General features: G+C 47.2%; 7 protein-coding genes and 1 non-coding gene across 14 annotated transcripts; 4 read left to right on the forward strand and 4 right to left on the reverse strand.

The window, feature by feature from the left end:
- Positions 1–1,761: 1,761 nt before the first annotated feature.
- On the forward strand, positions 1,762–3,524 carry Gsc2 (goosecoid homeobox 2). Its single transcript, XM_020160637.2, has 3 exons — positions 1,762–2,017; positions 2,164–2,417; positions 3,019–3,524. The coding sequence occupies exons 1-3, from the start codon at positions 1,762–1,764 to the stop codon at positions 3,121–3,123; spliced, it is 615 nt and encodes a 204-aa protein (XP_020016226.1). The 3' UTR covers positions 3,124–3,524.
- A 2,883-nt stretch (positions 3,525–6,407) lies between these two features.
- On the forward strand, positions 6,408–16,852 carry Ess2 (ess-2 splicing factor homolog). 2 transcript variants are annotated; one of them, XM_020160710.2, is made up of 10 exons: positions 6,408–6,563; positions 7,544–7,712; positions 7,797–7,892; positions 10,530–10,699; positions 10,814–10,931; positions 11,270–11,403; positions 12,185–12,287; positions 12,942–13,051; positions 15,639–15,754; positions 16,292–16,852. In XM_020160710.2, exons 1-10 carry the CDS (start codon positions 6,432–6,434, stop codon positions 16,569–16,571), a joined length of 1,428 nt encoding a protein of 475 aa, XP_020016299.1. In that variant the 5' UTR covers positions 6,408–6,431; the 3' UTR covers positions 16,572–16,852. The 2 variants fall into 2 exon arrangements, with proteins under 2 accessions (XP_020016299.1, XP_073916767.1); XM_074060666.1 differs by having other exon boundaries at positions 6,563–6,699.
- A 1,795-nt stretch (positions 16,853–18,647) lies between these two features.
- On the reverse strand, positions 18,648–19,748 carry Tssk2 (testis specific serine kinase 2). The gene has a single exon (XM_020160713.2). It carries the CDS (start codon positions 19,746–19,748, stop codon positions 18,648–18,650), a length of 1,101 nt encoding a protein of 366 aa, XP_020016302.1.
- A 3,388-nt stretch (positions 19,749–23,136) lies between these two features.
- Tssk1b (testis specific serine kinase 1B) lies at positions 23,137–26,933 on the reverse strand. Its single transcript, XM_020160639.2, has one exon. It carries the CDS (start codon positions 25,413–25,415, stop codon positions 24,327–24,329), a length of 1,089 nt encoding a protein of 362 aa, XP_020016228.2. The 5' UTR covers positions 25,416–26,933; the 3' UTR covers positions 23,137–24,326.
- Positions 26,934–28,001: 1,068 nt separating this feature from the next.
- On the forward strand, positions 28,002–102,519 carry Dgcr2 (DiGeorge syndrome critical region gene 2). 4 transcript variants are annotated; one of them, XM_020160714.2, is made up of 10 exons: positions 28,002–28,144; positions 48,902–49,024; positions 69,080–69,202; positions 71,342–71,561; positions 73,355–73,431; positions 81,950–82,126; positions 89,339–89,542; positions 96,653–96,805; positions 97,772–98,008; positions 99,826–102,519. In XM_020160714.2, exons 1-10 carry the CDS (start codon positions 28,066–28,068, stop codon positions 100,080–100,082), a joined length of 1,650 nt encoding a protein of 549 aa, XP_020016303.2. In that variant the 5' UTR covers positions 28,002–28,065; the 3' UTR covers positions 100,083–102,519. The 4 variants fall into 4 exon arrangements, with proteins under 4 accessions (XP_020016303.2, XP_020016304.2, XP_073916765.1 ...); XM_020160715.2 differs by having other exon boundaries at positions 71,351–71,561; XM_074060664.1 differs by lacking the exon at positions 48,902–49,024 and having other exon boundaries at positions 28,003–28,144.
- A 150-nt stretch (positions 102,520–102,669) lies between these two features.
- LOC109684311 (carbonic anhydrase 15-like) lies at positions 102,670–106,323 on the forward strand. Of its 3 annotated transcripts, none has more exons than XM_074060668.1 (8): positions 102,670–103,311; positions 103,594–103,629; positions 104,109–104,279; positions 104,763–104,977; positions 105,085–105,177; positions 105,368–105,434; positions 105,539–105,705; positions 105,813–106,323. In XM_074060668.1, the coding sequence occupies exons 1-8, from the start codon at positions 103,245–103,247 to the stop codon at positions 106,035–106,037; spliced, it is 1,041 nt and encodes a 346-aa protein (XP_073916769.1). In that variant the 5' UTR covers positions 102,670–103,244; the 3' UTR covers positions 106,038–106,323. The 3 variants fall into 3 exon arrangements, with proteins under 3 accessions (XP_073916769.1, XP_073916771.1, XP_073916770.1); XM_074060670.1 differs by having other exon boundaries at positions 105,894–106,323; XM_074060669.1 differs by having other exon boundaries at positions 104,817–104,977.
- Positions 106,324–106,744: 421 nt separating this feature from the next.
- On the reverse strand, positions 106,745–108,488 carry LOC141418786 (protein FAM246B-like). Its single transcript, XM_074060671.1, has 2 exons — positions 107,226–108,488; positions 106,745–106,883 (listed from the first exon to the last, which is right to left on the reverse strand). Exon 1 carries the CDS (start codon positions 107,993–107,995, stop codon positions 107,258–107,260), a length of 738 nt encoding a protein of 245 aa, XP_073916772.1. The 5' UTR covers positions 107,996–108,488; the 3' UTR covers positions 106,745–106,883; positions 107,226–107,257.
- A 4,024-nt stretch (positions 108,489–112,512) lies between these two features.
- LOC141419109 (small nucleolar RNA SNORA51) lies at positions 112,513–112,645 on the reverse strand. Its single transcript, XR_012443773.1, has one exon. It is a non-coding gene; the product is annotated as a small nucleolar RNA SNORA51 (small nucleolar RNA).
- Positions 112,646–140,113: the final 27,468 nt, after the last annotated feature.

Here is a 140,113-nt window from a genome sequence, read left to right on the forward strand (position 1 = left end):
CTAGGCCAGAAAAATACCAGAATATTCCAGTACAGGGTTTGAGAACTTGAGCTTGTTTCTGGTGTGGTGGCCAGGAGATTTCCATGGTGGTTGAAATGGACACAGAAGAAGACTTTGGGAGGCACCATCTGGAGGCCAGGGTGGAGGTCCACTCACAAGTTGTTGTCATTGTCACAGAGATGGTGCCTGCACCACCAGAAGGAGGTGAGAGTGGCCAGATTCAGGAGGATGAGGGCATAGCAGAAGTTTCTGCTGTCCCCATCTTGGGTCGGTAGCTGACTTCCTTGCAGCCCCTTCATCTAATGGAGAGCTATTTGTGGGTATTGCAGTTGATTTAGGCACAGGTTTGCAATGTGGTCTGTGAGGGAGGTCTGTTGGAAGAGGTTTCCATGGTCAATAAAAGGGACACATGAGAAAAGATGGGAAGTCTGGGGCTGTAGCAGCCATTCTGTGACAACAAGGCAGGCTGGGAAGGGCAAGACCAGTCACAGAGGTGGTAGTTCCATCACTGAGCCTCCCAAAATAACAAACTCTGGGCACTGTATACTGGGACTCTTGTGACAGGGATGAGCCTGCTAATTCCATCACATGAAGTCTAAAACATCCTCATTGGTACCAGAGTGCAGTGAGCAAAGGAGCCTGAAGGAGAGGGAAGTCTGATGTGAAAGGGGAAGGATGGAAAATTGTGCTACCCTTCTGTGGCAGCTAACTTTCCTGGGGACCCCACCCCCGAATACCCAAAGGACTGCTAGACATCTCACAACTAGTCATAAGAATAACTCTTAACAGTTGGTCACTATTATGCCAGTTTATAGATTGGGAAACTCAAGCACAGAGAGGTAAAGGAACCTACAGAAGGTCACACAGTCAGGAAGTGAAACCGAAAACAAGTTAGGCAGTCTGTTGCTCTGTCCTGTGTGCTATACTTTATTTTTTCAGGGGTCAAGAGGAGAGGATCTTAAGCTAAAGTGCCAGCTGTCTAATACTGCTTAGTTGAGGGTCCCAAGGCAGGTCACCAAGGGCAGAATGAACAGGGACTGAGGCAGCTCTTGTAGTTTGTGACTGTGAGGAGGCCTTTGACGTGCTGGGGAGTGAGGGGCAGGGGTTTTGGGCAGGTGAACTTGCTGGAACAGAGGGGAAAAGAGGAGAGTCCTTGGAAAACCTTCCTGATCCAAGAGAGAAGGCAGAGAATTGGGGGCACAGGACAGGTGCAACTTCCCACCGGGAAATGGGAATTTCCTCCATGACTGAGACCCAAGATCAAAGTGGCTGAGAAGTTTGAGTTCAACTGTGTGATGTGAACACAGGGCTGTCCAGGGTTTGGGGCTGCATTTGAGGTTGGGGACCAGGAACTTGGAGGCCAAGAGCCTGGATGAGGAGCCCTAAAGTGGAAGAGGGAAGCCAGAGGCAGGGTGTTGGGGGAGCCGCCCGACCAAGGAGTTGCCAGGATAGGGCGACTGTCTCACGGGAAAAGGAGATCGCCAGGCCCCGTGGATGACCGGGAGGCGGCCATCCGCCCCTTTCTCGTGGGGTCGCCCTGGACGCCGGGGGGTGGTGGTGGGGGGCGCAGGGCTCCCTCCCCGCAGCCAGCCCCCGCGCGCCCAGGCGGAGCCGGCTCTCCCGCCGCCGCAGTCGGGGATTAGCAGCTCGGGGCCGGGCGGCGGGATTAGCCCGCGTGGACTCAGCGCCCGGCCCGGGGATTACCGCGCGCTCCCCCCGACGTATATATTCCCGCGGTGGCCGCCGCCGCGTCGGGCGGGCATGGCGGCTGCGGGGGGCGCGGCGAGCCGCAGGGGTCCCGGGCGGCCCTGTCCGTTCTCCATCGAGCACATCCTCTCCAGCCTGCCCGATCGGAGCCCCCCAGCTCGGGTCACCCGGCCACCGCAGCCCGCCAGCCGCCAGAGCCCCGCCGAGCCCGGGGAGCCCGGGACGCCCGAGGCTGTGCCGTGCGCCTGCTGTTGCTGCTGCAGCCCCCGCGCAGCGCCGCGCAGGTCCCCGGAGGCGGCCGCCGGGCTGGGTAAGTGAGCGGGCACGGGGTGTGGGGCGGGCGCGGGGCCGATCGGGAGACCCCCACCCCCCAACCCCGTACCCCGGACGCGGCGCAGTGGGTGGAGTGGCTCAGCTCCTGCGCTGCACTTTACCGCGCGCGCCCTCGCCCCGCAGGCGCGCGTTTGCCGTGGCCGCTGAGGCTGGGGCCCGCGGCGCCCTTGCCCTTGGCGGCGCCGTCCGGAGGTTCCGTGGCGCTGCCCGGCGCAAGCGGTCCCGGCCCGCAGCGGCGCACGCGGCGTCACCGCACCATCTTCAGCGAAGAGCAGCTGCAGGCGCTCGAGGCGCTCTTCGTGCAGAACCAGTACCCCGACGTGGGCACGCGGGAGCGCCTGGCCGGCCGCATCCGCCTGCGCGAGGAACGCGTGGAGGTGGGTGGCCGCGCGGCGACAGAGGCCTCGCCTTGGGGGCTGGCGTCCTTCTTTTTCCAAGACCGTCTGGCCCTAGGACTTCCCTGGTGCGGTGGGACCCAGCACCGTGGAGGGAGAAGACTCCGCGGGGATGGCGCGATGGGGCGCAGGGCCAAGTCCCTGGGCGGAGAGCGGGCGGTTCCCGGCGCGTGCGGAAAGGCATCGCTGAAACTGCGGGGGAGGAAAGGCTACTTTTCTTTGCTTTTATTTAAAATCTCCCTCTCTCCTTTCCCCCACCCCGATGATAAAAGAGATATTTGTTCATGTTCCGCGTTTTGGGACGTTAAGAAATGTCCCAAACTGCAGAAAACTGCAGAGGGGGCGCCCTGGTTTGCCGGTGGGTGAAGGCTGGGGAGGGTGGGAAACGGATTCCTATCCCGCATCGGGAACCATCGTCCCTATTTGCAGCGGATAAGGGAAGGAGGTGCTCCATCCCTTGTCCTCCCTCCCCCCGCCCCAGCACCTATCAATCCCTCGGGAATTGGGGGGGGGGGCTAGTCTGAGCAATCCTCCCTCTCCTTCTTCTCCACCTCCTCTCCCTCCTCCTCCCCATCCCCCTCAGGTCTGGTTTAAGAACCGCCGGGCCAAGTGGCGACACCAGAAGCGCGCGTCAATGTCTTCAAGGCTACTGCCCAGCGCCAAGAAACCTCCCAAAGAGAGCTACTGATAATGCTGAGAGCCACTGGTGGCCTTGGCTGTGATCTTTGGGTCCCACACAGAACGAGGGCACACCTACTTGAACAGGAGCTAACAGAGGACAGCAACCTCCTCCAGCAGACTCCACAACTGCCTGCTGCAGGAGCTAGTGCTGGGGGGATGGGTATGCGAGTGCGGCAGTGACAACTGCACCCTGAAGGGAGGGCACATCAAGCACCTGGGGGCCCTGTCCTCTCAGATGACAGGAAGCAGGGAAATTCCCTTTCAGGTGGAGTGGGCCATAGAGCAGGTCAACTTCTTCAACCCCCACCCCTTGCCCAGGGAGGTACTAACTCCACCCAAGGGCAGGTGCCACCAATTGTCAACATGGGGGTCCAGGACCTTTCCCAGTGGCCTCTACCTCAGAGCATGCTGGCCTCCTCCTTCTCATATGTACATGCGCCCTTCCCCTCCAACCCTCCTGGTGGCAGTGTCCCCACCGTTCTGGGCTTGCTGTCTCCTTATAGTCCTGTGCTGGGCAGAGTGTCTAGATCTGCAGAATAAAAAAGTTGAAGAAGCTCCTCACCTGCTCCTTAATCTTTGAGCCTTGTACTGATAACCAAGAAATACACAAGAACCGCAAATGGCACAAAAGCAGTTCACAGCACCATATCCATTTCCACACTCAGCTGCCCCTCCTTCCTGGGGAGTGTGGGGGTGGGGCTGGGGGCATCCTTGGGAGCACAGACCAGTGAGTCCTCAATCCCAGTGCCAGGTGCCTCCCCTCACCCGTCCCCCCGACCCAGCATAGTAGAATCCTATGGAAGGTGGTAAGTTCATCCCTCATGGATACGGGTTTCTTGCTTCCTCCCTTTGGGGATTTCCATTCAGTGGGGTTTGTCTGTCTCTCTTATAGCAGTCAACCTCTGCCATCTTAGGATGGTACAAGACCAGGTTGTATTGAGCGGTCCCACACCCACTGCCTCGGAAAATGTTTGCCCTTCCCTCTATCATCCTAGCCTCCCCTGCCCCTGCCCACTGCCTACTACCCCTAACAACCCCTCATCTGGCTTGAACACCCTGTTCTATCTCTTCTCAGGTCCTAGACAGCATGGGATGGTATCTGCAGGAGACACAGTCCATCCAAAAAGCCAGACTACAGGACTCAGCGGGCGATGTAGCACTGGCGTTAAGGCTGGCTGCTTCAGATAAAACCAAGCGGGCCTGTATCCCCAGCCAGATCTGCCTCAACACTGTGGGTGCCTCAAGGACAGGTGCTCTCACCGCCACTGCCTGGGACTCACACTTCCTGCTCTTCTTCCTGAATTCTGGCCTTGCCTTTGAAGACTGAGCTGTCTAGCTGTGAACATTAACTATGTCCTGGTCAGATTCCTGCAGGCTGGGACAGTCCCATCTTGCTGACTTCCAGGCCCCTTTGTCCTCGTTGACTGAATGGCCATTTGTCCTCCTGTAGGGCAACCACGGTCAGAGTTTGTCTGAGCTCCACCTTCCAGGCTGGGCTGCTGTCCTGAGTTGTCCCCCTCGCTAGCTGCTCCTTGGCAGGCTGAACCATTCTCCATTAACATAGGCATCGGCTCACCTGAAGGCTTCATTCTCTCTGGAGTTTAATTTTTCCATCCTCAGTTCTAATTCTCATCGCTCTGCCACATTTACATCTCCATCTTCAGCCCAGACTCCTCTTCTGAGCTAGATATTTATGTCAGACTGTCTCCTAACGACCTATAAACTCCTCAAGGTCACCTTGTCCACAATGAGCTCTTCCTCTGTACAAGCCAAGTGCATGAACCAAAGAGCTAGAGATCACCCAACCATTCCCTGTCTCCACCCATCATAACCAGTCCATCAGCAAGTCAACTTTATCTCTAAACAAACACATGATAAATTCCAGAATCTACCTTCTCTCCAGCTCCAACTGCACCAGCCTGATGTAAACTGCCATCACCTTTCACCTGACCATTGCAGCTGTCTCCAACTCCGCCCACCTGTACCCACTCTGGTTCCCTTTTAATTCAGAATAAAAATAAAATTCACAGGCACTCATGAGACCCTGTACAGCCTGGCTTTGCCTTTCTGACGTCATCTCATACATTCATCTCGTGACCTCTGTGTCTATCCAAAGGTCAGCTTTGGAACTTGCCTTGCTCCCTCCCGCCACTGGGCCTTTGTACAATATGCTCTTTCTTTTCCATCCAACCAATAACATTCATCTTTTAGATCTGTAATCGCTTTCTGCCTGGGGAAATGTCTTCCCCACTAGGTCAAGAGTCTTCAAGTGCAAACTCCTGTTGCAAGTCACAGCTGCAATTTTACACTTGTCTGTGGGATGATCTAACTGTTGTCTGTCTTCCCCAGTGGACTGTCAGCTTATTGTCCTAACTGTAGAGTTCCCAATGAATGCCAATAAATGAAGGGATGACTGCATATCTGAAAGTAAAATTTTATCATCATTATGAGGGCAGAGATGGTTTATTTGACATAATTCATAATCTCCCTTTGGGAAGAAATTCCTGAAAAATACTTAGTTTTCTGTACCATTTGAGTGAGAATTTTCCTCTTCTGGGAAGCCCACTCTGGATTTAGGGATTAATCTTTCTTTCTTTCTTTCCTTTTTTTTTTTTTTTTTTTTTATAGTGAGGTTTGAACTCTGAGTAACTCCTCCGGCCCTACTTTTTTCTGTAAAGGGTTTTTGAAGACAGGGTCTTGCGGAACTATTTGCCTGGGCTGGCTTGGAGCCGCAAACCTCTTGATCGCTGCCTCCTGAGTAGCTAGGATTACAGGCGTGAGCCACCAGCGCCAGCTAGAAATTTCCTTATTGAACTATTGTTTTGTTCGTTTCATTGATGTTTTGCTAGGTAACTCTAGAAAAAATTGTCAGAGTGTTCTTGCATAAAGTTTGGAACTCGTATATAACTAAGTTTTCTGAATAGTGTTTTCGTTAGTAATATTGAAGCATATGCAGTGATTATTTGCGAGAAATTGGAATCCCAACATCTTTTGGTTTTCCCTAGTGCTGAAAATTCTAACTGTAGCGTGAACGACACGTCGAATAGCCCCTCACAACAGCGCCCCATAGAGTCTACAGCCCAAACATGAATACCGCTGGATTGGGGTGGTGGGTGGGGGAAGAATACAACTCCCATAAGACCCAGCGCTCATAGTGACGTTATACTGTGCGCCGGCTGGCGTTAGAAAAGTGCTGCTTCCCCATTGGTTAGTTGTTGGAGGCGCCTGCGCAAATGGTGAAGTTCCCACCCTCCCCTCCCCGCCCCTCCCAACTCTGTGTCGCGCCTGCGCCGCCCTAGCGGTTCTGGGATAGCGATGGAGACGCCCGGCTCATCCGCCCGGTCCTTGTTGCCGGCTGCGTCCGGGCCCCCGAGGAAGCGCGCGGCTGGGGAGGCTGGGACTGCGACGAGAAAGCAGCGGGTCCTGGATGAGGAAGAGTATATCGAGGTACGACCTCAGTGCGAATGCCAACGACTTCCGGGTCCCTCGGTCTTTTCGTACTCCTCTCCGGTCCCGGCGCTTTCGGACGGCAGTGTAACAACGGATTCCCTGCACTTGGGATGTGGAAAGTCCTGAGAGCCAAGTAAACATTGCAGAGGGAGGTGTCCTTAATTGGGGAAGCATAGTAGTGTTTTCAGGGGGAAGGGGGGAGGCTCTGTTGAATAAGGTGAGGGTCAGGAAAAAAAGTTTTCTATTAAATTACGAGTAGAAATTTGACATGCTTGAAGGATGCTGGCAAAGATGACTTTCAGGAAGGCGGTGACAGCAAGTATGAAGGCTGGGGGGGGGTCCTGGAAATATGCTGTGGTGGCAGCATCACTGAGAGAGTGCTTTGGATGCCCCTCGACGTAGGATTTGGTCCTACCGCAAACACGCGGGAGAAGCAGCTCACGCACGGCTTGGAGGAAGCCGGCCTGGTTTTAGACTGGATAAATTTGGGTCGTTTCTGGAATAAACCGAGGATGGCATTAGTAGACAGCTGGTGTACGGTTTTGCAGCTCCAAAGCAAGGTCTGGCTGGAGGTGCAGACTTGGGAATTTCATCAGGTGGTGGTGGCAGTGGTGACTGGCTGAAGTCACTCAAGAGAAAGATTTAGATTGGAAATAAAAGCTCAGGAGTGGAATGAGGTGGCAACAACTGCATTGGTCTGGCTGGTGTGGTGGGTGGAGCCAGCAGAGAACGAGCCAGTTAGTAAGGGGGAGAGAGAAGGGATTCCTGGGCATCAGGAAAGTATTTAGCAGTTAGATGTAGCAGCAAGGCCACGTGGGATGTTCAGCCTCACTAGAAAGTGCCCCTCAACTTCCTCACATGAGCCCCAATAAGGAGAAGCTGAAGAAGGTGCAGTAAGGGCTTTAGCTTGCACAGTGGACTGTGAGGCGGGCCACCCAGATGGCAGCTCTGACATTTGCTTTGATTTCTCCTGATAGGGCCTCCAGATGGTCATACAGAGGGACTTCTTCCCTGATGTGGAAAAGCTACAAGCACAGAAGGAGTACCTGGAAGCTGAGGAGAATGGCGACTTGGAACGGATGCGCCAGATCGCCATCAAGTTTGGCTCTGCCCTGGGCAAGATGTCCCGAGAGCCCCCACCACCCTGTAAGAGGATCTTGGTAGCAGAGAGGGGAACATCCACTGAGTGTCACCATAGGTTCACTCTAATTTTCAACCTTCTTCCGCCAGATGTAACCCCAGCCACATTTGAAACTCCTGAGGTGCACACAGGCTCTGGAGTGGTGGGCAACAAACCTAGACCCCAGGGCCGAGGCATGGAGGATGGTGAGTCACAGCTCAATCTTCTGGTCACATGGTCAAGATTGTATTCTGAAAGTGGTGAAGGAGTGGCCCAGAGGCTGCAGGTCACATCTTCTCCCTGAGCAGTCTCCTTGCCTAAATAGTAACCCATGGGATCAAAGAGCACTGGTCTAGGAAGCAGAAGATCTGGATTTAGCTCTCAACTGTGGAGCAGTCCTCTGGGCCTTTGGCCCATCTCTGTGGAATAAGAGTGTTTTCATCTGTCTGACCAGCCTGCTCACTATGTCAGCCCTTGCCCTGTGGGCTTTATGGGTTCCTTTTATTGCTGTCTGCTGAAGATGCCTCAGGGCCTTTGTGTTTTGTGCTTGTTTCTTTCCATATTGGTCACATCCCCCAGACAGCTGTGTAGCTCGCTCCTCTCTTCCTTTAGGTCTCTGCCCTGATGTTCCTGACCTTCCATTTAAAGTCACAATGCGTATGGTGCTCTGTGTTTTCTAGCCTGGTTTTGTTGGTTGTTGTTGTTGTTTGTTTTTTTTTTTTTTGGTTTTTTTTTTTTGGCCGTACTGGGATTTGAACTCAGTGCCTCACATTTGCTAGACAGTCTGCCAGACCTGGCTTCTTTTTTTTTTTCAGTTGGGGTCTTACTATATAGCCCAGACTGCTGGCTTGTTTTTTCATTGTAGGACATAACATTTAAAAAAAAATTCTGTTTATTGCCTCTCATCCTAATTAGCATCCTCTCCAGAAGAGCAAGGACTTTGTCTTGCTTTCACCTGTATGTCTATATCCAGAACAGCATGTAGTATGTTGTAGACCTTCAATAGCTGTATGTAGAACAGATGCATGAGTTGTCTTCACACACTTACTGTGGGTTGAGACGTGCGTGTATAAGATACATCCCATCTTTAGAGATTCTCTTTAGAGAATCTCTTTAGGAAAGGACATCTTGTGTCCTCTTGACTATAAGTGTGCCATGTGCTATGGGACATCATTAGGATCAGTTGATCTTTGGTCAGTAGGAAAGTATTGGTGCACCTACAGGTGAACAAGATGTGTATACTATATAGAAGGTATATATGTATTATGTATATATAGAGATATAGAGATGTATATAATCTGATACTGGGGTTTGAACTTGGGGCCTTACACTTGCTAAGTAGTGTTCTACCACTTCAGCCATGCCACCAATCCATTTTTTTTTTTTTGGTGGGAGTGGAGTTTGAACTCTGGGCTTCGAGCTTGCAGAGCAGGCACTGTACTCCTTGAGCCACACTTCCAGTTTATTTTATTCTGGCTATTTTGAAGATGGGGTCTAATGAAGTATTTGCTTGGGCTGGCCTTGAACTACAGTCCTCCTGATTTCAGTCTCCCAAATAGCTAGAACAGCAGGCCCAAGATTATTTATTGATTTATTTTTGTGGTTCAAAACTGGGGCTTGAACTCGGCCTTCACCTTGAGCCACTCCACTTCTCTTTTGAGAAGGGTTTTTTTGAGATAGGGTCTCATGAACTATTTGCCTGGGCTGGCTTTGAATCTCAGTCTTCCTGATCTCTGCCTCCTGAGTAGCTGGGATTACAGGTGTGAGCCACCGGCACCCGGCTTTTTTAAAACCAGATTCTAGTTTACAGTACACTATGCTAGCACAAAAGTGCAGTGTGCTCACACAAACATGTTTCTGCATCACAACCCAGATTTTTCTGCTATTAACACAGTTCTTGTTGTTATTAGAGCTTGGTTCTCAGTTGAAATGCAGCATGCAAGCGATAGGGCTGTTTGAAGATTCTTTTCTTTCTATACATATATACCTTTTATGTCAGTAAATCTGCAAATCCTTTCGGTAATCTAAGTGGCAGATACCATGATTTCATGTTTACAGCTGAGGAAACAGGCTCCTAAAGGGAATGATTGCTGTAGGTCTCAGAAATGGTCAGTAGTGGAACGGGGCTTGAGTTCTCCCCTTTCCAACCTCAAGTCTCAAACTTGCCGCCACTGTACTTTGCACAGTCTAGCATGTAGTTGATGGTCAAGAATATCGGTAGAATGAAAGAGAAAGCTCTTCTGAAATGTATAGCGCATCTCTATAGGAATGCCACTTTCCATCGTGGCTGAGGTGGTGACTGGGGTTGTGACCCAGAACCTGTGAGACCCTACCTGGAACACTGAGCTATATGGGTCCTGCCTTAGGGGCTAGTTGGCAAGTCTGGATGCTTAGGTGACCACTATACACCTGTAGTACAAGTACCAGGAAGGGAAGAGCAATAAGGGTAAGGAAATCCCAGGGAGGGAGGGAGAGTTCTCAGGGTTTTTAGGTGGATCCTATAGGATTAGCTCAATTTGGCAGAGGAAGAGCTTGTCAAACTTTTGTCATCACAAACACTTTAATGCTTCTCCCAATCCTAATTAATCAGATTGAATGCTTGTCTTGGCATCCAGCAGATGAGCAGAACTGCCCAGGCAGGTGCAGGATGCTACCTGAGACCGACCTGGGCAGCTGGGGTGGGTCAGTTTCACCCCATGGGATGTCATCTAGCAAGGGTGAGGATTCTAACCCTGCTTATAGGGTGGTGTGAGTCTCAGGGCTGGATGCACTGGTCTCCCCTGACTGCAAAGTGTTTATGTTGTATGTGGTACTGCGTTCCCCCATCTACAACCCCTGAGCAGGAGAGGTTGGAGAGGAGGAGGAGAAGGAGCCGCTTCCTAGCCTGGATGTCTTCCTCAGCCGTTACACAAGTGAGGACAACGCCTCTTTCCAAGAGATCATGGAAGTAGCCAAAGAGAAGAGCCGGGCCCGCCATGCCTGGCTTTATCAGGCTGAGGAGGAGTTTGAGAAGGTAGCCCTAGATTTTTGGGACATAGGCATCCTCCGTTTGGGTGGGGGAGTCCCATGGTCCCCAATACAATGCCTGGGGGCCCCCAGACCTTCATGTTTCCCCATGTGATTATAGAGGCAGAAAGATAATCTTGAACTACCATCAGCAGAGCGCCAAGCTATTGAGAGCAGCCAGGCTGGCGTGGAGGCCTGGAAGTACAAGGCCAAGAATTCCCTCATGTACTACCCAGATGGTGAGTGGGTGGGGCTGGATGGCAGGTCAGGGAGGTGAGGGTTACAGCTTTGTGTGCCAGGCTCTGTGTTTGGGTCGCCTTCAGGTTGCTTCCTTACAGTATAGTCCTCAGAGGAGTTCTGGTCTCTCTCAGATGGGTGAGACTGTGATATCTATCAGTGGCACAGTGAGGCCTTCTCCAGCTTTATTCAGGCTGTGGAATGTGAGTTAGGCTAGGTAATGATGCTTCTGTTCATTTGGGCGTGACTTGCTGAGTGAAGCTCTTGCCCCACACAGACTGCTGAGGCTGAGCCAGGCCCTGCCCACCCCTCTGACACTTGCTGCTTCTGTCTCTGCCAGGTGTCCCTGATGAAGAGCAGCTGTTCAAGAAGCCCCGGCAGGTGGTACATAAGAACACCCGATTCCTCCGGGACCCCTTCAGCCAGGCCCTGAGCAGGTCCCAGCTCCAACAAGCAGCTGCCCTCAATGCCCAGGTGAGCTATCAGGGCCAGTGAGTGCACAAGGTCAGATGTGGCTGGGCTGATTGTGGGCAGGCATGGTAGACATCTTGGCTCTCCTCATTAAGTTAGGACTTCTTGGGCTTGGTGGAGCTCAACAGGCAGAGAAATACTGGGGCCCCTGTGTGGCAGGGCCCAGTGTCTCTTCTCAGCCTGTACAGACTTCCACTGGCACACTGTCTTGGTCAGACACATTCTATGAGCCTAGATCCATGCTAGCTTCCTTGATGGCTTCTGGAAGCCAGCCCGGTCTGCCACGCCCACACCCCAACACCAGGCAGAACTGTGGGTAGACATGGGCTGGGCAGGCAGGGGAGAGCAAGTGCTAGAAGGGAGCCCGGCCCTAGAGGAGGATAAGTCGTGGTGGGACATTTTGCAGTGGCAGAGGAAGTCCCAGTCAGGAACAAAGATGAGTGAGTGCTCTCTGATGGTGACTGGTTGGTGGTCATGGTTTCAGGGTGGGGAGCAAGTGATGGGGAGACTTAAGGTGCTTGGGGGGAAGAGGCAGCACAGCCCCATCCATTGTCAGTATTGTACTCTGAGAGACTGAGGATGTCAGAGCTGCTGTGGATGGGGAGGGGCTTGCTTGGATCTTGGATGCCCACTCTGACAGGCCTTCAAGGACAGTGGTCCTCTCTCTCTTCCTCACCGGGCTGCCCATATCAGAACCCCAGCTTTGCTCTGAGGAGGAGAGGTGTTTCCAGCCCCAACCAGCTGAGGAGAGCCCCCCTGATGATAGCTTTTCTGCTTGTTCCAGCACAAACAGGGCAAGGTGGGCCCTGACGGCAAGGAGCTCATCCCTCAGGAGTCCCCTCGAGTGGGCGGATTTGGATTTGTTGCCACCCCTTCTCCTGCCCCTGGTGAGAAATGGGCCAGATACACAGACTGGTTAGGGCTGTGGGTGGGCTCAGCAGACCTGACCTGAGATGTCCCATGGTGCCATTTCCTGTTCTGGTCCTGCCTGTGATGTCAGCAGGCAGGGTGCTGTGTGTGCAGTGTCTACATATCAAAATGCAGAGAGGACTGCAGGGAGGGAGGGCTCTGGACACCAAGCCTGCAACTTCCTCACTAGGGAGGCGGGGGAGACTGTGGGGATCCCTTGTTGTACTAGGGTGTCCTTTGCCATCCCACATGCTGGCCTCTGTGTATTCAGTGCTGGTTGCTGTGATGTGGGCTGTGACTTGTGCAGGCAACTCAGGTTTGCCCTGAGTTCTAGAAGGTTTGGGGGCCCTGGAAGTCCAGAGCATCTCCTCCCTTGATAGTAGGGGAGGAAGTTTCTGAGGGCTTCCCTGGCCCTGTGTTAGGATGGGGCCCATCTGACCCAGCTTCCTCAGGTTCAGCACCTCTGTCCTGTTATGGGGCCATAGTGACCTTGGCATTTCCCTCTCAGAAGATGGGAGTCCCAGGGTTCTAGAGTCCTGGGGAAGGAGAGAGGCTAGCTGTTGGCTTTGATGTTATCTGGGGCAGCACTGGGATTCACTGGCCTGAGATGACTGTGGACTCTCCATCTGTAGGTGTGAATGAGTCTCCGCTGATGACCTGGGGGGAGGTTGAGAACACACCACTGAGAATTGAAGGGTCAGAGACGCCTTATGTGGACAGGACACCAGGACCATCTTTCAAGGTGGGTTATGGTGAGAGGGAGGCCGGGTTGGGACTCAGTGTGAATGCCTAGGAGTCCTGAGTCTCTGCTGCCCAAAATTGAGCACAGGCAACTGAACTCTGATCTGTCAGTGGTCAAAGTAGGACCGCCTGATGGGGCTGAACACTGGCGCTTCTGAATTCCAGGGCACTGAAGATAGAGATGGGTGGGACTTTCAAGGAGGGATTTGGGAGAGTGGAGGCCAAGGCACCAAGGCAGGGAGTGACCTGGAGGCCCAGGGGCTGTTCACAGAGGAGGCAAATTGATCAGAGAGCAGGAACTCCAACTGCAGTGTAAGTCTGAGAGCTATGGATATGGTTTGCATTCTCAGAAGGGTTGTATGCTGGCACAGCAAGACCTTTGGTTACAGAACACAATTAGAGACACCCTTGATTGTACTGCTGGATCCTGGCTTTGTAGGAGTGGGTGGAGTGGAGTACGCGAGAACTGCGGCAGGTCAGGAGGGCTCATCGTGGGCTGGGTCACATGCAGCTAGCAGAGGTGCATTGTGTGACCCCTGAGTGCCAGGTGGGGTAGAAAACTGAGGCTCAGGTGGCCCTGGATGGCACAGATGAGTGAGCAGGTGTGACCCTGGGAGTCATGGAGATGAGACACACTGGGCTACAGGGAGTTTGTTGGTGAGGCTGACTGACTTGATAAGAGTTTAGAGAGGGAAGGAGAGGTTGCTGAAACTTGGGGCATGTACATCCTGCTGTTGGGTTACTGGGTCCCACCTGTGCTGAATTGGTGTCAGGAGGTCACAGGAGGCAGAAGTTGGTATTATTACAGAGGTCAAGGGTGTAGATTACACCATCTTCTAAGCACGTGTTCTACCCCTGAACTATATACCCCCAGCTGCTAATTTATAAACTAAACTCTATTGTAGCTATATATAAGGAAAAACATAATGTACGTAGGGTTCGTTTGATGCCATCTGAGCTTTTGCGTATCCGGTGGGGGTCTTAGACCATATCCCCTGAAGGTAGGGTAGGAGCTAATGTATGTGAAAATGACAAACTTTAGTACATCAAAAAAGTCACAAAAGCTAGTTCCAGCCACTTGGGAGGCTGAGGCAGAAGGATCACTTGAACCCAGGAGTTGGAGACGAGCCTGGGCAACATAGTGAGACCACCTCATCTTAAAAAAAAAATGGCAGGGGGCTGGCACAGTGGCTTGTGCCTGTAATCCTAGTTACTTGGGAGGCAGAGATTGGGAGGATCAGGGTTTGATGCCAGTCTGGGAAAAACAGATGTGCTCCTGTCATCTCAGCCGTAAAGGAGGTGTAATGTAAGAGAATCGTCTAGGCCAGCCTGGGCAAGAAAACCTAGTCCCTGTCTGAAAAATAACAAGCAAAAAGAGCTAGGGGTGTGGCTCAAGTGGTAGAGGGCTTGCCTAGCAAGTTGAGATCCTGAGTTCAAACCTCAGTACTGCCAAAAAAAGAAACAAAAGCAAATAACTGGAAAAAAAAATTGTATAGCAAAACAAATTCTTTAGTTCTTTAGTACAGAAGAAAATGTCATAAAGCTTAATTGATAGGTAAAAGATCTTATAGGTAGCAAAACAAAGACCAAGGTAAGCACATTGATGGAAAAAGAGGCCTCATTCACATGGGGAGTTCTTAAAAGAAATACAGAAGGTTAATAAAGATGGTCATTTTAGTAACCAGAGGGAAACAAATGAAAACAAGGCTCACTTTTTCCCACCCTAAAACCTTGTAAGAGCATGCCTTGGCAGTCTTTGCCTTGAGAGCCTACTGGGGATAGGTGAAGAGGTCCAGGCCCTAGGTAGCTGTGCAGTTCTGGCACAGTGGGGGCTTTTGTTTTTGACCTAGGGTTTCTCTGTATAGCCCAGGCTGGCCTCCAGTTCATAGTCCTATGGTGTGCTATCGTGCCCTACCTTTCACTCTTTTTACTTTATACCCAAGGTCTACTGCTTACTAAGTAAGTACTCTACCATGTGAGCCATGTCCTAGTCCTTTTTGCTTTTAGTGTATTCAGATAAGGTCTTGTGCTTTTGCCCAGGGCGAGCCTCCTACCTCCACCTCTCAAGTATATGGGATTGCAAACATAGTGCCTAGTCCCTTTCACTTATTTTTTGAACCATAGGTTACTTTCAGTATTTTCCAGTTACAAATAAGGCTACAATGAACAACTTTGTGCTCACAGTGAGTTTTGTCTCTTATTCCTTTGAATTGTTTTGAGACAATTTCTCAGAAGTGAGATTCTGAGATATGAGCATTTATTTCATACATTGCCACAAGCAATTTGCTAAAGAATCAGTAAGTGAGGACCAATGGTACTGTGGATTAATTTTTGTTTTCTTGAAGACAGTGAAGTTTTAGCATTTTTCCAAATGCTTCTTGTCATGCTGCTTCTAGTTGAAGACCTACATTTTATGTCACTACAGAAGTGACATTGGTGGGAACACTGGGGAGGTGGCAGTGGGTTGCAGGAACATGGCAGCTAGAGGGAAGATACTGGGACCCACATCAGTTGCTCTTCCAAGTAAGGGACTGCCTGGCTTGGTAGTAGGTCCAGCACAGACCACCCAAATGCCTGCTGCTTTGCAGATCTTGGAACCAGGCCGCAGGGAGCGGCTAGGCCTGAAGATGGCCAATGAGGCTGCTGCCAAGAACCGGGCCAAGAAGCAAGAAGCCTTGCGGAGAGTGACGGAGAACCTGGCCAGGTGAGGGGGCCAAGGGCTCAGGCCCTTGGGCCAGGGTAGGGATAGGCTGGTGTCTCTGCCCTGCCCCTGCTCTGCCCACCTGCAATACCCAGGAAGGATCCACAGGGTTCTGCAGTGGGTTCTATAGCTGCTCCTCGCCTCCAGAGTCTGTGGCCGCATATGGACCAGACTGTGGGCCCCTCTCCATCTTCTTTGCTCCATATCTTCCTTGGCCCAACTTTAAGAAGCACCTTTAGGCCCTTTGTCCCACTCTGAGCTCCTGTCAGCCCTGTGAAGACAGTGTTATCATTCACTTTGGAGAGGGGTAGGAACTCCAACTCTCAGAGGTCTGGGATCCACCCAGCCCCACAACCAAAGGCAGCACTGCCACTAACCTCAGGTTTGGCCTGACTGTTGTGTGCCAGATTTCCTGTGTGTTCCTCTTCAGCTCAGAAAGACTGTGCCTCTTACGGGCTCTTCCTGAGGGGTTGAGGGAAGCCCTGTGTCAGGCAGCACTCCGTCCACCTAACCTCTCTCTTGCCCATCCTTCCACCCCAGCCTCACCCCCAAAGGCCTGAGCCCAGCTATGTCTCCAGCCCTACAGCGCCTCGTGAGCAGGACAACCAGCAAGTACACGGATCGTGCCCTGCGCGCCAGCTACACACCATCTCCAGCACGCTCCACCCACCTCAAGACCCCAGCCAGTGGGCCACAGACCCCCACGAGTACACCAGCCCCTGGCTCTGCCACACGCACACCCCTCACACAGGACCCAGCTTCCATCACGGACAACCTGCTGCAGCTGCCTGCCCGGCGCAAAGCCTCAGACTTCTTTTAGAGCCAAGCCCGGGCTGGGCCTGTGGACACTTGTGGAGACTGCTGGGCAGTTTTCTGGACACCCAGCAGAGGACTCAGCCCTGGGGACCCAGGCCCGGGCCAGAGGCGATTGCTCATCCCAGGAACCACAGATGAAAAGTGCCGTGCCATGCCATGCTGGCTCAGGACACACATCTCCTCCCCTTGGAGTGCAGCACCATGCTGTCCCCAGGGCCTTGCTGAAACTGTTTTCTATTTAATCCCCCAATCTAAACCATTATTAAAGAATAGGTGGCACAGTCAGGCCAGGCTGCCTGTCCATCCTTATCCCTGAACTGGCTCTGGTGCACCTGGGGGCCTACGTCAGTCCTAGGACTTCAAGGTTGGAGGCTGGCATTCTGTGGGGAAGCTCAGTGGCTCCCAGAACTGCCTTCTGAGCTCACACATGCCCTTTACCCTCCGCCCCCCAGGTCTTTCTGCTCCTCTGAGAAATCATGCTCAGGGTACCTGGGGCTCTGTGCCAGCCAGGCCTGGCCGGCTTGCTTTACTAGGCCCATGCATATTGTGCGTCTCAGGCCCCGTCATGAGTCACTTTCTTGGTGGCCTCAGCTGTAACCTCGCAGAGCAGCTTCCAGCTCTGGTGGGACTAAGCCGTCTACTCTGTCCTGCTTTTTGCTCTCCCCCTGCTCTTGACACTGCCCACTGGGCTCTGCTGAGACACCAGCCTCACCCCAGCCTGGGCCACAGTGTTAAAAAAGAGGCCAGGTTCTATGCAGACCACAAGTATCATGCATTGTGGTTCAGCATGTGCCTGTTGGCTGAGGGGGTACAGAGGATGTAGGTGCCTGGCCCTTAGGTGGCTGGCAGCCAGCTGAGCCCATGAGCCTGCTGCCTACAGAGTTGAAAGGCCTCTCTAGGCCCAGGTGGGTCCAAGACCATGGTGTAGCTCCCAAGTCAATGTCTTCAGGCATCACCAGGGGTCATAGGTGGTACCCTCTGGGGGCCTGGGAGCTTTTGATACTCAGAGACTCAGGGCACACTTGACTGCTCAGACCCAGGTACTGCTTTGAGCCCTGTGTGTGCTGTCTTCATTCAGTCTTCCTGCATTGGTTCTCTCCTTCTCTGAGCACTGATGTTCTCTGGAGGCTAGTCTGGGGCCAAACACCTGGCACCAGCCTAGGACCTCTGTTGATCTCTACAGTGAGTTCTGTGAACTCCTGGGGTGGCTGCCCTGGGACCTGCTGGGGCTGGAGCTTTGGATCCTTTTGCTTCACAGGGAAGGTTGAGTTTTAACCCAAGAGAGCCCCCACCACCACCAGGAAATGGGGTAGGGAGAGTAGGGGCACTTTTTGGTGCTGTCCACTTTAAGCATTTGGTCAGCAGGGGAGCATGCTTTGGGGAGGTATGGTAACAAGCAGGAAACATGAGAGATGGGACAGCATCATCACCAGGCTGCTGCCTGGGGCTTGCAGGTCTGCAGAGTGGGGAGGGTGCCAGCAATGGTCTCCGTGATGCTGCCTCTAGGGGATGATGTGGGGGGGGGGCGGTGAGCAGCTGAGGTCACCAATCTCAAATTACCCCTGGGGTTAGAGGAGGACATTGAGTAAGGAGCCATGTGAGGGAGCGAGACAGGGTCAGTGTGAGCTGCACTGCATATGGCGAGGGAGGAGTATGGAGCTGTTCAGCCCTGCAGGCCTTAGGGATGGGGGCAGGCCAGAGGCAGACAATGTGGTCTTGGCAGGTGGACTGCAGCAGAGGTCCTCTCCTTGCCACAGGGCTCACTCTTGAGTCTGTCTATGTCTGAGCACCTGTCCCTGGACCCCTAACACTGGAGACCCCTGCGCCGGTTGAGTCCTAGAGAAAAAGATTCCTCACTGGGCACTCGGGATGCTTGTATACACTTTGTGGTTTATTTGGTGGTCAGTAATTAACGTCTTTGCTACTAAGTGGAAGAAAGCTAATAGAACGTAATCAAAATAGTGGTTTAATTGACGAATTTTACTTGTTCCTTGCACCTGTGCCTTCTTCAGCTCCTACCTGCCTACTTCATGTCAGTGCAAACCGTATCACGTCCCCCCACCCAGGGCCCTCTCCACCACTAGGTGCTTGCTTTCCCCACCTCTGCTCCTGAGATGTGATGGTCTTTAGCTCTGGAGGTCTCGGCCAGCCTATCCTCCATTCTGTCCTCATTCTCAGGCACAACCAGCAGCCGGTGCTGGGTTTTGGCCCCCAGTTTGTGGTCAGGTCGGTGTTCAGGTCGGTGTTCAGGCCGGTGTTCAGGTCTTGAGCCTGACCGGGCATCTAGTTTGCACTCGGTCCGGTATTTGCCCTCCCCCTCCCTTTTGAAGGAACCAGAAGACATGACTTTGGGCTTGGGGGGCTGCAGCCACGAGTGGCTGAGGATCTCGTCAATGTGCAGCCGCCGGTTGACGTCCGGCTGCAGGATGCGGTAGATGAGGTCTTTGCACTCACCCGTCAGGTTCTTGGAGCGCGGAAAGTCCACACGGTGCTCCTTCTGGATGCGCAGCATCTTTTTGATGTCGGAATCATCATAGGGCATGGAGCCACAGACCATGATGTACAGGATCACGCCCAGGCTCCAGATGTCGTACACCTTGGGCTGGTAGGGGATGCCCTGCAGCACCTCGGGGGCTGCATAAGCCGCTGACCCACAGAAGGTCTTGCTGAGGACAATACGACCACTGCCATCCCTCAGGCAGTGCTTGGAGAAGCCGAAGTCGGACAGCTTGATGTTGAAGTCCTTGTCGAGGAGAAGGTTCTCGCATTTCAGGTCTCGGTGGACGACGTCCAGGTCATGGCAGTACTTGACAGCTGAGGAGAGCTGGCGGAACATCTTGCGTGCCACATCTTCGTGCAGGGCTCCCTGGCACTTGATGAATTCAAGGAGGTCACCCTGGACGCCCAGCTCCATGATGATGTAGATGCGCCCATCAGAAGTCTCAAAGATCTCATAGGTCTTGATGATGGAGCGGTGGTTGACAGTTGCCAAGATGTCCATCTCCCGAGGAAGGAATCTCTCCACAAAGTCAGTGGGTGTTTTCTTGCGGTCGATGATCTTGACTGCTACATTGAACTTTAGGCGCTCAGAGTAGGCAGATTTCACTTTTGCGTAGGAGCCCTTGCCTAGATTGATTCCCACGATGTAACCCTTCTTCCTTAGGACTGCAGCATCGTCCATGGTGCCTGGAGCGGCTGGTGCCGCTGCCGTCTACATCCCCTCCCCACAGGGGCCAGCAGGCATTGTCTTCATTTCCACTGTGGGGAGGCGTCTGGCTAAGCTGGGCCTGGACTTGGAGGGGTGGAATGCTCAGCATTGTCGCCAGGTGACTTCAGCGAATGAAGTCATAAAGCCAGGCTGCCAGGAGTGAGGACTGGGCTGGAGGGAATGAGGCCTCTGGAACCCTGGAAGCCAGGCTGGCCTGGAAGGAGTGCTCCCCTCCCTGCCCACTGGAATGAAGCTGGCACCCAGGCCTGGGATAGCCCACCTCTGCTCCTCTTTATTGTTGTGGCTTCCCCCTCACAAGTCAGGCCCAAGGGGAAGTGGCCCCATGCCTTTTCCCCCTCCCCTGGCATGGGAACTTACTTCACCAGGACCAATTTTTTATAGCTTCTTTGGGGTGTAGTGAGAACACCCTGTAGAGTGTATCCTTGGAACCAGTGGTGTCTGCCCCAGTCTAGCCAGGCCAGTGGTGGCTCCAAGCCCGGTGGAGTAAAGCAATTCTGCTTGGGATGATGCTAGCTCCTTGGGCTATTGAGCTGGACGGATGAGCTGCTGCTGCTGCTTCTGCTTCTGCTGTGGTGAGTGAAGGCGTGTGTGGGCGCGGGAGGGCAGGCAGTGCTCTGGGATGTGCTTGAGTGTCTAGCTAGATGACTGGCTAGATGGCTAGATGGCCAGAGCTACAGGCAGATGCATATTCTGAGAACCAGAACAGGCTTAGAGGATGGGTTGGGCTTCACCCATGTAGAAGAGGTGATAAGGTACCCAGACAGGAGAGGGCTTCTGAGTATGGCTGAGTGACACAAGTCAGGAAGAGGGAAGAGGAGAAAAAATTTGGGCTTATTTAAGTGATGGGCAATCACTGCACAGTCCAACTCCTGTTTTAAGGTGGTCACTGGCAGAAAAAAGATAATCGGCTCTGGGGTGAGTATTTAGGCCAGTGCCTTGGGCCAGGTCTGAGGAGGCTAGGGGGCAGGACTTTGTGGGTCAGAGAGAGCTGAAGAAAAGCCAGCCTAGATCTGTTCAGTGGGGGTGCAGGCAGTGGCAGGGGGATCTGGAGGTTGGCTGGTGGGGGCGGGGCGCTGGGAATTGGCAGCCCTCAGAGCATTGCCCATGAAGAGCAAGCTTTGAGTGTATGCGTGGGTCCACAATTCCATCATTTTGGATGTTTGTGAGCAGAGGGCAAGGGTTGCCTGGTGGAATCCTGGCATTGCTCATTATTTGCATCTCAGACTGTCTTTTGTACCCGGTGCATGACTATTTGCTTTGGAAACTGGCATCCCGTATGCATCTCCTTGGCCACTTCAGAAGCACTGACATCCAATCGTCATCCATCACAGGACCCTGTGCCCACAGGGAGCTGCCAGGACAGGTGAGCCAGGGCTGCTGTGTTCAGGAGAGCAAGGAAGACTGGTTTCTATAGGGTGTGTGCAGTGGCGGGGGTGGGGGGCGGTTAGGGAGTGACAGAAGGTTTCAAAGAGGAAGTGATGTAGGAGCTTAGGTACGGAAGATCAGCAGGGCTCCACCAGGTGGACAAGAAGGACAGGATGTGCCAGGATGTGACCTCTTGGCTAAAAGTACAACTGTGTGGACACATCTGTAGGGAACACCTTGTGTGATGCCAGGCTGAGAGGATGGGAAGGGTGGGTTGATGCTTCCAAGATGACACCCTGCCAGCAGTGCTGAGTTCCACTGGCTCTGTAGCACAGTGGCTAGTAGCTCTAGCTTGATGCATTCCTTTTTCCTGGGTGTAGTTTTTGGCTGAAGAGACCATAACTTCACTCCTTTGTGTCCTAGAAGGGGTTGGCTGTAAAATTTACAGGTCAAGAGCCAGATCATGACACTTCTCTCTTACCCCACATCCCTTGTACCCCCAAGTTCTCTGTTTGTGGGGCAGCTCTCTGAATATGTGCCTTGTTGGCCAACTCCATCACCTCATTCTCTCTTTTTTTGTGGAATCTGTTCCCTCACTTCCTACTGTTGCCCAGGATCATGTGGTCTCTCTGGTTACTAGAAGACATGTCAGAGGAGGCAGCAGTTGGCTTGGCACAAGCAGAGCTGCTGGAACATGCAGCAGGCAGCTTCATCCAGGATGTGTATGAGGTGCTGGGGTACCTGGTGTATTCCAGGAAGAGGTCAGATCAGACTGGGGACCTCCAGGGTTACTGCAGTGTTGCAGTCCTATGGGTCAGGGATCTGCACACTGGGAAAGACTCCCCCACCCTGGGCTTCACTAGTGCACTGACCTATTTATCCTGCAGGTATTGAGGATCTGCTTTAGGTGTGGAGGAACACTGATGAACTAGAGACAGCCATACCTTCCTGGAGCCCAGAGGCCAGGGAACCTCAATGTCATACCAGCCTGTGTGAGTGCACCGTGGTGACTCTGCCATGACACAAGGTCAAGGAGCTATGAGGACAGAGAACTGGGAACTGTGCTTAGGGAGGCTGAGGATGGCTGAAGTCTGAGGAGTCAGGGAGGTGGGAGAAGGATGAGTATGGGTAATGCCCGCGATGGCCTAAGGGTCACTGTGTGGAGGGAACATGAACAGATGATGGGGGTCACCTTTAAGTCCTAGAGTCTCTGAGGGTCACTGAAGGTGATGGAGCCAGGGTTGAGCAACCCACAGTAGTAGTCCAACAGGGTGAGGCCATCTGTGGAGGAACCACAGATGGACCTGCTGCACCAGTGCTGTCCTTTCGCACGGTCACCAACCCTTTCTGAGTTGTTTCTCCATCTATAAAACACAGAGCAAGTATTCCTCCCGCAGCCCCTCCCACCCAGGCTACCTCCCTGGATGGGTTGCAAGTTGCCCCCAGGTCTTCTTGGTGTCTTCTATCCAGAGGACCACAGTAGGCCTACAGGGATGGAGGAGGGGGCACTCATGAGCTTCTCAACACCTCTGCACCCATGTGCCCCATGTACCCAGCGGTCCTGCTCCACTACTAGTTTCTTCAGGGGAAGAAACGGTGCCTCCAGTGTTCCTCGGGACCTCTTCTGTTCCTAGACCCTGGGTACTCAGGTCTCCTCAGCAGAATTCACAGGAACAGACTACAGAACACTGGCAGGGATCCCCAGAAGGCTTTGTGGAGGCCAAGGCCCCTTGGCTGAGCCTGGGGAGGTGGGGAATCTTTGGGGATGAGTCTACAAGTATGACTGTGGTATGTATGTGTGATGAGGGCATGGGGATGAGGAAGGACAATATGAAAAGGCCAGGTCTGGGAAGACCTCAGTGGCCAGGTCCTGGAATCCTTCCTGCAGACAGTGGGAGCCTATACTGGGTGTAGGAGGGGGGCTGTGGCCATTGTGGGAGGTGACAAGAGTAGGGGCCCTGGGTGGAGATAGACTGGATGTGGGGAAAGGTACAGGAAGGGCAGGTTCAGGATCTCATCATACTTCTTTTCTCAGGGGAATGGAGTTGGGATCTTCCCAAGGTGGAGATGCAGGAGGCAAGGTGAGTCTGAATACCCTTGTTTTTGTATGTTTTAAACCCTCAGGCCCCCATAAGGTGAAGAATGAGGTGAAGAGAAAGAGGCCAGCACAGCCAGGTGAGGACTGCTTGGGATGTGGTGCAGGCAGGGTATGCAGCCCTACATGGTAGCCAGTAGTGCCAAATGTAGGCCATGGATACTGGTGGCTGCCTTCCCTGTGCACAGGGTCCGGGCATGCTTTGTGAGGATGCCTATCCTAATTGCTGGTGTTAGCTTCCAAGCTTTGGTGGGATATCACCCCGGGGGATAGGCTGGGATTGGAAGTGAAAGGAGTGTGGTCACGGTCACAGAGGATTGGGGGACACGTTGGGCCATCCAGTGGAGTCCCTGGGCTGGTGAATGACCACAGGGTAGGGTAACTCAGGGCACTGTTGAGAACTGGGTGCTGGCTGGACATAGGGGAACATGACCCATGGTAGACAGTAGAAACATCAGTTGCCCAAAGGTTAAAGAGCGCAAGAGGACCTGCAAGGCTGGTCCACCTGCCTTCTGTAGTTTCCCCAACCCCTGCTGGCAGGCTTGTGCATCTGGGTGCCCTAAATGCAGACAGGGCCAGTTCTCCCAGAGTGATGTTGCCCTAAGTTTGTCCTCTCCTTCCATCTCCCCACCCCCACTCTGCACTCGTGCACTTTCTTCTGGATGCAACATCTTCCTTACTCAGCTCTTTGCCCTGGCCTCTGCCCTTCCAGGGTTTTCACCCTTATCCCAGCCTTTGGCTAGTGCAGCTGCCTCAGCCTGAGGTCACAGTATAGATTGGACACTCTGGGATGTGTTTTCCCATGAGTGATGATTCGCAATCCAAGTAGGAAACCAGGGGGAGTCCAGGACTACAGTCAATTGGGCAAAGACATTCACCTTGGGGTCTGCACTAATGTAGTGATTTATTGCTTCTTTAGCCATATGAGCTATCAAGTTCAAAGGGAGGGAGAAGAGACATGAAAATAGTAGCTCATCCAGTACTGGCTCGTCTCTTGACTTCTAAGCTCAGGCTTCAAGCCATGAGCTCTGTCTCATTCCTTACCGGCCCCATGGGCCGCAAGAGGCTCATTAGGTGTGTGTCTCTGGAGGCTGTTGGGGGGTCCCTGCCTCTGTCTCTTTGGTCAGCTGCTCGTTGCTGATGCTCACCGTCTCTGACTGCCTAGCCACTTGCACTGTGTCCTCCTTGGGTTTGGTCTTGGGCTGGGCCTCTTCCTGAGGCTCTACCTTGGTGGCAGATTTTTTTTCAGAGCCAGGTTCAAGGGTCCATGAGGGCTCAGTGGCCCGGGAGCTCTCCCCTTCCTTGTTGACGGCTGCAGAGGACAGACCCCATGCCTTGGGCTGCACCCAGCAATGACTGAGGATCTCGTCAATGTGCAACCGCCGGTTGACGTCCGGCTGTAGCATGCGGGAGATGAGGTCTTTGCACTCTCCCGTCAGGTGCTTGGAGCGTGGGAAGTTGAGGCGGTGCTCCTTCTGGATGCACAGCATCTTTTTGATGTTGGAGTCATCAAAGGGCATGGAGCCACAGACCATGATGTACAGGATCACGCCCAGGCTCCAGATGTCGTACACCTTGGGCTGGTAGGGGATGCCCTGCAGCACCTCGGGGGCTGCATAAGCCGCTGACCCACAGAAGGTCTTGCTTAATGTCAGGCGGCCGCTGTCATCTCTCAGGCAGCGCTTGGAGAAGCCGAAGTCAGTCAGCTTGATGTTGAAATCTTTGTCGAGCAGAAGGTTCTCACACTTGAGGTCTCGGTGGACGACGTCCAGGTCATGGCAATACTTGATGGCTGAGGAGAGCTGGTGGAACTTCTTGCGAGCATCATCCTCTTTCAAGGCTCCTCGGGTTTTGATGAATTCTAGGAGGTCGCCCTGGACCCCAAGCTCCATGACGATGTAGACCTTGCCATCAGATGTCTCAAAGATCTCGTAGGTCTTGATGATGGAGCGGTGGTTTAGCATGGCCAGAATCTCAATTTCCCGGGGAAGGAATTTCTCCACAAAGTCCGTGGGGGCTTTCTTGCGGTCGATGATCTTGACTGCCACATTGAATTTTAGGCGCTCAGAGTAGGCAGATTTGACTTTTGCATATGAGCCCTCTCCTAAATTTATCCCCATGATGTAGCCTCGTCGTTTAAGGATGGCAGTGTCATCCATAGTGCAGGGAGCAACCAGTGCCTCTGAGGCTGCCTTCTACATCCCTGCAGGCCAGCAGCGTCCTCATTTACACTGTGGACAGAGTCCTCTGGGCTGGCTGGGCCTGCTGTCCCTGCCTCCTAAGAGGCCAAGACTCTAGGATGGAACATTCAGCACTGTCTCCCAGGTGACTTCAGTGGGTGAAGTCACAAAGGAGCGCCCTGGGGAAATGAGGCTCTGCCTTGAGCCACTTGGACTTAGAACCTTGGAAGGTCTGCCATTGGGCTGGAGCAGACTGAAGGCCTGCAGAGTGGCCTTGTGGCTGGGACCTGAGGTAGGAAGGGGTTATGGAGGACATGGAGTCTAACTATGTTCCTAAACCCATAGTCAGGGCTGCTTGTGGAGTGGTGAGGCTGATTGTTATAATCCAGGGGAACGTAGAGTGGGTGGTCCTATCAGTCAGGGCCCCAGCAGGAAACAAGACACATTGAATTTAGGATAATCTGAGGAATGATTTACAAAGGTGGGAGCAGAATGGAGAGAATCCCAAATGCAATGTCCTAAGGTTGACATAGACCCCTGGCCTGCATAAAAGAGGGAAAGAATGGAGAGAGAAGTATAGAGAGGGCAGTGACCCTGAGAGAGGCAGTGACCTTTGGTTGAGGTAAAGAGCCAGGCTTCCATGACTACATGAGCTATTATCAGAGGACATCCCTGACCTCTTTTCCTTCCTTTCAGCTCTTGATGCTGTCCACACAGGCAGCATGCAGACACAGAGCAAGGCCAAAAAGGGTAGAGGTGAATCAGGAAGGGCAAAGAGCCTTGATGTAGCAGGTGCTATAATTTGGGAAACCAGGACTGTGCCCCTTTGCTGCATGGCTTGGCTAGCCTTTTCACCTCCCTGCACTTCTATTTCCTCATCTGAACCTTTGTTGGCATGCTGCTCTTACAGTGGCTCTGCAGGAGGGACAACTGGCAGGAATTGTGCTCTTGGCTGTGAGTTCCCTCCTAGGGACCTGCCCAGCCCATGAACCTGGCTAGGCTCCCATGGCAGATCTAGGGCTGGAGGTGAGGGCTGGAAGACTGTATGCTGGGCCTGGATCCTGAGCTAAGCACTAGCAGCTGCTCCTGGCAGACTGCACAAATGCCAAAGGAAGCATGGACAGACAGCTTTGTTTCTGCTGGCAGGGCCCCCCCCCCACACCCTGTTGTGACAGGACCCTTTGTCCAGCTCCTCTCTGGTCCAAGTCTTGGGAGAGTAGGAGGCCTTGAATGTCTGGCCTAACCTTGGGTTTGACCTTAGCCTTATCCACTTACAGGAAATAAGTGCCCCTCTCTCATATGACCCCGTGCATTACAAGGATGGAATCCTGAAGACACTCAGGAGTGAGTCAGGAGAGATGGACGTGAGTGAGGTTGGGGTGGGTTCCCACTAGCTTTGGCCCTTTCCACCTTTTCTCTGTTTCTCATCTTCACCTTCTTCCCCAGCCCTGACCAGCCACTACCAGTCCTGTAAGCCACAGCTTGTGGTCCTTCCCCTGGACAGCTTGTTTTTCCTCTTTAGAGGACACTTCATCTGCTGTCTCTCCCACGTTCATGATGACAGGTTCAAGGTCAGCACTTGCAACTTCATGATGACAGGTTTGAGATCAGTACTTGTAACTTTTTCTCAGAGAGCTTAGCTCCATCTTTGCCCAGGCTGACCTCCATGCAGATGTGGCCTTTCCTTCCTTCTCCAGCATGTAGACAAGTCCTTCCTCCACGGAAGGCCAGCTGTGCTCCAGTCTCTAGGATCTGGGCTTCCTTGTTATCTCTCCTCTCTCTTAGGTCATTTCCTCAGCTGTTGACACATTTTCAATTTTGTGTGCCGGTAAATCCACACTTGTCTGTTCCTTACCAGGTTGTACATTCCTTCCCCATTCTCAGAGCCTCCCAGCCCTCCAGTTTTCTTCCTCTTCTACAGCAGTTCAGCCTTTTAAAAGATCACTTTAGGATGCATCGTTGAACACTGGACCAGACAGGTGTAAAGACCCTCCGAGTCCTAGGGTTCTACTTTGCCCTGTGAGTTCCCGACGACCGCGGCCCCACCCTGCCCCCAGGCTGCACCTCGTACAGTGTCCGTCCTTGTGGTCCTGTGCCCTTTGCCCCTCCCCCACTGCTCTTGCCCCGCCCTGAGACCCTACCTTGCCCCTAGGCTCCGCCCCTGAGCCCCACCCCTCTGCTTAGCCAATGGCACGCTTCACTCCTTATAGTCCCGCCCTCCTCTCAGGTCCACCCCTCAGTCGCCGCCCTCTGCCATCCCGCCCTTAGGCCTCGCCCCACGCTTAGCCGATGAGCCGCAAGCAGCTGGGTGCTCGCGGCTCCGCCCACCGCCTCCACGCTCATTGGCCGGCGCTGGAGTCGCGGGCGGGAGGCGGGGCGGTGCGGGCCCAGGCAGGACGGCAGCCATCTTGCGCGGAGCCGGAATCGGAGCCCCGAGTCTGTGGCCTAGAGCGCGCGCGAGCTCGCGACCTTGTCCTGCCGCGGGCGCGCCTCACGGCAGCCCCGCCGGACTCCTCGTTCTTCGCCTCTCCGTGCCTGGCCCCGGCTTGGCCCTCAGACCTCAGCCCGGCCCGGTCCGGCCTCTCCGCGGGGTCACGCGGCCGCCCCGGAGACGATGAACGGAGGATAAATGGTGCCCAAGGCAGACAGCGGTGCTTTCCTGCTGCTTTTCCTGCTCGTGCTCACCGTCACCGAGCCGCTGCGGCCAGGTGCGCGCCGCGGTGGGGAGGATGGGGGCGCGGTCGGGGGCGGGGCGGGTGGCCGGGGGTGGGGCTCGGGCTGCGAATCTGGCCGGGGTCCTGCCGGGACCTCCTTCCGCCCCCCACCCCATCCCCACCCCCTGACCTCCAGCGGGCGCTGCGGTGCCCCGGGGAAGGGGCAGGCGACGTCGGACGCGCGGACCGCCGGGCGCCCTGCACCTGGGTTCGTAGTGCTTCGCACCCTGCGCCGCTCCGTCCTCGAGGAAGTCGCTTCTGGGCCCAAGTCCACGAAGCACTGCGTGCTCTGAGAGCCACTGGCCAGGAGCTTTGCCGCGTCCTCCTGCTGGCCCGGCGTCGGGATCGAGTGGAGGGCTGGACGGGGGGGGAGGCGGGGGCGGCTCGCGGAGGCACCTGGCTTCCCAGGCGTCCGCCCAGCTGTGGCCTCATGCCAACCTTTCAGCCTTGGACAGCGGTGACTGGGTGGTTTATTGTCACTAGATGAGGCGCTGCTCCAGAGACGCCCTCAGCCCAGAGCCCGGCCCAGAGGAGGTACTAGGAGTTCGTCAAGTACTGTGTGCAGAGGCAGAGACCACGCGGAGGTGCCAAACACTTAGTAGTGCTCCATTTACGTGACGTAATTAAATGCTTTTGGAACTCCCCTTGAAAGTTTTTGTGTCTGTGTCTCTGGTGGGGAACCAGAGGGCCGGTTTCTACCTAGTTTAGATAGCACTGAACTGCGCCAAGAAAACATAACAATCGGGCTGGAGGAGTGGCTCAAGTGGTAAAGCACCTGCTTTGCAAGCATGTAAGCCCTGAGTTCAAACCCCAGTCCCACAAAAAAAAGAAAACATTACAGTCCCCAAAAGCCAGCTTGGTTTTTCTGTTAGGCACGGGAGAACCAGTGCCACATGCACTGTACTTTCAGGGGCAGGCAGAACACTTTACAATAAGAAAAAAATGAAATTTAATATATTTACGTCAAACACAGCCATCTTTATGCCAGTATAGTGGAAAGTACAGTTCTTAATATTTTTTAACGAAGGAAGGTTCCCTTGAAGGCTGAAGTGCCCAAGGCCATCTTTTATGAGTGACAACAAGAGTGGGTGTGGGAGAACAAGAGGTGTGCACCCCTCTGTAGTGCGTAGCCAGGCTGTCACTCTAGACCCTCTGTCCCTTTTGGCTCTGTGCCTTTGTCATCTTTGTAGAATGTCTGCACTCCCCTCATGTCTACTTGATCGCCAAGGCCATGGGCCCACGCTCAACCTGAATAGACTCAGCTGGGCTCCCGGTGTGTAGCTAGTTACTACACCTGATTGCTTTCTGTCTAGTGGAGTGACTGGTGGTGAAGTGGCTTTGGTAGGAACATAAGCCAAGAAAAAGAGTCATCTGTGGATGTTTTGCATGGGGATTCTTGAGGATCACAGTCAAAGGGTTTGTGAGTTCTTGTGATTAAATTCTTTGTAAACATGTGTATACCTGTAGAGAGGTGAAATGTCATCCTGTTCTGATTCCTGGGTCCCAGTTTTGCAGATGAAGTCACTGAGCACATGTAGAGAGATGAAGTCACACATGCCTGTCTTCCTTGTGCTTCTGGTTCCAGGTCTGGGCTCTTCTTCCTGGATCACAGAGGTGGCCTAATTTCTTTTCTCTTGCCAGTCTGTTCACATATGCTGTCAGCTAGCCAGGAGTAGTTTAGAAAGTATATGTGAGCTCCTGCCTGCTCATCACCAAGAATGTACAAATGCAGAGAACACACCTCTCTAGGAGTGCCCAATGTGGAAGAAGAGTCTGAGTGTAAATCAGTCAGTATACTCCTGTGTGTTAAGTACCCTTGAATGTGAGAGGCCAGAGGCAAGTGACAGATGGCCATCCATTTGAACCTTTGTAATAGGGGAAATCTTCATGGGAGACCTTATGCTGAGATCTGAGTGGGACATCGTGTGAGGGTGGCTCTGTAGAGGGAGCAAAGTTACCCTTTAATTCCATGGCTCTCCAGACCAGAACTTTGCAGCAGCCCCTGATGTTGTCTTAAGTTGCCCTCCAAAACGTGGGGCACTCCAACTGGCTCCCTGACTTTCTTGGGCAGCAAGGGCAGGTCTTGCTCTGGGTCAGATGTTTTCCCTGTGTGCTGGTTGGGGTGCCTTTTTACATATTCACTCTGTCCTTCCCGAGCATGCCAGATGGGTCTTGTTGGCTGATGCTTTTAAGAAGAAGGTGTTTCTTTGGTCTTGGTCTGCATGCTTTCTGTCAAGTCTTGGCTTTGAACCATACTTGGGTCTGAGGAGGGAGAAAACCCGCCTTTTGGGATGGAGGCAGGTAAAGAGGGTGTCTTCTAACTCCTGCATCAAGTACAAGTCAAGCCACTTGGGGCTCCTCTTTAGTACAGGGCAGGGCCTTTCAGAGTTGGGGGTATGGCAGCATGTGCATGCAGAACTTGACTTTGTTGAAGTTTCTTTTTAAGTGCACATTTGATCTTTGTTGATTAAGGATGTGTTGTTACATGTCAGGTACTGTTGTAAGAACTAACTTATGTATTGACTTAACTTTCAGATGGTCCCTGGTGGACCATTATTAGCCGCATTTTACAGATGGAGAAGCTGAGATACAGAGCATTCATACAGCTGAATGGCTCAAGATTAGATTTTAGTCCTATGAGTCTGGCTGGTTCTGTCATTATGCACCCTTGACTGAGTCCCTCTAGCTGTGTCTTTCTAGTCCTGGCCTCATGAGAATCTCAGGTTATGCTTTGAACTGTTTTCTTAACCCTAGCTGTGGAGCTGGACAGTTGAGGAGCCTGCACTGCTCTTCCTGAATGCCTCCTGAGTTTCGAGTGCTTTCTTCTACAACCCACTGTTGTTTTGCACTTTGTAGAATTTGTCATGATGGCACATTTGACTTTTGGGTTAGCAATTTCATTCTTTTTGGTTGGAGTGTGATGTAACATGCTTTCTAAGTTCATTAGCTAATGAATTTTTTTTTAACTTTTAGTCGAAAAACTAAAAGTTAAACTCATAGAAAAGTTGCAAGAAAAAATTAATGCAAAAACATTATTTTTTTTGTACTCAGATTTATCTGTTAGTAGCATTATACATTATTTGCCTTATCCCCCACCACCACATCTGCACATAGGTATGTACCAAAACACAGTGTTTTTTTTCTGAACTCTTTGAGAGTAAGTTGCATGGATACATGATCACATGGGCTGCAGGAAGCAGGAGGTGGCTCCTACTTAGCCTAACCCCAGTGCCCTAACACCTGCTTTGTGCCAAGCACTGCATCATGTCAAATACAAAGATCTCCAGGGCACAGGAAGACTTGTGGTTAAAGCTTAAGTTGGTCCAGGTGAAGGCAAATAGGCATCAGTGCACTTTAGAGTTATTGTTTGAATTGATGGTTCTGATCTTAGGAATGATGGCTGCTGCTTTTGAACATATGTGCTTTTGTTAGGCTGTGCTTTCCTATCCTTTCCTGGTCTGCTTCCCAGGCATATGTCGTGGGTATTTTCCTCACCTGGCATTTCCTGAGGTACTGGATAATTATGTCCTCTTAGCACTGGTGGAAGTCAATCTGGATGTATGTATGTCCTCCTAGCAGTGAATGAGGTAATCTAGTGGGGCTCGTGTCCTTTTTTTGGTGGGAGGTAATCTCGCTGTGTATGTCCTCCTAGCAGTGATGGCAGATGTTCTAGCTGTGTGCGTCCTCTTAGTGCTGGTGGTGGTCTAGTAATTGATCTGCTATACCTGAGCCTTTAACTACTGGAGAGTTCCTTTGCCCCTCTCTTTTTTTTTTTGTGGTACTGGGTCTTAAACTCAGGGCCTTCACCTTGAGCCACTTTACCAGCCCTTTTTGTGATGGGTATTTTCGAGATAAGGTCTCTCAAACTATTTGCCCAGGTTGGCTTCACACTGCAATCCTCCTGATCTTTGCCTCCTGAGTAGCTAGGATTACGGGTATGAGCCACTGGCTCCCGGCCCTTTGCCTCTCTTGATCTTTGGCTTCAGGAGACTTTTCCTAGTTTTTTAATTCTCAGTGTAACGTGTCAGTATAACACTTAGAGCTCAGTAGAGAGCCTGTGACTGATTAAAAGTCTTCTTGGTGTGCTGCTGGGTCTTTTGCTCATCACATGCTTTTTAGTCTGGGTGCTAAGCAGGTCAGTAATCCCAAAAGCCCAGTTTTGGGACAACAGTTGGCTGAGCAGAGGGATGTGTAGGCTTCTGTTGTGTTTATTACATGACAGCTGGGTTTTTGTTTCCAGCTTGATTTACCAATTGTCTGGGGGGGTTTAGTAGAAGCTAGTCGCATCTCATTCTGCCTTTCTTTGTTGGGCTGTGTGTCCTGTCAGTATGAACGTAATAGGCCTTGGCGGGGCAGGTCTAGGCTAGAGGTGAATGGCTTGGGGGGCCTGTAGTTACAGTGCAGTGGGATGTGGGTCCAGATGTCCTAGGACTTAAGTCTGTCCCACAGCTCGCTCCATGACTTTCCTGACCTGGAACATGGACATCATCATAGGGCTTTGTGGAGATGTGGGATTAAAATGGGTAAGTGTAAAGTTCCAAAGAATATCTGATACAAAGCAAATGCTTCATATAGGCCAGCTGTTGGTTTTATCCACAGATGGACTTCAAGGAACCCCCGAATCTGTGCCAGATGGTGTGTGCATGTGGGCAGTATCTCTAGAACAGGGCTCCCTCTGGGAGGCAGCAGAGCACAGTGCAGTGGTTTTGAGTTCTGTCTGCTACACAGCCAGTGTTGTAGGAGTCTTAGCTGTTCCAGTGATATTAGAGGAGCATGTGTGACTTGATGAGAGGCCCCAAAACAGCCACCATGCTCTTTGCACAGTGCTAGGATTGTTTACACTAACAGATTTTGCTTGTTGTCACATTCCCAGTGTGTCCCCTGGGTCTGGTCAGGCACAGAGTGGGCACTCAGAAATCAGTTACTGAGCAAATGCACGAAAGAGCCACAGCTCCTTTGGCGAGCCAGCCTTGCAGCTGCCCTGGTTGGGGGTGGCAAGGAAGATGAAGGCTTTGTGGCCATCCTGCAGGAATGCAGTGCGATGGGGCGGGGGTAGGGGGGTGGGGGGGGAAGGACATAGAGCCAGCTGGCTGGGCCTCACACTGGGTGGAGCTTTCTCCTCAGCTGTCAGTGGGGCCAAGAGGTGAAAGAGGTAGGGCTTCTTGCCAACATGGATCCTCCCTGAAGTTCAGTCACTCAGGCTGGGGTGGGTGGGTCTCCCAGAGAGGGGAGCCCTGAGAAGCTAGTAGGAGGATGGAGCTGCCACTCTGAACTTGTCTAGCACCTGGGCTTCGGAACAGGACTGCCCCTGTGTGAGGCCTTGGCTGGCTTTTCCTGGGCAGCTCATGTTGCAGGCCATGGTTGAGAGATGGCTGGGTGTGAGGGCTGCACATATATACTCTTGGCCTTCTCTTCCTCTTTAGTTTGCCAGAGTTGCTGCCTCAGTTAATCTGGGCTGGTTATTGACCTTCATCAATGCCCCTGTCTGTGCTCCCCTTCTGGCCCCTCAGCATAGACTGACTTCTGCTGATCTCTTGACAGCCAGCCATCAGTTTGTTCAGCTTGTTACCTGTCTCTCTCAGCTGTGGGCTTCCTATGGGACAGGACAGTGCTAGAGTCTCCCCTTCCCCTTCCAGGTAGATTTCTTGCTTACCCCATGCCTGGGAAGTCTTGTTCCCCTCAGGAGCCTGCCTTAGAAGTTTATAGCTATTAGCTTTTTTTTTTCACCATTTTTAAAATTTTATTATTCATATGTGCATACAAGGCTTGCTATTAGCCTTTTAGTCACCACACATTTGCATGTGTGTTGTCTCTATATATGTATGCACACTATATATATTTTGCAGAATTCTTTGAAACTATGTTGCAGACATGCTGACCTTTCATTTTAAATCCCCCAACCTACATTTCCTAAGAATAAGTTCATTTTCCTATACCCATAGCACAGTTATCAAATCTAGGATGTTTAATAGCTATATTATGATTTTTATTGTTGTTTGAAACAGGCTCTCACTTTGTAGACCACATTGGCCTCACACTTGGTGTGTGACTGGCAGAGTGGCTCAAGTGGTAAAGAGTGCCTGCTTATCAAGTGTGAGGCCCTGAGTTCAAACCCAGTGCCACTAAAAACCAACAGACAAATAAACTAACAAAAAACTTGCTCTGTAGCCCAGGCTGGCCTCGAAATCTTGATCCTTCTGCCTCAGCTTTCCAAGTGCTGGAATTATAGATGTGTGTCACCTACTCTTATAAAATTCTTATTACTTATCTTGGTATTCTACCAAATAGAGCTTCCCTTCCTTCCCTTTTTATCTTTTAGTATCTGTATGGATTCATGCATTCTTTTTATTCAGTATGTAATAACTGGTTGCTGTCATTCCTTTTTTTTGTTCTTAAGCGTTTTTTTTTTTTTTTTTGTGATACTGGGGTTTAAACTCAAGGCTTCTTGCTTGCTATGATGGCACCCTTACCGTGTGAGCCACTCCCCAGCCTGACATCATTCCTTTTGATGCTTATAATTGGTTTGGCAAGTACAACCCCTTCAGGGTGACTTCTGTGTCCTTCTGACATGTTCCCATCCATTTAAACAGCCCTTGTTATTGTACTTATTTTGTACCTTTCTTGCCCTTAGCCTGGAGTGTGGGGCAGTTTTTAATGAGGCACTGATTCCTTTTAGTGGAAAATGGCTTTGGCCATGTTCGTTGCTCTTAGGATGTTGCTGCTGATAGATCTAGAAGTATGTGCGTGTACACCCCTTGTGTGCATGTACACATGCATTTGTGAGTTCATACTGTTAAATCTTTGAGTTCTAATGCAGCATCACTGGTCTCTTGCTTTCCCTGGTTCATATTTGTATCTCCTTTTTCTCAACAATGAAAAAAAGCTCTCAATGCATTGATAGTTACTCATTTGCTTAAACCTATATATAGTGCACATAGAGTAGCTTCTTAAGTGCTACACCCATGCCAGTACCAACAACAGACTTGCTAAATGGTGTTTAAGGTTTTTATTGCTGTTTTTGTCTTTAGAATGATGGTATGTATGCATAGTATTAGGTTCCAAAGCTACATGAGTCAGGAAGGTGGCACCTGTCTGTAATCCCAGAGAACTACAGACTCAGGAGGCTGAGGTAGGAGGATAGTGAGTTTGAGGTCAGCCTGGGCTATATAATGAGATCATGTCTCCAAAAAAAAAACCAAAACCCCAAACTACTTGGGTTCTCTCCTATATTTCTTATCCAATTAGGTTCAAAACTAGGTTGATTTGAAACTCCTTTTATCACATTGAATTTTTGAATAGGTTATATTATTTTCCTGGTGAGTTTTTTGAAAGTCACTTTTAGGAGTAGCTATTAATAGGGCTTTTTGTTTGTTTTTGGCAATACTGGGATTTTGAACTCAGGGCCTTGCACTTGCTAGCAAGAGCTCTACCATTTGAGTCACACCTCCAGCCTTTGGTTGTTGCTTTTAAGAGATGGAGTCTTTTGGGCTTGGGGTATGGCTTAAATGGTAGAGTACCTGCCTAACAAGCTCAAGATCCAGATCCAGAGTTCAAACCTCAGTATCACCCACACAAAAAAAGAGTGAGCAAGAGAGATGGAGTCTTTCTGTATTCCTGTGTTGCCCAGGTAGGCCCTGAATTCCTAGGCTCAAGTGATCCTTTTGCCTTGGCCTTCTTAATAGCTGGGATTATAGGCATGTGATAAGCCTGGCTTTCAATATTTATAGTTTTTGTTCCTCCAGTGCTAGAGTTTGAACTCAGGGCCTTGCTCTGGCTAGGCAAGTGCTCTACCACTTGAACCACATTCCAGACCTTTTTACTTTAGTTATTTTTTAGGTAAAGTCTCGAGTTTTTGCCTGGGGCTGGCCTCACCCTGCAGTCCTTCTACCTACAACCAGGGGAGTAGCTGGGATCATCGATGTGTACCACGAAGCCCAGTTTATAGATTGAGAAGGGGGGGAGGATCTTGCTTTTTGCCTAGTCTGATCTTGAAACTTTATCCTCCCCATCTCTGCCTCCTGAGTAGTTGGCATTACAGGGATGAGCCATCACGCCCAGGTCCATATTTATAGTTTTAACATGTCAACTCTTAATAATATACATTGCTATTTGCTTAAAATATTTTTTTCTGTTATTTCTATTCTGTAATGTGAAGAGAATTATGGATGTTGAGTAAATGATAACTCAGCATTAATAAAAAGGAAGGACAAATAAAATTTATGTCATTAAATTTTAGCATCAATAAGTGCTATTTTTTTATTTTGTTAACTTTAAAATATTTTGATGGGATTTTATTAGAAACTTCTTTGTAATACTAATTGCAGTGGGGAATCCCAAATGGATCCTGGAAGAACAAGAGTATTAGCTAGCAGAATTCAGGTGATAGAAATGTGCTAGCATTGTGGTATAAAGTGCCAATAGAGAATACCAGATAAAGTAGGGACTTTGCTATAAATCTGATATTATTTAAGCATTAAAAAATTTGAGCCTGGCATGATGGCACAAATCTGTGATCCCAGCATTTGGGAGAGAGATGCAGGAGGATGGCAAATTGAAGGCCAGCCTGGGCTACACAGCAAGACTCTTATCTAAAAAAACAAAAATAAATGAAAGTTTTGTTTTAACACATTTGTGGTAATAATTGAATATTTTAAAAAAGAAAGTAGTATTTGGATTTCTAAGAGCCCTGAGACCTTGTTGACCTAGTTTTGTCATTGATTTGCCAAACTCTTGGCAAATGACTGGTTTTTTTGGGTTTCACTTTCTTCTTGTAGATAAAAAATAAAAACAAACAAAAAACAAAGGGCTTAGATGTGTCAGGGTCATTTGGACTCAAGTTCTGATATTCTCTCTAGACTTGTTGGTTTAGTAAGCTGTGGACTCCATCATGTATAGCCATTTGTATTTCCTGTCTGTCCAGTGGTGGTAGACAGGGCTCTGAGAGTATGGAGCCCAAACTCTATTGTGGTGTGGGAGAGCTGGCTGAAACAGGGAGTCATGTGTGGCTCAGGAATTTGGGTGTAATTGTGCCAGTTGTTGCTCAGTGAGGCAGATGGTAGGTGGCCCATTTTTAGATTCAGGTGTTGAGGCCCAGATGGTAATGAACTTGCCTGGTGACATCACTTAGCTTTTAAGCAGAAATAGAAACAGAATATTCAGGACCATTATGGTGAATACATGCTTCACCTGCACCACACTGTGGCTGGGGAGCTAAGTGGAGAGTCCTCCTATTGGAGGAGGGGCACCTTTTCATTGAGTCAGGGCCCTTAGTGGTCACAGTGTCCAGCTCTACCAGCATCTTTGTGGACATTGATGCTTTTACAACTCTTTGGATCTGGTTGACCAGTTCAGGCCTCTCCTGTGATCAAAGGGAAAAATGTGTGTTTCCAGAAGCTTGGGAGGCTTATTAACGATCTTAACTTTGCTGCCACCTCCTTTCATGTGGACTTTATAGATTTTAGAAGCACGTGTTTCTGTTGCCTCTTAAGAAATGTCCACGAAGACTGAGGGTGGTGGCATATACTTGTGTTCCCATTTACACATGTAATTGTGTTCCCAGTGGAGGTCCAAGGCCAGCCTGAGCAAAGTTAGCATGGAACACTAACAGAGGGGAGTAGTCATGAAGGTAAAAGAGCAGAGCGTGGTCTTCTATCCAGTACTACTGCATAGATTGGCGCTCGCATCTGGTACTGTGCAGCTACAGTAGTACTTCACTATCCTTAGCTCTTTTTTCCCTCTGCCTGTTTCTTTCTCCTCCTGCCTCCTCACCTGGAACCTCAGCCCTCTCTTCCCCTGTATATACTGCTCTTCTTCCTCCAGCCATGGCTACCAGGACCACAGTACTAGCTTCCTAGTCTCACCTGCCCCTTCCCACTGTTCTATTGATGCCGCCCTTCAGGAAGCCTCATACTCAACCTTCCAGGAGCTGCCTGAAGCTCCCCTCCCTGCCTGTTCGTACAGTCCTAGCCTTGGTGCTTTGCTGTTGCTGCCCTTGTCATCTTGACCCCAGCGTCATGCGCTCTGCTAAGTATTTGGTGTGCAATAGCTTAGGTAACATTAAATTATAATCTTCCTTCTCAGGTAGACTTTTTGATATGGTGGATGCTACACACTGTAAGGTTTCCAGTAAGTGTAATGAAGTAAAGCTTTTAGGCTGTGTTATCCTTGAACAACTATGGAGAGCCCAGAGTGATAAAGATGTGTGTTTTTGTGAGTGTAACTCTGTGGTGATTCCAGTGCACACTAGTGTTTTAGCTCTAGCCCAAGGGAGGAGTTGAGGCAAAGCTTCCAGCCATGGCTTGACCTTAGGGTCATCTCCTTTTAGGAAGTCTCAGAATTCCAGTCCAGCTTTCCTGCAGGAGTTGCGTTGTTCAGTCAATTTCGTTTTTACCCTTGGGTGGGGCTCATTGTGCAGCTCAGTGACAGAGCACTTGCCTAGCATAGTCAGAAAGAGAGAGAGAGAGAGAGAGAGAAAGGAAAGAAGGTGAATTTTGTAAGGTCAGCCTGGACTGGAACATAGCAAGACTTCAATCTCAAAAAAAAAAAAAAAAAGTTAGCCTTAGGATTTATTTTATATGTGCTTTTGAATCCTTCAGTCCATTTAGAAACTAAGCCCTGAGAGGTACACGAACAAATTTCATTTCTTTTTCTCTAAATAGGGATAATACTAGAATTGACTTGAAATGATTATTGACTAGATCCAGAGAAATAAGGTTTAGGGTTTTGTTTTTTGTTTGTGTTTTAATTGTGGTAAAAAAATTTTTTTAATTAAACAATAACATAAGCCATCATAACCATTTTGAAGTGTACAGTTTCGTCATGTCATCTGTATGCCCCTTGTGTGCAACAGATCTCTAGAATGTTTTCATCTTACAAAACCAAAACTCTCTGCCTATTGAACAACTGGCCCCCATTCCCATCCCTCCAACTCCTGGCAACCACCATTCTACCTCCTGTTTCTGAGCACCTACTTTAGCTGCTTCACAAAGTGGAATTACGTAGTATTTATCTTTTTGTCTCTAGCTTATTTCACTGAGCATAATGTCCTCAAGTTTCAACCACATTGCAGCAGAATCAGAAATTATTTTTTAAAGGTTAGTAATATTTCATTGTGTGTATATATCACATTTTGTTTATCCAGTTCACTTATTGGTGAACACTTGGGTTGCTTCCATCTATTAGCCACTGTCAACAGGAGTATGCACATTTGAAGGAGTTCCACGCTATTTTTTCATAGCGGCAGCACCATTTCACACCCGTACCAGCAGTGCACAAAGGTTTCAGTTTATCCATATCTACACTTGTTTCTGCTCTTTATTTATCTATTTTTTAGCAGTGGTCACCTTAGTGGATGTGAGGTAATATCTTGTGGTTTTTACTTGAATTTCCCTGATGATTGAGGTTCCATTTTTGATATAGAAAGTCCAGTTGTCTTAGCACTGTTTGCTGGAATGTTATCCTTTCTCCATTGAATTATCTTTGTACCTTTGTCAAAAATTCATTGACTGTATTTATGTAGGTCTATTCCTGGGACCTGTATTCTGTTCTGTCGATCTGTGTGTCTGTACTGAGGTTTTGGTCAAAGAGGTTAATGGTTGTCCCCCTGGCCAAGAGGCAGAACAGAGAAAGGAAGGAGTAGTACAGTCCCCTTGACGGGCACACCCCCCAGTGACCTCCCACTAGGTCCCACCTTTTATTTTTTAAAATAATTTTTATTATTATCGATGTGCTGGAGGAACATTGTGACATTTACAAAAGTTTTTACAATAGATCAGTTGAATTCACACCTTCCATCATTCTCCTTTATCCCCTTTCCCCCCAAGGCCCCACTTTTCAAGGTTCCACTGCCTCCCAGTAGTGCCACCCTGGGTACCAAGCCGTAGCACATTTAAAATCCAAATTATATTAGTTATGTTTCTTATCTTTCTCCTAGAAATCTGTACTTTTAGTTCTTTTCACTTGTTATCATAGAGGCATAGTGCCTGATCCCTATGAGGTGTAGGGTGGCGTACATTGAATGAGTGAGTGGGTTTAGCTTAAGGATTTAGAATAATGTTTTCCAAGTACTCAGTACACTGCTGGAGCACAAAATGAACATTCAAGAATCTGGTTTTGCTGCAACTGTCATTCTTCTTGAGATGAGTGGGTCATGTACTAATGGCTGTTATCAAGCTGTGCTGTGAGTGTTGGATCAAACTGCTAGTAGATGTTACATCAGAGGCAAGTTATCTCTTCCATTTCTACCTCATCCTCTTGCCCTAGCTTTTTCCTGAGTTTTCAAACTCAGGAAAATAAACTCCCTTTCCTCCCTAGCCTGCCCCCACAAAATAATAGACTGTTTGCAGGTTGATTTTTTTTTTTTTTCTTGAAAGTGTCATTCAGTTAATGGATGTGACTAGAGTACTTGCCTCTCTCCTCTTTCACCTTCTAAGGTCACATCCTTCTTTTTAGGGAAAGTTCAGGAAAAAGTAGAACTTTTTTTTTTTTTTTTTAGGTGGGACTGCAGTTTGAACTAAGGGCTCTTTGCTTGCAAACCAGGTGCTCTTCCACTTGAGCCAAACGTCCAGTACATTTTACTCTGGTTATTTTGGAGATCGAGTCTCATGAGCTACTTGCCTGGGCTGACCTCGAACCTCGCTCCTCCCATTCTCAGCCTCCCAAGTGGCGAGGATTACAGGCGTGAGGCACCTGTGCTAGGCAAAAGGGGAACTTATTTTAAGCAGGGTCTTCTTCCCCAAACATCTGCCTAAGGAGAAGCCACAGAGCAATGTAGGGCAAATGAATAAATATCCTGGTTGAACAATATCTATGAATAGATGGTAACAAGTGATGGTTGCTTCATCCTTCAGATGTAGAAGATGCTTGTTATTTATGAGAAAATTGCTGTTTGGCCTTGTCACGTTGTTCTGGTGCAGCATTCTCCAATGTCAGCCTTATGACTCCTTGGCCTGCTAGGAAAAGTGACTGACACTTCCCTGTGCTCCACTGTCATAGCAGAGCTGCTGGGTCTCCAGTGACAAGAGAATGGAGAACACTGTGGTCCCTCTGGAGTAGTGACAGGGTAGAGCCATTAGTCAGGATTCCACTTGCCCCCAGGATATCTGAAAATGGGTTTGGATCAGAATGGAGTGATTGGAGGCTACTGCAGTTTAGGGAGTCATGTTAAGGGTGCTGTAGACATTTCAAAATTGTAGACAATTCATGAGAGAATGAATTCATGAGAGAATGTTTACAATATTTTGGTACATCCCTGGCTCTGTTGTCCCAAACTGGTGATCAGGCACCTGCACTTCCTGGTTCCCCTGAGCTTTGTCCAGCCATACTCCATGGAGGGCATAGTCTCTCTTCTTTATCAATAAAGAAAATACGTCAACTGGAAAATTTGAACATGGCCTTCTGTGAAAGAGTCAGAACATGGAACATCCTAGCTGGAGAGTTCTGCTAGCTTTGAGAATAGGGATTTGGGTGAGAGAGTCTGGTTTCTAGTGCCCATTCTGCTGTCAACTCCTTGTGGGACATTGAGCCAGGCAGGCAGCTCTTCTGTGAGGTAAGCTGGCTAGACCAAATGGTCATTTTTGATAAGTAAAAGAGCTTCAGGCCCTCTTCAGTTCTGCTAATGAAACTTCCAGTACTTTCATTTTCATAAGTCATGTATATCTCTTTCTCTTTTTTTTTTTTTTTTTCCCCAAACTCTGGGCCCTTCTGGGTGACAGTCATCTGGCCATTTGGTCTCTGAGCTCCTTTAGGTTGAGGTTCAGGTGCTGGCATCCTTGGGGCTGCAACTTGGCAAGAATGCCAAGGCCTCCAGGTAGAAGCAGCCTTAACTGTGGAGACTAGGCAGTAGATCAACCTGTGCAAAGCCCCTGGCCTCAACTTCCTGCCTCCAATCTATCCTTTGCCTGTGTGGGACCTTCTTAGAGCATATTCTCTTCAGGGACCTCCAGGGATCATTCCTAAGGATGATCAGTTACTTCAGTAACTGAGCACTGTCTGAATAATTTTTCTCCTTTGGGCTGCAAGACTGGTAGGGAAGTCAGGAAGGCGAGCAGGGATGGATCCATGTTTTCCAAATGAAGGAATGGACTCCTACAAAGCCAAATAGTCATGCGCTTCAGGCACTAAGGCCTGTCATTTGTCTTATCATGGGTCTCTGTGGCCTTTTCCAAGCTGATCTCCCTATACATCATTCCAGGAAGATGCAGGGGCTAGGTGGTTACCTATAGGCCTACCGGTACAGAGAAATGGCAGTGTGGCAATGACTAGGAAGAAATTAGAGGTATTGCAGGGGAAGAGTTGCAGAGACTGCCAAACCAGGACAGAAAAAGATGGGGACCTCGAGGAAAGGCTGGAGATGGAAGCACAAATCCAGCCCTCATGAAAAGCACAAATAGTATAGCACTGTTGAGATGGTGGGGAGTTAGTAATATGATTGCATTTGATTCTAGAATGGTTTCCTGTGCACTGTTTCTAATGCCTGGTTATGTGTTGGCCCCACTATCTAGTTCTGCTCTCCTCATCTGCATATGGTAGGCAAGCTCTCTAATGCCTCTCCTATTGGCTGCAGGGTGCACTCTATTTTGTGTTTTAGGTCACTGTCTTTTTGCAGTGCTGGGAATTAAACTTGGGGTCTTGTGTATGCTAGGAAAGTGCTCTACACAGAGCCATAACTCTAGTCCTGTGTTTCATGTTTTAGTTGTCTGTGTTGTTGACATTAGTCTTTGTCCCCTCTTGAAGGTGTCTGGAGGAGAGACTGCTGGCCCAGGTTTCCACAATGTTGGGTGCAATTCTGTGTCCATAGGAGCCAGTCTCCTGGAGCTGTGTGGCCACTTGAATGGGAGGCTCAGCCAGCCCTGTTTTCAGATCCTTTCCATTCTGCCACTGGTTTGGGCAGTGGTGCTGGATATGTATCGCTTTCCTAGAAGTACCTTGGGTAGAGAGGGCAGATTGAAAAGCAGCTGCTAGCTCTGTCCAAGGCAGAATGTCTGAGTGATAGAAGCTACACTGCTCAGCTGTGAACGGGCCTGCCAAGGTCCTGGGGCATTCCTGCAGAGTGTGGAAGCCACTGCTCCAAGTGTGGAGGGCTGCAGCCAAAGAAGGTCATTCCATGCTGGCGAAGCCCGAGCTGAGCTAAAATTTTCCCCTGGATTTCCTTGCTAGAAATCTTTTTTCTCTGTGCTAGGAATGTGGACATGTGTACTTCTGTTAAAACTCTGTCTTCCCCTTGAGCTTTGTGGGCAAATGTTGAAGAGAAATCAATTCCAGACAATTCAGGTAGCACACTAAATTTCACACAGTAATTTGAGACAGCTTAGTTTACATATTTAAAATGAGGCCAAGGCTTGCTGGCCAAGAAGAAAGGAATCTAGAGGAAGAATCTGTATTGCAGAAACGCCTGAATTTCTACAGGGTATGAATCCTCCAGTTCCCACACATTCATCATGTAAAGCAGTAGCTCTTCTTGTGTCCAGAGCCTCCTGGGCATCCCTGGCCTTTTCAGGGGATCCTTGAGGAAAATTACTGTCTTCATAATAACATAAAAGTGTCCTTTAACACTCTTCCATTCTCTCATAAGTGTAGGTTGCATTTCCAGAGATGACATGTGATGACATCCTTGCTCTCACAGCTGCTGATGTATGCTTAAGAGTCTCTCTTTTTAAGGATTAAAAAAACTGGTAAAATACATATAACATACACTTTATCATTTTAACCTTTGTGTGTGTGTGTGGGACTTGAGTTGAACTTGGATTGGTATTTGGGAAGCAGACGCTTTACCTCTGCAGTCCATCTTGCTCTGGGTATTTTGGAGATGGGAGTCTCTAGAACTATTTGCGACCCTCCCGATCTTAGCCTCCGAATTATCTAGGATTACAGGCGTGAGCCATCAGAGCCTGGTCCATTTTAACCATTTTTATTTTCAGTTTTTATTTTGCAGTCGAACCTGAGGTTTACACATGTTGAGTAAGCACTCTGCCACTGAACTTCCTTCCCAGCCCTTAACCATTTTTAAGCATGCAGTTCAGTGGTGTTAAGTCAGAATGTTGTGCAACCGTCAGCACTGCCCATTTCCAGAACTTTTTCATCATCCCAAACAAACTGTATACCCATTAGACAAAACAACTTCTCTTCTTCCTCCAGCCCCTAGCAAGGCCTAATCTACTTCCGTTTATATAGATTTACCTATTGTGTACATTTTGTGTAAATGTAATCAACAGTGGTCTCTCATAAGTGGCTTCTTTCACTTAACATAATGTTTTCCAGTTCATCCATGTTGTATGCATAAGTACACCATTCCTTTTTATATCCAAGGAATATTCTGTTTTGTGGTTATACCACATTTTGTTTACTCTTCAATGATGGACACACGTTGTTTTCCATCTTTGGCTATCATAAATAGTGTTGCTGTGAACATTAGTGTACAATTATCTGTTTGAGTCTCTGCTTTCAGTTCTCTTGAGTGAAATTGCTACTTTGTGTGGTAATTCTATGTTTAACTTTTTGAAGAAGTGCCAAACTGTTTTCCACAATAACTGAACCATTTTACATTCCCACCAGCAGTGCCCTAAGGTTCCAGTTTCTCTACATCCTTGCCATCCTTGCCAGTACTTATTTTCAGTTTAAAATAGTCATTCTGATGGATCTGAGGTGGTTAGTATTTCATTGTAGTTTTGATTTGCATTTTTCTAATCACTCTATTGTTGAGCATCTTTATGTTTATTTAGTCTTTTGCCCATTTTTGTTTAGGGTAGTTTTGGGTTTTTTATTGTTAAGTTGTAGGTATTTTTCAATACATTCTGAATATTAACATCTTATTTCTTATTGCATATATGATTTGCAGATATTTTCTCCCACTCTGGGTTGTTTTTTTTTTTCACTCTGTGATAGTGTCCTGAGAGGCCCAAAGTGTTTATTTTTCATGAAGTCTACATTGTCTTCTTCTTTTTTTTTTTTTTTTGCTGCTATACTTTTGATATCATATCCAAAAAACTCATCAGGTCCATTGTCAGAAAGTTTTTTCCTTATGTTTGTCTAAGAGTTTTATAGTTTTAGCTCTTACATTAGGTCTTTGATCCATTTAGAGTTAATTTTTATGTATGGTGTTAGGTGAGGGGCATTTTCCTTCATTTGCAGGTGAATATCCAGTTGTCTCAGCATCATTTGTTAGAAAGACTCTTTTCCCTTTGAGGGAATCAACTGTAGGAGGGAAGATTTATTTTGGCTTACAGTTTCAGAGGTTCCAGTCTAAGGTGGGCAAGCTCCATTGCTTTGGGCCTGAGACAAGGCAGAGTGTCATGGCGGTGAGAGTGTGTGGCAGAGGAGACTGCTCACCTCATGGCAGTGGGGAAATGAATCAATCACACCCTCAAGATCTAGTCACCTCTCAATAGTGCCATTATCTGAGGACTAAGCCTTCAATACATGAGCCCTTGGGGGCCAAGGAGGAAGGTGGGACACACTGCATATCCAAACCAGGTATACATCTATAAGTGAAATTGCTAGGTCATATAATAATTCTGTGTTTAATCTTTTGAGCATATGCTTGAGATTCTTGCGTTTATATTATTTTTGCTTTAATTTCTGATACTGTAAATATTGATAGACATAACTCACTTAACAAAAGCTCTTTGGAATCCTCAGTAATTTTAGCATATAAAGAAGCCTTAGATTAAAGTATGCAAAGGAATTGTGGCATGAAGAACTTCGAGAACTGCCATTGTGGTAGAATTTCTTATTTTGGTAGAATTTCTTATTTTGGTACTTGGATGAAGAGGGCATGGATTATTTCCTAAAGTATTAAGGATCCATTGGCTGGGAAGAGCTGGCCTGCCTCTTCTATGTATAGCAAGGAGACAGTCCTCAGAAGAAAGCCTGGGACAGATAGGGCATTGGTAAAGCCAAGAGAGAAGGGTGCCTTTTTTTGGATAGCTGCTTGGAGTGGCTGTTCAGCCTGGCTCCCTGCATCCTCCTCTTCGTGCATCAGCCTACAGAATCTCTGATTTGCCCAGCCTAGAGCAGGTTGGCTGTCCTTGGTCCAGTCAATTGTATTGTCCTCTATGGACTTCTAAAATGCAGTTCTCAAAGGAGCATGGGATGGGGAGGTTGGCTGGGTCTCGGGAGCCTTACCTGATATGCATGGATTGGATTTAGACACAACCTGAGCTCTCGGGTGAAAACACACACACACACACACACACGATAAACACTAAGAAGCAAACAAGGCAGGGTGAATGCGGGTATGAGGGAAGGAGCTGTTTTCCAGAGCAAGCCTGCTGATCCCAGAACATTTGCTTTTGGAGGAGATAGGGGTATGGAGAAAGAAAATGCCTGTGTTGTTATAACAAGTGTTTAGGGCATGCAGACCCTTAATCTTGGACTTCCCAGCCTCTAAAATTGTGAGCCAAATGAACTATTATTTGCAATTTACCTGGCCTGTGGTATTCTGTTACAGTAGCAGAAAATGAACTAAGACAACATGGTATATCTTTATCCATTCTTTCATTTTCAGCTATTTGTATCCTTACATGAAACGAGTTCCTTTTAGACAACATAGACACTCCTTAATTCATTAACCTGCCAGACATTCTAGCTTAGCAGTATAGTATACTGTAGTGTATCAGTTGTGACTATGTGACTGAGTAGGAGCTGTGGCATGCTGCCACTACCCAGCATCATGATATACCACCTTTGGCTAACCCTGGAAAAGATCAAAATCCGAAATTCAACTTATAATGAATATGAATTTCCCCCTTTTTTGGGGGGCGACATTGGAATTTGAACTCATGTCCTCATTCTTGCTAGGCATGTGCTCTTACACTTGAGCCACTCCACCAACCCTTATTTTGTTACGAACTTTTTTGAGGTAGGGTCTTGTGAACTATTTGCCTGGGACTTGCTTCATCTGTGATCTTTCTGATTTCTGCCTCCTGAGTAGCTAGGATTATAGGTGTGAGCCACTGGTGCCTGGTATGAATCACTTTTTCACCTTTGTAAAGTTGAAAAGTCCTAAGTTACAAATTGCAAATTTGGGATCATATATAGTATATATGTATATAGTGAAGCTTTGTTGCTTTTTTAACCTACACAAAAATTCTGCCTTTCATTTAGGGTGTTTAGATCACGCCATGTTTATCGATGGGGCAGGTTTAATTAAAATCTATCATGTTGTCATTTGTTTTGTTTGTACCATCTGTTGTTTGTTTCATTTTTCCAATTTTTCTGTCCTTTTTTTGGATCTTTTAGTTCCATTTTGTCTTTGTTGGCTTATTTGCTATAAGTCCTGTTGTGTTACCTTAGTACTATTCATCTTTAACTTGATATAATCTGCCATTAAGTGATAGACCCCTATACCAATAGTTTGAGCCTTCAAACAGTATGCTTGTGTTTATCTTCATAGCTTTTATGGTGATGTCAAAATTTGACTTATACATATGTTGTAGCTCCGACAATACATTGCACACATTTTTGCTTTAAATAATTCTAGGTTGGCTACTTTTTTTTCTTCTTCCTTTCTGGAGTTAAAACTATTACTGTACTGCTTCTAGCTCCCTAATGTTTTGTTAAGCCTTACCTTTTCTGGAGCACTGTTCCTACTACATCATATGTGACTTCTGATACCATCGTCTTTCTTGGAAAATCTACAAATCTCACCAGGTGTTTTGTTTGTTTGTGGGTTTTTGTTTTTGGTGGTACTGTGGCACTCTACCACTTGAGCCACCCCCCAGCTCTTTTTGCTTTAAACATTTTTGAATAGGGTCTCACATTGTTGCCTAGGCCAGCCTCAAACTGCAATCCTCTTGATCTGTGCCACCTGAGTAACTGGGGTTGTAGGCATAAGCCTCTGCACTAAGCAGATCACACCTTTTTAAAGAAGTATTCCAGAGCCCCTGGGTTGGAGATCGTTCTCTCCTTCACACTTCACATTATTTTGGCATGCTGTGTGAGTGTTCCTATTGGCCATTTGCTCTTTGTGAGAAACATAGTGAGTCAGTGTGTGTGTGTGTGTGTGTGTGTGTGTGTGTACACCCCTCCTGTTGCCCTAGACTCCCTTAGGAGGTGAGCAGTGTATCCTCTCATCTCGTCTCCTTTGCAGTCAGTACAGAGCTTTCTCTTTCTATACATGCTAAGCAAACTCTTAACCACTGAGCTACATCACCACCCCAGTACAAAGCTTTACTAGTCAGCTTCTCCTCACCATTTCACAATGAAATGCTTCACCCAGGCTACTTATGAAGTAACAGAGGTTTGTCTTGATTCATGATTTGGGAGGTTCAGGTCACTGGTTTGGGCCTCTGATGAGGACAGCACGTCATGACAAGAGCATGTGTCAGAGTGAGTGCTCACAGCTCAAGCCAGGAAGGGGAGCAAGCAAGTGAGGGTGCACAGTCTCTTGAGGTCATGCTCCTAGTGACCTGAGGACCTTCTGCCACCTCTTAAAGGTCCACAGTACCTCCCACACTGAACATCTAGATGATGTTTGATGACAACTCAGGGTCTGTTTGAAGTGACACACAACATTGATTGTCTTGGGAGGAGTATTGCTCTCTGCCCTGCCGCAGTTGAGCTTGCAGTATTATAACCATTCTTGACCCTTCCTTTGGGAATGAGTGTCTGTGCCCTCCCAAGGAAGTGGGTTATGGGCAGCTGTCTGGTCTCTGGCTCATCCTTCCAGGGCTTATTGGTGGCAGGGACTTGCTGCTCCAGGTCTCTGCTCCTACTGCTACTTCCTCAATAGTCTCTTGCCCTTTGGTTCTATAGAACTCCGGTGCAACCCTGGACAGTTTGCCTGTCGCAGTGGCGCCATCCATTGCATACCCCTCCCCTGGCAGTGTGACGGCTGGGCAACCTGTGAAGATGAGAGTGATGAAGCCGACTGTCCAGGTGAGTGTGTGGAGCATGTGTAATGCACATGGACCACTTCTTCGTCATAGCTGGGTGATTGTGCCTCCCATGAGTGGTGGAAAAGTGTGATCTAATAATCTGTTCTGTCTCCACACATTGCAAAGATAGAGTGAGCCAATTCCTACCCCTCTATTTCTCTTTTAAATAAAATAGTTTCCTGGTATGGACAGACCCAGAACTAGCAAGCTGACAAGGCCAGAGAGGGGAGGCAGTGAGGTACTACCAGTCCTGGGCTTGCATGACGCCTCCTTGGAGGGGTGTGCTCTCAGTGCTTCTCTGGCCTCACCCTTGCCCTGGCTCTGGATGTATGTGCCTCTTGATTTGTTCTTTTTGTTTGTTTATTTTGGTGGTACTGAGGTTTGAACATAGGGCTTCACACTTGCTAGGCATGCACTCTACCACTGAGCCACTCCCATCAGCCCTGTAGGTGCCTTTTGAGACCTGGCCAGAATCCTGACGAATGTGTTTTTGGAGACTGACCTTGGCATTACCTATTCCTCTTGCCCACTCATTTTCTAGCAACTGGGTGCTCATGGGTTTTCTCATCCTAAAGAGGCCACAAAAATTCTAAATTGCTGGCTTTCCACCTGGTTTCTATTGCAGCATCTTCAAGGAATAGAAAGCAACCCCATGAACCACAGTTCACTGCATCTGCCATTCTCAACTTAGGATAGGTAGGAGGTGTAGCATCTCATGCATGCCTCCATATAAGCGGGTGTATGTGAGACACACACATACATGCACACGCTGACCTAAGACCCTTCGTGGTTCTTAGATCATAGGACAAGCTGGGTACAATGGCTTATGCCTATAACTCCAGCTACTTGAGAGACAGAGATCAGGAGGACTGCAGTTTGAGGCCAGCCCTGGCAAAAAGTTAGCAAGATTCCCATCTCAATAAACAAGCAGGATGTGGTGATGTGCACCTTGACTCCAGCTATTCAGGAAGCTAAAGATAAGAGGATCACAGTCTGAAGCCAGTCCTGGGCAAAAATGCTAGACCCTGTCCAAAAAATAGCTAAAGGAAAGGGGTTGGGGGGCGTGGCTTCAGTAGTAGAGTGTCTACCTAGCAAGCACAAAGCCCTGAGTTCACATCCTGGTACCACCCCTCCCAACCCCCCCCCCCGCCCCCAACAAAGAATCCCAGGGTTGAACTCAGGTCTGACATTTTAGATTCCTTATGAGCTGGCATAATTCTTCTTTGCCAACCTGATATATCACTATTTTCCCTTCAGTAGTTCAGCTGAACTGTTTCCTATACCTAGTCCATTAACAATTTTGTAGTTGCATGCTTCCTTTATTTCTTTTTGTTTTCCTGGAATTCCCTTGTTCTGTTTCTACTTAAATAAACTCTGCCATGCTTCAAGACTTGGCTCACATGCTGCTGCTACAGTGCAAGGGTGTCTGTCTTACTCTGGCTGAGTCACCTGCCAACACCCGATAGGTCCTCCTACATGACTTCTAGAGCCGCTGGTTAATTCTCACCATTTCTCTCCTTCCAGTCCATGAACTTCCAAGTGCAAGAGACTTTCTCCTTCCTTGGTGGGACCTGGCCTAGGATGTAGAAGGTGTGCTGTAATTCCTAGAGGCCAGGTGCTAAAGGAGAACAGATTCATTCCACCGGGGCATCAGGGAGTATGTCCAATAGAAGGTAACAGTTGAGCTTGGCCCAGTTCCTTGAGGGGGTTCCAAAATAAGATCCAGAGCTTGTTGTGGTGTGGTGGGATGCACCTGTAGTCCCAGCTACTCAGAAGGCTAAGGCAAGAGGATCACTTGGGCCCAAGAGTTTGAGGCGTCTTTTTCTTTTTCCCTCTCTAATCCCCTCCTCCTGCCCCTCTCCCTCTCCTCCTTTTCTTCTTTTTTTTTTTCCTTTTTCCTTTTCCTTTCCCCTTTCTCCTTTTCCTCTGCCTGCCTGCCTTCCCCTCTCCCCCCAACCACCTCTTTCTTTGTCGTTTTTTGTTTTGGTGGGACTGGAATTTGAACTCAGGGCTTTGTATTTGCAAAGCAGGCACTCTACCACTTGAACCACATCTCCATTCTATTTTGCTGTGATTATTTTGGAGATGGGGTCTCATGAACTATTTGCTGGCCTCAAACTGCCATCCTCCCCATCTTAGCCTCCCAAGTTTCTAGGATTACAGGTGTGAGCCACTGACACCCAGCAAGACCCCATCTCTTAAAAAACAGGAGAGATGGCCTGGTCCATGTAGTTAAGAGGGGGACCTCCTGATCATCTCCTGAGCTTTTTTTCCATCATCAGGTCATTGTCTCTGGTGGAATTGTCTGCCTTTTCAAAGGAAGCATTTGAATGATGGCCTGGTCAGGACCCTCTGGGACCAGCCTATGTCTATGACTGGTTCCTTGAGTCAAAGCCCACAGACAGTAGACTTCCCAGCAGATGGGATGCAAAGGCTTTATGACTGGTCATCCCAGGGAGGACCAAAGACCCTGAGTGAAGCTTCCCCAGGGCTGCTCTTAGGGTGAGACCTTATATCCAACTTTTTGGAAAATTTTCTGAACAAAGAACCAAAGACCTAGTTCTTGACTTCCTTTTAGATGGAAACACTGCTTATTTGTTGTTCTCAAAGTGCCATTTGGCTTCACTTTAACTTTACAGATACTGTTGTAGATGCTGCAAAAAATAGTAGCCACACTTTTGCTTGTCATCTTGTTCTGTGCACTGTGGTCTTGTTGAAGGGAAGGGCTAGCTAGGTCTGATTTCTCTTCCATACCACATGGCCTGGCACAGAGGTGGCATCAGCTCTTCACTTGTGTGGAGGTTGCTATATATTTTCCCCAGACAGAAAAATAAAATGCATCTCATAGAAGCCCAATGTTGTGAATGGGTGGCCTGCTCCAGGATCTAAGCAATGGGTACACAGCAACCAGGAATGGTGTGTACAGAGGCACTGAGAATGCCAGGGCCTGGGTGTGGTTGAGGAGGGCCAAGACTCTGGCCAGCGTGTTGGGTTTCACCTGGCTTCCCCTTTATTCCTGTGTCTGTGCTTGTGTTGTGGTGCCAGCTCACAATCTGTGAGGGAGCTGATTGATTTCTCATAGTTCTTTTCAAACCCCAGTACTGCCCCACCCCCAACACATACACGTACACACAAAGAATACACGGTACTTATTTTCTCACTTCCTTGAAGTAATAACTGTTAGAAATTTCATCATTTTTTTCTAATTTATTTTAAAATAAATTTAAAAGAAAAAACACATTATGGAGTCAAGGCCTCATTAATATTCCCTCCACACGCACCTCCAAGAAAAAAAAAAAAAAAAGAAGAAAGTCCTTTTATGGGAGGGAGTAGGAGTTAGTGGATAACTGCTTGTGTTCTAAAAGGTGTGGCCTTCTATGTGTAGGGAGAGTTTAAACAGCCCAGTGGAAAGCCCTAGCCATGCTCAGTCTTTGAATGTAGACTTCAAGGCTTCTGGAACAAACATACGAGCTTACTTCATTGCTCTTCTCAAAACATGCTAAAAAAAAAAGTTTTATAAATATATAAAACCTCAGAAACAAAGAAAATGAGAGAACATCAGTAATTTCAGTAAGAGACCAGTAATTTCAGCATGTTTTCTTTTGTGCTCTACCACTTGAGTCATGCCCCCAGCCCTTTTTCCTTTAGTTATTTTTTGAATAGGGTCTTGAGTTTTTGCCCGGGGCCAGCCTTGGGCTGCAGTCCTCCTATCTATGCCTTTCACCTAGCTGGGATCACAGGTATGAACCCCATTACACCCAGTTAGTTTGTTGAGATTGGGGCGGGGCGGGGGGTCTTCCCAACTTTTTTCCCATACTGGCCTTAAACAGTGATCTTTCCACACTCTGCCTCCCAAGTAGCTGGCATTATGGGCACCACTGCACCCTGCTCAACATGTTTTTAAAGATGAGAAATGAGTGGTAGGAGTCACACCTCACAGCACACACCTGTAATCCCAGCATTCAGGAGGCTAAAACAGGAGGATGGCTTCAAGGTCAGCTACTTAAGAAAATTGTCTTTAAAACAAACAAACAAAAAACCATGGTGGGTGGTGGAGAAAATGCATTGTGTGTCTTCCCACTCCCTTCTGGGCTCTTTCTATATTTCAGAGGCTAATAAGCTAGAGCCATAGCACTCAGAATTCCCTGCCATCAAAGTTTTGGCCAAGGAGATGCATCTCAGGAAAGGTAGAAAGCTTTCTTCCTCTGGCAGTGCTGTGGGGCATGGGTTAGATGAGTTTTTGCAGGGGCTTCCATATTCCCCCACTGATGAGCTGTCTCAGTGCTGTAGAGCACCTGTGTTGTTGCCAGCAATTTCATGCATCCCAGAAGCAATAGTGGCTTCAGAGGTGCAGAAGGTTAGTGGTAGCCTACTTTATTTTTATTCTCACAGTAGCCTTTCCTTCTGTTTTAAAAGCATCTAATTTCCTGTAGTAAACCACTTTGTGTTTGAAATGCCTAGCATGGGACTGGTGGGGTGGCTCAAGTGGTAAGAACACCTGCTTAGCAAGCGTGAGGCCCTGAGTTCAAACCCCAGTGCTGCCAGAAAATAAATAAATAAAGTGAAATGCCTGGCATGGTTTCTGTTTTCCTAATGGAACCATCTTTGATATAAATAGGAATTAAAAATGTGTAAATTTGTTGTTCTTCATTAGTGCTAGGGTTAGAACCCAGGGCCTCACACATGCTAATTACATCTTCTATCACCATACTATATCCCAACCTAAAATTTTTGATGGAGAAAAATTTACAGTTTTATTAAGAAGTATTAAAGAAGTCTCAAATAAGTAGTGTTTTTGGCTAGGAAGACTCTATAAGGTTTTTATGGGGAATGTGACAAGTCAGTTCTAAACTGTTGGGAAGAATAAAGGCCTGATGAGTGGAGAACATTTACCCTATCAGTGTTAAGGCTTACTTTAAAGTTGTCTTAGGAAGACACTGACTGTGAGATACATGATACATGTCACTGGGCACAGTGCAGACTCCTCATACACAGTGCTGTGACAGCTGGAAAAGAATGAAATTGGATCCCTAACTCACAACATACAGAAAAATCAGTTTTGGGATAAATTAAAGAAAAAAAATTAATGATTGGGGGGGTGGATAAAGGAGAATGATAGAGGGGGTGAATTCAAATATGATACATTTGATATGTTGTAAGAACTTTTGTAAATGCCACAATGTATTCCCAGCACAACAATAAAAAAAATTTAGAAGACAATCTTCAGAAAATATTTTTTATGACTTTGGTAAGGAAAGTGCTTGTTTTTTAATCTCCCAAAAATGTTAATTGTAAAATAAAAGCAACCAATTTTACTAGATTAAAATTAAGATCTTCCCTTCATCAAAAGATACCAGCAAAAAATGAAAAGACCAGCTACAGGATGAAGAGATGATGTTTATGATATTTATAGCATTATTATAACCCAGCATATATAATAAACTCTTATAGGTAGACAAAAAAAAAAAACAACAAAATTTTTCTAAGAATGGTGATACTCAGCCCCATTAATGTTCTAAACTATAGTAAGATGCCATTTTACAGGGCAAAACTTAAGGTATCTGCCAAAACGAAGTGTTAAAGAGGATATAGATGGCTTGGAAATCTTATGTGGTGCTGGACGAATTGATCGGCTTACTTTAGAAAACAGGTACTATCTTTCAAAACTGAACATTCTTATATTCTATGATTCAGGGTTCTTACTTAGAAAACCTTTGGAGAAATTGTTGCAACATTGTTTGTACTAACATACATCTTGGAGCAACCCACATGATAAATGTGTGCCCCAGTGACAGTGAGTGACTGTCATGCTTACACAGCAGCATGGATGAATCTTAAAAACAGAATGTCAACTGACAAAAGCAGAATGTATCATTCTGTTATTTAACATATGAGGTAAAGTAAAAAATAAAGCACAATGAAAAATTCTGGCTCCTACTTCCTCCCTGGTGGTGAAACAGAGTATGGAGAATGGGAGAAGTAAACATGCAAGTTCAACCCTACAGGTGTTTTCTGAGTAGATGAATAGAATTATTATAAGGCTTGCATTTTACATATTATGTCATTAGGTCATTCTTTGGGATGTTGCAGATACTATGTAGCTCTTTTTTTTTTTTTTTTTTTTTTTTTAGACAAAGCCTCTCAATGCTTCCCAGGCTTGTCTGAACTCTTGAGCCCATGTTGATCCTTTTGCCTCAGCCTCCCAAGTGTTGTGCATAGCTTTTGAAAAGAAAAGCCAATATGAAAAGAGTGATAACTGATTTAGTATAGCAGAGCAGCTGTAACATGGGCCTAATCCTAACCATGACTCTGCTTAAGCGAGGGAACAGGAGGGAAATAAGCCAGGTTGCCCAGCATGACCCTGAAAGTTTCAGTGTGTGATGGCTCTGAATATGGAGGAGGTGGACATCTGGGAGGAGAATGGGATGGGGTTGGTGAAATTCTCTCTTCACTGTGCATAGCTCAGTGACTCTTCTCCCAAGAAGATACAAATCTTACTTTCTAGACCTGTGCAATCCAGTGGTAGTGATGAGTCCCATGTAGCTGTCACGGATCTGAAATATGAGTGTTTTGAGTGAAAATGTCCTGCAAGTACAAAGTACACACCAAGTAGCAAAAACTTACTACAGCAGCTCAGCAGCACAGCTCCAGGAAAACTCTCACATGCTTCAGATCAAAGCAGTGTTTCTCCACCCCCACCTCCCACCCCTACAGCACCACAGTGTCCAAGAGGAAGGTCAGCCCCACAAAAGGGGTGGCAAAGGAGGAACCCTAAGAGGAGATCTGCGAGGTTGTCAGTTAAGCCTGTGCCTGCAAATGTCGAAACGAAGCCCAAAAAGGCAGAGGGGAAAGATAAGTCTTCAGACAAGAAAATCTGAACAAAAGGAAACAAAGGGAACAAAGGGAAAACAAGCTGAGTGGCCAACCAAGAAACTAAAGGAGATTTACCTGCAGAAAACAGAAACTAAAAACCAGGAGAGAGCGGCCTCTGATGAAGCAGAAGAGAAAGAAGCCACGTCTGACTAATCATGCACCACCTCTCACCAGTGCTCCCTGTCTTTCTCGTGCAATCCAGAGGAATATTTCATCAACTATTTTGTAAATACAAGTTTTTTGGTAGCTGTAGCAACATTTTTAAAAAGGAAAGAATCCCACCTCATCCCATTTTTCTAAACTGTGATTTTTTTTAAAGAAGTGAAATCATTTCACTGGTTGTTTATTTTTTGGTGCAATCAGTAATAGTGGGATAGGAATTGTGGAGGCTTTGGCTGTCCAGGGTGTTGGTTAATATTCCATAGGTGGGGGTTAGTTTTATATCCTATAATACAAAGCATACTACCTGGCAGTTTGGGTCACAGTTGTTCATTTAATGTCTTGAATATTTTAAACTCTAGCCTGTGTTGTTTTCTAATAGAACTATTCCCTAAGGGAAACCACTCCTTTATCTTTGTGTGTGCTCTGTATCATTTAGTTGTGGTAGCCCAGTTTTCTTAATTTGTTCATATGTGGTGAAAGATGGAAAACTTGAGCCTGTGGTATACATGATATAAAATTGTGAATCAGTGGAAGTTAAGTACCAGATGATCAGCATTTGAAGATATGGTAGGTGATGTCCTCAAGGAAAATTTGCCTCCAGGTTTGGAGCTGGAATGTCAATGGAATAACTGTTTAAAAAAGAAACACAATACATGGCTTTAGATTTTTGGTATGTGCATGGAAAGTTGTATACAAATCAAAATGTCTGTGTGCTGATCCTCAACATAATAAAACCTCAATTGTGAAAAAAAAAATCTTGTGAATGTTCCTTTATAGCAATTGTGTGTCAGAATGATAGTATTTTTTTTTAATATATTGGATTAAGGTACTAAAATTTAATGTTTCTTTTTACTCATTGAAAGTGGTTTGCATTATATTTCTGTTAGGCAGCACCTGGACTTAAAGTCTACAGAATAGGAGCCATCAACCCCACAAAGGGGAATTATGGAGGTTGAAATAGAGCAATTAGGAAAAGTTGTCTGTGGTAACAGGTGGAACCCTCAGCCCTGTTTTCTGCCATGCACTCTGAATGCCAACAGCCACATCTGCATCCCAGGCAGGAGATCAGGGGGTCTTTCCTGTAGATACTGTGTTCATAGGAGAAACAGGAGGGAAGTTACAGCTGGGAGAACGTTCCTCAGCTAAAAAGCTAAGTCTCCATTATGGCCTCCACTTCAAGGCTCACCTGATCCATGACCAGGACCTGAACCACCTATGCTCACTGAGCCTGTGGCTATCCAGACCACTCTTCCCCTAAACACAAAAGAGTCTGTGCTTTCCAGGCTCTGGAAGAAAATTCCACTGTGAATGTTCAATAGACTTTTTTTTTTTTTTTTTTTTTTTGCTTTCTTTCTTTTGGCAGCACTGGGGTTTGAACTCAGGGCCTCGTGCTTGCTAAGCAAGCATTCTGTCACTTGAACCACACTGCCAGCCCTCAACAAATTCTTGACATAGCATCCTTCATTAGAAGGGTCAGAACAGAGTGGCTAGAGGTAGGTGACTGTAGCATGTAAAACAGAGGTTACATGTGGGGGCTTGGAAGCAGGCTGCTATGACTAGCTGGCTGGCCTGTACCACTTAGTGGCTGTGGTCCTTCGGGCAAGTAAAGCAGGGACAAGAATAGTGCCTGCCTTTCAAAAGGAGGGGAGGGGATTTAAGAGAAATAGAGGGGGTGAATATGCATGTATGGAAATATCAATGAAACCCTTTGTACAATTAATATATGCTAATAAAGTTATTCTTAGTTTAGCAGAGAAAAAAAAAAGAATAGTGCCTGCCTCTTTGACTGTTGTGAGGATTAAGTGACAAGATACATGGTGCATAGCAAGTGCTTCGAAAAAATGGTACACAGTAATTAATTCCTCGATGTATATTAGCAGTTACTGTTACCTTATTAATTCAGGGAGCAAAAGAAAAGTTTAAAGATATATTCTGACAGCAAATGGCAGTCTAGGAAGTTCCAAGTTGTTATTCTACCTTAGAAACATTAAAAAACAACAAGAGCCTGGGTAAAATAACTGTACAGAAGCTCTGGAAAACAGAGGTCTTTGAGCCAAGCAAACACCTAATCAGGAAAAACGCATCCAGCCAGGTATGGTGACATACATGGGAGCACTTGGGAGTTTATGTGTGAGGATCAAGAATTTGAGGCCAGCCTGGGCTATGTAGCAAGAGCCTTTTTTTTTTTTTCTTTAAGCCATATTCACAACAGTAGGAAGTTCTGTAGCATTTTTATTTCCTCCCCAGTGACACAGCTTGGTCTCAGGGAAGTAACGTACTAATTCCCTCCTCCAATCTTCTGTGCAGCATTCTAGTCCTGTCTGGGGCTGCCTCACGGTCTGCTATCTGTTTCTCCTGACTTGGAGCTGAGATGAAGAAAAGTAGCAGAGCTTGATTGCATCTGGGAGAAGCTGTGGAAAGTGGCATGCAGTCTTTGTGAAAACTGCAGGGGGAGTACACATTTGGAGATGGCTGGGGCAAGGGACTATGGGTGAGGAATCCAGTCGAGCATTTGGAGGCTGCAGGTAGAACTCTGGGAAATTAAGACATTAAAAGGCAGCCCTGTTGATGTGGGAGTGAAGAAAAGCTCCCACACAGACTCAGACAAGATGCATGCACAGAAAAGACCTGAGACAACCTACAAAATCTTCACTTTGGGCTGGTCCCTTGGCTCAGACCAGCCTTACTAATTAGTGATGATCCAGTCTTCCAAGACTGGGAAAGGTGACTGATTTTGTACAAAGAAAGAAGAAAATATGGCCCATCTAGGGAAAGAAAAGAGCTGGGATATAGCCAGTGGTAGAGTGCTTGCCTGGCATTAAACAGTATCTTAAGTGTACTCAGGGAACTAGAGGAAAACATGGACAAGGAAATCAGAAAGTGACATATGAACAAAATGAGAATGTCAACAGAGAAATGATAAAAAGGAACAAAACAAAAACTCTTGGCCTGAAAAATACAATAACTGAATTAAAAAGTCACTAGATGGGTTTGAACAAGCAGGAGGAGGACCAGGCAAACTTCAAAATAGGACATTTGAAATCACTGACTCTCTGGGAACAAAAAGGAGAAAGATAAACAGAGCTTCCTCAAGCGCATATGGAATACCTTCCAGGATAGATCATGTGTTAGCCCCCAAAACAAGTGTTAACAAGCTGGGCGCCAGTGGCTCACGCCTATAATCCTAACTACTTGGGAGGCTGACATTGGAAGGATCACAGTTTGAGGCAAATAGTTTGAGAGACACCATCTCCAAAATAACCAGAGCAAGACAAATTGGAGGTGTGGCTCAAGTGGTAGAACACCTGCTTTGCTAGTACCTGCTTTGGAAGTTCAAAGCCACAAAAAAGTGTTAAATTTAAAAGATTAAGATCATACAAAGAATCCTTTTCTTTCAGTACTGGGGTTTGAACTCGGGGTCTTTTGCTTACTAGGCAAGTACTCTACCCCTTGAAGCATGCCCCCAGCCCTTTTTGCTTTAGTTATATTTTACATAAGAGTGTCATTTTTTTCCTGGGCCCACCTGGACTGCAACCTAATCCTGTCTTGCTGGGATTACAGGTCTGTGACCAGCTCTTTTTTTTTTTTGTGCCTACTGCAATCCTCCTGATCTGTGCTGGATGTCAGGCATGCACCACAGTACTCAGCCACAAAGCATCCTTTCTGATTACTATGGAATGAAACTAGAAATCTGTAATAGAAGGGAAACTGGAAAATTCATAAATAGTACAGTTAAGCAATACTCTTAAATAATGATGGGTCAAAGAAAATCAGAAGGGAGCCGGCTGCTGGTGGCTCTCTCCTGTAAAGCTACTTGGGAGGCTGAGATCAGGAGGATCGCAGTTCAAGACCAGCCCAGGCAAATAGTTCTCGAGACCCCCCACATCTCCAAAATAGCCAGAGCATAGTGAAGAGGTCTGGTGGAGATGAACTAGTGTGGGTTGTAATACACATGTGCATGGAAGCAACCCTAGGAATCTCTGTACAGCTACCTTTATCTCAAACTAGCAAAAATGCTGTCTTATTATCTCATGTTTTCTTTTCAACAAAATTGGAGAAGAGGGCAGAACAGGTTCTGTCTGGAAGGAAGGGGTGTGTGGGGATGAGGATGAGGGGAATGGGGGGGGGGCAGTGGGGAAGAGATGGCCCAGACAATGTATACACATATGAATAAATGTAAAAACAATAAAAAAAACAGTAGAATGGATTGGTTGCAATGAGCAAATTAAGGATTTATGGCTATATATTCTTCTCTTACAGTTGTCTCTCCTTATCTGCTGGGTCCACATCTGGATCAAAAATATTACACCTGTGCTGAAATGAAAAGACTTTTTACTTATTCCTTAAACAATACACTGTAACAACTATTTACGTAGCATTTACATTGTACTAGGTGTGTGAGTCATCTAGAGGTGATTTCTAAGTGCACAGAAGGATGTGTGTAGGTCATATGCAAATTCTATGTCATTTTATAGAAGGGACTTGAGGGCTCTTGCACTTGGGTATACTGGACTTGGGTGGGGGTACTGGAACACTCCCCCGTAGACATGGGGGAGTGTCTTACAACTCCTATACCAGTACCCATACATAACAAACCTGCTAAGTTAGTTCGGAGGGATTCTTTGTAGTTCTTTATGCTGTTAGCCTGTTTTCCACCGGAAGTGTACAGTTAAGATGTTCTTTAGTCAGAAGTCACTGGGACTTAACTTTTTCCTCTATGTGGTTATGTTCACATTTAAGTCTCATTTGTATTTGGTCTTAGGGCTTTGCCTCCTATCTTATTGATTTAATTTTAATTTTTAATTGAGATATAATTCACTTACCATGAATTTCACCACTTTAAAGTACACGGTTACATGGTTTTTAGTATATTCACAAGGTTGTGTAGTAATTTAATTTTATTTCTAGAATATGTAAAATATAAGGGTGGGCAGCTGCTTTGGCAGTGGAGATCAGGAGAGTCACAGCTTATTTCTATCCTTGGCAAAATGTCACTGAGACCTCCATCTCAACAAACAGGCTGGGCATGATGGTGCATATCTGTAATCCCAACTGTGTGGGAAGTATAAGTAGGAAGATCATGGCCTGACACCAGCCCTGGAAAAACTGGAGACCTTATCCGAAAAATAATTAAAAGTAAAAAGGGTTAGGAGCATGGCTCAAGTGGTAGAGCACCTGCCTAGCAAGCATGAGGCCCTGAGTTCAAACCTCATTACCACAAAAAAGAAGAATATGTAAAATATAAACAAGATTGAAAAGTCTTAACTACCAGCCTCCCTTTCATTTTTTATTTATTTAAACTTCTCTGAACTAATCTTTTTTTCCAAATATTGTCAATTGCACAATAGCTTCTTTTCTACAAAAAACATATTAAAATGTATTCTGCAAAAAAGTCATAACTATATGACTTTCTTAGAATTTCTGTTGCCTATATAGAAATACCACAATGCAACCCTTTGTATAATTAATGTATTCTAATAAAAATATGAAATAAAGGAGCAAGTCATGAGAAAAAGAATTTGTTTCCTTTCTTGCCCCTTTACCACGCGCCTGCTCACGGCATAAGGTAACTAATTCTATTAGTTTCTAAGCTTATCTTTCCGGTTTTCTGTCCAAGGAAGCATGTGCTCACACACATAAACACACAAATTTTTTCTTTCATAAGAAAATCTTACAGGCTAAGAGTGTAGTTTAGCGATGCAACAGTTATTCGGATGGGCAAGTCCCCAGCACATAAACAGAAAAATTCGTACAGTGCATATACTTTTTGTCCTGTGATTTTCTTCTTTTCTAATTAGCAAAACATCTGTAAGATCTGTGTTAATTCATAGAGCTCCTTCTCCTTTTCCATAGCTGTCTTGAACTCTCCCTGAAGGACCTGTCATACTTTAGTGAGTCTCCTGTATGTTGGCCTTTCAGTTGTTGCCGTTATTTTGCTGTTAAAAATGATGCCACAATAATAACCTGTGCATATGATCATCACCCTCCACACTGAATTTGGGAAATAATTTTTCCTATAAATTCTGAAATGTGTGGATTGCTGGGTCAAAAGGTAAATGTTATATAATTTTGCTCAATATTGCCAAATTCCTTATTTTTCTACTTTCCCAGCTGTTGGCCCAAGATTTAGTTTCCTGGACTCAAATAAGTGTAGAATAATTTACAATTCAAAGGCTGACAAATGCTAAAACTGGATGGGGTACTGAGACAGCAGGCATAAACTAGGATTATCCTTATTCAGGATCCTGGGCATGACTGCCCTCTCCAGTCAATTATTGTCTGTTCCACTGGCCAGTTTGTAGAACTTTGTCATCCTCTTTGATGTTCTGTTTGTCCTTGTGATCATGTGCCTTTTAAAAAAAATAATCTCAATGTCTTTTTACTAGGTGTCACAGGCGAGATACATGAATGTTTTTTGATCTGATATCTTTAACCAGAAGCTTCAAAAATGTTACTGATCTGGGACTTTAACATGGGTGAGATAGGATAGAATAAAGACTCAGAACAGTCTGAGCCAGACGAGAAGGTAAGATCTTGTAAAAGGAGCGAACAAAGCAAGAGAGATGATGGGCCCAGAGAGCCACAAGGGCAGCCTGGAACAAGATGGAGGGCTGTGGGAAGGGGGCTTCCAGGCAGCAGCATGAAGTGTGAGATGCAGAGTTTAAGTGTTTCCCAGTCTTAGTACTTGCCTTTATCTACTGTAGGATCTGTAAGAGTTAGTGGTAGAAATGCAGAAAGCAATTACTATTTTGACCCTGTTTTTGTTGTTGCTAGTGGTGTTTTTGGTTCTGAGGATCATGCCCAGCATACTAGGCGAGCACTCCACAACTGAGCTACCTCCCCAGTCCTATTATACTCACTTTCAATTATGAAATAAACTCTGCTTTATTGAGAGGTATGGTAAAAGTTTAAGTGAGCTGCACCTTATTCTGTCCCAACAGTAAATCAGTAGGTAACATTTAAAATGAATGCAACTAGCAATAGCAGTGTGAACCTATTGTATGGAAGTATTAATATAAATACCAGAAGAAATGAGTGCAAAGGGTGTCCCTGGGGAGTGGGATTGGGCACAGGAGACTGGGGACAGGGGAGGCAGGGTTTTCTGTTTCATCTTTTGATGTTGCATATATATATATCATGATGGAGTTTTTGAGATAGGGTCTCGAGAACGATTTGCCCAAGGCTAGCTTTGAGCAGAGATCCTTCTTATCTCTGCCTCCAGAGTAGCTAGTATTGCAGGCATGCACCACTAGTGCCTGGCTGATGTACCATATTTAAGAATTGAAAAGACCTTGGATAAGGATTTCTCCTCAAGCCATGTCATGTTTCTGCTGACAAGTCCCTAGGTCACAGCTTGCATGTGTCATAGGCCTGTGGTGACTTCAACCTCTGCTATTGGTGATAGCAGAAAATAAGACCTTCCCTCTCTCTTTCTCCTTTGTGCCGGAAATGTTCATGAACCCTCTAGCAGTTGTAGGGAGACAGATTTTGAAGTTGGAAATCACAGGCTGAATGGAGTTGTTTTGTGGTGTGGGAGTTTGAACTAGAGCCTTGCACTTGCTAGGCAGGCACTCCTATCACTTGAGCCGAGCCCCCAGCCTGTTTTTTGCTTTATTTTTGCCTGGGGCCAGTCTCAGACCATGATCCTCCTTGACCTCTTTCCTCTGCTTCCCAAGTCACTGGGATCACAGGCTTGGGCAACCATGCCAACTTGTCACTTGAGATGGGTCTCACTAGTTTTCTGCCTGGGGTTGTGATCCTCCTAATGTCTACCTCTTGAGTAGCTGGGATCACAGGTATAAGCCACTCCACTTGGCTCTGGCATGTTTTTTTTTCTTGGCTTGTTTTTTGAGATAGGGTTTCACTAACTTTTCTTTGCCTGAACTGGCTTCTAACTGCAATCCTCCCATCTCTTCAATCCCCCAAGTACCTGGGATTACAGGTGTGCAACACCATACCCACGCTGATTGGGTTGTACATTATCTACATGGGTATAAAGTGGAAAAACAAAAAAGTGCTCATACTGATTTTTTTGGGTTTTTTTTTTTCAGTCCTAGAGTTTGAACTCAGGGCCTCCCACTGGCTAGGCAGGTGCTGCACCATTTGAGCCACTCCACCAGCCTTTGGGATTTTGAAGGCCTGAAAATCCTGGTAGAACAGAGACAGATGGCAAGTCTCAGTAATAAGCAAGGCAGCCCCTGGGCCTGGCTGAGTGAGAGAGTAATCAGTTTAAAGAACTTGCGCTGCATAATGGTAATGCTATTATCAGCCTTACATTTTCTGGTTTTAGAAATTGTGTTTTGGTAAGCAAGAGTTATTTGACTCACTGACATTAGACTTTTGCCTATGATTCTAGACTTGCCTTGGTATAAGCAGGAAAAGGACGTCTTCTTGACGACTGGCCCAAGCTCTTTTACTAGCTCCTTTATCTGGGGAGAGGGCGCTTGCGTATATGCTAATGCTCTGCGTGAGCAGCCTTTAAGCTTTCTGAATCACAAGTTACAATCACACTTGTTCTTAATTTGAAAATACTTCTCCTGGGTTGTTTTCTGAATTTAATAAAGAATAGTTTAGGTATAACAGGGTCATTGTTAGGGGCAGTATTGGAGCTGGGCTTAATGCTACATACCTATAATCTCAGCTGCTTGGAAGGTGGAGTCAGGAGGATCTGGGCAAAGTTAGAGAGCCTTTGTCTCAAACAAAATACAAATAAAAGGGCTGGAGGGGGGGCATAGATTTCAAGGCCCTGGGGTCAGTCCCAAGTATTGCCAAACATGGGGAGTGTCTGGCAGAATTGGTATTAAAAGACAGAAAAGTAAAATGGAAAGTCCTTTTATGGTGAACCTCTCTCTACCCCACTCAGCAAACTTCAGCAGTGCCTTCTGTTTTTCAAATCATTAGTCTTGGCTCCTATTTCTCTCTGCCTCCATGGCGAGCCCATCTGCCTTCAAGGCCTCAGCCAGTCTCCTGCTGATTTTCTTCTCCTTCCACATCTGTCTTCTGATGTCCACAGAAGTTATCCGTTGGCTGTAGAAAGACAGTAAAAGATAAAGACCTCCTGGGATCATCTCTCTCCAATATGGAGACTGGCCAGAAGAAGCGCTTGGCAAGTGTGCAGATCCTCAGCACCAACTTGACCCAGGGATTCACCCTGCATTCCCATTGCAGTTATTTTTGAGACATTTGCAAAATTCAGCAGACTTAAAAGTTCTGCTTCACTGCCTGTGGATCTGGAGTCCCTGCAGTTTCCCAAGTGCACAGAGCTGCTGGGGTTTCTTCAGTTTCTCCCTCTGTTGTCTGTGCCTGGTCTCATTGCCAGGGTGGGAAGGTACTCTGGTCACTGCCCTCTTGAAGGTGCAGCAGGTTATTCTTACAGGGAGTGCAGAACCTACATCAGCTCTCTACTTGGCCTTAGTGACATAAACTCTTTTCTTCCTCTATAAAGTCTGAGATATCATATTTCTTTCGAGCTTCCCAAGGAAAAGTTGGCTTAGTTAAGAGGTTTTTTGCGGGTTCCCCCATGATCATATGGATTGTCCTGCTGGCTCTACTCCTAAGGTGTAGATAGGTGAAGCTTTCTCTAAAATGCTTTTGTTTGTTTGTGTGTTTGTTTGTTTTTTGAGACAAGTTCTCACTGTGTGGCCCAGGCTGGCCTCAAATTCATAATCCTCCTGCCTCAGTCTCCCAAGTGCTGGGATTACAGCTTTGTACTGCAGTGTCTGGTTTAATAATTCTTACTGGCCGAATGCTGTTCCAAAGCAAGTGTGCCATGGACTGTCCTCTTTACTTGTTGGCTTAAGGTATCCCAGGACCTGCCCCAGCTCTCACTGTGACGGTCTCTGCTGGGGAAGAGGAAGCTCTGCATACCAGGTGCTGCCAGTGATGCTGCAGGCTGGAGGAGAGGCCGCAGGGCTTCGGGTGGGGGACACAGGTGACTAGTAGCTGTGCAGCCAGGCTGTGCAAGGCAGAGAGGTGTAGGACCCATGGCCCTGGAGGAGGAAGAGGGCTTGACCTTACTAACCCTGCTGAGCCTGGCTGTTTGTGGAACATTTTTCTTTCCCTTGTATTTCCAGTTTCAAGGCAGCCACACCTTGCTTCTGGGCTTCCTTTCACCCTTTGGCACCCAGTACTACTGTGTAGTCTTGGCAAGGATGTCTGAACAGGGAAGAGCTGTTCTTGAAAGCACCAAAAGCAGCCTGCCATGTGTCCCCAAGTCAGGGGTAGCCTTAGTGTTGAGTTATACACTTGGACTGGACCACGTCCCAATTATAGGGCTCCTGTTCAGTTGCTGTATGGAAGAGTAGGACTGGGAAGTGTGTGGCCTCTTACTGAGGGGAACAGGATTGTCAGCTGTTTGTTCACCAGAACATTTCCTATGCCAAGGACAGTGAAGAAAGAAAGAGCAGGGCGGGGGTGTGGGCAGAACTTTGGGGTATCTGTCCTGAAGCTTTTGCTCTGGGGTGAGAGCCAGGCGTGGTGTCTAGCTACGCACACACAAGCTGGCCCTCGGGGAAGATGTACACTTGTTTTTGTCAGAGGTAGTCCTAAGAGGTCTGTAAGGATGTTAATCCCATATGCTCTGCCCATCCCCAGCTCTCCCTGGACACTTGTGAGTCCCCATCTGGCAGTCACCAACATCATCACTTTCCCCTTCTTGCTGGTAAAGGCATGTATCAGTGCTCTGGCGCATGTGATGGGTATTTAATAAATGAGTAAGGGACAAATGTGTTTGAATATGAAGAGAACCAGTAGGAAAGAAAGGGTTCATATTGCCCCTGAGCCCCAGACAAGCCTGCTCAGCACAGAGAAGCATCCTTTATCATCATTTGGCTTTCTGGTTACTTACCTTCAATATTCCACCTGGTCCCCACTCCAGGCTACAGATGGCTTTACCCTGACAGTCAGCATCCACATACCGGGTCTTCAGTTCCCATGTGGCCAAGCAGCACTCTCGCTGAGTAACCTTTTCCTTTTCTTCTCCTCCCTCTGTCCTAGATTCATCATGTCTTTTCTGTGAGCAGTTTACCAAGTACTTGGCTTGGTTTGGGGAAGAGGCTAAAACGCAGAGTGGAATCACAGGTCTTGCTTGTTCGAACAGATGGAAGGGAGATGTGAAATTTAGGTACAGTGAAATACGCTTTAGCTACACCCAGGCTCGTCCCCAAACTTGTCCCACATGTGCTCACTTTTGCCCAAATTCTTTTCTGTGTTGCAGAGCCCTCTATTCCCTCCTTCCTCAGCTTCCTGTCTCAAGTCCAGCCATGGCTCAGAAGGGGGGCTCTTCCTTTCTCCAGCCAGTGCTTACATGCCCTATGCCAGTGGCCCCCCTTTGTACTGGGCATTGCCCCTCTGTCAGGACTGGGTGCTGCATTACAAGGGATAGGGCACTCAGTTACAGAGAACTGATGTGCTAGGCATTTGTAGAGAGCAGTGACGGCTGCAAAGCCTTAAAGATTCTTATCCTTTTAGGTCTTTGCTTTGGGCTGAATTTAGCACAGTGATTTCCAATCTAATAGCAAGTGATCCCCAGCCATCACATGGCTAAGAGAAGCATGAAAACACTCTTGTTGATTAATATTTAGTGAGTGAGGGAAGCAAAGGTATATATTTTGCCCAGAATCTATAAAGAAAGCAATGGGAGAAAGGCCAGGCAAAGTTTTACATGCCTGTCATCCCAGCTCCTTGGGAGGCAGAGTTGTGAGGAGGATTGCAGCTCAAGGCCAGCTGTGTTAAAAAGTGAGGACCCCCCCCCATCTCAACCTGTAATTTGGGTGTGTTAGCACACCTGTGATGCCAGGCGTGCAAGGAGGCCAAAGATAGGTCGAAGGATCATGGTCCAAGGCCAGCCCTGGGCAAAAACCCAAGACCCTATCCAAAAAATAACCATAAAGACAAAAAGGACTGGGTTGGGGGGTGTGACTCAAGTGATATAGTACCTGCTTAGCAAGTGTTGAGACCCTGAATTCAAACTCCAGTCCCACCAAAAGAGTGCAGCCAAGCAGACCAAGTTTGTTGATTATCTGACTTTACCTTGCCCCAGGTGCAAGGTACACTGTGCATCAAGGTACATCTGTGTGGTTGGTGCATCACCTCTGACTTTCCTGTTCTGGGGTCTTGGGTAAATCATGTCGCTTCTTTGAGTCTGTTCCTTGCCTTTGAGATGGGAGGAGAATGGTTCTCACAAGGGGTTGGAGGACCCCAAAAGAGACTGTGTGGAAGGATCTACCTACAAATTATTATTAGATCATACTACATAAAACTAGAATGCTTCTCCATTCCTCAGCTTCCTGTCCACACCTTTCCACCATACATTGAAGCCTGGTGTATAACAGAGCTTAAGCCAGGTGCCAGGTACATCCCGAGGCTCTGGACTGTAGGCTCCCACAGCCTCAAGGGACCTGTAGGCAGGTAGACAGACAAGTGACTCAGACCCAGTAATGGTCAATGAGGAGGGGCACACATGGTGGGTCCCCGAGCTCACTATAAGAGAGGCTCCCAGCCTGGTGAGAGTGGGGAGAAGGCAGCATGTGCTGTGGAAGGGGCTCCTCAAAAAGCATTCCTTTGCAACTGGTACTGCTGAGGAGTGTTAAGCAGGAATGGGGACTGGTGTGTGGCTCGAGAGGTACAGTGCCTGCCTGACAAGCACAGGGCCCTGTGCTGTTCAAACTCCAGTACCGACAAAAAAAAAAAAAAAAAAAAAAAGAATGACAGACCATTTTGATAGCAGTACTGTTAGAAATTGCAATGAGAACCCCATTTCGTAAGAGCAATTAAAAAAAGAAAAAGGAATTCTGCCAAGGTGTAATTCTCAAGAAGCACATGTGACCCATTTGATGAAGAAAACCAGAATAAATGAACTCTGCTGCCATAACTCCCCCTACCCTGCGCCATGCAAAAAAAAAAAAAAAAAATCTGGCCTTTCCAGCCCTGAGTAGTTCAACTTGGCACTGGCCAGAGACCTCCAGGTTGTGCCCTGGCTACCATGCAAGGGGGACTTACAGCACACTTCTTTTGCTTTCAGAAGTAACCGGGGAGGCACGTCCTTACCATGGAAAGGAGGCTGTGGATCCGCGGCAGGGGCGGGCCAGAAGTGACCCCACACACTTCCATGCAGTGAATGTGGCACAGCCTGTCCGCTTCAGCAGTAAGTTGCAGACCTGCCCTAACCATGCTGCCCACTAATATGTAGGCCTAAGACTCAGCCCCTGGCTCTGTGTGCAACTGCTGGGGAGGTGAGATTGTTTCCTAAACTCCAGCCCTTGGAGATTTTGGAGAGGCAGGGGGAGAGCACGAATCAGGCTGTATGGTGACCTGTGCAAGGTCATCCAGATCCCAAGTGGTAAAGCAAGACTTGTACCTAGACTCCCTAGCCAGGTTACATGTTTTCACAATGCAGCCACCTTCAGAGCAGGACAGCACTGGCCCTAAGAAATCTTATAGTTGCATTGTTCCCTTTTATACAGGGAGAAATAGGCACTAGATTAGGTACAGCTGATAGCATGGGCAGACTCCTTCAATTAAAAAAAAATTAAGTGATTGGTTAATAAGTAACTTATGACATTAATTTTTAAAAGCAGCATAACGAGGTTAAGAAAGGTTGAAAGGAGGGCTGGTGGAGTGGCTCAAGTGACACAATGCCTACCTAGAAAGCATGAGGCCTTGAGTTCAAACCTCAGTACTGAAAAAAAAAAAAAAAAAAAGCAAACACGTGTACTGTGGCACTGTAGATGAACTGGGGATAGTGAAGTGGCTCAAGAGGTAGAGCACCTGCCTAGAAAGGGTGAAAGGAGGAAAAGCCACAGCTAAAATGCCCACGCTGAGCAGACATGCATACAACTTAGATACAAAGAGCAACCAGAGTCAAGGAAGGAAGAATTGACAGTTGATGTGCCTGCTACGGAGCACTGGGGTCCCTCTGCTTGTACTAACACTCAGCTCACAGACTCAGTGTTGGGGAGCATCTTGGAGACTCCTTGAAGCCCTGGGCTGGGCCACTGAACCACAGTGGCTCTACCGGAGACCAATACTGTCAGTGCTGAGGAGGCCCTGGAAAATCACCCATCTGCCGGTCCCCAGTGATGACCCTGCATGGATCTGCACTTCTTTGATACTGAGGGAAAGTGTGTGGTCAGACAGAATGCATCTTTGCGGGCACATAGGAAACTTGAAGTAAATGCCACCCTATTTTCCCCCTCAGTGGCGTGTGCTATACACTCTGCATCACACTGTCTCTTCCAGGGTTGGCTCCATGTCCCTGCACACTCAGCTGTTCTTAGCCAGGCCTAAGCAGTTGTGCTGTTTAGTTTGCTGTCCTTACAAACAGTGCTGTGGACATTCCTCAGCCACTCAGAAGCCCAATTTGCCATTTCTTTCCTGTGATCTCTGTGCCTTTGTTAAGTAACACACATGTGCTTTAAATATTAAAACAGCATAAATTCCTAAGAAATTTTACAAGTTCCACAGCACATAGATGCATTTAAAAATAGCGTTTTTTTTTTTTTTACAACTGGCTTTGCTAAAAGTTGTTACTTTTCAGTGTACTAATAGGAGGTACTCCAGAAGTTGAAGGTTATACGTTCTATAAAGCATGCCAATGATAGTACCTCTATAAATTGTAAAGTCCCAGCACTTCCTGTCCTGAGGGACAAGTGGACAGGCTGACAAAGTGAGAAGATACCAGCTGCTTTCAGGGAGACAGAGCTCCAGCTGGTTCCTTGGCTTCCTGAGATGTGGATGTACCCAGTCTCTTTTTCTCATTTGTAGGAGGCAGGAATTGGTCCCATAATCTCATGGTTATCAGATTTTTCTACAGAAGGCCACCATCCTCCTGAAAGTGCCCATGTGAACAGAGAAGAGGGGCAGGGACTCATCTCAGAAAGCAGTGGGCTTGGTGGCAGCAGAGGCTAGGATGCTAGACATCAAGAATATTCCCTGCTCACACCCAGCTGGGCCTCACAGTGTGACTATGTAGGAAATTATGCTGTCTTATAAATCAGAGATTGAAATTCAGCAGCAGTTGGTGAGTACTAGATAGATTTAAAAACCTTATAGACATGGGAGGAATCACTGAATATACCTGCCTCATAGGTTAAATTTGTAATTGAGAGAAACGCAAGCATTTCTACATCGTGTGATCTTAGGAGGCACTTGTCTCCTTGAGCCTCAGTTTCCCTGTTTCTCTAGCATGGTTTCTGAGGGTTGTTTGTCCCTGATGCAACACATATAATTTCATTTTTGAAGTTAGGATCCTAATTTGGGGGACAACTCCCCTTCTGTCCTTCATGTTTCCTAGGAAAGTGCCCGACAGGGTGGCACCACTATGAAGGCACAGCCAGCTGCTACAGGGTCTACCTGAGTGGGGAGAACTACTGGGATGCCGCACAGACCTGCCAGCGTGTGAATGGTTCCCTTGCTACCTTCTCCACTGACCAGGAGCTACGTTTTGTCCTGGCCCAGGAATGGGACCAGCCCGAGCGGAGCTTTGGTTGGAAGGATCAGCGCAAGTGAGTCCTGGGGGTTGGAGTCTGGTCACCTGTGAACCTGAGCAAATACCTGGCAGCTAGCATTTGGAGAGGGCAGATCCCCACTCTCTGGAAGCAAATAGCGATTCAGGGGCTTCTTGTGGACATCAGGGTGGAGTTGGGGGCTTGTGAAGGGGGAGGGATTCCTAGGCCCTGTTGCTGCCTTGTGGGGACTCTGACTAGCTCCTTTCATTATTCCACCTCTGTGGGTACAACTGCAGTTGATAAGCATGGCCCAGGTGTGCCGGCCTGTATCTCAAGAGGCTGGTCCTGATGTGAGGGGTGTACCGTGGGTGGGGATTCCTTTTGAGAAGTAAGTCCTGCTGGCTCTGTGCTCAGTACTTTCGTTTATTCCTCCCAGAAACCTCAGGGGCTCATGGTGGGCACACATGTGACTGTGGACATAGGCTCAGTGGGCACATGCCAGGAATCAAGCCCAGGCAGTCTTCCAGAGCCTGACTCCCAAACCCCAGGCTGTGTGCATTAAGGGGAAGTTTGAGGATGTTAGTGACCACACATCCTCCGCTAGGCCCAGCATTTGGGAGATGTGGGGGTTTGTTCGGGAGATAGGATGTACTGAGGCCTGCAGTGTGCCACCTTTGAAAATTGTATCATGCTGTCCCATCCATGCTGTTGGGGTTGAGGGTTGGCTAATGGCAGCCAGTTACTGTCCTTTTTCCAGAGTGCAGCATAGCTCTGTGGGGTCGAAAAGATAGCCATTGCTCCCTGTCAGTTGTCTGCTGCCTCCCCACGATAGCATAACTGCCACACTGCTTGGCTAGGTGGAAAAGGGCTATTTCAAGACAATCTTGGTTTCAGCTCCACAGTTACATCCTGTGTGTTGTTGGCAAATCAGAAGACTAAGCTATTGATCTTAATGCAGCAGCAATGTGAGAAAAAGAACTCTTCACTCAGGTTGTTTTACCAAACCCATGAGGAAATGCCTGGGAGTCCAGTGAAGAGGCAGGAGAGCATCAGCCAGTGAATGAAAAGCCCCATCTCCTTGCCAGCCACATGTGTGCACAGTGCAGGCTGAGGGCATAGCAGCACCATGCCCGGGCTCAAAACATGGCAAGCAGGCAGGCCTGCTGATGAGTATCTCCAGAGCTGAGGCTGGAACGCTGGAGCAGGGGACTCAAACTTGGAAGATGCTTATAGCAGTCAGCCTGGTCCCTGTACAGGATCCCTCAGTGTTGAGCAGTATGCACTTGCAAACACACTGCACAGGAGGCTGGCTGTGAACAGAAAGCTGTGCACGTCTTTACCCTGCTTGGTACTGTGTATTCATAGGTCCTTGTTTTGTCATTGAGGTATAATTCACACACAACAAAATTCATCCCTTTAGGGTGTACTGTTCAGTGGTTTTAACACATTTAGAGTTGTGCTCCTGGGACTTTTGACTACCAAGAATAAGGTTGTCCTGGCTTAAAATGTGACGGCTTCATGGGATTAGCTAATAAGAACAGACTTGGCAGGATTTACCAGAAGTAGACCTTTTTCTCACCTGTGAATTTATTGCTTAGAATTTTAGCTAAAACTTAAGTCATTCATGTTTTAGAAGTTCAGTTTTCTAGAGGTCGATAGAACTGTTAAAGCAGATACACAGCAGATCTACAACGTTACTCAGCGTTGGTCAGTGGTACAGCACTCACCTAATGTCCCAGGATTTGTCCTCAGGATCAAAAAGCATACACACAAACAGATAAATATCCTCAGCACCACTAAATAAATAAATAAAGCACATGTGCTGAGGTCTCTCTTTCTGTCACCTGCAGGCTGTGGGTTGGCTATCAGTATGTCATTACTGGCCGGAACCGCTCCTTAGAAGGCCGTTGGGAGGTAGCATTCAAAGGTAAGTCTTTGTGGCTATTTGAGCGTAATGGTATCATTCCTGTGTATATACCCAAACAAATCAAGGTTAGCTTACTAGAGAGATTCCTGATTAACTATATTTATCACAGCACTGTTTCACAATAGCCAAATTATGGAATCAGTCTAGGTGCCCATCAGCAGAGTACTGGATAAAGAAATTGTGGCTTAGGGCAGATGGAGTGGCTCAAGTGATAAGAGCTCCTGTCTAGCAAGCATAAGACCCTGAATTCAAACCCCAGTGCTGCAAAAGAAAGAAATAAATTGTGATTACACATCATGGAGTTTTACTCAGCCATTAAGAATGAAATTATTTCATTTATTGGAAAATGGATGGAGCTATAGATCATCATGTTAAGTGAAATAAGCCATTCCCACAAAGGCAAGTATCACATGTTTACTCTCATTTGTACAAGTTAGGGGAAACAACAGAACAAAAACAAGGTCATAAAAGTTAAAGAGGGACTAGTAGAAAAATGGGAAGGGAAAAGGGGAATGGAGAAGGGGATAAGGCCTGGTAATAGAAGCCAGGCATGTTGTTTCCCGCCTGTAATCCCAACTACTCAGGAGACAGAGGCAGGAGAATCTCAGATTCAAGGCCAGCCCTGAACTCGCAAAAACAAAATACAAACAAAGGGCTGAGGTGTGGCTCAAGTGGTGGAACACTCGCCTAGCATGCATAAGATGTCCTGGGTTCGATCTCCAGTACCAGGAAAAAAAAAAAAGAAGAATGTGATCAAAGTACATCATATAAATATATGGAATGCCATGATGAAACCCCTTACTATATGCTATTTAATATACTCCAAATAAAAAAGGAAATTATTCTAAGTCAGAGTGTCACTAGGTTGTCCCCTCCTCCCTCCCACTCTTCCTTCTGCACCCCAATCCCATCCCCCAGCCTGCAGGGGACATGGAGAGGAGGGTGCCCAAGATTTCAGGATGATACTCTGGGGCTACTGCACAGCCCACTGTTCAGGCTCCATGTGGGACTGAGGCCTTCTCTGTAATCTGTTGTTATTTCTCACTGGCTACACTGTCAGTCCTCCCTTTGGCCAAAGAGGGTAGCGGGGAGAGGGATGGAGAGAAGTTAACCCACTGGGAATTAAGTTACAGTTACATAAGAGAAAGACGTTGTGGTGCGCTGTTGCACAGCAAGATGACCATAGATAACACTAATGTATCATGCTAGAAGAAAGGATATAGGATGTTTTCATCACAAAGAAATGATAAATGTTTGAAGAGTTGGATATGTTTAACCTGATTTAAACATTAGACAGTGTATCGTACCCCATTAGTATGTATAGTCTTTATGTTTTTTATGTATTAGCTAAGTAAATTTATTTAATTTTGTATTAAATTTAATAATAAATTAAGCAATAGGTATAACTCAGTGATAGAGCTGTTGCTTGGCATTCACAAGGCACCCTGGGTTCAATTCCCAGGCCCCCCCCTTTAAAAAAAAAAAGAATAAAAAGTTGAATTAATAGTTAAGGACTTTGGGGCATATAAATGAGCATAGAAAGTGGGCCACTGATAATGAACCAAAGAGGAAAGGACAAACTTTCTTAGTCAGAGAGGTTGAGAATTAGATTCCAAAACCTGAAGGAAACTATCAGGTAGATAGAGTTGTTTCAAAGATTTTATGTCAAGTTGCTTGGAAATACCAAGGAACAGAAAGAAAACATAGGTACTATAGGCAGTGGAGTCCCCCTGGCCTTTCCCTCTCCTATTGCCCTATTGCCCTGGATCTTTGGAGTTCTGCCTGGGAGCCATCATTGTACCTGCTGTACTTGCCACCCAAGCCATATTCCTCTAGACTGCCCTTTGTTAGTTCTTGCCTATTGGGTTTGTCTTTAGGCCTCTGGCTTGAGCTCAGGTCCCTGAGACACATCTCAGTCCTGCTGCTTATGGCTTCAGTGTCTCTGAGAAACACAGTAAAGAGTGGTGGGCTCTAAAACAAGGTTGCAAATAGTCAGGACCTCAGGCAGCCAGCTTCCTAGAGAGAGGCAGGGCTCCAGAGAGGCTGTCACTATGCCTGGCAGCTGGGCCAGGACAGGGAAGAGAACTAGAGGCTGAGGGCCACACCCACTGATCTCTGTTCCTACTAAGAACATCCTCCCATTCTTGTGTCTTCTGATTCCTTACTGAAAACACCACCCACATTTGCATTTCCATACTTTGTGTATGTGTGTGAATTAGATGGCTTTTGACCTTCTAGGCCCCAAAGTCATGATGTGCCTTGTAGAGGACCATTCTACTAACTTTTCACCTGCTCTCATCTCAGCTGTTGGAGGTGAATCTTTTAAATGCTGTAGTTCAGGCCAGCCTTCAGGACAGTATTGACACTAGTGAGTATGGCTGTCTTCTGGATACTGACAGGTAAAGAGGGAAGGCATCTGTGTGCATGGCATGACAGCATGCCTGACTCGGTGGATTCGGACCCTTGTCCCTGGCCTGAGAATGGCAGAGGCCCCAGATGGGCTGTAATGACCATGTTTGTCTCAGTGGCTTTGTTGGGATATAAGGAGAACAAACCTAAAATTTAGAAAAAGATAGTGTATGTGTCAGTACTGGTAGCTATGGCTGCCATAGGATCCCATTTGTGTAGCTCAGTGGACAAGTGGTCCCAGTGCAGGAGGGGGTACTTGTGAACGGCATCCAATAGCACTGTACAGAGACAGCCTGCTATTGGCTGCAAATTTGGGGGTTCTGTTAGTAGATTTAAGTAATAGTCACAAAATGAATATGTGGTTAAAAGAGATTCTTTGGCATATAAAAGCAATATGTGACTCTTGATAGCATCTTGGGTTTGGGAGTTTTTGGTTTTTTTCTTTAATTTACATGTGACAATTAGGGATTTGAATATGGGCACACAGATGATGCTGGTTTTCTCTTTCTTTAACTCCACCTCCAGAACAACTCATAATGTGTCAAGCTGTGTGTAGGTTCTGGACCAGCTGAAGAATCTCTTTTAATCTCATATTTGTTTTGTGACCACTAGCAGAATCCCCCTCCATGGCCATCTGCAGGGGAAGGCATCCACAGTGGCCAGGGAAGGAGAGGAAGCAAACAGTAGGCTGAAGCTGCATGTGGGTGCATCACACTCTTCTCTCTGTTTTTGTGCATTTAAAATTTTTCATACCAGAACTATTTAAGGAGCGTTCTACCAAGAGAATGTGGAGTGAACTGGGCATGGTGGCTCAACGTCTGTAATCTCAGCTACGTGGAAGGCAGAGATAGAAGGATTATAGTTCAAGGTCAGCCTGGGCAAAAAAAAAGCAAGACCCCCGTCCCAACAAATAAGGCAGGTGTGGCAGGTCATGTCTGTGGTGCATGTCGGTGATCCCAGCGACACTAGAGGCGTAGGCAGGAGGATTTCCATCTGAGGCCAGACTTAGGCAAAAACACAAGACACTCTGAAAAACAGCTAAACCAAAAAGGGCTGGAGGCATGGCTCAAGTGGTAGAGTGTTTAAGGCTCTGAGTTCAAACCTCAGTACCACCAAAGAGGGACAGATTTAGAAAGAGAGAGAGAGAGACTGAGACTGTAGAGTGAGAAGAAGACTGAAAACACAAAGGCGCGTGGCTGAACCTGTCTCCTGCCTCCTGCCCCCAGAAGGAGCTCTCACCAGTTACTCTTTGCTGTTCATGTCATGGTGCAAAACCAGAATGGAATTGACTGCATCCAAGAGAGTAGCCCGTAGCTCAAGGAAAAAGTACCCTGGAAACAGTATGAAGTACTTTTAAATCTTTTGTCATTAATGATGAAACTAAGAATGTGGTGTGCCTAAAAATATTAGCTTAAAAAAATTAGCCTCACAGTAAGATGTTTTAGATAGTCTGTTTCAACTACATCTTGTGCTGCTTTCTTCTTCTTTTAAAAGGTTCTGAGTTGGCACAGTGCTGCATGCACGTTACATGTATTTATCTATGCCCCTATACAGCTCCCGTCAGCTCCTGGGCCACTCCCCAGGAGGTGCCTCTGCTGCTCACAGCTCAAATGTGCACATGAGCCCTGCCCAGCGATGCTGAGGCTCTGCAGATTTGGCAGCACTGGGTCCTAATGTATGCTGAACTCGGAGCTGCCACTGCCAGCAGACACAGGCCCGTCATTTTTATAACATGCAAAAAGTGTGAAAAAATGCAAGTCTTTGTTGACTAGAGAGAATCAGTCATATTTTCCCATGTGCCACCCACAGGGCCTCCCATCGTCATGGCTAACACCGTTGCTTCAGTTTCTAGCTATTCATGTCTGTTATTTATTTTAAAGCACAAACGTGAAACATACTGTGTAATGTGCACATGCATTGTGTAAATTCCTCTTTTAAGATTCACTCAGAGCTGGGCATGGTGGCACACATCTATAACCCCAGCAACTGGGAGACTGTTCAGGGGAACCAAGAGCATTCCCGGTCTCACATAGTGAGACCCTATCTTTTTTTTTTAAAAGGTTTTGTGGGGTTTTTTTTGTTTTTGTTTTTGTTTTGTTTTGTTTTGTTGATGGTACTGGGATTTGAACTTTGGGCCTCATGCTTGCTAGGCAGGCACTCTACCACTTAAACCACTCCACCAGTCCTGTTTTTGTGCTAGGTATTTTTGAGATAGGGACTTGCTTTCATTTTGCCTGGGCTGGCCTTGAACCACAATCCTCCTGATTTCTGCTTCCTAAGTAGCTAGGATTATAGGAGTAAGTCACTGGTACCTGGTGAGACCCTGTCCTTTAAGCTGGGTACTGAGAAGGTAACACCCACGCACAGGAAATCAATGTGAGTCAATGCCCTGTATAGCTATCCTTATCTCAACCAGCAAAAACCCTTGTTCCTTCCTATTATTGCTTATACTCTCTCTACAACAAAATTAGAAATAAGGGCAAAATAGTTTCTGCTGGGTATTGAGGGGGGGGTAGAAGGAGGAGGCGGAGTGGGTGGTAAAGGAGGGGGTGGGGGCAGGGGGGAGAAATGAACCAAGCCTTGTATGCACATATGAATAATAAAAGAAAAATGAAAAAAAAAAAGCTGGGTACTGGCTGCTCACACCTGCAATCCTAGTTTCTAGGAGGCAGAGATGAGGAGGATTGAGGTTTGAAGGCAGTTCCAGGCAAATAGTTTGCAAGACCCCATCACAGAAAAGGGCTGATGGAGTGGCTCAAATGGTAAGAGTGCCTGCCAAACAAGCATGAGGCCCCAAGTTCAAACCCCAGTGCCACAAAATAAAGGAAGGAAAGGGAGGGAGGGAGGAAGAGACTTACTTAGAGCTTACTTACTTAGACTTACTTACTTACTTAGACTTACTTACTTACTTACTTACTTACTTACTTAGGTAACAGTTCCCATCTGTTACCTCCTCCCATACTTCAGCAAACACGCCCACTGGTGGGACTCATGTGCATCCCAGGTTAACAGAGATCATCCTCTCTGTCCCGGTGTTGTATCCAGCAGAAGACAAGGCTATGTTGTAAGATCCTGATGGTAAGATCAGTAAACAGAGCTTCAATCCTGAACCCAGCCATGGGACCTAGCATCTAGAAGCCTCAGTAAGCAGTGAGGGAGAGGCCAAGCTGGAGTGGGGTCAACCAGGGAGAGGCTGCAGTGTGCACAGGGAAGAGAACCCCAGTGGAGCAGCTGCCTCCATCCTGGGAGTTCTGGGGGAATTCAGACAGCCCCGTGGGCCCTATGCAGGGTTGTTCTGTGGGTGCTGAGGTAGCAGGTTGGAAAGAGGAGGTACTTCTTGGGGAAGCAGATGGCATGCTGGCTTGAAAAGTAAGTGAGGGTTCTCCTAAGCTGAGGAAGTAAGGGATAGACACAGGTGGGGGTGGCTGTCTTTGCAGACTGCAGATGTGGCAGCAGAGGCACATTTAGATGCCTTGCATGGTAGGCTAAGAAGTGACACCCGAGCAGCTCATATATTGACAGTGGGGGGACTAGAAGCTTGCCACCACCCTGTTGCTCCAAGGACTGGATCCTCTGTGGTGGAGGTGGGTGAGAGGAGGGGTGTCCTAAGGGAGATTTAGGAAGATGGATTTCTCTAGCGTTAGCCAGGGTGACTGTATTTGTGATGCCTTTCTCCAGGACCTTTCAGGAAGAGTAGGATGGCTGAACATGTACAGGAAAAAAACCTGTGGAAGGGTTACTGCCAGTTAAGTACGGGGAGTCCTTGGCTCCCTCTCAGACCTCATGCCCTTTCGAATACACCCAGGATCTCTACACTGGTCATCAGCCCTGAAGCCCCACTCAGACCTGACACCCTGATCATCAGTCACCTAATCATCACAGTAGCCTCCAGGCAGTGCCCTTACTCCCAGTGTTTCCTCACACACCTTCTAGAAGGTCCTTTTTTCCTTGGCTTCAGTCCTTCATGGCTCTCATTTCTTGCAGTTACAGTCTTCAACTGAGGCCAGCAGCCCCCTTCCCTCTCTGCCCACACCTGCCATCCCACCCTTCTGTCCAGCCCCACTTCTGCTTTGCTCTTGGCTCCCACTGTGATCCCTTCCTGGGATGTTCCTGTCCAGTCTCCCGGGTTTAGGCCTTGGTTGATGTCTAGAAACTTTGTAGCAACTAGGACACTTGCCTAGGAAGCTCAATACCCTGAGTTCAATCCCTAGCACCTCCCTGAAGAAAGGGACACACCACATTGCCATCTTAGTGAATGATAGCTTGAGGTGTATTCTGTCATTCTACCTTGTAGGAAATGTTACTTTTCTACTTGTAGTGATTCTTGTTGGATTAGGCAAAAGGAATCTTGATGGCCCAGCTTGGAGGGCTCCTGGGACATTGCTGAAAATATGTTGGAGGTTAACATCCCCCTCCCCAAGCACACCCCGTATCCTCATGCTGTCAGGGTTTCTGTTCACCTTATCCCCAGCCGGGAGGGCAGGAGCAGAGTGGGTGGCAGTTTTCCCTGAGCTGTGAGAGGGTCCTAGGGAACCAGTGCCTGCCAGGACTCACTGTGACCAGCTGGTGGGGATGCTGATGCCCTAGGTGGGTGTTAAAGTTGATGATTCTGCCCTAATAGTCCATGACTCACAGATGCTATACAGAGGCATTCTGGGTGCTCCATTTTTTACTAGATATGTTAGACAGTTTTTTATCACGGTGACAAATGCATGAAAGAAACAACTTAAAAGAAGGAAAGAAGCAGGGCATGGTGGCACACAACTGTAATCCACACACTCAGGAGGCTGAGGCAGGAGGATCACGAGTTTGAGGCCAGCCTGGGCTACCTACTGAGACCCTTTCTCAGAAAACCAAAAGAAAAAAGAAAAGGAAAGATTTATTTTGGTTTAGTTTTAGTGATTTCAGTTCAAGACTAGCTGGATCTATTGTTTGGGGCCTAAGGCAAGACAGAATAATATGACAGCAAGAGCATGTTACAGAGGGTGCTTGCCTCATGATGGCCAAGAAGCAGAGACAGGAACACACCCCTATAACCTCCTACCACCAACTAGGTCCCATCTCCAAAAATTTCTCCCACCTCCCAATGATGTCATCAAATTATAAATTCATCAATGAATCTATCATAATCCACTGATAAAAGGCATGATAGCTTATTCCTGTAATTGAGGTGGAGATCAGGAAGATTGCAGTGTGAGGCCAGCCCAGGCAAAAGGTTCACAAGACCCCATCTCAATCAATAAAAGCTGGGGGCAGTGGTACATGTCTGTCATCTTAGCTGTATAGGAAGTGTAAACAGGAGGATTGTGGTCCAGGCCAGCCCTGTGGGAGAGCCTGTCTCAAAAATAACTGACCCAAAAGGGGCTGGGGTGTGGTTCAAGTGGTAGAGCACCTGCCTAGCAAGCACAAAGCCCTGAGTTCAAATCCCAGTACCACCAAAAAAAAAAAAAAGCCTTCATGATCCCATCACTTCTCAGTGATTAGATATAGTCACTGGGGATCAAGCCGTCATCATGTGAGCCTCTGGTGAGCACTTTATATTCAAACCATGACACTGGGCATTCTGTCTTAGGAAAGAACTTTCTCTTACCCATTTGTTCTCGATCCATTTCCCCACTTATTTATTCCTTTTTTTCTTTTTTGGTCTTTATGAACTACACTCCCCCCCCCCTTTTTTTTTCTTGGCAGAACTGGGGTTTGAACTCAGGGCATTGTGCTTGCTAGGCAGGTGCTCTACCACTTGAGCCACTCCGTCAGCCCAAACTACATTTTTGTTGGTATGAACTCCTGTGTTGTAATTCTGTACTTCATTACTCAAGCTGTTTGTCTAACTTTAAACACTCCTAGCAAATCACCATCCAGCATACTCTTCTTTCCTAGGTAGCACTTGTCACTACTGGGGTTTTCTCGTTTCTTGTCTGTTGAGGCCCTGCCAGGCCTGGTGTCTGGAACTGACTTCTAAGAGGTCTCAGGAGTCACGCATGTGACTGGGACCACAAGGAACCACTAGCACTTGGTGGTCTACAAGCTATAGTCCCTTTGAGGACTTTGCATGACTCTCTGCTTACATTCTGTTGTGTGCAGGCTTACCTTTTGTCTGTTGCCACAGGCTCGTCAGAGGTGTTCCTGCCCCCAGACCCCATCTTCGCTTCTGCCATGTCTGAGAATGACAATGTGTTCTGCGCCCAGCTCCAGTGCTTCCACTTCCCCACCCTGCGGCACCACGACCTTCACAGCTGGCATGCTGAGAGCTGCTATGAGAAGTCTTCATTTCTGTGTAAAAGAAGTAAGTTCCTGGAGTCTGTCTTCTCAGGAAGCTGTCAGAGCCCTGAGGTCAGCCTCCAGTAGGCTCTGACCTCAGATGCTCTGAGGCAGATCCATCCACTTGGCCTCTGTAGCTCTGTGGCCTGAGCAGCTGTGGGCATCTCTAACTCTGCTTCTCTTTCTTAGGGTAGAGACCATAATTGTACCTTTCCCACTTCAGTGTTGTTAGGAGATTAAAAGGCACCTCTGGAGCATCTGAGTCCCTCAGTCACCTCTCCTGGCTCCATAGGTCCTTCCTGCTCTTTACTCTTTGCCTTATCTGGACTGCTCCTTCCCCCATGGCTGGCATGAGTCTTTCCCTGTCCCTCTGCCAGTGCATTCACCCAAATTCCACATCAAGGCCCTTTTCAGCTTTGGGGGCTCACAGTATTGTCGTGCCAACCAAGGACGGGATTATGTGATGGAGGTGAGAGGGTTGTAGCAGCCTTGGCAGCTGCTGACAGTTGCTAATGTAGGAGTCCAGTTCAGCTAATGACCTCAGCTGTGTTGTTGTGGACCATCCCTCTCTCCTCTGCTGGTGTGTCACAGACCAAGACTTCATGTGCATCTCGGCCTATTTCTGGACTCCATTCAGACTCTTGGCTCTCTCAATCCTGTATTAGTGCCACACTGCTATCCTTAGCTTCGCTGGCATTGGGACTCCTCTTGACAATTATGTCAACTTTTCTTGGCCTTTTTCTCTTTTACATGGACTTGAGGATTTATTTGAACATTCTTATTCTTTTAGTGTGAGAATTCTCCTAGATTATCTATGTAGACAGTTTTGTTTCTTTCAAATCTTGGACTTCTGTTTCTTTACCTTTTTTTTCCTTATTAACTTTTCTCACATTGACTAGAAGTAGTTTGAACAGTTTTTCCTTCTCAGCCTAAAACAGAACACTTTTAGTGTGTGAGCATTAAATATACACTTTTTTTTTTTTTTTTTTTTTTTTTTGGTAGTACTAGGGGTTGAATTCAGGGCCTAGAGCTTGTTAGGCAAGTGCTCTACCACTTGAGCTATGCCTCCAGCCCAAGCATACTTCCTGTAGGATTTTGGAACATATCTTTTTGAGGTTAAGAAATTACCCTTCTATTTCTACCTTTCCAGGAACAAAACTATTAAAATATTAAAGAATGTTTGGTATTTATTGGGGTTATGTGATTCTTCTTTAATCTCTTCAGTTTGTTCATTTTTTTATTTCACATTAGGAGATTTTTTTCCCCCTTTTTTGGTGGTACTCAGGTTTGAACTTGCTAGGCAGTTTTGAACTTGCTAAGCAGGCACTCTGTGCTTGAGCCATGCCCTAACCCTTTTTACTTATTTTACTTTCAAGTAGGGTTTCACACTGCTGCCTGGGGTCAGTCTCAGACTATAATCCCCCTACCAGTACCTCCCAGGTAGCTGTTGTTAGAGGTATACACCACCACACTTGGCTTATTTGTTGAGATAAGGTCTCTAACTTTTTACCGGTCTGGCTTCAAACCTCCGTCTTCCTGATCAGTGCCTCCCATGTTCCTCACATTAAAGGTGTGAGCCTCCATGCCTTTGTTTTTGTTTTGTTTTGTTTGAGACAGGATCTCACTCTGTTGCCCAGACTGATCTGTAATTCCTGGGCTCAAGTGATCCTCTTGCCTTAGCCTCTCAAGTACCTGAGACTGCAGGTGTGTACCACCACACTAGTCCTGGCGTTTTGTTTTTTTTAATACATATATTAGATTGCTGGATTTGGTTTACTAATACATCATTCAGAATTTTTAAGCTTAAGAAGTAAGCTTGGCCTAGTTCATTCCTTTTCTGTAGTCTCCTTAAGTAATTTTTGTCTCGTGAATATTTGTTTGTATAAGGTAAGGTAGGGAGCAGTCTCTTTTACCATTCTCTAAATCTGTTTATGGAAGTTGGGGATAACTTGTTCTTGAGTATTTGGTAGACCGTGCCTTACAGGACCATCTGCATGGGGGAGGGGGCATAGATGTAATTTCAAACTTAGGGAAAAGTTGCTGGAATAGCATAATGAACTTACTCTTGTATACTCTTCACCAGGTATTTGTATTTTGCTACATTTGCTTTATTATTCATTCTCTGTGCATATTTTTTTCTGAATCACTTGTGGGTAAATTGGAGATACTGTGGACCCTTGCTCCAGTGTATGTTTCCTAAGAACAAAGAAGGACTTAAGTGGTCAAGTGTCTGTCTAGCAAGCCTGAGGCCCTGAACTCAAACCCTAGTATCACCAAGAAAAAAAAACATTGTCTAAGAACAATGAATATCCTCCTATATAACCATAATACATTGTTCAAAATCAGGAAACTCAGCCTGAATATAATACCATCCAGTAGTTCACAATCCATTACACCAGTTTTGTCAGTGGTTCCATATCCTTTGTAGCTACTTTTTTGCAGTGGAGCCAGAATCATGTATGGCACCTAGTTCTGATTTTTTTTTTTTCTTTTGTGGTACTGGGGCTTGAACTCAGGGCCTTCACCTTGAGCCACTTCACCAGCCCTATTTTTTTTTGTTTTTTTGTGAAGGGTTTTTTCAAGATAGAGTCTCGCCAACTGTTTGCCCAGGCTGACTTCAAATCACAATCCTCCTGATCTCTGCCTCCTGAGTAGTTGGGATTATAGGTGTGAGCCACCGGCACCTGGCTTTAGTTGTGATTTCTAGTTCCCTGTCTCTGAAGTTTACTAATTCTTTCCATGGCTGTCTCAAGTATGAGCCTGTTGAGGGCACTCTTCTTCTGTTTTGTTCATTTTTTCTGTGTCTTTCAATAGCTAGTATTTTTGTTTGATTCTTTCTTACAGTTTTCATCTGATTGGGTTTTTTTTTTTAATTAAATAATTGTGTGTGTGTGTGTGTGTGTGTGTGTGTGTGTGTGTGTGTGTGTTAGTGTTAGTTACTGAGGACTGAACCCAGGGCCTTGAGCTTGCTAGGCAGACACTAAAACACTGAGCTACATCCCTAGATTTTTTTGTTGTTTGTTTTAAATTTATACTAGGAATTAAACCCAGGTCGTCAGGCTTGCTAGGCAAGTGCTCTACCACTTGAACTACACCCCTAACCCTTTTGCTTTTATTTTGTTTTTGAGATAATGTCTTGCTAACTTTGCCCAACCTGGCTTTGAACTGGAGATCCTCCTGCCTCAGCCTCCTGAGTAGCTGGGATTTCAAGTCTGTTCCATCATGCTCAGCTCGCTACTAAATTTCCCATCTGATTTTGTATGTGTCTGCCTTTTCCACTAGCGACTTTAACATATTAGTCACAGTTATCTTAAATTCCCCGTGGGATGGTTCCTTTGTGTCATCTGGGTCTGGTTTTGTTGACCATTTTGTTTGAAGTGTGACTTTTTTCTGGGCATTTCATTGAAAACCAGACATTTTGTGTAGGAAATAGACATTTGGTGCTGGCAAGTAGCTACACCCTTCCTTCCATTAGGCTCTTAGTGCAAGGAGATATTTAATACTGTGAGAAGGTATCTTCGGGGAGAGTTGGGCTGGGCTTGGGGTTTGTTAGCATAATGTTTACCATTGCTACTCCCCAGCTTTCACTATGCCCCCAGTTCATATTCGGTAGCAATGTCTTGAATAGCTGTTCCATCCTCCATGTTAGGCCTTCTCTTTGGGCTGCCTCTCATAGTCTGCCTCTTGGAGATACACCATTGTGAGTGAGTCAAAGCTTTAGCCTGGTGGTGTTAGGGGCTGATGTTCTCATTAAACCTCAGACTTCCCTGAGGCCAGTGCCCTGGGTTTCCAGGGTATGGCTTTCATACATGCTTAATCTACTCCTCTAGCTGGAGTTGGATCTAGCACTGAGGCTTTCACCAGTATTCCAAAGACTCCAAGTGCACCCTGATTTATAGAGGTGAGCTGATCAGAGAGGGTAGGTAGCAGGTTTGGGGGTTCATATTTGACTTTTTCTGATGGTTCCTAAGTTAGAAGTACAGGTACAGAATAAGGAAGCTGGCAGTCACTGACCAGATCTTGAATGCCCTGGTTGGTCACTGAATAGGTGATGGGTTCTTTGGTCACATATGGCCTGACCATTGTCAGATACATCATGAGGCAGAATTGTTAAATAAATGGTACATATAGTCTGTAACCTTTGGTGTTAGCTTTTTGCTACTCATAATTCCGTGGAGAGTCATTCACATTGTTACTTAGATCAAGTTCGTTCCTTTTTATTGGTGAATAGCAGTTCATGGTTTTGTTCCGGTAACCATTTGCCTGTTGAAGGACATCTGGACTGATTCGTTTTTGACTATTGCAATGAAAGCTGCTGTGAACATTTGTGTGCGTATTTTTATGTAAACATTAGTTTTCATTTCTTTGGGATGTTTACCCAGAATTGCAGTTGCTGAGTCGTTAGGATAGTTGCATGTTTAGTTTTTTTAAGAAACAAGCAAACTCTTTTTCGGAGTGGCTATACATTTACATTTCCACCAGCAATATCTGAGTGACCCAGTTTTCCCTACTTTTTTTTTTTTTTTGAGATACTGGGGTTTGAGCTCAGGGCCTACACCTTGAGCCATCCCACCAGCCTTTTTTGGAAGGGCTTTTTTGAGATAGGGGCTCGTGAATCTCCATCCTCCTGATCACTGCCTCCTGAGTAACTCTCTACTTTCACCAACAGTTGTTTTCACTGTTTTTCCTTTTGGCCATCCTAAGGGATGTGGTACCATCTCTTCCTGATTTTTTTTTTTTTTTTTTGGTGGAATTGGGGTTTAAATCAAGGCTTCTTACTTGTAAAGCAGGCAGTCTACTGCTTGAGCCACACCTCCAGTCCCATGTCCTTGTGATTCTAATTTGCAGCTCTGAGCCACATCTTTTCATGTGCATAATTGTCATCTACATATTTTCTTTGCTGAAATATCTGTTGATGTTATTTGTCCATTTTTTATTTGGATTGTTTGGGTTTTTTTAACTGTTGAATTTTGATAGTTTTTTATGTATTCTAGATACCAGACCTTTGTCAGATATACGGTTTACAAACATTTTCTGCTGTGTAGTTTGTCTTCATTTTCTTCACAAAGATTTCAATAAAACAAAAGTTTTTAAGCTTGATGAAATCCACTTTATCAACTTTTCCATTTTATGGATTGTTTTTTGAATGTCAAATCTTTTAACTGCTTTTTGCCTAGCTTTATAGTCTGAAGAATTTCTCCTGTTTTTTTCTAAAAGTTTTATAGTTTTATGTTTGACACTTAGGTGTATGATCCATTTTGAATTAATATTTTTTATTAGGTCAAGCTCCCTTAATCTAGTATAACTTTGCTCCCACATGCCTCCTATGTACTATATTGGTAAGTGTGTGTAAGTGTGTGTGTGTGTGTGTTGGGGATTAAACCCAGACCTTTGTATGTGCTAGCTAGGCAAGCACCAGTGAGCTGCATTCTCACACATCCTCAGCCCCACCTTCATTTTTTGAAAGATAGCTTTGCTGGACCTGAATTTTTGATTGACAGGCTTGCCTTTGAGCTTTGACTACAATATCCTACTACCTGTGCCCTCAGTTGTTTCTGCTGAGAAGTCAACTATTAAGCTTTTTTACTTTTAAGTCAGAAAGTTTTTATTTAAGGAATTTCACATGTTGTGATTCTTCACTATACATCATAGTTCCTCTGAAGATGAAGTTCAAGATTTCTCCTCGAGGTAGCTCTTTTTAAAATAACTGATACTTAATCCACTTATCCTGTCAGCCCATAATTCTTTTGATTTGTTTTGTGGTACTGGGGTCTGAACTCAGAATATCTTCCTTGGTAGGCAGGTGCTTTATACTTGAGCCACGCCTCTAGCCCAGCCCACAATTCCTTATTAGGCTTCCTTTATCTCCACTTGAGATATAGCCATACTGATGACAACTTTGAAATTCCCCAGCTGAGATCTTTGGGATCTGATTTCTTCAAGCAGTTTATTTTTGGATTACTTTTAGGGGAGATGAATCTCTGGTTCTTAACTGATGACATCCCACTTCTCTAAACATCAGTGAGTTCAGATCATCTTAGTACAGATCTGTGGGATCTGCCAATACTGCATTTAAAAAAACACGAGCCACTCATAGTATTCAGGTTCCCTTATAAGTAACAAGTCATTTTCTGTTTGCTGCTTTTAAGATTTTCACTGTCTTAGATTTTCAGCGTTTTTACTATGCTGTGTCAGTTTGTGGGTCATTTACATTTGTCCTATTTGGATCCTGTTTGTTGCATTTCCTGGATGTGTAGGCTTTGTTTTTTATGGGATTGAGGTAGTTTTCAGCCATTATTTCTCTTGACTTACTTCTTCTCCTTTTGGAAGTTTCAGTTCCCTATGCTGATGTGCTTGACCATGCAGCATACTTCTCCAAAAGCTCTGCTCACTTCTCTTCATCCTTTTCTCTCTTTTGTGGCAGGGAATACTTTTGTGTGACTTGTTCCCCTGGGACACCTGGCCACACGGATGGCAAAGATTTGGCCCCAGTCTTGATTGAGGCACTGAAGTTTCTGAGGTCTTTTTCTAGACATCCCCACCTCATTTGGAGAATGGAACAAGCTTCCTTCTTGTGGTCCTTTGCCTGTTGCTGAACGTGTATCTCTCTGAGGACCCCTCAACCCTTGTAGCCTCCCTAGGAATTTGTCACATCTGCCTGTCAGCTTAAAGGTCTGGTTGTAGCTGTTTCCTTTGTGCAGTTCACTACAAGCATCTTAACTCCAGGAGCTACTCTTCCCAAGCAGAACCTGCAGCTTCTTTGAGACATTGAAAACATATTCTGATTTAAAATGGTTAAGTTCCATAACAGCTGCAGCTAGAACTGGGAAAGTCTCATAAATATACTACCTAATCAACTTAAAAGCAAATGCTTCAGACTGGAGGTGTGGCTCAAGTGTTAAAAGTGCCTGCTTTGGAAGCACAAAACACTGAGTTCAAACCCCAGTTCCACCAAAAAAAAAAAAGCAAATGCTTCTACAGGGACCTTCACCCTGAAGGTTGCATTCTTCTCTGTTCTGGCCGCCTGGGCTCTGTGGGCTGCATTTGCCCTAGCCAGGTGCTCTTTGTTGTAATAGTGTGCTGTAGTGACTGCTGTCTGACAGTTTTTCCCAGCCCAGGGAGGACTCTGGACAACTCCTTAGTTGCCACGTCCCCTCCAAAGGCCTAGGTCTGAGTGGGAATCTGGGCTCATTTTGTTGGCAGTGCATACATCTGTGCACACGTGTGCCTGTTGCAGGTCAAACATGTGTTGACATCAAGGACAATGTGGTGGATGAAGGATTCTACTTCACTCCCAAGGGGGACGACCCATGCCTGAGCTGCACCTGCCACGGAGGGGAACCCGAGATGTGTGTGGCTGCCCTCTGCGAGCGGCCCCAGGGCTGTCAGCAGTACCGTAAGGACCCTAAAGAATGCTGCAAGTTCATGTGTCTGGATCCAGGTAAGACTTTTTTTTGGGGGGCAGTTCAAAGGTGGGGGGAGGAGTTGAACAGGACTTCACACCTGCTAGGCAAGGCCATTTTTGCCTTGTGGGTTTTGGTTTTGTTTTTTTTGGGTTTTTTTTTGGTTTTGATTTTGTATTACTGGGGTTTGAATTCAGGGCCTGTGCTTACTAGGTATTCTACCAATTACACCACGCCCCCAGTTCTGCTTTAGTTATTTTATGCCCAGGCTGGTCTGGACTTTGAGCCTACTATTTATGCTTCCCTGAGTATCTGGGAATAATACACACATGCCACCACACCCAGCCATTGGTTGAGATGGGGGTGTCATGAACTTTTAGTGGTCTGGTGTTGAATCACAATCCTCCCAATCTCTGCCTCAAGTAGCTAAGATTACAGGCTGCACCCACCATACTGGGCCCAGGTGAAACTGACTCTTGCGGGTAGATAATGAGTTAACCTCCTCCTTCCGGGCCAGAAGCTAGACATCCTTTTGCTTCTTCTGTAGTGGGAATTTACAATCCCTCATTTTACGTGACACAGCAGCAATGATAGCACTTACAGAGCTGTCTCAGAGGCTTTTTTTTTTTTTTTTTTTTGGTGGTACTGGGTTTTAACTTAGTAAGCACACTACCACTTGAGCCATTCCACTATCCTGCTTTAGTTTTTGGATTTTTTCCTAACTCATTTCCCTTTTATTAAAGTCCATGTTACCATTACATGGCTTGACACTCAATAAAGGAAAATTTGTTCAAATAAGATAATATGTTATCATCAGCATTTCCAGTGTACAATCAAGTAGCAATATCAATAAATCTGTGGGAAGCCCATCTGTGGGGTTTTACACTTTGTCAAGACACAGTTCCTCTGGAGTGGAGATTCCCAGTTTGTTTAAAGTTAGTCTAAGTCCCTCGATGACATAGGGCTAGATTTCCTTATGAAGTCCTGCTTTGTCCTTAACAACTTTTAGGATGTGAACAGCACTAGCAAAATCATTTAACTGTCTTCAAGCCTGCAAAGCAGCATCAGTGATTTTGGGTTTTGGAACCAGATCATAGCCAACAAGAATGGTCACCCCTTTACACGATTCCCAGGCTCTATGTCTGGTTTGTTGAAGTATGTCACCCAGAGAGCATAGTGGCAGCGGGCTGGGGCCTGCTGAGTGCTGGAAGCCTCTAGGGACAGCCGGGCCACTGTTGCCACCGCTGCTGCCACCGCGCAGCAACTGAAGAGCAGCACCTAGCATCGCGGTGATAGTGACACACTGCCTGAGGCTGGAGAGAAGCTGGGTGTGAGCTCGTGGGCCTGCTTATGTTTCAAGTAGGGTCTCGCATTTGCCTGGGCCAGCCTGGATTTCAGTCCTATTTATACCTCCCTGGTAGCTGGGACCATACACACATGCCACTGTGCTCAGCTTATTGACCGATTTAGGATCTGGCTTTTGGCATGGGCTCATACTGCAGTCTTCTCCATCTCTGCCTCCTGAGCAGCTGGGATTACAGGTGTGAGTTGCTACACCGAGGATGAACTTGAATTTGACTGTGGCCAGTTGTTCACAAATCAATTGAAACTGCAAGCTTCAAACCCGTCTTTCTTCTCTCTTTTTAAGATTCAAGAGCTAGACTTGCAATTTATGCCTACATTTGAGTTCTTCCTCCTTGTATTACAGTGTGCTGTGGAAGGTAGTGACAGTTGTCCTTGCTTACAATCATTGATGTTTGCTGATAGAATATTCAAGGAAAAGAGTATTACCTTCAGTTTTAAGATAAAACTCCTCACCACTAGGTGGTGCTTTAAGGTGGATGCTACACAGGAATCTGCTTTCGAGATGACCATCCACCTCCTTCTACTTGCAACAAAAGAGCAGCAAGGGGCTGGGTGAATAGCTCAGTGGTAGAGCACTGAACTAGAACATGCAAGGCAGGCATCCTGTACCCAGCACTTTAAAAAAAAAAATGCTCATTAGCACTTACCAGGCACTCTGCCTAGCATGCATCATTGCCACACATCAGAGCCACTGGCAGCTCTGCATGGATTCAGGTCTCAAGTATGAATCAAAAGCATGAGTTTGCTTCTTTATTTGGTGCCACAGTGTGAGAATGATGTGGTAGGGATTTATGGAATCCCCTAGGCTCGTAAACGATGCAAAATAGCAGTGTAGGCAGGCACTACTCCAACCCCCAGGGGAAGAGAGGCTAGAACTCGAGTGTAGGGATACAACTGTGAGAACTATCCCTGAGTGAAATCATGCCTTGAGAGCTGCTGGGTGGGAGAGTAGAGCTATCCTTCAAAGCCTGTGTTTAAGACTGGCAGAAGTAGGCACTGGTGTATGTACCATCAGGTTTGTGCAGTTGACTGTAGTGAGTAAGCCGAGAGGCCATGCTTGCAGACAAGCCCACCAGGGGACAGGGAACTTGAGATCAGTCAGGAGGGCCCTTGGGCATCCCCCTTCCCACAGGGAAGACAATTTTCTGCTCACATAGGGTGCATCTGTACTGGGTCATGAAAAACTGATTGGACACTTAACAAGTTTCCTGTGCTTAGCCACATCACTCCAAACCTTGAGCTCAGTTACCGTCTCTGGGAGTCAAAGTCTGTCTCATCTGGGTTCCTGATTCTGTTTCTCAAGAATCTCCCAGTGCTTCCCTGCCACTCTGTTCAGGCTTTGTAAAAACGACTAGGTTATAGAGGATGCCCCATCTGTGACATATGTACCCTATTGAGCCTGCCCAGCCCCAGAGTGAGACCCAGGCCCAGAGCTGCTTCTGAGCACAGTCAGATCACCTTAGCCAGAACCTGCTCCACCTGTGCTATGGGTATGTCTCCATGGGCTCCTGACTTTCCCAGAGGCCTTCTCCTGAGAAGTACCAAGGATCAGGACTGCTACCAAAAGTGGAGACACTAAGCCAGTCACTGGAGGCTCACTCCTGTAATCCTAGCTACTTGGAAGGCTGAGACCAGGAGGTCTGCAGTTCAGCAGATCAAGGCCAGCCCATGCAAATAGTTTGCCAGACCCCACCTCCAAAAAGTAACCAGAGCAAAATGGACTAGAAGTATAATGTCTCAAGTAGCAGAGTGCCTGTTTTGCAAGCATGAAGACCTGAGTTCGAACACCAGTCCCACAAAAAAAAAAAAGATAGTAGGAATAGGGTCTCAAATATTATCTTCAGTGTCCCCTGAGACACAGCAAGAGTGTCTGCTCTTACCACTCTGTTCAGCGTTTACTTGAGGTAAAAACCATTTCAGAAGTAAAAGGAATGGAAAGGCATTCAGACCAGAAGGGTAGAAATGATTACTCTTTGCAGATGACATGACTAGAAAATCCCAGAGGATTTACAAGAAAGTCATGAGAACTACTATGTGTGTTTATCAAGGTCTTCAGATATAAAGTCAATATACAAAAATCTATACTACCTGTAAACAGTTGGAAATTGAAATTTTAAAGAAAAGTACCATTTACAATAGCACCAAAAACATGAAATTCTTAATTATAAATCTTACAAAAATCTGTATACATTGTATATGCTACAAATACAAAACACTGAGGAAAGAAAGAAATCAAAGGCTTAAATAAAGGAAAGATACACCATGTTCAGGTATCAGAACATTGTTTGATATCAAACAAACCTCAACATTGTTTGTAGATCAGTTCTCCCTAAATTATCAATCCTGACCAAAATTCCAGGTGTTTTTTGTAGGCATTGACAGCTGATTATAAAACTTATGTGGAATGGAAGAGGAATTTGAATAGCCCAGTTTTTACAAAGTTATAGGATTCATAATACCTAATTTACAAGTTATGGTAGAGCCTAGGTAATCAAAACAGAGTGATAGTGATGAAAAAGTAGAAATAAAAGTTGATGGAACAAAATAGTCGCACACTACCTGGTAAAGTGATATTTGACAAGGATGCAAAAGTAATTCAATGGAGAAAGGATAGTCTTTTAATAAGTGGTGCTGGAATAGTTGCATATCCATATGCAGAAAAAGAAAAAGGAAAAATTTTAAATTATCCTTCACCAAAGAATGTATATGATGACCATGAAACACCTGAAAAGGTGCTTAAAATTGGTCATTAAGGAAATATGTTAAATCTACATGGGGTGCCTTATAGAGAGACTTAAATAATAACACTGATAGCACCAAGTACTGGAGTGGAGCAGCCAGAACTCTTAACATCCACCCCCTCCTGCACTGGTGCTCTGAGGCAGCCCTGGTATCATAAGGCCCTGAGAGTGGCTGATTGGGTGCCCAGCTGTTGTGAATAGTGGAGCCCACATTGAGGTCCAGGTCGCTGACCTTTGATCCCTGCTGACCTTCACCTACCATATCTGATAGAGATTTTGAAACTGTCACCATGTAACCAAGCTCAGCACTCATCACTGAGCTCTTCATGCACTGGCTGGGTGGCCATCTGGAGATGTATTGGAATGATTCAGGCACCAGATTAAGGGTCAGGCTGGTGGACTTCAGGGCACCCTTAGTTCCAACAGCATCTACCCCAGCAGGACGTATCTTCTGTCTGGGAGTCCAGGGCCCCATGGAGGAAACAGCCGTGTTATGGGTCCCCTAGAACCTCTGGACTGGCCTCTGAGTTCTGGGACAGGCTCTCTTCTTTGTACCTTATTGCAAGTGACACTTCTCCTGGTCCTCATCATGGAGGGCCAGTTGTCCATGTGAGTTTATTTTAGAACCAATTATGAATTAGTCACTTCAGGGAGACATTTTTCTTAGGCATTTCCCTGGAAAATCTGAGCTGGCCACCAATTAACAGACATCTCACCAGCCCCTTGGGTCAGTGGACTTCTTCCCAGGGAAAGGAATGAAATTTTTGCCAGTAGAAGTCAGAAGACTCCAGAAAAGCAGCTAATTAGTGAGAGGATGTATCTTTTTCACATGTCCACTTCGCAAGTGTTGTCAGGAACAAATACAGCTTTTAGGAGATGGTTCCTGACCCTATAGGAAGAGGGCAGGAGCCAGATCTGGCCATCTATGTTGTTACGGAGTGAATTGGGCTGGCAAGAGAGTGATTTGAAGGCTCTGGGAGTCAGTCGCTCACACGTAAGTCGTGAAGTGTCTCTTCGGGACTGGCCTTTGGGAACCTGCTTGCCTGGGGACGTCACCAGGTGTTCCTGAAACTCAGTAGGGTCCCTGCCTATACAGGGTCCCTCTTCGAGGAGCTGACAGGCTCCTCCTCCTCCTGAAGCCTGTCATTCCGAAGGTCTTTATCTTCAGTCTGTGGAGGCAGGTATGCCTGGGCCACTTGCTGGTCTCATCTGTGCTTTCATGTGAGTCTCCAGTGTTGTTCAAGTTAAGAGCAAGTAGACATGCCCGTCACAGTGTAGGCACTTAGCCAGTCCAAGCCCCCTTCCTTCTCACCTGGTACCACACATTTCTCCCACCATCAACAGCTCATAGCCAACACCAGAGACCTCAGTGCGCCGTGCAGCAGGACAGGACAGGGGTCCACCTCCATAATATTGACATATTAGACCAGACATTGAGTGGTGGGCACATTAGGATGTCAGCACCCCTTGCCTCTATACACTAAATTCCAGTAGCACCTCCTCCCCAAGTGTGACCACCAAAAGGATGGAGGGACAGAGGGGGCCAAGAAAGGCTGAGGAAGGTGCTACAACTTGGACCTGTTGTTTCTTGGCTCCCAGCCAAGCAGGAGGTTAGTTTCATGGCTTTTTCCCCTGATATTCATCCAGCAAAGAGGTAGAGCCAGTGCTACCCCAATCCTCCTCCACCTGTGTGGATGTGCACAGAGTAGCTGGGTGTGGAAGGGTATCTCTGCATTATCGTGTGTAGTGAAGGCTAGCACTGCAGTCTCAAGTGTTCTTCTGTGTAGATTTGCCCAGGGCTGGTGTGCGATTGGACTGTGTGTTCATTGCCATGGCTTGTGAAGGATTGAGGACTTGTTCACAGCTGCAATGGAGGCCCATTTATGAACGCTATTGAAGTTGACTGTCCTTTGTGAGCCTTGTCCTTGGCAGTTGTTAGAGGCTCCTGTATGCAGCAGCAGCTTTCGTCCTCCCCCAAGTCCCTCAGTGAAATATCATAAATCCGAGTCCCAGACTTACCTGTGCTGTTGCTTCTCCCCATGTGTCACCACACCTGTCCCAGTCTTTGGCATTTCTTCCTTTGGATGCTATGGCACCTCCTCATGGATTCCCTGACCTCCACGCCCCTTCCCTGCAGCCTGTCCTCACTACACCTACCTTGGACCGAGCTCTGCAGGAGCACCGCTCCCACTCCCACTGCCCAGGGCTCCATCCAAAGAGACCCCGGCTTTCTGGGAAGGAGGCTGCCTGACCTCATCTTGGCTCCTTGCTGGTTCTGGAGCTCTAAACTTTAAAGAGCTGCAGGCCTCAGACAACAAGCGTCCTGGGAAGGCCTTCCCAACCCTGACCTGCCCTCCATCTTTCCCCTTGATCTTGCTTCCTTGTTTTGGGAACATAGGCATAACTGAAAATTATGTTCTAGGTCAAGTGTGTCTCACACCTGCATAAGTTCAGGGTGGCAGGGATGGCGCATCACGTCCTGTTGAACAAGGAGGGCATGGTGGGGCACAGCCTTGCCCCTGGGGAAGGACTTGTGGCTTCCACAGGAGTGTCACACCTCAGCTGCATCTGCACGCCCTGAACTGCTCATGCTTGATCTCCTAGAAATACCAGTCCCAGGACACAGTCTGCACTTCTTGTTCAATGACAGTTGGAGGGGTGTTTACACACAGCGACCATCTAATTCTCATAGCTTTCTAGAGGAAAATGCTGAGGTTCTCAGTGTGAATGAGCCAGGGTGGGGCCAGGCAGTGATAGTACCCCACAAATGGCTCCTCTGTGGAAACACTACTCCAGAAACATGTTCCCTTTTCTGCTTTCTGTGCTGTCACAGCACTCGACTTTGAGCTTTTTTTCGCCCTTTGTTCCTAAGAGGTTGTCAAGTACAGTGGTGTCCTCCATGCGAGCATCTCTTCCTGTGTGTTCCTGGAGATCGAACCCAGGGCCTCATGCATGCCAGCACTTGCACTACCACTGAGCCACACCAGCAGCCCTGCAAACTCCTTTTCCTATAGTGGCCAGTTTCCTTCCCCCTCCTCACAGATGGCAACAGCCTGTTCGACTCCATGGCCAGTGGGATGCGCCTGGTCGTCAGCTGCATCTCCTCCTTCCTCATCCTCTCACTGCTGCTTTTCATGGTACACCGACTGCGCCAGAGACGCCGGGAGCGCATTGAGTCTCTAATTGGAGCAAACTGTGAGTGTGCTGAACCCCAGCCCCCTCCAGGTCTACCCTATCCTGGGTTCTGTCCCTTCCAAGGTAGAGTCTGGGGTAAGATAAGGTGTAGCAGTTTCTTTGGTGAAAAAGTTAGGGAGGAAGGAGAGGCTGAGCCTGTCCCCACTAGTGGAAGTTGCAGGGGCCTCTGCCACATACCTGTTCCTGAGCTGAGCAAACCCTGGGGGAGGCAGAAACACAGGCAGGCATTTGAGGACCTATCCATGGGCTGAAAGTAGAGGCAAGCCTTCTGTCCTCTGAGCCTTAAAGCAGGAAGGACAACCCTGTTCATTCAGACAGTGATATCTCTTTTCAATGACCTGAGTTGTGAGTGTAGGCTACCTGCCAGGGGAGATGCCTCAAACAACAGTGGCCACACAAGGTGGCTGAATTCCTCAGCAGTGTATCAGGCCTGTCCAGAAGGCTCCTGTACAGTGTGAGGAGGGATGGGGGCAGGTGGTAACAGGTAAGAGTGACACTTGTGTGAGGAGCCACTGGTGCCTCTGATGGCACCTGGGCTGGGCTTGAAAGCCCCCTACTGTCACAGCCCTGGTTTCTCATCCATGACCCTCCTTCAGGCTCATGCAGCTCCAGGGTGGGAAGAACTCAAAGACCTTTGTGGGTTGGACATCTGGAAGAATGTTAGAGCTGGGGAGAATGTAGCAGTCCTAAAACTGGCGCTCGCAGTAAAGGGACAGGGCAGAGTAACAGGTTGCATGTGGGTGATGGGGTAAGGACACATTGGTGGAGGGAGCCAGGGACAGGCTCTTCTACCCAAGTTGGAGCTCTTGTGTGAAATGTGAGGTGTGTTTGACAAGTGGGAAACTGGTTATAGCAGTTTGGCGCTCAGGGATGGCAGGCTCAGTCTTAGGAGGGAGGCTCATGAGGCAGGCACTGTGCCTCCAAGTGACACAGCTCTGCTCCCATTTTTCACTATTGATGGCCCAGTGCACCACTTCAACCTTGGCCGGAGGATCCCTGGCTTTGACTACGGCCCAGATGGGTTTGGCACAGGCCTCACCCCACTGCATCTTTCTGATGACGGAGAAGGTGGGACTTTCCATTTCCACGACCCTCCACCTCCCTACACGGCTTACAAGTATCCAGATATCGACCAGCCTGATGACCCACCACCACCTTACGAGGCCTCCATCAATCCTGACAGTGTGTTCTACGACCCCGCAGGTACCTGCCCAGCCCAGGGAGAAGGAACATGGCATTGTCAAACCATTAGACATGCAGGGCCAAGACCACAGGTCTTCCTGAGCCCTAGAAGCCTGAGGACCTCTGTTTGTTTCTGGCCTCTCTCTGGTTTTCTTAGGACTACCTTTGCAGAAAGGGCTGGGTTACCCTCAGTATGTGGGACCCTCTCTTTCTTCACTCCCTCTTTTTTGTTTGTTTGTTTGTGGCACTGGGGTTTGAACTCAGTGCCTCACACTTATTAGGCAGGCACTCTTACTGCTTTCGCCACTCCACCAGCCCTTTTTTTGTGGTGGGTTTTTTCAAGATAGGATTTCTCAAGCTATTTGCCCAGGGCTATCTTCGAACCATGATCCTCCTGATCTTTGCCTCCTGAATAGCTAGGATTGTAGCTGTGAGCTACTGGCACCCAGCTCCTCCCTCACTCTTGTGAGCACCTGTTAGTAGCTGAGTACAGGCCCCCTCAGCCCAGCTCTTTTGAAACAGTCTGTAGTCAGGCAGTAGTAGTCATGGGACAGGAATAGCTGTGACCCAGATGTAGGAGCAAGTCACTTGGCTCTAAAGACACATATGCACATGTAGTAAGCTAAAGAGACTGCTGTCACTGTTCTGACAGTCCCTCGTCATGTCAGAAAGCAGCTCTGGGAGGTGGGCCAATTGCTTGAGTCTTTTTCCCATCTGATCCCGAAAGTTATTCCTCCTGGGACTGTGTAGCTGGGAAGGAACGTCCAGTGCGTATCCTTCCCCTCATTGCCTCCCTGTCACTGCCCCGGCATGCAGCGCAGGTGTCCTGTCCCCGTTTCCTGTGTTGTCTATCCTCCAAAACACCCATGCCTGAATAACACTGCAGCCCTGCATGCCAGCAGAGTGGGCATCTGAGGCTGGCACTGCTGTTTTGTGCAGGGATGCAGGAAAGACTTGGATTTGACCCCTGCCCTCAGCAGATTATCACAGACTGTTGTCAGAGAGGCCAGGATAGGGGATAGGAAGGATAGCTTAGTGGTGGAGTACTTGCCTAGCATGTTCCAGGTTCCAAATTGCATTCCTATCACCACAAAAAAGGGAGAGCCTGGGTAGGATGAGCTTCCTGGAGGGGCTGCCACTGGGGGACAGCAGGTCCCAGACACCAACCTGGGCTGGGCCAGACTGCTAGACAGGGCCAGGGAAGAGATGCAGCCCCAGGACCCCTTGCCACCAATTTTCAGGAGCAGTCCATAGTAATGGGCAGGCAAAATTTAGGAAGTTTGGATTGCCTCCTCCAAAGCTTCTCTTGGACCAGAACTTCCTGCCAAACCCCGTGTGCTTCTCAAGGCTGGCTGCTCCAATCCTGTCTCCTGTCCTCTCATTTTTCACAATCCTGTTGCAGCCCTGAGTGCTCTTCTGTTCTCCTGGGCCCAGTACCTCTCAGGATCACTTGCTCCCACCTTCCTGCTGAGCTGGTTCTGGCCCCTATTGAGTCTCTGGTGGTTTCTCTCTTGACTTTCATTTGTTCAAGTGATTGTCATTGCATCTTGTCCTCCACGAGGCAAGATGAAGCGATGTCTACTTTATTCACTCTGTGCCCTACACCTTGCATATACCAGATGCCAGCCATGAGGCAGCCAACCAAAGGGAGCAGCGGGCACAACAAGGCCCATGTGGGGAAGGCTCTCCCCCTAGACTCTGAGGTCCAGAGGTTCCCCCAGGACCTTCTCACTACCCAGCAGTGGTAGGAGTATTGAGGCAGGGATGTCCCCAGTCTGCCCAACCTCATTCCCTCGTTCCAGGCCCTCACTTGCCTCTGACACTTCTGTCTCTTGCAGATGACAATGCATTTGAGCCTGCAGAGGCCAGCCCGCCAATCCCAGGGGACGGAGGCATTGACGGTGCATTGCCCAGACACTTGGAGCAGTCTCTGCCTCCTGCGGAGGCCTCCTTGGCAGACCTTGAAGACTCTGCTGACAGCAGCAGTGCCCTGCTTGTGCCCTCTGATTCTAACCAGAGCGGGAGTGCCCCAGCTGCAGAGCCACCAACAGGGGGCAGCCTCCATATCCGTGGCTCCCTCAATACAGTGGTATAGACAGCCCAGCCTGCAGCCCCAATGGGCTGGGAGCACCTGTTTGCTGTTGAGAAAACACCGATCCCTGTAGGAAACTTGAAGGGGCCTTGCCACAGCCTGGACCCACTCCACTGCTGCACACCCACCAGTGGGTGTGTGTGTGTACATAGAGACTACAGACAGCTTCCCTCTGAGAGTGAGCACCTGCACCAAGTTTCCTTGAGGGCTTCACAAACATGCATAGCTTTGGGTCACTATCTTTTTTTTAAATGGCATTTCAGAGGAAGGTAATGGAAGGCACTGGCTGTGCTCAAACCAAACACATCTTGGGTGGGCTTGCTCACTGCAGTGTGCCACCTTAAGAAGCTTTTTGGCCAGTCATCAACTAATCACTGAACCCCTGGGTGGATGGAGTTTGGGGCTGCTGCAGTGTCCCCATGGCAGCTGCTCAGAGGCAGCAGGGGTACCTGCAGACTGTCAGTGTTGACACAGAAGGTCTGCTTCTAGGGAGATGGCCTTGAGGGTGCTGCACCAGCTGCTCTGGGGATGACTCCTCCAGGTCCAGCTGTAAGCACTGAGGTCCCTGGAGCCCTGAGAAGGGGGCCTGGAAGGAGGTAGAACTCAGTGCCCTCTTTCTGGCTGGGTTTTGTGAAACCTGGCTCTTTGACAAGAGACCCGAACCTGCCCCTCCCATCTCCATGGCATTGCTCTGCATGGCTCGCCCAGGAGGAGGCTCTGGACCTCCGCTGATTGTTGGGCTGAGCCAGCTCCTGTCTGTCACACTGGAGCCCTGGGCCCTGCCTCCTGTTGAATGGCCTCTGGGCCTGGTCTGCTCCCACCCCCAACTTATTTGTGCCATAAGGATTGTTTCTTTATGAGGAGGGGTGGCTGAAACAAGCATCCTGGGCTGCACCCATCTCCTGAAAGTCCACTTCTTGCACCATCGCCACCACTGAAGCTCAGTGCCTGGTGGCTGCATGCACAACCCTCCAACCCTCCCCAGCACTGGGTACAGGAGGCCTTTTGCCTGCTCTGAGCAGTGGCCTTGTCTCCTGACATGAGCCTTTAGCATTTCTGAGGTTTGGAGATTAAGCGGGTTCTGTGCGATTTTTAGCACATCCATATCTTTTCTACCTTGAATGTCTGGATCTTTTCTTTTGTGTGTGTCCATGTGTGTCCGTATGTGGCCAAATGTTCGCAGGTGGTGGTTCACAGGACCTGGGATGGGGCCCCACTGTCTTGTGACAGCCATTTCATTGTGGGCTGTACTGAGACAGCAGAGTCCAAGCCTCTGCCCTTGGCATAATCAGTGGAGCTGCGACCCTTGTCCCACTAAAGGAATGAGAAGAGCAACTGAGGCTTGTGGTTGGTTCTGTGTGCCTTGCAGCAACAGACCTCTGTGGACAGCCAAGTTCTAGTCATGTTCTCACTCTGGTTGGAAACCCATTTTCTCCTTCCCACACAGAAGGAGAATCTTGAGTTTCCTACAAACCTGACCTGCATCCCAGAGCTGGCTGGGGGTGTGAACTTTCTCATTGAACAGCTTGACCTACAAGCACCAGATGCTGCAGGCCGCTATTTCCTTAGAATCACATGACCCCAAGAGCCTCACATCCACTGCCAGGAACAGAGCAGGAAGGACACTGTGCCTCTGGTGTGTGCTGGATGCTGGGCAGCCAGGCTCCAGAGCAGAATCAAGAATCTGATTGGTGCCAATCAAAAGGGTCCTGAGGGCCACCCCAGGAGGGCTCCACAGAGCTCAGAAGGTCCCTCTAGGCCTCACAACCTGTGTACAGGGCAGGGCAGCAGGCACAAGGTGGGTGGGACTAGGAAGCGGCCTCTGGGGAGTAAAGGACTGTTGGGGCCAGTCAAGCATGTAGGAGGTGCTGAGGGATAGGGTGACTTGCTTCGAGACTAACCAGGGTTCTGTCCACTGTGCTCTCAGGTTGCCTGGTGACCTTCCCCTGGGGAGCATCAGGCCCCCCCCCAGGATACTCAGACCAAGCACCATAGCCCTCTGGCCACCAGCTTCCTGAGGCCTGGCAGAAGGTCTGCAGGCAGGGCCATTTGGCTGTTAAAAAGGGAGTTGGGGTCTGCCCATCTGTGGTCACCCTGCCATACCATCTGCCACCCTCTGCAAGATCTGATTGATGAAAATTCCCGAGGCCAGCATTTGCAGAGACTTATGTGCTTGTGCCCCTTGCCTGCCCCATACACTGGGCCCCAGAGGGACAGGCCAAGCTTCTCGGAGGCCCCCTCTCCCTGATTGCCTTGTCACTGTTTCTGAGAGACCAGGTGCCCTCCGACCTGCCTTGTGGAGGTGAATTTAATACTGTACATTGTCTTAATGCCTGTTTTTACGTTTTCCTTTCACTAAGGGTTTTAGTTTGGGTGTATTTTTCTTAAGATGCTGTGAGAACCATTTCATCCAAATGCCAAATAAACTTGTGTTCTGGAAGAGGTGTGGTTAGTCCTTGGTGTGACCCTGCCCCATAGCTGCCACTGATTGTGGAGGGAGTGGCTCCGGCATGGCCTTTCAGCAAGACTCTCTTAGGATTTGCAACCCTTGCAGGTGTCCAACAGAGGCGACTTTCCTGGGTGACCTGGGGCTGAGCCGGTTGGAGGGGGAGGGCTTCAGCTTCCCCCAGACCCTTTGGTAGGGTAATCCTTGGAAAAGGGGCATCAATAGGAAGGAAATGGTAGTCCTGTAGTGGGGTTGCTGGTCACAGGCTTACAGTGAAGCAAAGGTCCTCCCACACCCCCGTCTTGTTCTCCCTCAAGTCCTGAGCGCTGGGATCCAAGGTGGCCTCACCCTTTGAACTGACCTTTTTGCTGATGGCTTTGGCATGTCACTCCTAGTCCCCAACCCCCATTTCCTCTACTGTAAATGGGAATGACAATAGGACACACCCCCTCCTTGCAAGATGAAGGCCAGCCATTAGACTGACTTGTAGCCTATGTTGGTTTCCAGCCCTGGGATCGGGCGCCTGTCTAGTGAGTTCCCTTCCCTGGGGCCCTGCCTGAGTGCCACCCCCTTCGACCCTATCCAGGGCCCGCCCCATGATCCTACAGGACAGCCACGCCCCTAGCCCATCCCACTAATGAATATGTAGCAGCCTCACTTCAAGGTTCTTTGACACTTTCTTGTTCTCCCAAGCCACAGCCGCCAGCCACCTCCACACCATGTGGGTCCTGGGTTTCCTGCTCCCCTTCCTCCCAGTGCAGCTGGGGGTGCAGTCGATCTCAGAGGGTGAGCACTGCAACTCTGCCTATCCCATCTGGTCTCCAGTCTACCCAACCCTGTCCTCTCCACCACCCATTTGGTTCCACTGGTATGTGTGTGGGATGGGGTTTGTGGGGGGTAGGGAGAGTTTGGGAGGAGATACTTGAGGTTTCAGACAGGAGAGCAGGCTCTGAGCCAGACTCTCCTGGGCCAAGCCTGCTTCCTGTTCTTGGACCCTGGCTGGGATGGGACTTGAAGAGAGTCCATATAGCAGGTCTCTCAGCACTGTCCCCTGCCCACTGTCTGCAGGTGTCTGGTGCTACGACTCCCAGGACCCAAAGTGTGGTGAGAACAGTTACATAAGGCTGTGTTGGATCCGTCTGTGACCTGGAGATAGTAGAGAGGTTTATTTAAACTTGGCCACCACACTTCCGTGGTCTCTGCAGTTTCCTTGTGTTCCTGTAACTAAATGACACACATTTGTGTGATTGTTCCTCTGTGTGTGTCTGTGTCAGCTGTAATTCCCCAGTCCTGCTGGTATCTGCCTGTCACTGTGGAGGCCCACGTGCGTGCATGTAGTGGAGGTCCCAGTGTGGGTGTGCCAAATCCTCCACTCTTGTTTCTTGGTGGGGCAGTTGGCCTGCAAACTTGGTGGCTAGGTCAGATGCAGGTGAGGGGGGGAGCAGAGCCTGTAACTTGTCCAGTTGTGTGGAAGAACTTTCCCAAAGCTGCCTACTCTTTGGTGTGTGGGATCCACCCTCCCCTGTGCACCCCAAGGCTGCCTCCTTGACCACCCCTAGAGACCTCAGACCTTGTTTCCTCAGGCCCTACCTATTGGAAAGAGCTAGCCCCTGCCTGTGGGGGCCCAACCCAGTCTCCCATCAACATTGACCTTCACCTGGTCCAGCGGGATGCCACTCTAGGGCCCTTCATCTTTCAAGGCTACGACTCAGCACCTCCAGGCCCTTGGACCCTGGAAAATGACGGCCATACAGGTCAGCATCCTAGGACCAAGATCCCCACCCACCCCACCCCCCGCCAAACAGTAGCAGGAACTCAACAGCTTAAAGGAGCCCCCATGGGTACACAAGTGGCAGTTCACAGAAACAGGGATCAAGACACACACACACACACACACACACGAGCTGAGACTCCATACAGAGGTTAGGAACCACACAAATACAAGTCACTGATCTTCACAAATGGGCTAAAAAACTCTATGCAAGTATGGGATTTCCATAAGAATCAAAATACCCACAAAGCAGGAACACGCACAGTGGCCAACACACCTGTCCCCCATAGGTGTCAGGAGCCTCCCTACAAATAAAGACCAGCTACCACTCCTGAGGACCGAGTCAGGGCACACCCAGCAGTCAGGATCCCCTCAGCCCCCAAGATGCCTGGAGAACGCCCCACGACTACACAGCTGGAACAGGGCTGCCCTCACTTGCCTAGCTAGTGGGCAATTTCCACTGCAGGTGGTGATGAGTCCCAGGGAGAGGAAGAAACTGTCATGTGCTCCTCACCTTCAGTGCTACTCCGCATGGATGCTGGTCCACACAGCCACCTGGAGATTCAGGGAGCCGGTCTGCCCTTGCCTGCCTACCAACCTGTGCAGCTGCACTTCCACTGGGGGAGCCCCGGGCACCCAGGCTCCGAGCACAGCCTGGACAGGCAGCACCGGGCCATGGAGGTAGGCTCTGGCTATGGGTAGGGTGGCAGGAGTGGCCCATGGAGGTGAGGGAAGCAGGGAGAGGGAAGAGGGCATCTGAATGCCTTGTGAGGTCTGTGCCTCCCCAGATGCACATGGTCCACGTGAACACAAAGTACCAGAACATGGCGGAGGCACAATGTCACCCAGATGGCCTTGCAGTACTGGCTGTGCTGTTGGAGGTGAGGGAGGGGCTGTGTGACTCCAAAAAAGGGGTACAGTTTCCATAAAAGGATGTTGGGGAGCAGGGTGAAGGGAGCAGGGGAGTGTGTGGGTAGGGAGAAGTAGTTGTCAGTCTTCCACATACTCCCAGAGTTCTCACCTTTGGAGACCCCCACTCAGAGTCCCTGTCACTGGAATCCCCCTCTCCAGGAACAGGACCGTGACAACCTCAATTTCTCTGCCATTGTGTCGGACCTGAAAAATGTGTCTTCCCCTGGTGAGGAGTGGAGAGGTCACATTCGGGCTAGAGGTTGCCGGGGGTTGGAGGGCAACAGAGCACATGGAGAGAGGTTCCAGTCTCCTCTCCCCTCTCCTGACCAGGGGTCTCAGTGAATCTGACATCCACCTTTCCTCTGGCCTCGCTACTGCCTGGGGCCTCAGGGCTCTCACGCTACTATCGCTACTCTGGGTCACTGACCACCCCGGGCTGCGAACCTGTGGTGCTCTGGACGGTCTTTGAGAGCACCATACCCATCGGGCGTGAGCAGGTGAGGCCTCTGCCCCCACCCAGGGCCAGGCTGCCCTGCTTCCCTCAGCTTCAGCCCTTCAGCTCGTCCCCTCCCCATTTTAACTCATTTCCGCCTCACACCCTCAGGTAGCCCAGTTCCACACTGTGCCCCAGGCCAGGCTACCAGGTTTGCACACCGTGCCGCTCACCGATAATTTCCGCCCACAGCAGCCTCTTGGAGGGCGCAAGATCTCAGCATCACCAGGAGCCTCCATCAGCGCAGCAGCCCCACCCCACACCCCCACCCTGGGGGATTTGCATCAGGCTCTAACAGGCCTGGGGCTTAGCCTGTGGCTCTGGCAGGGTCCCTAGGAACCAGGCGTGATGCCCCCTCCTACAATAAACAATACACCTACCGACCTCGGTCCAATGTGACTAGGGAGGAAGTGGGCTGGCACATAACCAAGAGACCCCTAAGAGATCCTCCTCCATCCCACCCCAGACCTTCTTCCAGAATCCCCAGACCCACCCCCCAGATCCCTCTCAGAGGGAGAAAGGGTCCCTCACCCCCAGCCTACACTTCACATCTCTGTGCCCTGGTCAGATGGGAAAAGAAAAGCCAGCACATCTTAAAATGCCACCTTTAGCACGAGATGACACATTTTATTTAAAAACTGAGCTGGGTAACCAATTTAGGGATACTGTGCTCAGGTAAATGATAATCCTAGAGAAGTTCACCAGGCCAGGGGGTGAAATATTGTTCAGTTCCAGGCTTTGGTACTGGCTGGGCTGGGTTGCTGGATCCTGGTGACAGAGCTGGGTGGTGAAGTCCTACCCCTGTGACCTAAGGGAAGTTAGTTTGCAAAGTCTTGAGAGCAAGGTGACACTTTCTAGAAAGATGCTGGTGTCCAGGCAACCACGGGAAGGCTAAATGAAGGGGTAAAGTGTCCTTCTTGTCACTGAGACCTAGGGATACTGACTAGAGAGACTGGACAGGTGAGACTGTCCAGTGAGCGGGGTAAAGTGGACTGCCAGTAAAGTGATGGTGGTTAATCAGGCCGCTGTCTGGTTAATGCCATGTGGGAACTGGATTTATGTATTGGGACAGCAGTTCCCTCAGTGACACTGTGTCTCAGCCACCCACTTGTCCATGGCATCTGTTGCATAGTGTGTGGATGACTTTTCCAGCGTAAGCAGGCCCTGCTTCCTCCCTAGGACCTTTAAAGAAAAAACAAACTGCTATCAGCAGCCCCAGGGACTTCAGCTGAAGACCCCCTGGACCTGCCTGCTGTCCTGCTGGCAGGACCCTGACCCTGATCTCCCCCCCCCAAGACAAAAGGGGCTCTATCCGCTCTCTCAGGTCCAGACTTAAGTCTCTAGAAGTGATCACCCGATCACCCCAGTCTCCGATCCTGGGCAATTCCCAGTCTCTGTCGCCCACCCTCCAAATGCTGGAGCCTTGGCTGGTGTCGCCTAGGGGACTCATCTCATTTCGAACTGCGTCCATTTGCCCCCTCCAGGGGATACCAGAGCCCCGCCAGCTAGCGGCTCCTTCCACACCTCGTCCTGGGCGGCCCTCGGTGCGAACGCCCTCAATCTCCGCCACCTTGTGGGGCTCCTGGCGGCACCGGAGTTTTCTTGGGGTTCTTCCGGGCCGGGACTCGGTTCGCACCGCCGTCTGCAGGAGCATCAGGAATGTCGTCTGCGGGTCTCGAGGCTGCCATCAAAGCGTTGACGGTGCCTAGCGCCCTCAGCAGGGCGGGGCCTCGGGGCGCAGCGCGGGGAACCGCACGGGGCTCGCGGCGGGCGGGGGGGGGCGGCGGCGGCGGCGGCGGCGGCGGCGGCGGCGGCGGCGGCGGCGGCGGCGGCAGCAGAGCGCGCAGCGCGTCCAGCTCGGCCCGCAGCTCCGCGCGCAGCGCCTCGAGCCCCGCACCCAGCTCGGCGCGCACGGCCGCCAGGCCCTCCTGCAGCCGCCGATCGCTCACCTCCAGGACGCCCGCGGGGTAGGTGGCCCCGCCACGCGGCTCCCCGCACACGGAGCACACCGAGCCGCTGCCACGCGCTTCCGTCCCCTCTCCGGGCCCCGCCGCCCCGGCCCCCGCGCGCTCCACCAGCCGCAGCAGCTGCGGGGCCTCTGCCCGTGCCGCCGCCGCCGCCCGGAGCTGGCCCCGCAGGCGAGCCAGGCGGCCTGGGGCGCGGCCGTCTTCGGGGACAGCCCCGTTGGGCTGTGACCCGGCGGCCCGCCGGCGGCCCGCGCCTCGCCGCAGTGCCTCGCTGGCGCCGTACGCGCTGCGCGCCTGAGCCCACGAGCGCCCGGACTCCGCCGCCATCCACGCTGCCACCGCCACTACCACCACCACCAGCGCTGGGCCTGGCGCGGAGTCCCAGTCTGCAGCCTAGCGACCGCCCCGAGCGACGCCTTTATGGAGACGGCCCCTGGGATGGCTCTGGGAACGACCAAGGACCTCGGGGAATCCCGCCTGGGGCCTGGGAGGCTGGGGTTCCAGGGGGCCCTGGGAGGTCGGTGCCAAGCAGGCACGGGTGTGTGGGACTTGCCCATGGGGACACTGCTGTTGGTTGAGTCCCGGGTGGGTCCCCATATGAGGCTTGGACTGGCTTTCTGCAGAGGTGACAGGACATGGAGCAACAGCTGCAAATGCTGAGGCACTGCCAGCTCACATCCTCTACTGGAAGCTGCTGTCTTCATCGCAGTCGGGGGCGGGAGAGGGGATGGGACATGGTCATGGACCCCCACAGACCTCCTCAAAGGCTCAGGGCCACCTCCTCCATGGGGGGGATGGAATCCAGAATCTCCTGCGTACTAAGCAACTTCTAAACTACACGCCCAGCCCAGGCTACTTTTATGTCCTCACGGTGTCCCCTACTGTCTACACAGCTGCAGAATTTCATCTTTGTCCTTGGTACCTCCAAGCTCCTGCCCCTGCATTCGACCTCTTTAGAGTCTTCGTTCTGGAAAGTGCCTCAGCCCTCACTAAAACTGCAGAAATCCCAGCCCATCTCACACTGTATCTGGCCACATCTTTTTTAACTTGTTCTAACTCAGTAACCTTTAGCCCTCTGGGCTTTTGCATAGGTAAATGGTTCCCACTCATCCCAGACGGGCAGAAAAACCTTCTTTGCCACCCGATCTCACAGCAGGTAACTGAAGCCCCTCTCCCCAGGACCCTTCACACCCTTTTTTGGGGAAGGGGAGTCTTGCTGTTCTTACCCAGAATGACTTCATACGCCTAGACTCCAGTGATCATCTCACCTCAGCCTCCCATGTAGGTGATTCCCCAGTGCTTGGCTCACAGCCAATTTTTTATTTTTTTATTTATTTGGTGGGACTTTTTTTTTTTTTTTTGTGGTACTGAAGTTTAAACTCAGGGCCTACACCTTGAACTACTCCACCAGCTCCCTTTTTGTGTGTCTGTGTGTGATGGCTTTTTTGTTTTGCTTTGTTTTCCGAGATAGGATCTCACAAAACTGTTTGCCCCAGATGGCTTCAAACAGTGATCTTCTTGATTTCTGCCTCCTGAGTAGCTAGGATTAGCCACCAGCACTCAGCAGGGCTGGGGTTTGAACTCGGGTCTTTCTTTCACGTTTGCAAAGCAGGCACTCTACCGCTTGAGCCACACTTCCAGTCCATTTTGCTTTGGTTGTTTTAGAAATGGGGGTCTCGTGAGCTATTTACCCAGACTGACCTCCAACTGCAATTCTCTTGAGCTCAGCTTCCCAAGTAGCTAGGATTACAGGTGTGAGTCACCAGTACCTGGCCTCAAAGTCAATTTTTAAATGGCTTTTCCCCCAGGAGCCCCTGAACCCAAGGCTGGGTCACATTCTCCTGGATGCAATCTGCCCCAGGACCAGGTCCTAGGTGTTGAAATACGCTGATTGTTGGATGAAGGAGCACATGGATGAATGGGCGGGGCTGGTCTCGCTTTTACAATAGAGAACTCAGGGGGGAGGAGCCAGGCTAGGCTCTTTCATCTGGTCTACCTCCTCAGCCTGGCATCGGGACTCATGGCTGTCCCTGCATCTCTTTTACCTTCTGTGCAGCTCTTCACCAGTGCACCCCTGTTCATTCCTGCCTTGGTGCCTTTGCACGTGCCCCGCTGCCTGTGGGCCCCTCTACAGGGCAGCATCTCCCCATCAGGCATGTTGTTCTCCCTGCACCCCAGGGGCTAGTTAGGACTCTGGGTGGTCTGGGCCTTGGGGCCTCCCCTACCAAATTGTGAGAAGGGGGAGCCTGGATCCAGCAGGGCTGAAAGGGGAGACAGCAACCTTTGTCCCCAGGATGCACAGAAGCTGGCCTGTCTGCAGCTCTGTGCGGGTCTGCATGTGTGGAGACAAAGGAACGCTGTCCACCCTGTAGCCACTGTAGAGAGTCCCCATGTTCCCTCTAGTTCACTCATTCACGTGTTCATTCACTGAAGCCTGTCTCTCTGGAAGGTGCACGAGGGGAGGTAAGAATTTGGCACTCTGTCAACCTCTCAGAATCTCCCCCATTCCCGCTCAGTCACCTGCTCCCCCTGGGACTTCCAGCACCTGGCTTTGCTCGTCCCTAGAGCCTCGTTAACCACACTCCCACACCAACCCCAGTAATTCAAATGCTGCTTACTAAAAAAGCCTTGGATTCCCTCCCCAGGCCTACTGGAGACAGGCTATGTGACCGAGGGTCTCTAAGCCAAGTACGCACCTGTGAAATGCAGGAGAACCCTAAGATCCCAGGGCGGGTGGCAAGGAGACTAAGAGGGAGGGGGAAGGTGCAGGGAAACTGCAGGCTTGCCAACCGGTTTTGCTGTGTCTGACTAAGGACAGGCTGGGGCAGGTAGAGGCTGAACCTTTGCAGCGAGCTCAGACTGGGGCTACAGATGTGGAGCCCAGGACATGTGCAGAGGATGGTGCAGGAAGGAGCGAGCGTAGAGTGGTAGGGAGTCCTGGGACCTCGATGATCCTCAGGTGGGCTGCCCAGGTGTTTGTAAGGGGTAAACAGGCACACGTATCACATGACCTTGAGCCCCCAAGCTCAAGTGCAATGAGGACCAAGAAGTAGGTGGAGGATTCCTGGCCCGGGTTTAATCGGATGCTGAGGTCTGGAGGTGCAGGATGGGGTGGAGAGAGAGATGGGCCTTGCCTAGGCTAGCTGGGCAGTGCAGAGGTGTAGCCCTGAAGAAGGGTAGGACAGGAGGCAGGGGCAGAGCTGAAGGGGTAGGGGGTGAGGAGGAAGAAAGCAGATCTGCCCTCTGCCCCAGTGCAGGGCCAGACTCTGTGGGGGTGGGGAGGTGGGCAGCAGGCAGTCCCCAACCTGGCCCCTGGCTCCATCTCTGTACATTCAGGCAGGACCTCCCTCTAGGTCAATGTGCTTTTTATTAACTCGCTAACAACGTGGAGGGGGTGGGTGTTGCGAGGAAGCCTTGGAGCTCCAGACAGTGGTCTAGATGGGCCAATCTCTCTGTGTGACAACTGTTGTCACTATTGCCTCTGTTGCTGTTAAACCCAGGCAGCCAACAGAGACAGGAGGATTTATTTCCCTGAATCAGAGAGCAATTGGGAGCCAGCAGAGCATTCAACCATGTTTGAGGGGTCTCTGGGAACCTTCCAGAAGAGGGCAGCTGCAAGAATCTGACTGACCAGAAAGGGGGAGGGGAGCAGCAGGTGTGACAACAGCTTTACAGTTCTCAAGGGAGTATCTGGAATGTACAGACCCCCCAGGTGCGTCCAACCCCCAGACCCTGTCTTCTGCAGGTGTCTGACCATCGGGTTCCCCCAGCACAGCTCTGGGGGAGGCAGAGGAGGTAGAGATGCAAACAAGGGTCCCTGAAGCTGGTGGAGCATTAGGTCTTGGCCTGGCTTCAAGGGGCTATGTAGGGCGTGGCACACCAAGGGAAGGCCTGAGGGATCTCTGTGCATGTCTTAGAACTGCTTCTAGAAGGTGGTGGAGAACTCCAGAGGACCCCTGGGGAGGCGGAGTAGAGGTCAGACATGGCAGGTATGTCTGATCTCTCCAGAGGATCCAATCACCATCAGGGTTCTGGGTTCAGAGGCTTCACTCAGATCTCTGATGCCCTAAAACCAGAGTTTTGGACCCCAAACCCGAATTCCTGGGCTTCCACATGTCAGGTCCAGCCACTTGCCCTCTGTATGCCAAATGAAAGTAGATTTTTACACCACCTGGGACCCACCATGGGAAGAGGCAGAGTAAGCTCTCAGCCCATCTTTGGGGTACAGATATGAGCTGTAGGTTTAGACAGACAAAGAATTAGGACAGGGGACAAAAGGTACGCATAGTTAAACAGTCCCAGTCACAGCTGTGTTCCAGTGGTCAAGAGGAGCCGGGTTGGCCATTATCTCAGTCCAAGGGTTCCCAGAAGGGTTCTGGAAAAGACGTTATCGCTGGTACCACTTGAGGGGAGCAATCTGGTTCCCATGAGATGATCACTCCTGATCCAGGGTGCAGCCTCATCATTACAGGTGAGTGTCCTCATTTGGGGGGTGGTCTGTCCTGCAAGTCTTCACTGTTCCTTAGGGGAAGTTTCAGTCCCTTGTCACAAAGATGAGATCAATCATTCCTGTCCTTCCTCGATTCCAAGGTGGCTTTAGGAGAGAATGGCTCAGAGCAAAGACCAACAGGTGCAAAATGGAGACAGATGCCAGACTTTTCTCCTGTGTTTAGTTAATTCGTGGATCCAAGTAAGGAGTTTTCAACAAAAGCAGTTTAAGCACCTCTTACAGCCCTATCACCTGGCCTCAATTTCCCTACCTGTCAGGGTATTACAGGAAGAACTAAGGGTCCCATCAGTTTCCCAGTTTCCATATAAGTCACAGGAACTCTTTTTTCTTTTTCCCATGTCTCCCCATTCACAATACAGACCAGGCACAGGGTCTGGGCCAAGGTGCATACGGGGCAGGTTTACTTTGCTTTCTCTTTCTATACAGTCAATGTTAAGAACACAGCCTGTGGTTAGCTCCAGGTGGCACTTGAGGTCCAAATGAAAAGCATTTCAAGGGGTCTCACAAAAAGGGGAGTCTCACAAGGTAGCAGTTTAGCAAGGTTTTTGGTTTTGTTTTTGTTTTTGGTGGCACTGAAGTTTGAACTCAGGACCTCATGCTTGCTAGGCAGGCACTCTTACTGTTAACAACAATGGTGCAGTCTGTGATCAGAAGACTTCCAAATTCTTTGTGTCCCACGTGGAAGAATCCATGGCAGGACACGTGGGTACACATGGAGTTTATTAAAAATTAGGGAAGGGAACTACAAAAGGGAGCATGGTGGGCACAGATGGAAGGCAGAAACAGAGCATGCTTCTCTTTTCCAGGTGCCTTTGAAACTTATGCTGACCTATGGGAAGGAAGAACCTGGTGATTCCCATCCAATAATCAATTAGTGGGGAGGGCATGGGCCCAGGCCAGCTGAGGTGGTCAGAACTATCCCTGAGCCAGGGTGTGGGCAACCTACACACATCTGCCTCATTACACCTGGAGCCATACCACCAGCCTTTTTTTTTGAGCTAGAGTCTCCAGGGTTGGCTTGGAACCATGATCCTCCTGATCGCTGCCTCCTGAGTAGCTGGGATTATAGATATGACTCACTAGTGCCCAGCTAGCAAGGATTTATTTTAAGATAAAGTAGGGAGAAATAGGAAAAGGACAGAGAAACATTTCCTGCACTTTACACACAGGAAATGGGAGTGAAGATTCAAAAGAGTGGCTCTATCTGGGGTCATTGTACTTTCTGAGCTGGGGGATTGCATGGAGGTATCCAGCAAGCTGTGATCATTAGAGACAGTGGTTCAGGGTGAGTGTGTTACCCCAAACAGGGCCAAGGTGGAACTTGTTATATTCCAAAGCATGCAGATGTGGTTCAGGCTCACCCAAAACATGACTTCCGCTTTGAAGGGTGGACAGCAAGAGGTTCACATGTTCCCCAAAGATGGCAATTAGCCAGGGAGAAATGCCTCCTTTCCTTCCCAAGAAACACCTGTTTATGCCAAAATCTTTATGCCAAAACATATTCCTCCCACTAGCAATTAAAAAAAACCCTATAAAACCTGCATCCAACTCCTACTTGGGGGACAACAGTTTCTGGGTCCCACTGAGTGACCCCATGTGGCCTTTCCTTTCTCTTTTCTGCAAATAAAACTTTTCTGACCTTTGCTGTTCTAGTCCGCCTTTGATTTCCAGCTAAGAGCAGAACGAGGACACCACCCAAAATTGCCAGCGCATTAGTTTGTCAGACATACTCCTTTAATCTTTCTTTGCCCATCCAAAGAGTTTGCAGTTTTTTAACATCTCAAGGAGAGGCAGATTCAACCTTTTAGGCTCTTATAACCTAACAAGAGGAGAAGGTGATGGGAACTTGCTGCTCTGATTTTTTAGTTTTTACTTCCTGGTTTGTTTTAATTTCTGAGTCTGGCTCTTTTAATATTATTTTTAATTTCCCTGTCACCTCATTTATCTATTCTGCCTCAAGAGCTCTGGATGAGTCTACAGTGGTCAGGACATTGTGAGAGCAGCAGAGGTTCGAGGGTGTGTGTGGCCATATGACAGCAAGTGACAACTTCCCAGACTCCTGGGCCACAAGTGGACCTCAGTCATGGAAGAAATGACTTGTCAGAGAGAAATGACTTGCTCCAATGTCTTACTGCAGGGTCCAGGGCTTCCTGTGTGTGTTGAACTTGAAACACACCTTGTCCCCAAATGCCCCTGGGTCCTGGAACTGTTCCCTGGTCTGCCTACAAAGGTCCTCCCTGGAACAGTCCTGGGGCAGGTGGCAGGGGGTAACTCATTACCCGGTAATGACCTTTTCTGACCTCTTAATGAGCTCATTACCTGGTAATGACTTTGTTTGCCTGGGCCTGGCGTCAGCAGCCTCACCCACACCCCCAGGAATACCTGGCCTGTGGTGGCTCTGACCAGTCTAGATTGTCCCCGCATGTGCGTGGGGCCTAGCCCAACTCCCAGAGGGACAGTCTTGGGTTCCTGACTATCCCCTCTCAACTGCATAACTGGCCCTTACCCACTGTGACTCGCTCTCCCACCAGACAGGGACAGAGATCCTTTGCTTGGCCAAACTCTCAGCTGAACCTGTTTAACCTAGCTTGTAAACCTTCTTTTAGGCCCATCTGTGCACTTCTCTGTAAAATCTACTTTTAGCAGAACTTTGCCAAATCAGTTTAGCAAGAGCCTCCAACACCTGCTCCCTTGATATCTGCCCACCCTCCACTATCCAGTGGGGCTCCTTGGCCTCCACCCCCTCAGGTGACATCTGATCACCTGGACTGTCTTTAGCCAGAACTCCTGGATCCCTGATGTCTCCTCTCACTCACTTTCCATCCAGTGACCCACCCTGCTCCCAGGCCATAAATTCTCACCTTCCACCTGGGTCTGAGTTGAGCCTCACACTGCAGAATCCCATTGCCTTGATCCCTGCACCTGTCACCATGGTCCTGAATAAAGTCCTCCCCACTGTGCTTTACGAGTGTCACTGAGTCATTTTTCTCTGAGCATGGAGACCAAAGAGGGTCAGTATAAAGGGCTCCTTGCGTGGCAAGCCATCTCAGAGGGACATGCCTGGCCCAAACAGGTCTTGTGGGAGTTTCCCTTTCCTATGCCTGTAAGGGTGAGGTTCCTGGGCCAAGGCCATCGTCAAGACCACTGGGGATGGACATTGTCCATCATTGCTGGTGAAGGGAGCCTGGGAGGGGAGTCCATGTGCTAGGTTAGGCGTTCCAGGGCATCGTTGCGTCTCCCTCAGCAATTCTCGCTGTCTTGTCCATATTTAGGCAAATTCCCACTTTGGGCCTATGTACATCCTGTCCCCAAGGCCAGCTCCCTTGCTCAGCCTCAGGACACAGTTTATATCCCCCTCCTAGCAGGGCCTTCCCTGTCCCCTATCCTTCTCCAGGCCTCCTCTGGGTCTTTCTGCTAGGCATTCACTTCTCTTTGCAATTTCTCTTGCTAGTGGCTCTGTCCCTAGTCTCTTTCTCCCTTTATTTTATTTATTTGTTTATTTTTTGGGACTGGAGTTTGAATTCAGGGCCATCACCTTGGGCCACGCCACACGTCCTTTTCTTGTGATGGGTATTTTCAAGATAGGGTCTCGAGAACTATTTCCCCAGGCTGGCTTCAAACCTCGATCCTCCTGATCTCAGCCTCCTAAGTAGCTAGGATTACAGGCGTGAGCCACTGGCACCAGGCTCTATCCTCCTTTACATCTAACTTTCACCAGGACAGGAGCCTAATCCCGCCCCCTGGAAAAATGCTCAGCACACAGCAGACATAGCAGCTACTTGTCCACTGTCGGTGAGTGAAGCTGTTTGCACAGGGCTTGACATTCAGTAGGTACTTAATAGATTTGGCTTCCTTTTGGGGGCTTGTTTAGGCTTGCTCCTCACAGTGGGGCCCAGCTGTAGTGCTGACTACATGACCAGCTTCTGCCCCAAATGCCTGAGTCAGAACAGGGTCCCCTCCAGCCCTCCATCCTCCCTCTGCAGTTGGGAGGCCAAGGTTTCACCCACCTGTGCAGCTGGGGAGAGGCAGAGAAAAGGGTGTGCACGTGGAGTTTTTGTCACTTCTGTCTGCTACCCCAGTGAGCTCCCTTTGAGCCATTTTGCCTTGGCAGGGAGGGACGAGGCAGAGCAGTTGTGGACCTCTATCCAAGATTTGAACCTGATTATGTCAGACATTTGTAACTAACACCCCCATCCTATCTCCAGGCTTGAAGGAGATTAATTATTCTCTTTATTATGTGTTTATTGTAGTGTGTGATAACACAAAACACTACCTAACTTCTACCTAAGCCAAAAGTATCCATAACAAACACCTGCGAACCAACTACTCAGCCAAGAATGACCCCAGCACAAGGCCATTCCTCCTCTCCAGAGGTGCCTGCTGCCCTGATCTGTATGTCCTTTGCTTTTTATAGATTTGTTCCTATGTATGGAGATATCACTAAGTAGCATATGAGTTGCTTTTGCTTGTCTTTGACAGTGTTCACTGTGTGTAGACTTCTAGGACTTTCCATTCACACCCAACATTACTTTGTGTGTGTGTGTGCAGTTCTGGGGTTAGAACCCAGGACCTCATGCATGCTAGGCAAAGTGCTTACCACTCAGCTACATCCCACCCCCACTCCTAAGGTTCATTCATTTTGTTGCTGCAGTTCATTCATATTCACCACTGTACAATACTTTAACTGATTTATTTATTCGGTCAGTGGACAGTTGAATCGTTCCATTCTTTTTGTTTTGTCTGTCTTCTGGAGCCCATACACAAGTTTCTCAGAGGAATACTGAGGTGTAGAACTAGCATTTGTAATTCACATAAATATTGTAAACATTAGAGAAAATTCCAGTTGTTCAGCAATTCCCAACCTCATCAGCCCCATGCAAAGATTATTTTTTGTATGGCAATACTGGGGCTTGAACCCAGGACCTCACAGTTTATAATACTGAATCTTCTGATCCGTGAACATAGTATACCATCTCTTATTTAGAACATCTTTAATGCCTTTCAATTAAGTTCTGTTATTTTTCAATATAGGTTTTATATAATTTTGTTCGATGTTTCAGATCCCTTAGTTTATGTTGTTACTGCAAGTGATATATTTTCAAAATTGTATTTTCTACTTGTTTTAATAACTAGTATAAAAAATTTAGCACACTTTCTATGATGCTTTACAGCCAGTAGCTTTTATGACTTCTGGGAATATGTTTTTTGTTTTGGGTTTTACATGTACAAAAAATAATATAATTTGTGCATAATGACTGTTTTTAAAAGTAGCCTTCAATCTTTCCCTCTACCCATTGGTCTTTCTTACAGCATCGGCCAGGACTTCCATAAGATGCTAAGTGAAAGAGGAACTTTAGCTCTGAATTTTAAAAATACAGAGTTGAAATGTTTAATTTTAGTAAACTGACTTATTCTTTTCTGCCTTCAAACAGATAACCTAATCTAGGGCTATGAAACCATGACTCTGGAAGGTCTTGCATGGTGACGGTAAGCTATAACTGCTATAGTTGCCACTTTGGTATATTAGTCTGGTTTTCTGATGCTATTACAAAATTCCTGAGGCTGGGTAATGTTTAAAGAGCAGAGGTTTATTTAAATCATAGCTTTGATGGCTGAAAGTTTAAGGTTGGGTAGCTCATTGGTTTGGTCTTGAGCAGTCACATAGCAAGACAGGAAGCAAGAAGGGCAGACACTAGGCTTGCTGTTTGCATAGCAAACCAGTCAGGAACAAACTGAGGTGCTGCAACATTAATCCCTGCTGAGGGTGACCACCAATGACCTAATACCTTGTACTAGGTCCTTATTAAAAGTTCCACTGCCTCTCAACATTGCCACACTAGGGGCCAGACTCCCAGCACATGAACCTTTGGGAGGCAAACCACATCCAATCTGTAGCAGCATGTCAAGTAAAGCCACACACACAGTCTGCCATGTTTAATGCTTCCTTAACTCCTGATTCAGGGGAGATGCAGAGACCCAGGACCTCAGCTCTGCAGTGGACAGCCGATGGCCGGGAATCAGTGAGCGAGCAGCCCACTAGTCTCCCGCCTCCCTCCACACATGGGCTGTGGAGGCCACAGTCATACTCTTCATTTCTTTCCATGGGTCTGTCTGTGCTGGACTTGCATTGGAGCTAGGTAGTACATTTTAGCATCCGAGAGGCCTAGCATCTTCTTCATGGGCCTTTCCTCTAAAAGTTCTGGCTATTACCTGATGGTATTCCACCATGTGAATGTTAAGATTATTTTTGTTGATTAAATATCAAAATGTGGTATTTTTCCCTTAGGAGGCTGAGGAAGGAGGATCAAGAGTTGGAGGCCAGGCTGAGCTATGCAGGGAGACTGTCTCCAGAAAAAGAAAAAGAAAGAAAAAACAGTGTTTGCTTTTTTTTTAGTAAGACTGCATTGGATTTACAGATTAATTTAGGGAGAATAATAATAGTACATAGCACATGTATAATTGTATATTATATTGTTATATTATAATATAAGAACAAGGTATTTCTCTGCCTTGATTTTTAACTTTTATTTGTGTATCAGCTGTGTATTTCTGAGGAATTTTGTTTTCTGGCTTGCTTTTATACTGCTGAGACTCTCTTTTATATATATTTCAAGCTGATTATTATTTCTACAGGAAATATATTGCTTTAAGGTATTAATTTTGTGACTGTTAACATTTTTTATCTTTCAGAAGGTTCTCCAGGGCTTTATGCGGTTTCATTGTCCTCCCTTCCTCCTTTCCTTCCTTCCTTTTCCTTCTCTCTCTCTTTCTTCTCTCTCTCTGCCCCCCCCCCCTTTAGACAGGGCCTCATTATGCATTCCATACTGGCCTTGAACTCTCAGCTGGGCACCTGGAGTTGCCCAGCTACAAGGATGCAATTTGATCAACAAATAGAGATGATTTGAACATCAATTTTTCTATATTTATATTTGATTTCTTTCTCTTAGGTCTATTGGAAAATACTTTGAAAAGAATTTTTATAGAGGTACTTCTTGGCCTGTTGTCTTGGTTCTGATTTCAATGGAAACCCCTATTTCACCATTAAGCATGGTACCGTATTTTTGTTTGAAATATATACACGTATCTCCCCACCACAGTTATATCTAAGCCAAAGCCATAACTAGAGAAAAGTTTATTTTAGCAATGTTTTCTCTTTGTTGTTATTGTGCATATAAGTACATATGACTGTCGAATCTCTATACCAAAAGCATTAATATTTGTAAGATTGATTGGTTTGCATTTTTCTTTTCTATACTCTCCTCAAGTTTAATATTATGGTGCCTTCAAAAATGTTTTGTATTTTATTTTCTATTTTCTATTCTGTTCTACTCTACTCTATTCTATTCGATTCGATTTGATTCGATTCGATTCGATTGCAGTGCTGGGGAGGAACAAGGGCCCCCTGCGTGCTAGGCTTGCACTCTATCACTGAGCTATACCCCCAGCTCCATAGCAGAATTTGAAAGTACGCTGTCTTTTTTTTTTAATCTACCTGCCACAATTAACAGCAGAATAATATATTCCCTGAATTTTTGAGAGAAATTACACATCAAGCCATCTAGGCCTCCTGACTTTAAAAAAGGAGGAAGGCTGGCCACAGTGGCTCAAGCCTATAATCCTGGCTACTTGGGCGGCAGAGATCAGGACGATGGCCATTTGAAGCCAGTTCAGGCAAAAAGTTCATGGAACCCCATCTCAACTAAGGGTTGGGCACAATGGTTCATGCCTATCATTCCAGCTACATGGGGAAAGCACAAACAGGAGGATCCTGCGCCAGGCTGCCAGACATAAAGCAAGAACCTATCTCAGAAATAACTAACACAAAAAGGGCGGAGGGCATAGCTCAGTGCCATGCTGAGGGCATGGATAACCTGCTGGAGGACCTGGGTTTGATCCCCAGCAACACAGAACAACATAAATTTAGTTAAAGATTAAGTTAGATGTCCTCTTTCTTGTGAAGTTAATCTTGAAGATTTTTGTTTATATATAGTAAATAATCTATTTCATTCCCATTTTCAAGTGTATTTGTATAGAATTGTGCACTTGATTCTAGCCCTCTAAAGTCGTGGCTGTTCCCTCTTCCCTTCCCTCCCTTCTCTTCTCTTTTGAGAAGAGAAGCTTGGCTATGTTGCCAAGGCCAGCCTGGGAAAACTGGGTTCAAGCTGTACCTCTACCCTAGCCTCCCAAGTAGCCGGGAGCACAGGCTCGTCTCTCCAGCTCCTGTTTCCTTCCCTTATCACGAGTTTTGGATATTTGTTCATTCTTACTCTATGACTTTCTGTTGCTTTTAAAATACCCTTTTGAATTTGTCAACCTTAGATTTCTGTCTGAAACTTTTTTTTTTTTTGGCAGTACTGGGGTTTGAACTCAGGGTCTACACCTTGAGCAACTCCACCAAGCGATTTTTTGTGTAGGGTTTTTTTCAAGATCAGGTCTCACAAACTATTTGCCTCAGCTGGCTCAGAACCCTGATCCTCCTGATCTCTGTCTCCTGAGTAGCTAGGATTATAGGCGTGAGCTATTGGCACCGGGCTCCTGATCCTTTCATTATTGTTGTTGTTCTCCCTGATGTTTTCTATTTTAACTTTTGCAAAAGAGATCATAATTGCTCGCTGAAGCATTTTATAGTGGCTGCTTTAAGGTCTTTCTCAGATCATTCCAACATCTGTGTGATCGTGTTTGTCTCTGATGATTGTCCTCTTCCACTAGAATTGAAGTTTATTGTTGTTATTTGTTTGTTTGTCTTACAGTTCTTCATATTTTAAGCAACTTTGGATTGTCTACTGATATTTTTGCATATTGTTAGGAGTTTTAGATGCAGTTTGACTATGTCAGTCAGTGGCACTTCAAATACTGGTGTTTGTGCTCTTTTCTTTTCCCATCTGGTCATAGTTACTTTTCAGAGATTTCCTGTAACAGTGCTATGTGTTCTGTCCAGGTTTTGTAGCTGCATTTCGTGGGAGTGAAAAGTTACTGCGTGATTATTCCACCTAGAGCTAGAATCCTTTTAACACTTTCTACTCTTGTCATTTGTGATTTTCCTCTGCCATGAATGCTAAGCAAGCACTTTAACAGAGCTGCAATTTTAATGTTTAAAAATCATTTTGCCTATTTCTTTCTGAAACCTATAGAATATTACTCTATGAGTTATTTGAATGCCTTTCCCTGTTAATTCCATTGTCTGTCATTTCTGGGTTCGTTTCTTTGGGTTCATTTTTCTCCTCATTATGGATTGTATCTTCCTGATTCTTGCCTGGTAGTTTTTTGTTTGTTTGGTCTGGTTATGTTGCCCAGGCTGGTCTCTAACTCTTCTGCTCAAGTGATTCTCCCAACTCTGCCTCCTAAGTAGCCTCGGGATATAGGTATGTGCCACCATACCCAGCTCTGGTAATTTTTTTAATTGGTGTTAGAAATATCCAGTGCTGCTGTGATCACAAATCAGGCACATGTTTGAAAATTGATGGGAAAGGCAGAATTTACTTCTGCAGAAGGGTGTGCTTCTGACTAGAGTCAGGCAAGCAAGCAACACCAGGGCAGGAGGACTGCCTCAGTTTTTATCCCTAACATAGGACTGTCCCCTTGCTCTAGTGGAGGGAGCTCGGGTTCATAGCCTTCACAATTGACTAAGGTTGAGGTTTAGGAGAAGAGCAGACACGATTGGAAAGCATGAACATGAAACCTACTTTGGTTGGTGCACTCAAAGTCAAAGGGGTGACCCATGAGGTGGGTATTTTATGATTCTGGGGAAACTGAGGCCTGAAATGACTGTTTGACCTGAAATGGCAGCACCAAGTATATAATTAATCCATGGGTGAAGGGGACCTTGAAGCAGAGATGCCGCTGGACAATGATTACCCTAAAACTAGCAGTTTGAGTTTAAGGCATCCAATGACAAACAGTTTTCTGTTAAAGGTAGAAACTTTACCCACAACCCTGAGATTAGGATTCTCATGCTGTACTGACTGAGCTAACCCTTTGACAGAAAAGACCCAATTTAGTTGACTGTCACAATTGGGATGCTGGATGTTGTGAATTTTTATATCTGGGTTTCTGAATTTCGTTACATTCTTTACTACCTGCAGAGCCTTACCTGTTGTGAGCTTTCTTGGGAGTGGTGGAGCGATCCTAGTACCCGGATCCTGTTCTGTGGGGAGGGTCATGGCACTTCACTGGCACGCTCCATGGCAACCCAGACCTCCCCCCGCCCCCACTGCTAAGGTTTCCTCTTGGTTGACTTAACAGATGGACTCGTCTGCGGCTCTCTGGCTGAAGCTCCCTTCTCCACCAACTGCCTGTCTTGGTGGTGGAGGGTGGTGGAGCCATAAACCTCTTGAATAAGTGTGTCTGTGATTCAGGAGTTTGCTAAAGGACCACCACTCCTGTCTCAGTAGGTGCCCCTCAGTGGTGAGCTGTCACAGGTGATAACCTACCTTGCTTGTGATCTTTCTCCTCCCATCCCATTTGACTTTTGGGATTCCCATGAGCCACGTGGTGGGGTTCACAACTTTGCTGTTCATGGTAGTTATCCTGGTTGGTATTAGTCACCCAGCATCTTCAGATGAGAGGTAGCACCGCGCAGAGGCAGATGGGGCTCACAAATTTGTCTCTGCTCTTTCCTTTCTCTGGAAAGTTGAGCTTCCAGGTTCTCTGGGCAAGGGATGTCAAGATGGCACCACCAGTTCCCTGTGTGGAGCTAAGTGGGTGCCAGGAAGTCAGTCTATGGGTCTCCTTGGTCCTGGCACTCCTGCAGGTGGTCAAATGACCAGACATTTGGGGAGCCTCTCACATAAAAAAGAACTTACCCCTTGCAATTGTTCTTCAGTCTGTTTTGGTGTATCCAAGGAATATTTTTGTCTACCCCTTGGGGCAGTGTTTACCTAGGATTGTAGATGGCAGAGCCTGACTCATTTCTGTGGAAATTTAATGGTCATAGCCTGGGTGTCACCTGCACGTTGCATTTCTAGGGTCAGAGTGGTCAACGTGGTGGCCTGTGGATGGCTGTCTGTAGTCCCCGGATAGCTCCCCATTACCAAGTGGCTGATGGGCCTGGGTAGCCATGTGTCTGACTTGCTCCTAACATGTTTCAAAATCTGTAGCGTTCAACCTTGTGACCACTCAATAGAGCCTCACCTGACACCTGCCTGAGCTTTCTCTGTGGTCCCAGCACCACTGGGGCTTCATCTCACCACCCTCTCTGCTGCTAAACCCATGTTGGGGAAGGGTTTTCCCAATAGATTTTACTTTGAGTTTTGTTGAATCCTAGACAATCTGAAATGGGATTGTTGACATAGCCCGTAGCACTGTCAACTTCTGCCCACGTGGCACTCCCATAACCTGGCAACTAACTACGGTTGCAGTACGCCCCCCAATGTTCATGTGTTGAAACTTAATGCCCATTGTGAGGTATTAAGAGGTAGAAAATTTGTAGTGTTTGGAAGTAGGGCCTTTGGGAGGTGATTAGAATAAGATAGGGTCACCAGAGTACAGCCCTCACGATTGAATACTGGTGACTTTATAAGAAGAGGGAGAAAGACCAGAGGAAACGTGTGTTTCTTGTCACTTGCCACGTGATACACTTTACCACCCCCAAAGTCTTCCCCAAGAAGGCTATCGCCAGACGCAGGCCCTTGAACCTCCAAAAAAGAATCTGTTACAGTAACACCCAGTAAGTGACAAGCAAGCCTATCACTGGCAAAGAACCCCCTGCACCACCTGTAGTTCAGTTGCAGAGGTCCTAGGAGGGGCCATGTTTGCCCACCTTCCACATGTGTCCTAATGCTTTTACTACTGCCCAACAGCAAAAAGAACCTAACAGCACATCTTTCTTAATAGAGTCCTTCTTAAATTATAACGAGGTATATATTTGAAAGCATGCTATACACAATCATTTGTGCTAAAAACCAAATGCTTCACTAAAACTCTAACATTGACCACTAGGATTGATCAACATAATATTCTCTGCAGATAATATGGGAAATTCACAGATGGAAGACACACAATTTTTAGCACACTGTGTTCCTTGATTTTTTTTTTACACAATTGCAAAAGCAATTGGTTTTCCATTTCTGAAAATCCAGTTGATCTTCCAGGATAACGTCTGCTTTTTGTTGTTTCTCTTGGGCTTTTTTTTTTTTTTTTGGTACCTTTGTTTCATTCTTGGGGTAGCAGTGTTTATAGTACTGACCTCGTGTGGTTGGCAAAATAATCATAGATATGATTAGACAGAAGTGGCAGTCTTTCGTGTCTTATCTTAGGAGTGGCATAGCATTGGTCCTTACCATGAAGCAAAGGTCACTGGGTTCATCTTGGAGGTTGGATCCCATGGCATCTCTCTTTAGCATTTCTTTGTTGGCCAACTGCCTTTTTTAAAATATGTCTCTGATTAGGGAAAATGGTATCTCGATGCCTTTTTTTTTCCAATATTGGGGATTGAACCCAGGTCCTGATGTGTGCTAAGCACACATATGTATCATTGACTAATATCCCCAGCCATGACTTCATTTTAATGTACACTTTGTTGAGAGAAGTTGAACATTTGTTCATTGACTATTATCCCAAGCATGCTTCTTATGTTTGGGATTCCCAAGACCACCTCCAGGTTTGATGGTTCCCTGGGAAGACTTGCAGGACTCAGCACAGTACTCTGATGAAGTGTTTTTGTTTTGTATTTTACAGTGCTGGGGATTTAACCTGCAGCACATGCTAGGCAAGTGCTCTACCACTGAGCTATATCCCCAGCCTTACCATAGTGCTTTGACTTATGCTATGGTTTGGATATGGTTTATTCCCCCCAAGGATTCATCTTTTGGAGGCTTGGTCCCTAATTTGGCAAAACTGACATGTGTCGTGGACCTTTAAGAGGTGGGACTTAGAAAAAAGTCCCTTGGCCATTGTGGGTGGCTGCATCCAGAAGGGATTAAGGTAGCTCTCTTAGGACACTTGAGCTCTCTTGAGCAAGTTGCTATAACAGGGAGCCCAAAGAGGCTGGTAGAGAGCTCAAGTGGTAGAGAGCCTGTCTAGCAAGCATCAGGTCCTGAGTTCAAACTCCAGCACTGCCAAACAACAACAACTCAGAGAGCTGCAGAGTGCAATCAGTGTGGGCATAATGGGCAGAGACACAAGACAGACAGAAAGAATGCTTGAAGAAATAGCACGTGTGTGTATGTGTGTGTGTGTGTGTGTGTGTGTGTGTGTGTGTGTGAGTGGCGGGGGTGGGGGGCTGGGGATCAAATCCAAGGCAAGGCAAGTGCTCTACCACTGAGCCATATCCCCAGCCTCTGGTTTCTTGAGACAGGGTCTCACTACGTAGATCAAGCTGACCTCAAACTTGTAATCCTCCTGCTTCTGCTTCCTGAGTGCTGGGCTGTAAGGCAGGCACCAGCAGAATAGCTAATTTTTAAAAAAAAATTTAATAAAACACATTAGTCTATATAGCCAATAAGCTCAATGAACTCCAAGTAGGATAATTGCAAAGAAATTCAAACCTAGGCATATCATCAACTGACAAAGGCCAAGACAAATAATCTTGAAAATAACAAGAGACAAGTGACTCGTCACATACAAAATATCCTCGGCAAAATTAACAGAAGGCTATCATCAGTAAACATTAAAGATAAGGCCGTGCTCAGCAGTTCTCATCTGTAATCCCAGCTAACCTGGGAGGTAGAAATCGGAAAGACTGAAGTTCAAGGCCAGCCCAGGCAAAAAGTTGGCAAGACTCCTGTTACAATCAATGAACTGGATATGGAGGAATAAATCTGTGATCCCAGCAATGGGAGGCCATAGAAGGAGGATCACAGTCTGAGGCTGTCCAGGGCAAAAACTCAAAACCCTACCTAAAAAATAACTAAAATAAAAAAGGACTGGGGGCATGGCTTAAGTGGTAGAGTGCTTGCCTAGAATGTTTGAGACCCTGAGTTCAAATTCCAGTACTGCCTCCCCCCAAAAAACAATAGGAAGACACATTAAAAGCATTGAAAAAGTCGACCACGATTCTATCTCCAGGAAAGTTAGTCTTTAAAAATGATTAAGATAAGATATTCTCAGTAAGCCAGGCACCAGTGGCTCACGCCTGTAATCCTAGCTACTCAGGAGGCAGAGATCAGGAGGATTGCATTTTGAAGCCACCCCAGGCAAATAGTTTGAATACCCATCTTGAAAAAAAAAATCACAAAAAAGGCTGGTGGAGTGGTTCAAGGTGTAGGCCCTGAGTTCAAACCCCAGTACCTCACACACAAAAGATAGTCAGTCAGTCAGACCTCAGAAATATCCATTCCCCTATACCTTTTCCTTTTATCCTCTCCCTTCCCACTGGTACCAACTCCTAGACAGGACCTGTTTTACCTTTCTATCCTCTGTTTTGAAAAAACACATTTTTATTTAAGATATCTTTATAGGAAGTTTCGTTATAACATTTGCATGTGTATAGGTATTTTAATTCCAATTTGGTTCTTCCCCTCCATTTTTCTCCTTTCTACTTTAGTCCCCTTCTTATGGCAATTTCAACAGGTTTCTAAACATTCAATCTTGTTTAGAAAGTACATGCACCATATTCACCTTCTTTACTTCTTTCTTTTATCCTCCTTCTCCCATTAGTGACCTCCCTTTAGTGTGACCTGTTTTTCATTCTTGTCCTTCTAAACTGTCCAATTAGAAAGCAGAGATGGGCAGAATGCATTTTAAAATGATTCAATTACATGTTGTCTACAAGCAACTCAATGTAGATTCAAAGCAAAAATAGATGGCAAGTAAAATTGTGAAAAAAAAAAAAAGAAGATACTCCACCAGTGTTGGTGGCTCATGCCTGTAGTCCTAGCTACTCATGAGGCAAACATCAGGAGGATCTCTGATCTCCGAAGTCAGCCAGGGCAAATAGTTCACAAGACCCTATCTCAAAAGAAAAAAATCACAAAAAAAGGGCTGGTGGAGTGGCTCAAAGTGTAGATCCTGAGTTCAAGCCCCAGTACTGCAAAAAAAAAAAAAAAAAAAAAGATATTCCATGAAAACATATCAAAAAAGAACTGTGTGACTACATTATTATCAGCAAAATGGACTTTAAGATAAAAATTGAGCTTGGCACAGTGGCATACACCTATAGTTCTTGATACTTGGAAGACTGGGTGAGAACCCATTTCATTTATACAAAAAGGACTAAAATTGTTACTAGAGACAAAGAAGGACATATATATTAAAAATTCTATAAAAATAAAAGGGCCAATACATCAGATGTCTTCATACACAGGCTCAAGGTACCTGAAGCAAAAACTGACACAGTTGAAGAGAGAAATTGATAATTCGACAGTAAGAATTGTATGCTTCAATACCCCACTTGCAATAATGGCCTGAACAGAACAGAGCAGATAAGAGATGGGTAGTGAAATAGAAGAGTTGATGACATTACAAACCAAGTGAACCCAACAAAAATCTACAGAACACTTCATCCAACCATGGCAAAAGAAACATCTTTTGAAGAGCACATAGGACATTCTTCAACATAGACCATAAAACAAGATTGGAAAGGTGGAAATCATGTAAAGAATGTTCTGTGGGAACAAAGGACTTAGAAATCAGAAACAGGAAACCGGGTAGAGTTCACAGGTATGTGGAAATGAAGGAACAGACTTTCTTTTTTCTTTTTTTTTTTTTTGTGGTACTGGGGCTTGAATTCTGGGCCTCATGCTTGCCAGGCTTTCCTAGGCAGATACTCTATCACTTGAACCACTCCACCAGCCCAGTTTTGTGTTGTGTTTTTTCAAGATAGGGGATAATATACTATTTGCCTCAGGCTGGTTTTGATCTCTGTCTCCTGAGTAGCTAGGATTATAGGCATGAGCCACCAGCCACTCCATCAGCCCTTTTTTTTGTGTTGATATTTTGGAGATAGTTTTGTGAACTATTTGCCCTGGCTGGCTTCAAACTGAGATCCTCCTGATCTCTGCCTCCTGAGTAGCTAGGATTACAGGTGAGAGCCACTGGTGCCTGGCTAGGAGCAAACTTGTAAATACCCATTTGGCCAGGGGAAATTAGAAAATATTTTGAGATGAATGAAAATACAGCATTACCCAAGCTTACGACATACAGCTAAAGCAATAACTAGAGAAATTTATAGCTGTATGTACCCATACAGCTGAGGGCTGAGGGCATGGCTCAAGTGGTACAGCGTTTGCCTAGCATGTGGAAGGCTCTGGGTTCAATCCCCAGCACTGCAGAAAAAAAAAAAGAAAAAAGATCTGAAATCAATAACAAAACCTTCTACCTTCTGAAGCTAGAAATGTAAAACCAAAATAAACTCAACTAAACAGGACAAAAAAAATTAGAGCAAAAACAAATGGAATACAATAGATGATTCCTTGAGAAGATCAGCAAAATTGGCAACGCTTTATCTAGATTTACTAAGAGAAAAAAACAGAAGACTCAAATTTAAGAAAATACAGCTGGACGCTGGTGGCTCATATCTGTAATCCTAGCTACTCAGGAGGCAGAGAGCAGGAGGGTCGTGGTTCAAAGCCAGCCTGGGCAAATAGTTCACAAGACCCTATCTTGAAAAAAACCATCAAAAAGGGCTGGTGGAGTGGCTCAAGGTGTAAGCCCTGAGTTCAAGCCCCAGTATCACAAAAAAAGAAAGAAAAGAATAAGAAAATCCAAAATTAAAGCAGAAATATTACTACAGACCTCCCAGAATAAAAAGGATGATAGATACTATGAGTAATTGTCTCAGTAATTAGATAACGTACATGAAACAGACTAATTCTTAGACACAACCATCAAAGCAGACATTCTGAGGCCGGGGATGTAGCTCACTGGTAAAGTACTTGCCCAGCATGTGCAAGGTCCTGGGTTTGATCCCCGGCACCGAGATTAAAAAAAAAGACATTCTGAAAAGACCTGCAAGAGAAGAGGCTTCCATAGTGATCCCAAATTTTCCTACAAGGAAGGCAGATCCAAGTCCTCAGCAACTTCACTGGTAAAAACTATGAATGTGTAAATATAAGTATAATGAATTATTTACTGATTCTTTCAAAAACTAGAGGTGGAAGGAACACGTACCAACTCATAACGAGACATGTGTCACCCCGATACAAAAACCAAACATCATCACAAGAAAACTACAGGTCTTGTGAATGTGGGGAGGGACGGGGGACATAAGGTGCCATCTTAGAGCCAGAGTGTCTGCTTAATTGTTGGAAGGGACAGAAGTTGAGTCATTAAAATGGTAAGTGACTATTTGTATATGACATAAACATGGATATGCTATGGATAAAAGTGCTGCATCTGTCAAAACCTTGAACCCCAAGGCCCCGAGGCCTCTGCTTCTGAAGCTATATTTTGATGTTCAGAGATCAGAATCTCCTTCCAGGAACATGGGCTCAGGATATTTTTACTGTTTGTTCTCTGAGTTTGGAAGCAGAAGACTGAGGCCGCCCCACCTGGGGCTCCCTGTAATTCATCCTGTAAAAGTCCTGAAGGTTAGGGCCTGGGACCCCAACACCTAAGCCTCTGGCTTTCCTAAGCAGTGCACCAGGTGTGATCTTCCAGTTGGTTCTGAGAGGATCACCAGAGATGATTTGGAGGAGAATTGCTAGGGGCCCCTCTGTAGGTAAACTACGGGAAGGAGTCTGGGGGACTCACACACAACACTAGATGAACTGGAGCCAAAGATTCAAAACTGAAGCAAATTATTACTAAACCAAGCCTTGTATGCACATATGAATAATAAAAGAAAAATGAAAAAAAAAAGAAAAAAAAAACTATGCAAAATAAATAAATAAATAAATAAACTGTACAAAAGGCAAAAAAAAAAGAATTTTACCATGGAGGTCTGCTGGAGTGGCTCACATGGTAAGAATAACTGCCTAGCAAGTCTGAAGCCCTGAGTTCAAACCCCAGTACCACCAAAAAAAATTCTAAGAATTTTACCATGGAAATGTAGGAAAAGTCAAAACAGCTGGTATTTTGTAGGCCCCAAATAATACCCCCGATTGTGACAGACTAAAGATTAATTTTCACTCTTTGTGCTCTTGTTCTGTGGCTCACTTGGTCAACAGGATGCGGTGGAAGTGACACTTTGGACATCGGGTCATAAGGACACTTGCTGATGAGTCTTTGGCTCACTCTCTGGGCCCCCTCTCACAGCAGTCACTGTGCTGTAAGAGGTCAGACCTCATGGAGAAGTGATTAGGTTGACAAATTTGTTGGAAGTAATGAATTATCATCCGGAATCACTAACTTTTTGGAGGGCATGATACACAGTAATATATACCTGAAGTAGTTGATCTTTCTATTTCTGGTGCTATTGAAAATAAGAATATTTTCCTGGAATATTTTACAATAGTATTGCCAGAATATAGGAAAACTGTTGTTTTTTATATATATATATATATATATATATATATATATATTTTTTTTTTTTTTTTGTCAGTACTGGGATTCAAACTCAGTGCCTCACTCTTGACAGGCAGGCACTCTCCCACTTGAGCCACTCTGACAGCCCTGATTTGTGTAGGGTTTTTTCAAGATAAGGTCTTGCAAACTATTTCCTGGGCTGCCTTCAAACCATGAGCCTCCTGATCTCTGCCTCCTGAGTAGCTGGGATTACAGGTATGAGCCACCAGCACCTGGCTTCTATATTTCTTTAACTGCAAATCCATTGAGTTATTTAACTATATTTAATCATTGTAAAGTTATCATCTTGGATTTTCTAGATATATAATGACAGATTTAAAAATAATTGTTTGTTTTATATTTTATCATTATACATCATTGTATCTTATTGTGTTTTGTCTTATTGTAAGCACTTGAAATTTCCAAATAATGACAGATGGAAATGATTTTATGTGGTTTATGGATTTTTTATTAGCCTACATTAATGGTAAAAGGGGATTTCATTGTGACCATCCCATAGATGCATACAGTGTACTTTGAACAAGTTCACTCTCTCTATCAGATTCCCTTATCCCTTTCCCTCCTCTCCCCTAGTTTATGGTTTTTGTGGAAAATTCTCTAGAGTTTTCCAGTAAGCATACTGCTGGCTGTTGATGCAAGGTAAGGAAGTGCCTGGTTTACTAAGAGTTGGTCTGTTATAATCACAAATCAATGTTCCTTTTAACACACTCTTCCATTGAGTTTCTTGGATGATTTGGAAATCAAATCAGAGAAACAGAACACCAAACAGTGCTATACTTTCTTGGCTGCCTATTGCTGCATAAGTACCTACTCCAAAATTTAGTGATTGACATCAGACACTATTTTCTTCAGTCACGATTCTGTAATCAAAAGTTTGGGCAGGGCTGGTAGGGATGAGTTTTCTGGGCTCAGTGTGGCACAGGCTAAGTTCACTCACCCAGATGCACCTAGTTCGAGGCTGCTTAGGGTAAGTCCAAGCTGGACTTGTTCCCATGCTGGAACCTGAAGTAGGACTACAGGTCAAGGCCCTTGGTTCTTCTTTCTGTGCTCTCATCCTCCAGTGGTCTCTCTTTTTATATGTAGCTTTTTTTTTCCCCCTGGAATCACAGCTGAACATCCCACCAGTTGAAGCAAGTCACAAGGCCAACCCAGACTCAACAGAAGAGGCTGTGGACTCCACCTCTGTGGAAATTAGAGTGGCTGAAAATTCCTTGACACTTTCTCCCTTGGGAGATGCAGTCTCTGTCCCCTCCTTTTGCATGTGGAGGACTTCAGCCGAGAGATTATTACAGAAAGGATGCTATGTGATATTGTGTGCGCTGTGTCTCCCACCTTGTTCTCTTACAATGTACTTTTGTTCCAGGTGCTTCCTTTCTGGTTGCTTTCTTTCAAGCAGTGAGAAGAATAGCCAATGGAGAGGCAATTCCACCTGAGCCTGACCTTCTGGGCATTTCAGTCTGGGCTTCAGTAAAGAAGCTTCCAGATGATTCCATCCCCACCTGTTGACTCACTCCAGCCATCTGAGTCACCCTTTTATTAAGGCTGCAGAGTCGTGTACAAGCCAGCCCTGACAATCCTTGTCCAAATTCCCAACTCACACATGCATGAGCATTGATTGATTGACGCGGTGTTGAGGGTGGAGCGTTACACAGCACAGATAACCAGAACAGGACTTGCATCTGCAGGTGGAGTGCTGCTGTAACAATTAAAACCCGAGACATGTGCCATTGAAATGGGGACTGAGTTGTGGAGCAAAAACACGATAGGTCTTGAAGAGGCTGATCATGGGTCTTGAAGAAACGCAAAGACTATGCCATTGGAAGCTAGAGGGAAAGGAACTTCATTGTGTGGTGACAAAAGTAGATGGGTATGGTGGCACAAGCTTATAGTCCCATCTTTTCAGAAGGCTGAGGTGGGAGGGTTGCTTGAGCCCAGGAGTTTGAGGCCAGTTTGGGCCACATAGCAAGAACTATCTCCAAAAGGAAAAGAAAGGAGAGGGAAGGAAAAAGTCACTGTGGAAAAATGGAAAGTAATGAAATAGAATCCACTTTATGCTTTGGACATACAGGACTGGGATCTTCCTATTTACACTTCCTGTATAGCTGTGATGGCAGGGATGCACCACCATGCCCAGCTTTTTAGTAGTTGAGATGGGGTCTCAACTACTATCTGAGATGGAACCAGATGAGAGGCTTTGCAGTTAGCGTTGACGATGTCACCTGACTTGTATCTACCCACAAAAGGATGAGAGAAGAGGGAGATGAAGTGATAAAGGATCTACTTAATTTTTAAGCAGTATTGGGGAAGATACAAAAAGGAACTCAGTCACTCTTTTGAGTTAACAGAAGGGCCTCAAAGTGAAAAGGGGCCTTGGATCAAATCCATGTACCATTAGGAAAACACAGCTTCATAGAGAAGAGGAAGCTAGTACAGTTCTCTTAAAATCAGTTTAGGTCTCCTGTAAATCTTATTAGGGTCACTTCCTTAGACCCGTATACCTCTTTGAGATTAACCCTTCTTTACATTGGGCCTATTTTTATGTTGAGTTGTCCAAGGAACAATACACTTGAGCTTTGTAGACGTCCTTTGGTTTGAGATATCACCCTAGATCTTTCTGCAGGCTTAACAAATAATTTTATAATCTCATCTTTTTGAACACTTGAAAGATTTGTGGAGATATAATTTACCTACCATGCAACTCACTCATTTCAAGAGTAGAATTCAATGTGCTCTACTTATTCACAGACTTATGTAATCATTGTTTCAGTCGATTTCAGGATATTTTCATTACCCTTCCAAAACCAAAACAAAACCCACCCAGAACCATTACCAGAACTTTCCATTTGTTCCCCCAAGCCCAGACTTAGGAAACATAGGGCAGAAAACAACTTTCTAGGTCCTATGGCTGCTCTAAAAGTAAGACAATTTAACATAAGACATAAGACAATTTAACAGGAGGAAAACAATTTTAATTAGGTATGTACCCATTAAAGTCCAATGGAAATATGAAACTCAAAGAAGTGGCCAGATGACTGAGACTTATATATCATCCTGAGCTACAGAAAGAAATAAAGTTTGATGCTTCTGGAGATAAACTATAGGAAAATGAGGGTAGAAGATAATAGTGAAGTCAGGTGTGGTGGTGCACACCTGTGATCTCAGCACTCAGGAGACTGAGGCAGGAGGATCACCAATTTGAGGAAGCTTAAGTTACTTAGTGATACCCTATCTTAAAAAAAAAATAACAATATCAAATAAAGGTTGCCTTGTTATGTAGATAAGAATCTCTCAAGACTCAAGGTTGCTTTGCAGCAGCTCTCTTTCTGCTGCAGATACTTTTGCTAGAAATTTACTTTACAAAGAGAAAACTCAATCTGGGTGTGCAGTGGCTCAGGTTCCTATAATCCTAGGTATGCAAGAGGCAGAGATCAAGAGGATCACAGTTCAAGGTCAGCCTGGGCAAAAACTTCATGACACCCCATCTCAACTACTAAAAAGCTGAGCATGGTGGTGCACTCCTGCCATCACAGCTATGCAGGATATGTGTAAATAGGAAGATCCCAGTCCAGGTCGGTGTAGGCATAAACTAAGACCCTATCTCAAAAATAATCAAGGCAAAAAGGGCTGAGGGTGTGGCTCAAGTGGTACAGCATCTGCCCCTAGCAAGCATGAAGACCTGAGTTCAACCCCAGTACCACAAAAAAAGAAGAGGGAGGAGGAGGAGGAGAGGGAGAAGAGAAGAGGGAGAAATTTGTACTTTATTTTAGGCAGTTGAGGCAGAGGCAGAGGAAAAGAGCTTTTGCTGCCTTGACTGGTTCTCAATTACTTTTAGCTTAAATTAATAATATGCCACTTTGTCCTGCATTGCTTATGGAAGTCTTAGCTAGGTGTTCAGTTCACTCAGTGTATTTTCTACTTTCTGTACTACTGCCGGTATTTGCTAAACTTTCTGCCACAATATGTAACAAGGATTCCCTCATCTCCAATTTTTGAAACATTTTCCTTTCTTTCAAGCCTTCCTTTTCCTTTGAAGTCTCCTCAATGACCACCAGACTCACTCTAATAGATCTTTCAAAGGCATTTGTGATTTCCTTACCACTCCTCTTCTCCAAGTTCTGCTGGCTTCTGACCACTGCTGATGTTTCACTGTATAGTTCTTTTCCTTTCTTATTTATTTTTGCAGTACTGGGATTTGAACTCAGGGCCTACACCTTGAGCTACCCCTTCAGGGGAGTTCATTGTACAAAAGATAATAAATACAGATATAATGAGTGTAAGTAACTAATGAAGATAACTAATTTCAGTATTTGGAAATAGGGTTACTATGAAAATAAAAATCACAGGAAGGGCTGGCGGAGTGGCTCGTAGTAAGAGTGCTTACCTAGCAAGTGTGAGGCCCTGAGTTCAAACCCCAGTACTGCCAAATAAATAAATAAATAAATAAATAAATAAATAAATAAAGGTGGTTCATGCCTGTAATCCTAGCTACTCAGGAGGCAGTGATCAGGAGGATCCTGGTTCAAAGCCAGCCTGAGCAAATAGTTTGTGAGACCCTATCTTGAAAAAAACCCATCACAAAAAAGGGCTGAAGGAGTGGTTCAAGGTGTAGGCCAGAATTCAAACCCTGGTACCAAATATATATATATATAGTGGAAAGGCTGCTGTGTGACTCATGAAACCAGGTCACAAAAACACTGAGCTGCTGCCTTGTTGTCTTGGGTCACTCACTCTGGAGAAAGTCAACACCACATCCTAAGAACACTAGAGAAAACTGGAGAGGTGGCAAGAAAGTGAGCCTGGCACCAGATCAATACAGGTTGATCTTGGAAAGTGGATCTGCCAGCTATGGTGACGACTTGACTGAAACCTCAGGACAACAGCTCAGATATGCCACCAGACATGGTGTAAAACAGTCTGTTGTTTACAATTGTGAGCTGCCAGAACCTAGCTCACAATATCCTTTTTGTTACAGAGGCCAGCCCTATTCATTGTGGAAAGTACATCAGGGTGTGAAAACCAGGAGATCAGAATTGTTGGGGCACCACAGGTGGTGCCAATGCTGATGTGGTTGTGTAGAGCTTGTCACTAATGCTCCACCTGAAGTGAAATGGAGTGGGGTGGCAGTGTGACCGCAAGACTAGGCTCCCACCAAGACCCTCCTTCACAGGCACATGAAGGTGGACACTGTTAGGGGCCATTTGACCTGTGTAAAAGCAAGGCTGGGCTCCTGTCCTGTGGGGGGTTTTCTCCTGGGCCTGCCATGTCTGGCTCCAGAAGAGACAGTGGGAGCAGAGAGCCTAGGAGAGCCCTGGAGGACTGGCCAACCACTACCAGTATCTCTGCTGCCAGGGCCTGAGCTTTTCCAGCAGATAGATGTGGGTGGGACAGGTTCCTTGTCTCTGCCCACCCCTACCCAGGTGATTACAAACTCACACAGATAATTTAAAGACCCAGGCCTAGAAATCCATCCCAGGGGCCAAATGGACCTCAATAAATATTCCAACTCCAAAACCTGACATGGTCATTCTTACTCTAGAGATGGCCTGCTTTCAGTCTATTGAAAGTGTATTCCTTCTCTAATAAACTCTATTATTAATTACTTTTACTATAATCTCATGTTTTGCTTGAATTTTTCTCCTGCTAGAGCAAGAACCAAGGTATTTACCAGCATTAAACTTTCCAGTCACAGCCTCCAAGTCTCTATCCTCCTTTCAGACTTGCTAGTGCTGGGATTACAGGTGTGGCGACCATCCGTGTGGAGAACATCCATGAATGTTCTTACAACTGTCTCTTTCATGTAAGATTCTTGCATTGTCCTATATGTGTATTTCACAATCAAAATCATGGAAAGATTATTTCACATATATTAGGATGCCTGCTATCAAAATCTAGAAAATAAGCTGCATGCTGGTGGCTCACGCCTGTAATCCTAGCTACTTGAGAGGCTGAGATCAGGAGGATCTAGGTTTAAGGCCAGTCTGGGCAAACAGTTTGTGAGACCCCGTCTCCAAAATAACCAGAGCAGAGTGGACTGGAGGTGTGGCTCAAGTGGTAGAGCGCCTGCTTTTCAAGTTCCTGCTTTGTGAACTCAAAGCCCTGAGTTCAAACCCCAGTTCCACCAAAAAAAAAAAAAACTTAGAAAGTAGAAAGTATTGATGAGGAGTCAAATTGTACCCCATGTGCACTACCGTTGGGAATGTAAAATGCTGCAGCCACTATGAAAACAGTATGGTAATTCCTCACAAAATCAAATATAGAATTGCCATCTGATCCAAAAATTCTGTTTGGAAATATAGCCAAAGGAATTGAGAGCTGGTTCTCAGCATTACCCCTGTTCATACCATTCTTCACAACAGCCTAGCATGCAGGCAACCCAAGTGTCCACCAGAAGGATGGATAAACAAAATGTGACTTATTCAGCTTTAAAATGAAGTGTGTTAGCTTTCTGCGAGCGTAACAAATATCTGATAAAAGGATTCATTTCCTCTCACCCATTTGGAGGTTCCCATCAATGATCAATTGGCTCCATTGCTTTTGAACCCGTGGTCAGGTAGCACAAGATGGCAGGAAGTATACCGTGAAACAAATGGCTCACCCATGGCTCAGGTGTGAAAGAGAGGAAGAGATGCCATCAAAGTGACCTGACGATCTCTCACTAGGCTCCACTTCTTAAAGGATCCACCATCTTCCAATAGCGCCATTGTTGTAGTCATTGATAAACTGAAAATTCAGCTTCTTAAGTCCCACATGGATGCATCCAGGCAGGACACATAGACACAGCGAGGGTGATAAGAAAAGTTCATTAAATGGTAAGCGCTCTCCTTAAGCGATCTCAACACTCCGCCTCAGCAAAAAGCAGCTAAATGAAATTTCATTTACCTTTTTCTTATCTATCTATATCTATCTATTTATCTATCTACCTATCAAAAGGCAGGAATGTTGGGGTTAACAGTTACAACAGCCATGTTAGGACTAGACCTCCTCCCCCCTTGCAGGTGGCTTACTAGAAACTCCCCACCTGACCCCAAAGACTAACAAAGGGACAGTTGTTAACCTTTAGCTCCTCACATGGGTGCCAAGGACAGTTGAGCAGACAGTAACCTACCTACACCTTACCTTCCTTGGTTGCCCAGCAGCGGTATCCCTTAGTGACCTTCCTGGTACTTTTCTACTAGTCTTCTATATCTAGCCCAAGCCTGTGTGTGGCAATGAGCTCTAGTTGTCTTGCTGGGGTCCCCCTCCACAGGGGTCCTGCCTGAACAATAAACCCTGTGCTGGTGTTTGAGCTGTTTCTCTGCCTCTTCCAGGGAAAAAAAGTTACAAACAGCCATGATGGACTGGATGAGACAGCCCAGGGGTCAGACACCTGTGGCTCATGCCTGTAATCCTAGCTACTCAGGAGGCACAGACTAGGAAGATCACTGTTCAAAGCCAGCTCGGGCAAACAGTTCACGAGACCCTATCTCAAAAAACCCAACACAAGAAAGGGCTGGTGGAGTGGCTAAAGATGAAGAGCACCTACCTAGCAAGTATGAGACCATGAGTTCAAACTCCAGGACCACCAAAAAAAAAAAAACCAGGCTAGAGACCAAGGCTTTAAAACTTTGGGGGACACTTATCAAAACCACAGTGATACTGGATCACTGATCCTGAATTCAGATCTGGACATAGTTGATGAATGAAGATGCCAGACCACGAGTCAAGAGTAAAGCAAGTGTGCATGGTTTATTGAAAGGACAGCAAAGCTCCCGCATGGGAAGGGCTTAGGGAAGCTAAGCTGTAGCATAGCTGGAATCTAGGGAGTGATATAGAGCTCTGCCAGTTTTAGATCCAACGGTTCTATTTTGAAACTTACTACATTTGTGATTGGTTGGTGCTTAGCTTCCCACTGAACCCAGCCACCTAGCAACTATATCTTGATTAATTATTGCCCAATCACTTCTAATCAAGCAGAACATTCCAAGAAGGTTGGGTCAGCTCATCTTGACCTTGGGATCCACCACCCACATCTTGCCACTACATCCTTTTATCTTGGTAAGAAGCCTGTAATTTCTTTCATGTCTCTTCATTTCTGCTTCTAAAATGTTTCCCTCATCCAAAATGGAGTTGCCTCTGTCATTCGTTCCCCTCAAAATAGCAGGAAGGAATTCTAACATGCTACAAGTGTGAACTTTGAGAACATTATGCTAAACGAAATAAGCCAGTCACAAAACATATATATACATGAGGTACCTAGAGTAGTCAAATTTATTAAAAAAAAAACAAAAGAAAGAAATTAGATACATGGGTGCCCAGGGCTGACAGCAGAAAGGATGGGGAGTTGCTTAATGGGTATAGAGTTTTGGATTTATGGGATGAAAAAGTTCTGGAGATTGGTTGCACAGTGTAGTGAACATCTAGAAATGGTTAGCATGGCATCTTTTATGTTCTAGTGTTTTTTAACTACAAAACAATACTTACTTAAGAAAACAAACATTGAGGACACTGCGAGCCTACAGAATGCTGCTTGACAGGGCCCCTCTGTGTCCTGTGGCTCGCCTTTCTGGAGTTTAGGTGCTGGTAGCTTGGCTGGCCCAGAGGGAGCATCCCTGTACAGCTGCCCCAAAACAGCAGTCCTGGGGGCTTGAACTAACTCAGTGTCAGGTATTTGGGACAGTGGTACAAAACAAGGACAATGGGGCTCAGGTGTCCATTCATTATTGCCTCAGTGCTTATGTAGAACACGGTGTTGGGCACCAGTCTTTAGCTCACATTAGCCTTGGGATGGCGAAACTCTCTGAAGGAAGAAGGTTTGGAGGGGTTTGTGAAGGGTAGGTATGATTTGGACCAAAAAGGAGGGGGGGCGGGGAGAAGGAATTCCAGGTAGAGGGAATAGCATCTGTACCTTCCCAGAGACTTATGGTGCCATGCTGAGATGTCTTTGTTTTATTTAAAAGACTCATCCCATAAAAGTACCACATTAACACTGCAGGAATGTTAGAAAATACCAATAAGCACAATAAACAGTAGTTCCCGTCGTTCAGAGGCATGGCTGAAGTGGTGGAATGCCTGCCTAGCAAGTGCAAAGCCCTGAGTTCAAACTCCAATACCACCAAATAAGTAAATACTCATCTCATACTCTTCTCCTCCTCAGTCCTATTCCTGTGATTCTCCTTTACTCCATCCCCTGTTCATTTTCAGCCATTCAAGAAAGACAATCTTCATTTTCTTCTTTTATCAGCATCCATATAACCACTCATCTGTCACTGTTTACTTCTTTGCTCGTGTGTCACAGTGGCTCCAGTTTACCTGACATATTTGAAGCTACATATCTGTTTGGAGAGCCAAAGAATAGTATTACATGACACATGGCTTTGTCTTAATCTCTTCCTGATCACACATCCTCCATTTTTAATTTCTTTCAGATAAAGAGAACAGATCTGGAACTAAAGATTCAAATTTGGGGCAGTAATTTGTGAAGGATATGCTCAAGAAATGATAATCAACAAAGAAAAAGATTGAAATCTGTTACTTCACAGGAAACTTTCCAGAAA

Source organism: Castor canadensis, chromosome 18 (genome assembly GCF_047511655.1).
Source record: "Castor canadensis chromosome 18, mCasCan1.hap1v2, whole genome shotgun sequence".
Taxonomy (NCBI): Eukaryota; Metazoa; Chordata; class Mammalia; order Rodentia; family Castoridae; genus Castor; species Castor canadensis.

Excerpts from the sequence above, each read along its gene's own strand:
- Gsc2 (XM_020160637.2), top strand. The coding sequence starts at position 1,762 with ATGGCGGCTGCGGGGGGCGCGGCGAGCCGCAGGGGTCCCGGGCGGCCC. Across the intron at positions 2,018-2,163 it reads GGAGGCGGCCGCCGGGCTGG|GCGCGCGTTTGCCGTGGCCG; the intron begins GTAAGTGAGCGG and ends CTCGCCCCGCAG. Across the intron at positions 2,418-3,018 it reads TGCGCGAGGAACGCGTGGAG|GTCTGGTTTAAGAACCGCCG; the intron begins GTGGGTGGCCGC and ends CATCCCCCTCAG.
- Ess2 (XM_020160710.2), top strand. The coding sequence starts at position 6,432 with ATGGAGACGCCCGGCTCATCCGCCCGGTCCTTGTTGCCGGCTGCGTCC. Across the intron at positions 7,713-7,796 it reads CCGAGAGCCCCCACCACCCT|ATGTAACCCCAGCCACATTT; the intron begins GTAAGAGGATCT and ends TTCTTCCGCCAG. Across the intron at positions 10,700-10,813 it reads CTGAGGAGGAGTTTGAGAAG|AGGCAGAAAGATAATCTTGA; the intron begins GTAGCCCTAGAT and ends ATGTGATTATAG.
- Tssk2 (XM_020160713.2), bottom strand. The coding sequence starts at position 19,748 with ATGGACGATGCTGCAGTCCTAAGGAAGAAGGGTTACATCGTGGGAATC.
- Tssk1b (XM_020160639.2), bottom strand. The coding sequence starts at position 25,415 with ATGGATGACACTGCCATCCTTAAACGACGAGGCTACATCATGGGGATA.
- Dgcr2 (XM_020160714.2), top strand. The coding sequence starts at position 28,066 with ATGGTGCCCAAGGCAGACAGCGGTGCTTTCCTGCTGCTTTTCCTGCTC. Across the intron at positions 49,025-69,079 it reads TGATGAAGCCGACTGTCCAG|AAGTAACCGGGGAGGCACGT; the intron begins GTGAGTGTGTGG and ends TTTTGCTTTCAG. Across the intron at positions 96,806-97,771 it reads GTCTCTAATTGGAGCAAACT|TGCACCACTTCAACCTTGGC; the intron begins GTGAGTGTGCTG and ends TTGATGGCCCAG.
- LOC109684311 (XM_074060668.1), top strand. The coding sequence starts at position 103,245 with ATGTGGGTCCTGGGTTTCCTGCTCCCCTTCCTCCCAGTGCAGCTGGGG. Across the intron at positions 103,312-103,593 it reads GGTGCAGTCGATCTCAGAGG|GTGTCTGGTGCTACGACTCC; the intron begins GTGAGCACTGCA and ends CACTGTCTGCAG. Across the intron at positions 105,706-105,812 it reads TACCCATCGGGCGTGAGCAG|GTAGCCCAGTTCCACACTGT; the intron begins GTGAGGCCTCTG and ends TCACACCCTCAG.
- LOC141418786 (XM_074060671.1), bottom strand. The coding sequence starts at position 107,995 with ATGGCGGCGGAGTCCGGGCGCTCGTGGGCTCAGGCGCGCAGCGCGTAC.